The sequence below is a fragment of the Lytechinus pictus genome, chromosome 17 (assembly GCF_037042905.1).
Source record: "Lytechinus pictus isolate F3 Inbred chromosome 17, Lp3.0, whole genome shotgun sequence".
NCBI classification, from domain to species: Eukaryota; Metazoa; Echinodermata; class Echinoidea; order Temnopleuroida; family Toxopneustidae; genus Lytechinus; species Lytechinus pictus.
The window spans coordinates 24580782-24724960 of NC_087261.1; the positions used below are offsets into that span (position 1 = coordinate 24580782).

The 144179-nt window shown below is 35.6% G+C and overlaps 4 protein-coding genes across 9 annotated transcripts; 1 reads left to right on the forward strand and 3 right to left on the reverse strand.

Moving 5' to 3' along the window:
* Positions 1 to 19247: 19247 nt before the first annotated feature.
* Positions 19248 to 30323, reverse strand: LOC129280986 (vacuolar protein sorting-associated protein 28 homolog). Its single transcript, XM_064112073.1, has 7 exons — positions 30145 to 30323; positions 28880 to 28914; positions 28070 to 28197; positions 27234 to 27336; positions 26587 to 26688; positions 24830 to 24975; positions 19248 to 23656 (listed from the first exon to the last, which is right to left on the reverse strand). The coding sequence occupies exons 1-7, from the start codon at positions 30176 to 30178 to the stop codon at positions 23530 to 23532; spliced, it is 675 nt and encodes a 224-aa protein (XP_063968143.1). The 5' UTR covers positions 30179 to 30323; the 3' UTR covers positions 19248 to 23529.
* Positions 30324 to 30539: 216 nt separating this feature from the next.
* On the forward strand, positions 30540 to 37215 carry LOC129281005 (ankyrin repeat domain-containing protein 66-like). The gene is made up of 4 exons (XM_064111865.1): positions 30540 to 30731; positions 31273 to 31505; positions 32673 to 32901; positions 33592 to 37215. Exons 2-4 carry the CDS (start codon positions 31364 to 31366, stop codon positions 33764 to 33766), a joined length of 546 nt encoding a protein of 181 aa, XP_063967935.1. The 5' UTR covers positions 30540 to 30731; positions 31273 to 31363; the 3' UTR covers positions 33767 to 37215.
* Positions 37216 to 37392: 177 nt separating this feature from the next.
* LOC129280972 (ubiquitin carboxyl-terminal hydrolase 14-like) lies at positions 37393 to 60063 on the reverse strand. Its single transcript, XM_064111864.1, has 13 exons — positions 59956 to 60063; positions 55506 to 55684; positions 53788 to 53892; positions 51967 to 52070; positions 50786 to 50978; positions 50065 to 50207; positions 49458 to 49572; positions 45306 to 45371; positions 44814 to 44906; positions 43744 to 43869; positions 41788 to 41881; positions 40474 to 40581; positions 37393 to 39871 (listed from the first exon to the last, which is right to left on the reverse strand). The coding sequence occupies exons 1-13, from the start codon at positions 59969 to 59971 to the stop codon at positions 39669 to 39671; spliced, it is 1545 nt and encodes a 514-aa protein (XP_063967934.1). The 5' UTR covers positions 59972 to 60063; the 3' UTR covers positions 37393 to 39668.
* A 2462-nt stretch (positions 60064 to 62525) lies between these two features.
* LOC129281034 (regulator of telomere elongation helicase 1-like) lies at positions 62526 to 117690 on the reverse strand. 6 transcript variants are annotated; one of them, XM_064112480.1, is made up of 34 exons: positions 117483 to 117505; positions 116507 to 116690; positions 116192 to 116309; positions 112777 to 112990; positions 111745 to 111973; positions 110959 to 111052; positions 110118 to 110199; positions 106393 to 106453; positions 105225 to 105300; positions 103198 to 103282; positions 101665 to 101730; positions 100463 to 100607; positions 98661 to 98699; positions 97896 to 97974; positions 97464 to 97561; positions 96808 to 96866; positions 94100 to 94262; positions 93034 to 93166; positions 91360 to 91514; positions 90521 to 90606; positions 88700 to 88777; positions 86655 to 86732; positions 84788 to 84925; positions 83203 to 83318; positions 81974 to 82097; positions 80800 to 81001; positions 79524 to 79624; positions 78901 to 78939; positions 78173 to 78244; positions 69772 to 69876; positions 69177 to 69242; positions 67556 to 67634; positions 66347 to 66496; positions 62526 to 65975 (listed from the first exon to the last, which is right to left on the reverse strand). In XM_064112480.1, exons 4-34 carry the CDS (start codon positions 112876 to 112878, stop codon positions 65743 to 65745), a joined length of 3333 nt encoding a protein of 1110 aa, XP_063968550.1. In that variant the 5' UTR covers positions 112879 to 112990; positions 116192 to 116309; positions 116507 to 116690; positions 117483 to 117505; the 3' UTR covers positions 62526 to 65742. The 6 variants fall into 6 exon arrangements, 3 of the variants coding, with proteins under 3 accessions (XP_063968550.1, XP_063968549.1, XP_063968548.1); XR_010296326.1 differs by lacking the exon at positions 116192 to 116309 and having other exon boundaries at positions 64252 to 64865; positions 64963 to 65975; XM_064112479.1 differs by lacking the exon at positions 116507 to 116690 and having other exon boundaries at positions 117483 to 117533.
* Positions 117691 to 144179: the final 26489 nt, after the last annotated feature.

A 144179-nucleotide genomic window follows, 5' to 3' on the forward strand; every position in this document is an offset into this window, starting at 1 on the left:
GGAGGACACACTCCCGGGGGGGGGGCACTCGACCAAAAAAGTGGTAGGGGTGTGCCGCGGGCGAGGCAAAAACGGGGGCCTTGGAGCGGGCTTATTGTAAAAAGGAGGGTCCTCGGAACGGGCTTCGGAACTACAAATGTTTGTGAAAACGGGGGTCCTCGGAACGGATCTCCGTATCTCTGTGAGTGCGTATGCATCCCTATGGAACCGGCAATCGTGCATGACGCAGATAGCGCGGCCTCCGCCGGGTGCGCTCGCGCTTAGGCGATGGTCGAAAAGCGCTCTACGGCCGCTTTTCACCAAAATTGCAGCTCCTTGTAGCAGATCAATGCGACCGGAACGGCGTAACGAAGAATATGCGATTAAGCTTTGGAACGGATTTCTTTCTTATTTTTTCTCGATAAGAAGGAAATGCTATGCCTTGGAGCGGCTTTCTTTGTTCTTTTTCTCAAAAAGACAAAAATGCTATGCCTTGGAACGGAAATTTGAGTGTAAAAATGTATGGGCGGCCAAAAGGGTCAAAATTAACAGTTTGATATTATATATACACTCTTAAAAATTAACTTAAATGCAGAAATAAATCTAAAAATAAAGACATTTTAGAAAAAGATAACAGAAAATATAAAAAATCACAGAATCAAACATTAGTTCAGAAATAAGGACAAACACCAAAACAAGACAATCGCAAAAAATAATAAATGATAAAACTATATAGTTAACCATATAATTGAACACAATAACAGAATTATAGGTTCATACAGAAATAGAGAAAGTTTGAGAAATGTAAAGACATTCATAGAATTAAATACAACTTCAGAAATATAGACAACCGCAGAAATAAAGACAACTTGGGGAAAAATAGACTCCACATAAATAAAGACATTTTCAGAAATATAGACAGCCAAAGAAATAAAGACAAGCTCATAAATATAGACAACCTCAGAACTAAAGAAAACTTCAGAGACCTAAAAGCTAAAACAGAAATAAAGGCAACTTCGGAAATAGAGATATCTGCGGAAATACAGATGTAAATACAGATGACCGGAGATACAAGGACAAACACGGAATTATAAAGAAAGCTTTGGAAATATAAACTACGGAGTTAGAGAAAACGGCAAAATTAAGGTCAAAAACTCAAACAAACTGACAATAAAAGGACAGGAGAGGGCGTGCAGATACAGATAGCCGGAGAAACAAGGACAACCACGGAATCGTAAACTCAAAGCTTCGGAAATAAGGACAACTACGGAGTTAGAGAAAACGGCAGAAATAAGGTCAAAAACTCAAACAAACTGACAATAAAAGGACAAGAGAGGGCGTGAATAAAAGCAGCACTTTGGATCGTTGATCACGCCGCCGCGTCCTGCGCCTGCAACCCTGCACTAGTCAGCACTGGTGCTACTGCTATCATGCGCCGCTGCCGGTCCCGCCTAGCCTAGCCTGTTTGACCGTTCACGTTTTCACCGGCAGGGAGCTTCGAAGTTCATTGGACATTCGATATTCAAACTGTGAAGTTGGTTTGATATTCAGGTTCGACATTCAAACGCGTGTGAATTTGGTTGATTTTCGATATTCAAAAATTAGGGGTTTTGAAAGATAAATAGGGGGTTTAACAGGTGCAGCACGTCTCGGGCATCCATAAATACACTGGCTTGCCCTAGTACGAGGACATTTTAGGGGACAACGTCAGTGAATAAAAGGGCATGACATTTTTATTTTTTCATTTTTTTTCGAGGGGCCTGAGGGATATCCCGACGGCCTAGCCAGGGTAACCAAGTATCCTAACTTGTAGAACTCGACTCGGGCAACCAGATAAACACTAGCTTGACCCGGCGCATGCACATTTAGGGGGCTCAAAATTAAAAAGGGTTTTTAACCTAGGAGGAGGCAAACAAACATTTTGGGGCGGGGGGGGGGTACGTGTGACACACATTTTTTTTAAAATCGAGCGGGAAGCGCGAGCTTATTTTATTTTAAATTCAGTCCCTACTGAATTAAAAAGGGACCTGTTAAAGATGAGGATGAGCTGTTTGCAATAATTGGGTCATGAAGATGATATCTCACAAAATAAATAATGCGAGCGCGAAGCGCGACCTTAATTTTGTTTTATATCCGGGATGATACCTGGCCGTTCTAAGCACTTTTTGTAATTATAAACTGAATGGCTATCTAATTCGCTGAAAATATTTTATTTATGAAAGTTATGAATACGCAGGATATGTATCTCGCTAAAACGAATAATGAAAACTCTAATAACATTGAATTTTTAAGCCCCATGTGCTTATCTCAATCCTTAATAACTGCGAGCGCGTAGCGCGAGCGACATTTTGAATGTTATATAATGGCCTGAAAGATTTATGTTAGTTACCAAAATTATTGGGAGCTAAATGCTAACGGTGATTGGATGAGAATTTTTTTTAAATTTAAAGAACAAAAAACATTTTGAGAATTATGACAACGTTTACTATACATTTTTTTCTTCAAATTTCGGGAGGGGGGGGGGGGCAACTCACTGGGGCCTCCCCATTCGGTGGCGCCACTGGTCTGGGGCGGATCCCCAGGAACATCGTGATATTTTTAGACATTGCAGATGGCCTTTTTTTTATCAAATCGCGGGTACATACACCACATATTATATTAAGTTCAACGCAGTTGGGGATAATAAACGAAATATGTTGAGACAGCACAACATAGCAAATGTGGAACAATTTGAAAGTCGCCAGCGAGCGAAGCGAGCCAGAAAATTTGGGCCTTTTAAAATAATTTTGAAATTAAATTCTAAATATGTGATAGTCGCTTTGCTTTGCATGCACCGGGTCAAGGTAGTGTTTATCTGGTTGCCCGAGTCGAGTTCTACAAGTTACATGTAGGATACGTGGTCACCCTTGCTAGGCCGTCGGGATATGCCTCGGGCCCCTCGAAAAAAAAAATCAAAAAATAAAAATTTCATGCCCTTTTATTCACTGACGTTGTCCCCTGACGTTGTACTAGGGCAAGCCAGTGTATTTATGGTTGTCCGAGACGTGCTGCACCTGTTTGACCCCCTATTTAGCTTTCAAAACCCCTACTTTTTTTATATCGAAAATCAACCAACTTCACAGTTTGAATATTGAATATCCAACCAACTTCCTGCCGGTGGAAACGTGAACGGTCGAAAAGGCTAGGCTAGGCGGAACCGGCAGCGGCGCATAATAGTAGTAGCACCAGTGCTGACTAGTGCAGGGTTGCAGGCGCAGGACGCGGCGGCGTAATCGACGATCCAAAGTGCTGCTTTTATTCACGCCCTCTCTTGTCCTTTTATTGTCAGTTCGTTTGAGTTTTTGACCTTATTTCTGCCGTTTTCTCTAACTCCGTAGTTGTCCTTATTTCCGAAAATTTTAGTTTACAATTCCGTGGTTGTCCTTGTTTCTCCGGCTATCTGTATCTGCACGCCCTCTCCTGTCCTTTTATTGTCAGTTTGTTTGAGTTTTTGACCTTATTTTTGCCGTTTTCTCTAACTCCGTAGATTATATTTCCAAAGCTTTCTTGATAATTCCGTGTTTGTCCTCCAGTTATCTGTATCTACATCTACATCTACATCTGTATTTCCGCAGATATCTCTATTTCCGAAGTTGCCTTTATTTCTGTTTTAGCTTTTAGGTTTCTGAAGTTTTCTTTAGTTCTGAGGTTGTCTATATTTATGAGGTTGTCTTTATTTCTCTGGCTGTCTATATTTCTGAAAATGTCTTTATTTCTGTGGAGTCTATTTTTCCTCAAGTTGTCTTTATTTCTGCGGTTGTCTATATTTCTGAAGTTGTATTAAATTCTATGAATGTCTTTACATTTCTCAAACTTTCTCTATTTCTGTATAAACCTATATTTGTGTTATTGTGTTCAATTACATGGTTATCTATGTAGTTTTATCATTTATTATTGTTTGCGATTGTCTTGTTTTGGTGTTTGTCCTTATTTCTGAACTAATGTTTGATTCTGTGAATTTCTATATTTTTTGTTATCTTTATTTCTAAAATGTCTTTATTTTTAGATATAATTATGCGTTTTAGTTTATTTTTAAGAGTGTATATATATTTATCATACTGTTAATTTTGGCCCTTTTGGCCGCCCATAAAAATGGGGGTCCCCTCCGCGGCACATACCCACTATGCATTATATACTGAGTGCCCCCCCCCCCCCCCCCACCCGGGGACACACTGCTGCTGTGTCAGACTGTATTTTTTCCAGCTGGAAAATCCCAATGCTGTCACCTTTAATATGTGTCTCTTGAAGGGCGATAGAAAAAATGATAGACAAAAGAGGGATTGTTGCAAGATAGAAAAGCTTTCACTTTGTGAGCTCCTCAAAAAGTAATGACAGTACAAAGGGATATATATTTTCAGTGATTGTAAAGGTTTGATATAATTTTGTACGATTAGTTGTGAAATCTAATTAGAATTTTGTGTGTGTACATGTATATGTGTGTGCTTAAACGAGATCAATACTTCATTGAAAACTGTGTGATGAAGTTTTCAAAGGAAAAAAATATTGTCAAAGTGGAATGCAACAGAGCAACAAATCATTTTCCAAATAGTATAACACATTACCTTTTTTATTTATTATTTATTTATCCGTTTAATTGTTGAATGAATGAATTGAATAAAAAAAAAACATATATTAAGGCGGGTATAAGATATCCAAGTAGCTCTAAGAAAAATGTATTGTAAGCCAACTCACCGGTACTGCATTGAGCGTTTGCATATACGAACATAATGCAAAAGATCCAGGCGATCATAATCTGTTTTTAAAAAATAACGAAAAGACACCATAAATTACATTGAATATGCTTCACAATTCATTTGTATTCTTTTGTTTTGTTTGACCCTTTTTTTAACGGAAAAAAAAATCAGCTTTATTTTTGAGCGAAAAGTTTTTTCTTTTCTTATACTTAATTTTCACATGGAAATTGATCTTAACAATCTGAAAATTTGTAAGAGGCTTGCCAGACATAGTACTATTAGGTAATATCTTAATAATAATAATTATGCTTACTAATACACGCTTAGTACTTACTTTATCAGAAGTCTCTAGTAAGGGCTCTACAGTGCGTCCCCAAAAAATAAACACTTTTGAAATGCCTGCCAAATAAAAAATATATCACTTTGGGGGAAAACACTCACATATTTGGAAGCCAATAAAATCTTTCAATAAAAAACTTTCAAATGACACCAAAATGTTGGAAAACTATTCATGCTTGAGCGAGTAATGCCCACTGAAACAGAGGGTATGAAAATTAGGGTGGGCAGGAATTAGCCTTTCAATTTCTTTCAGTTTTTGAGATGAAAAACGCGAGTCCCTTAGAACTTGCAAAGTTGACGGTGATTGATAAATCAATGATCAAGCATTATCAATTTAGGTTTTTATAGCAAATTTCAAGAATTATTAAATTGAAATTTAATGCATGAGTAAACATGAAATACAAGTTTTCACTTTTTCAAGTGGATCTCAGCAATGTGTTCATGGAAGTCAGAATAGGGATAGGACTTAGGTGGGGGAAGTAGGTTGACGGGATATGGGTCAACAGGACACTTAACCCCCCCCCCCCCTCTCTCTCTCTCTCTCTACCCCTTTCACCCCTCCTGAGAGACTAGCCTTTGTTAGGGTGAGCAGGAATTAGCCTTCCAGTTTTTTTTTAAGGTGAGTCCTTTGTAACTTGCAAAGTTAAGGGTGTTATGCTAAATTACTGATGAATTGAGATCAGTTTTGGTTTCTTAAGCAAATTTCATGAGTTACTAAATTGAAATGTAATGCATGAGTAAACAAGAATTGTAATTTTAGTGTAGCATTTTTAGTTTAATATGTGGATCTTAGCAAAAGTGCTTGTGAGAGTCAGAGTAATGTGATGGTACTTGTTACATGCAAGGGGGTGAGATAGGGTAAGACTCGGTTAAAGGGGCATTCTTCTCTGTGTTCTCTTACAAATTACATGTCATGTACTCGCCCCGCCCTCCATCCCCTTTCTTTCTCCTGGATGGTATTTAAAACTTAAATGCCAAGTAACGTATGGTTGATGGGTCTGTCTTTTCCATTGAATGATTATTAAGAATTTGACTAATTATGATTTATGAAATGATTTATTGAAAAAGCTGAATGTTTGATTAATAATTTATTGAAAAAGGTGAATATTTGATTGATCACATTGATTAAATTGATTTACTAACAGATTGTTGATTGAATGATTGATAGGTAAAAGTTGATGACCTAATTTTTAGAATTTATTATCAAATTGACGGTCCGCTCTGCGCTTAATGCATACATTTAATAGCAATCAGTCTCAATCTCAACAGGAGGGGGAGGGACGGACCTGTAGGAGGGAGGCGAAACGTTCTGTTGACCCTTTTCCCATCAGCTTACTTCACCCACTGAAGTCGTTTCTTACCCCTATTCTCCTGACTCCAATGAACACACGGTTGAGACCCACATTGCAGATTGCAATTCACGCTCACTTATGCATGGAATTTCAATTTGATAATTCATGAAATTTGCTCTAACAATTTAAATTGATAATGAATGATCATTAATTCATCACAACACCTTCAAGTTTGCAAGTTCCGAGGGACTCGCCTCTCAAAAACTGAAAGAAACCGAAAGGCTAATTCCTGCCCACCCTAATTTTCATACCCTTTGTTTAAGTAGGTAGTGCTCACTCATGCATATAGATTTCCAAAATTTTGGTGTCATTCAAAAGATGATTTTATTGGCTTTCCATATATATAAGTCTTTCCCCCAAAAGTGATATACTTTTTATTTGGCAGCCATTTCAAAAGTGTATAGTTTTGGGGGACGCACTGTACAGTAATGCAGCTGGATCCTCGGTGTTGTAGTTCGTTAAAACAAGTCGGTTAACTTGAAGTTCCCCAGCAAGAAACATCCATAACTTTGAATCCATGATCTGCTGGTTCGCTACGCATTTCAAAGCTCTGGAACCAGCAACTAATCTCAACAGCAACACATTTACAAGTCTGACAACCTGACATCCACTTGGACTAGCTGCTGTGAGGTATTACTATACCAAACTGAAATTTTTTTGTATTATATAAAATCATACGTTTAGTGAAAAGTTCATTTATGGTGTGAACAATAAAGAAATTACTTTCATTAAAAGTGTTTTCTTGTTATGCACACCTATTTCGAACACATTTTCCACACACTGTGGCGTTAAATAATTCTTTGAAATCCTTGCGCGCTATCAAAGGCTTGCCGAGCAAAGGCAAGGTTGAGAAATATCCAAACGTTGGAAGCACTAAAAGAAGTAAGACGTTATAGGGATTTGCGCTATATAAGTATGGCCTACGGAATATTATCATTATTATTCGATTATATTATTAGGCCTATCACCTTTTCAATGTCATGACAAAGAATAATTCAACATCATCTTTGTATCATCATAATTATGAATCTTATTCTTTTTTTTTTACTATTAGTCCTGTTATTATTGTCATTAATATGAGCAGAAGCCGAGCAGAAGTCATGATTACCAAATGTGTCTTTCATTTTGTGCCGATAAGCAAGCCAATATCATTAGTATAATCCAAGAGATAGAATAAGGGAGCGAAAACAGAAAAACAAATTGCGGTCATTAATTCATAAAGCGTGGGGATATCAATCATTAAAATACTAATTTACGCAGTTGGAATCCAATATGAGGCCCATTAGTAAAGCAATGAGCTTTCCACACGATCGCATTCTCATGTATAAAAAATGTGTTAGTATTGTTTTTCCCGGAACCTGATCACATTAGCGCGAAACTTGTTAAGGCGGGAATAAGGCATTAATACAAGCTGCAAGGGCACGTAAAAGTGTGTCGTGCTCCTAAACTTGCCAATTTCTGTGGTTATAAAAAAAAACATGAACATGACATTTTGCTCTATTTTATTCTGAACTTTTGTTTGTATATCTGTTCCTATCACAGTTTCGAAAATGGTTTCATTCAATAACAATAAACATACTCTGCTGGAGAGAACACGGTGTGATCACAGTATGTTCACAGTGTGGGCTATGTGAAAAAAAATATCCACACTGTTCAAATGCTCAAATTCAACAGTGTGAAGATATTTTCACACTGTGGACACTTCAACAGTGTGACTGTTCACAGCCGCGTGTTGACATGGTCGACTATGTGAATATGTGATTCACACTGTTGAAATGCTCAAATTTTACAGTGTGGAGGTGATTTCACATTGTGGTTCACACCACTGTGGCACACACTGTGGGACACTGTGTTCTATTCCAGTAGGTTATTCTACTACCTCCTCATCATTAGGATCATACTTGTCCTATGCGTCATTATTATTATTCCAATGTTATACCACAAATAACTGGGGATGATAATACAGGCTAATCCAATCTAAAATATTCGGGATGATATATTCCCCATAAACCATCACAATCGACACCCATTAAACAGGCCTAAAATTATTAACTAACCCCACAGTTATTTGTATGCCTACTGATTGCACATTTTTATCGACAAGAGTTACAAATATTATTAATTAAATATGGGAATCTTTATACTTATTCTTATGCTGATATGGAATTTTATTTTTTACCTATGTTCTTTTTACCTGTGCCATATTTTTACTGTACCATTTTTACCCCTGCCGTCTTTTATTGCGTCATTTATTATATGTGCCGTTATTTACCTATATCTTTTTTATGTCTGCCATTTTACCTCTGCTATTTTTACTTCAGCCGATTTTTCCCCGGCTATGTTTATTCTAAAATTTTTACTTCTGTCATTTTTGTCTCTGCCACTTTTACATCTACTATTTTTACCTGAAATCATCCAATTCCATCATCTAGGTTTATTAAATATGATAAACTAGGTTTATCAAATCGGTTGTCCAAAATTTGATTATCAATTCGACAATCCCAGTATGCTTGAGGCTCGGATTATGTATTTAGTGAGATTCAAAGTCAAGTTTAACCGTCATCCCCTTTTAAAGTCAGTAAATACATAAATATATATGTGTTTACATGTATTCATATATATATAATCAATTCAAATTGATTCTTTATTTCATTTTCATTCAGACATAATACAAAGTAATATAAATCAGATACAAATTAATATTGACGATTTGAAATTTTAAAGAAAAGCAGTATAAATAGGACACATGGAAATGAAGGGGTCTATATTAAAAAGCAAGCTTGTAAAGTGTGGATCCCCATTGAGAATGTAAAAAACAATTTTATTGGGTACATTTTTTACATACGTTTTAATAAAAGAAAGAACAAAGAGGAAAAATAAAAAATGGAGAATTTGAGAATGTGGAGATCAAATTGAGGTATGTAATATTTTGAATTGCAGTCAATATACAGGTTCAGTCACCATGGTCACGCTATAAACAGAAACAAAATGTTACGACTTGCCTGTTCCATCCTACTATATTTAAAGGGGGAATTCGGGGCTTAAGATAATTAATCAAAATAACAGTAAAATTCATCGAGAAAAAAGCTGAAAATTTCATCAAAATCTGATAAAAAGTAACAAATTTATTGAATTTTGAATATTAATTTTTGTGAACACAGTTACATGCACATCGTCCTGAATATTCATAAGGTGGGCTGATGATGCCATGCACATCCCGACTTTTCTTTTTTATGTTATAACATGAATTCATACTTATTTCACACTATCATACAATGTGTATGGTATGTCTCCCTTATGATAAAATAAGGTGCAGCAATGAATACCTAATGCATTGAATCAGTTGTCAATCCATTTTTTTAGTTCTTGGAGGACAAAGTTTTAATAAATGTGCTTTTATGTAATAAAATACATAAGAACGAGTGTGGATATGATGATATCATCAGTTTGCTCATTGATTATTCATGAAGCCATGCATAGATCTGTTTCTCCTAAACAATGCGAATCTTTAAAATGTCATAAGCTTAGTATTCCCTGTCTGATTTTGATGAAATTTGCACTGTTTTGTCTGATTTTTCTTTTTCTGTTCAAACTATATTATCATCTGCCTGGGGTACCCGCTTTTAATAAAGAAATATAGTATACATACATATTCCTTACAATAACCATGTTGACAATATGAATATTTTTTATGTGATCAGAATTATGACTCACCCGATAGAGTTATACGTATATAACAATATTATAAAAATGTAAATAGATATCAATTACCAAGACGAAATTCATAATTGAAAAAAACTATTGAGGCATCTAGAAAAATACTAATAAGCGAGGCTTGGTCATGCAGGTAACGAATGATTTTCGGGTAAATTATTTTTCTGTTGACCCGCCTCCTATATGCAGGGTCCCTTTATTTAAAGGTCAAGTCCACCCCAGAAAAATGTTGATTTGAATAAATAGAGAAAAATCAAACAAGCATTATGCTGAAAATTTCATCAAAATCGGATGTAAAATAAGAAAGTTATGACATTTTAAAGTTTCGCTTATTTTTCACAAAACAGTGATATGCACACCCAGTGACATGCAAATGAGACAGTCGATGATGTCCCTCACTCACTATTTCTTGTGTTTTTTATTGTTTGAATTATACAATATTTCATTTTTTACAGATTTGACAATAAGGACCAACTTGATTGAACCATATAGTATCAAACAATGCTAATTGCAAATGTTCAGGGAAGAATTAATCATTGTTTCACACGACAACAGGGAGAAAATTGGAAATTTTTATATTTCACATAATAAAATACAAAAGAAATAGTGAGTGAGTGGTGTCATCAGTCTCCTCATTTGCATACCGACAAGGATGTGAATATAACTGTTTTGTGAAATTAAGCGAAACTTTAAAATGTCATAACTTCCTTATTTTACATCCGATTTCGATGAAATTCTTATTGTTATGCTTGTTGGATTTTTTTTTTTATTCGAATCAACTTTTTGTTGGGGTGGACTTGTCCTTTAAAACCAACATGATATATTTTTTATACAATATATAATTGAATTATCAACACTATTCATGCCACAAAAATGATAAAAATACAATAATCCATGAATTGTCATATCAATAATGAAGAAAACAGCTTTCAATGTATAAAACAAATGTAACCGATTCTTACAAAAAAATATGCAATCATAGACTCTTGAGTAGAGTAAGAACTGGCCTCCTTTTCATGATATCTTTTTCAGTTTTTCTTTATATACATGTATACTTTTCAAAATCATAATGAGTTTTCACTTCTCAAATAATATGATAAAGAAAACTGGCAAACACTGTTGGGCAGCTGAAAAAAAATGACCGAAAGTGAGGCGTAAGGTGCATAATTAACCGTGACTACGAGGTTAACCACGCACATTTTAGAGTGTGTAGTCTGTCAAGAATTTATTTTTTGGTTGTTTTTATTTTAAATGAAATGTCAGCGAAGGAAAAAAAATCCACTCACCGCCTTGCCAGCTCGTGAGATGTCCATTTTGAAATCTTCTAACACACGAACATGACAATGTAGAAATGACTCGATTTTAATAACAAGTAATAAAGCTCGAGCATAAAACAAGGATTTTTATGCGAATGGCAATTTCAGAAAGGTGCGCTGGTATTTATACCGAAATGACGTCCCTTGATTGGTTAGTTGACTGGGCCCCGTAACCATGGTAACACAAAGGTTAGCGATTGCTAATTTGAAAGAGCAGTTCTGATTGGTTCTTAGTCTGTCTACTGAGCATGATGCGCATGCAACGATGTTCTTGATAGGTCATTTCATTTAGCGATTAGTCGCTAACTTTGTGTTACTGGCCCCTGGTCTCATTATAAAAGAGGTCGAATATTCTTCAATTTACACTGGCTATAAAGGTGTATCGGTGGAAAGTGTGTGTGGGGGTATATATTATTTTGTTCTTTTTTATATTCTATTCTAATCAATTCAATTTTTTTTTCTCACTTTTGGAAAGGTCTCGGCAGATGTGTGAATACGTTCATGTGGTTGAATCGTAAATAAAACAAAATGTCTGTAATTTGGGAGGGGTGGCTAAATCGGCTTTTTTTTTAGGGATGGTGCCAGCCTTTGGATCGGGGTCTCATTATGAATGGGGCGGTTTTTTCTTATCTCAATTAAATAAAAGGGGGTAATGAAGAGTTTTAGAATGTACACCACTCTTTTAAAGTCTCCTTTCTTCATTTCTTGCCCTTGAAATTGTTCATCTATCACTACTTGGAAACTAATAGGAGGGCGACGGCCCACTGCCCCCACACCACGTCAGCGATGACGCCCTGTTTGCCAATATTTTTCATAGCAACCGAACTTTACACAAATTGTTATAATCCGAGAGGAACCCATTTAATATCCGAAATCGATGATGTTGTCTGTAATCTGTGGTACAGAAATTTATTGTACAGATATACCCTTAATCATATATGAACACGGAGGCCCTACATTTGTCCATTGTACTCCCGAAGTGTCGACCTATTTCATTCTCCTATTGCAAGCAATGCTAACACACTAATCGATTGCTTTTCACGTTCTCGGTTCGTAGTAGGTCTATCTTATCCCGTCGTATACCCGATGGAAAAAAGAAGTCTACTACTAAATAATCCCACCCCTCTCCTCCCCCTCTCCTCCCCCTCTCTCTCACGCACCCCAACACGAACTCAATCCATCTCGCTCTCTCCCTCTCTCTTCCTCTCTCTTTCACTTTACTCCTTTTTCCCTGATTTCTTCCAAAGCTCCCTTCTTGTCTGTCTAATTCTGTCAAAAGGAAAAAGTACATCGCAAATATGTTTATTTTCTCTCTCTCTCTCTTCCTTCTCTCCCCCTCCACCTCTCTCTCATCTTTCCCTCAATCGCTCCCTCTCTCCATCTCTATCTATCTCTCTGTCCCACTCTTCAATGTGGATTGGTTTGCAATATTACCTTGTCCAAGTACTTAATGAAGTGATTTGTGACAATTTGATTCATTAGAAGTCCCTTTATCATAGTTATTGTCTCTTACCAAGTCTCCAATCTCCTAATTCCCTCATCATCAATCTATAAAGGACAAGGCCAACCCAACAAAACTTCATTTGAAAAAAAATCTATCAAGCAAAACACTGAAAATTTCATCAAAATCGGATGTAAAATAAGAAAGTTATGACATTTTTAAAGTTTCGCTTAAGTTCATAAAACATTTAAATGCATATTCTGGCCGGTATGCAAATGAAGGGATTGAGCATGTCACACACTCACTATTTCTTTTGCATTTCATTATATGAAATAGGAAATATTCTCCCCTTATTCTTCTCATTGTCAAGTGAAACAAAGTTTTATTCCTCCCTGAACATGTGGGATTACCATTGCGTTAATATAAAACTGAATTTTTGTATAATTAAAACAATAAAAACACAAGAAATAATGAGTGGGCCCATGGGGGACATCATCGACTCTCTCTCTCTCATTTGCATATCAATGACTTGTGCATATAACCGTTTTGTAAAAAAAAAATAAGCAAAACTTTAATACGCCATAACTTTCTCATTTTGCATCCGATTTGATGAAATTTTAAGCGTTATGCTTCTTTGATATTTCAAATCAACAATTTTCTGGGTGGACTTGACCTTTAGTCATTTGCTTTTATCGTTAATACAATTTAAGGTTGATTATCATGCCTTTCAATATCATGAAGAGTCTATTCAGGAACACATCAGAGATTGGGAGAGGTGATAAAGCACCCCGTTAATCAACTTCTGATATTTTTTTCCTAAAGTACATTACATAATTCACTTCATTTTTTACATGTCTTTATGAGTCTATATTTTACTCATTGGATAAAACGTTTTAATACACATAATTATGTTATACCTTCTCTTTAATATACTTTCTTGTAATCCCTGAAAATGGAGTCAGTGTCTCAAATTCCACTCCCCATTCTTAGACATCTAACCGCAGTTGTTAACACTTTGCAAAATGCAATTCACGCGCCTTAAAATGAGAGAAAGAAAGTTTTTTTAGTAAATAATATAATAAATATAATAATATGGGTCCTTCAAGTTAGATCCTTTTTCAAAACACACACACCCACAAACCCACACACACACATATATATATATATAATGAGATGAGGCGAGGCCAACTCAACAGATGACGCAGGACACCATTATTTGCTTTAGCTTTCGTCTTTTAATTGAGACTTCGTCAGAAGCGTCTGTAATTACAGACTATTGTGATAGTTAAGTATGACCGTATCCTATCTCGGTCGTACTTAACTATCACAATAGTCTGTAATTACAGACGCTTCTGACGAAGTCTCAATTAAAAGACGAAAGCTAAAGCAAATAATGGTGTCCTGCGTCATCTGTTGAGTTGGCCTCGCCTCATCTCATTATGTTTAATATTCACAACTCAACAGCGATTGGTAGAAGTAAACTTATCATCACTATATATATATATATATATATATATCAAAACAACTGATTCTGTGCTCTATTTTCATTTTTCCAGTATAAAACTGATGAGAGATGTAGTTTTTGATAAAACAACGTGTAAGATAATTACCGATTTGAAAACTTGATTTATGTCTTTGGAATCACAAGGCTAACGATTGATTGACCCACAAGTCGCTGAATAAAATGGGTCGTAGATTGAAATCAATATTTGTGCTCTTATTTCATTTTCAGCAAAAGTTGTAATTTCAGAGATCGATCTCGCCGCCGAAAGAAAGGACAGAGAAACGAGACTGATTCTCTCTCTCTCTCTCTCTCTTTTGGCTTATAATGATAGCAATTAGTCATAATAAACAAAGAAAACATGTTTTAAAAAAATAAAATAAAAATCCGTATTTTATTGTTCGAAATGAAATCTGATAGTTGGAATTTTTGGGCTCAATTGATCGTGGCCCGGCAGCCACTGTGTAGCACCAGATCGACGCAGCTCTTATCACATTTATCCTGGCCAACTTTAATTTCCTACGTAAAATAACCAGGTAACAAGTCAATCATATAGAATAACAATCTGGAGCATGTTCTCCATCTTGTATCACTAGCTCTGAAAAGATTTTGTCGGCGAGAGTTATCTCTGAAAAATTTTCACATTTGCTTAAGGTGGTGTGAGGAACGCCTCTACTAATAATTGGACTTGACGGGAATGAAGAAACACTGCTCTGTTAAAGATAATCAACTATTTGTTTGAGGTTTGAGGTAAGATTCTATCCGTTTAAAACTATAGACTTGTATATGTCCTTCCTTAAAGGGGAAGTTCACCCTGAAGAACAGTTTGTTGTAAAATAACAGAAAATGTAATAAAAAATATTGGTGAAGGTTTGAGGAAAATCCATTAAGCTATAGGAAGTTTAAATTTTGGATTAGTGACGTCATAAACGATCAGCTGCCCCGTAAGTTATGTAGTATAAAATGCATAAATTTTAGTTTTTGAATTGTTCGCGATGACGTGTTTTTGTTTTCTTTTTAAAACGGGTGAGACATTATTTCTCTATTGATATATTAAGGGTACAGTAAAAACCATTTTGAATTTTCTGAGGAGATGAAATTTCATTGATTTTTTTACCGTATAAGAAGATAAAATAATGTAGGAAAGTTGCTGCATTTGACGTCACAAATTGAATAATTGAAATTCTAATAACTTATATTAGATGGATTTTTCTCAAATCTTCGGCATAATATTTCATTATTTTTTCTGCTATTTTACAATAAGCTTCTTGTCAGGGTGAACTTCCCCTTTAAAGGACAACTCCACCTCAACAAACGATGTATTTTAATAAATGAGAAAAAGGGAACAAGCATGATACTGAAAATTTCATCAAGATCGGGTGAAAAATAAGAAAGTTATGGCATACAATTTTCGTCAAGGTCGGATGTAAATTAGGAAATTTATGACATTTCAAAGAAGGGGACTGATGACGTCACCCACTCACTATTTCTTTTGTATTTTATTATACGAAATATGACATATTTTAATCCTCATTGTCATGTGAAACAAAGTTTTATTCCTCCCCGAACATGTGGAAGTAACATTGTTTAAAGAGTTTGTGGCTCAGTCTAGTTGGTCCTGATCGTCAAACCTGTAAAAATTGAGACATTGTATTTATTTAAAAAAGAAGAAAAAGAAATAGTGAGTGAGAGACATCTTAGACTCTCTCATTTGAATATCACGGAGTTGTGCTTATAACTGTTTTGTGAAAAATACGCTTTCTTTTAACTTTCTTATTTACATCCAATTTGGATGAAACTTTCAGCGTTCTGCTCGTCTGATTTTTTTCTATTGATTCAAATCAACATTTTTCTTGAGTGGATTTGACCTAATTAAGGAGTACTGCTGGTTGAAAATAAATATATCTAAATAAATAGGGTAAAATGCAGAGAGCAAAACGCTGAAAATTTCATGTAATAACAAAGTTATTGTTGGTTTTAATTTGGCAATATTTTGTGAAAACAGTTGTATGCGCACCGCCATTAACACATGGAATATGCAATAGATGGACTGATGATGTCACATCCTCACTTTCTTCTTCTTCTTTTGTTACTACATGGAAGCATGAGTAAATCCATTTTTTCTATACTTGGAGGAATGAATTTGAATATAATATGACATCTTCACCTTGCTCATTACATATATGGTTGTGTTGCTTCTATTACAATATCTTATTATTTTCTTTTTTTTATCCACATAATAGGCGTACATGGTGGGCATTGGGATCTACTTTTTTTTTCTTTTTTTTCAGCCAGTGTCAGGGTTCGAATCCCAGCCATATGGCATATGGTTTTTTTTCAGCTAACATTGACTTTTTCGCTCACCAACGTAATAGGGAGTTTTCGCATTAACTACGGGAACTCTCTAAAACGCATCGGATTTTGAAAATGCAATTAAAATCACAATGGAGAGCTGAGAGGCTTTTGTCGAAGGTTGGTGGACCAAGGCAGCGGATCATCCGAAGATCTGCACCGGACGAACAATTGCAAATATGTCGTTGTCCAGAGTGTCAATAGATTCCGGTGCTGTCCCAGTCCAACGACTTTCGACAAAAGCCTCTAGTCAGCTCTCCATAGGAATTGGTGCGTTGTAGAGAGTTTCCCCGTAATAAATGCGAAAAGTCCGGAGGAGGATTCGAGAACATAGAAAGGTGTATTGTCTTGGGTAGGCCTCATCACAAGACACAGAGAACAAAGAAGTCTTTGTCGAAAATGGTTATAACCGGCGGTATCGTCCTTTTAGAGCTGATGAACATTGCAAATGTATCGTAGGTTGGGAATCAAAGAAGAAACACGCACCCCACAGCTTCTTGTAACGATCCAGACATAATATAATCACGTGATCTATTTTTTTTAACCAATCGCAAAGAAGAAGTATTAGTGCGAAATGCACACGAATATATTGAAAAGGAATTATCATGAAATAGTTTTCATCATCTTTTCTCTTTTTTTTACAGATAGAGTTATTCATCACGATGATTCGTACTTTTTCAACGACTGTGAAGATCATCCTCATATTTTCCTTTGGTGTTTTCTCCTTTACTTTATTCTTTAATTGAAACACGTCATTTCTTTTCTAATTCAGAACGAACGGGTTTAATAATTATTGCACAATACGTTTTGCTTCCCCGGTTTCTGTATTTTTATAGGTCCGAATCAATCTGGGAAGTTTTGTTTGCAAATTCGTTGAATAACTAATCATTTCATTTTCCCACAATTTCTTCCATATAAACTGATTTTTCTCTCCACCGTGTGTGATGGTTATATAATTGTTTTTTAAGTAGATTACTAATTACAATGTATTTAGGGTGTTTTTTTTTTTCTCGTAATTCAACAACTGTTGTTAGACTACTAATCCCTTGTCACTTATCAGAATATATCTCTGTGAGTATGCAATATCAAAAGCCAGCAAATATATTTTAATTCATCTTTTTAAGAAAATATATATTTTTAATGAAAGTTACTCGAAATCATCATAACGTAATGGGCAGTTTGATTTTATTCATTTTGTTTTTCAGAAACGTACCGGTTTAAAGGCGACTCCTTCCGAGCTGCGCATTATGTTGCTATTGGTCTCGACAAGATCCTCCCCTCCAACAAAAATGGACGACTCCAATTACACTACGTGCGCGCACTTTCACAGTGCGCGAATGCGTGCCTTTCGAACGACATGTGCGTGAGCTTCAATTTTGAGGATGCCGACGGTTTGGTCGAGAGGAAATGCGAATTATTTGCACGCTTCTACGAGAGATGGCACCTCGAGGTCCAGATGGGGACGAGCTATTTCATTGTAAAACCCGATATTAAAACCATAAAATGAGCCTTTTTTTCATATTTTACGACATCAAAAGAATAACTGGGGGAAAAACGCGTTTCTTTATAACAGAAGAGTTGGGATGTGATTTTAATCACAAATATGCCTAGTATTTACATTATATGGCATTTAGGGAAATATATTCAAAAAGTCAATTCATTAAAAATTGAGAGGGCCCCCGATTTAAGTTTTTGCATTCGGTGTCAGATGCTGGAAGGACTACAAATCTAGCACTTTCCCCGAGCAATGTTTTCCTAGATATGAACTTTGTAAAAGTTATATAAGTTTCTTATTATTTTTGCAGCAACTTTCTCCCACTTTGTCAAATGACTCTCCAGTGTATTTCCTTTTCATTTTTTAAATTAATGGGATTAGTAAACAATGAATGTGGATCAATTTTTACATCGTTTTGTTTCTATGGCCCGTATTCTGAAGTCCGCTTTAACTTAGGCCATGGTCTATTTTTGGGCTAAGATTATGGGAAGCTGAAAATATCAACATTTTGTTACCATTATATGTTACTTATGTTCACTGTGCTCTCCCATTATGTTACAGTGACAAAGAAAACTGACACGCCGGCTATTAAACCCCAGACACTTATGAATGACCTGAGTTAGAGATGAGTTTATAAATCGAACCATAACTGTTACAGATATATGTCACAATTGGCTATCCATAGCTAAACCACAATTTTAGACCAGGTGGGTGTCTCAGTAAGCTGTTCGTAAGTTAAGAGCGACTTTAAGAACGACTGGTGAACCTTTCTTACACGCTAAATAATCACCAATAAACATATAATGGTAAACATCATTTACCACAAGAAAGGATCACCAGTCGTTCTTAAAGTCTCTCTCAACTTCATTACGAACAACTTTGTGAAACGGCCCCCAGAGTTTAAAATAAAACCTGAGTTCAGAATAAGAACTGCAGTGTCCGTCTAAAATATTAGATAATTGCAAACTAAGAGAGAGTTGAAGATAAATCAATGTAAACAGAAAACACAGACCCACAAAATAATATGCTGTATTACAAAATTTGATATAATACAAATTGCACTATTATCTATATAGCAACAATGTATAAATGTATACTTTACAAGTTTACATAAACATGATAAACATAAATTAGTAAACAAAAATGAACAAATCAAGTTTGTCTCATCATAAGTATCAGGGGTGGCACTGCAGGGGGCAGGGGGACAACAGACCCCCCCCCCCCCCCCATAAAAAAGTTTGTAAATACATGCAGTGAGAAAAAATAAGGAAACAGAAGAAAAAATAGTTAAGAGAGGCCAGGTTAATACCCCATTACTCAATTCAAGAAAAAGGGGGGAAAAACAGCCTCACTTTTAGGCAAAATTATCTGGTGCCGCCCCTGAGAGATGAACATAGAGGGACTTTTTTTCAGATCTAAAGCTCATTTTCTGTGTACTGTACATGTCTTTTTCTAATGCATCAATTCTTATGATATTATTATGCAGGTAATATTAAAGGCAATTAAATAAATGCAATACTTAAAAATATCTACTTATTTCCATTTTTGTTTCTTTTCCAAGCAATTTGGATTTTGCTGCCACTATTCGTGACGTCAACGAGCGGATTTTAATTTCTTCTTTTTTTTCAAAAAAACAACAACATTATTTACATCATTGGCAAAGTAATCTGTTAAATAAAAGAATGACACGAACATTGTTGAATTTGGTGCTATTTTACTTAAAATTTCTGTCAATTAAAATATTCATGCTTTGCCAATTTTTTTTTCACATATGGCCCTTCATATGATGTGGACAATATTTGGAGTTCCGTTCATAAATCTGTTTTCATAATTTGATGTTGACACACATCAAGCAGATTCCCCCAAACGAGTGCATGATATGAAGGACAAGAAACAATTAATTTTTTTATCTGACACTCACGTATGTGACAAATGAAAATGACAGAATTTTCAGAAACAGACAAAGAACCAAAATCACTTCACCAAAGTCAATGATCTTGTTATCATTCTCATCAGTAGAAAATCTTTTTTTACCAATGACACTATCAAAAATGAAACATACTAAATTCTAATTTTGCAAAAGAAACTTGTGTTGCATTGAAATACAAGTGCAAGTCACCGAATGAAGCGCAATGTGGCACTGGAACAAAGTTGAGACATTGTAAATTATCTCAACTACAAATTTGCATTCAATCAAAGTACTTCCATGTTGTCTGCTTGATTTAAACTTGACTAGTAAGTTTCGTACACAAAAGCATATCCAGCATCAACTATGACAAAGAAATGTATGGGTCACTATTGTCTCCTGACTATTGGGCCCATGAAATGCTTTGTAGGATCTGACGCTGGATACGCGCCTGTGACAACACCCCATAAGTGTTAAACATGCAATGTTCCAGGTTGTGTGGGACATCCCGCATAACGATCACTTTATTTCTGATTACTGGCAAGAGGCATCATTTTTATGCAATGAAGATTCATCTTATGATATATAATTGAGATTTCATGCAATCAATGAAATATATAACAACCAAGGTCCAATTTCATAAATGTCAATATTATGGTAAGTTTGCAATCCAGTGGTGGCTACCATGGTAACAACGCCAAACAGCCAATCCAAATCAGGGATTCCATAGAATTTACCTTTGAATAGCAAATTAAGCATAATAGTATGCAACTTTTATGCAACATGGCCCTTAGGGTGTGGCACAACCTGTTCATAAGATGTACAGTGCGTATAAAAAAAACGGGATTTGAAAATTCTATAAAATTTTTGTTTTAAATCATGTCTATATTTTGGTGTTAATAGGTGCTCTGAAGTCTTATCTTTCAAATGCCATTAAAAAAATAGTTTTGTTCATGCTTGAGCGAACACAGAATGATTTTGTCTGGGGTTAAAAAGGAGGCTTGCGCCAAAATGGCATAAACTCATAAATATGATGATCGGACTTCTTGCTAATCAGCAGACTTCCAGACCTCTTATCCTTTTTATAGCTTTACATGTATACAACATTACACATGACCAGCTTATAATCTTGTGCTTTAAGATATATCACAGATTTGCCCCTGTGGTGTAAAAATTCTTTTTAATCCTAATCAAATTTAGCCAAATCATGAATTTTTTAATTCAGATGAATATTTACTACAAGAATTTTAACCTACGGAGTTCACAGTTTAGCTTTTATAGCTAATGGATCAAAATTAGATTCAAAATAATTGAAAACATTTCTAAAGCACCCAAAAATATGTTGCAATCTTACATTATGTAATGTTGTAATTAAATGTAACTAACATGATGTTTTCTGATTAGAAATCTTTTACATTCTCTGGTTATATATTATTAAAAGAAAATATACAAAACCCAATAATAGATAAATAATTGTTTTATAATTAAACAGTTCAAAATATCAAACCATTCAATGTATAAGAAAACATTAATTAAATTTACAATAATAGTCATGTCTAGGAATGGTTTTCATCTTGTCCCACTTTATCCACAACAAGTGCAGGGGCCGCGGAAGCGGGGGCCCACTTTTTTCCAGAACCGTGTACAAAAACGTAAAAATTACCATATGATTGTGATTTTTTGCATGGTCAGCCCCCCCCCCCCCCACTTTGAAAACCGTTCCGCCCGCGGCCCCTGCAGTGGGGTATTTCACAAGGCATCAAGTCTGACTTGAGGGAAATTACGTTCCAATGTGCACATATTTAACACATGAACTCACTGATTAATCCCATGAGCAAGATCTTACCGTTGCGGTGATACACCATAATAGTACACCGACTGGGAATAGTCAGATCAGTGTGATTTTAGTCAGACTCAATGGCCTGAATTCACGAAGGTGGTTTTCAAAACCCACGGTTGAGTCCATGGTTTATGCAGATTTCCTGTATAAATTACACTTAATTTAACGCGTATATTAAACAATGTCCAATGCCGATGCGCGCTTTTGTCACAGTGCGCCAAATTAACGCCTGTTGCCATGGTTATCCACGCTATTTTATTCATGAGTCCGCTGTTTTGAATTAATGAGTCCACTCTTCAAACGGTGGACTCATGAATAAAATAGCGTATCTAACCATGGTAACAGGCGTCAATTTGGCGTACTGTGACAATAGCACGCATCAGCATTTAACATTTCTTATACACAAGCCCGATACACGCTAAATTAAGCGTAGTTTATACAGGAAATCTGCATAAAACATGGATTCAACCGTGGGTTATCAAAACCACCTTTGTGAATTCGGGCCAATCTTTGTGAAACACACCCCATCCCCACTTTTGTCTTATAATTGTGACTTATTGCATTTGACATTTCATCTATGTCAGTAGCTTACGCAGGATTTTCGAAAAAAAAATCTGAGGGGGGGGGAGGGTTCAACCCCTTTAACCCCCCCCCCCCCCCCCCCGGCGTACGCATCTGATCTATGTCCTGCTTAAAGGGATGCTCCGGGCTGAAAATAATATTATTTTAACAGATGAAGAAAAATCAGACAAACAGAAAACTTAAATCTCATCAAAATCGGACAAGGTATAACAAAGTTATGGCATTTTTAAGATTTACAGTATTCCCATGAAGCAGTTCTAGGCATGTCGTCATGAATATTCAATGAGCAAATTGATGATGTCATATCCCTACTTGTTCTTTTTTATTTCATCCATTATGATGAAATAATAGCAGTAAATAACTAATACACTTAATCCGTTGTCAATCCAATTGTTTTAGTTCATGGTTGAAAATTTTTGAATAAAACCTAATTTCATGTAATAACATACGAAAGAACAAGTGGGGATATGACATCATCAGCCCACCTAATGAATATTCGTAAAGACATGCCTAGAACTGTTTCGCCGGAATAATGCAAATCTTTAAAATTCAATAACTTCGTTATTTGTTATCCGATTTTGATCTAATTTTCAGCATTTTGCTTTGTGAATTTAACTCTATTTATTGAGATATAAATATCTCCAGCCTGGACCATCCCTTTAAATAAAGATATGTCACACATGGATATTCTAGCCTACATGTATGTTTGCCAATGTACGTATTGCAAACCATATCAAGAATTGCCTATATCTTTAACACAAATAAAGAAATCAAATTCTTTACGTCAACAAACCATTTTGTCTTATCAATAAAAAGTCATTCTTGATCGATATCAAGAAATATGAATGAATAATAAAACCGTTGGCCATACCAAGGCTTACATCTTGATACACTGGCTAAGATAGCAAAGAGTGACGATCCCTTTGGGAGACATAATGGGAGACTTAATTAATTAATGTACACAGGAAGTCATCTTGCCTCATTGTGATGCACCGGATAGAATTCTCATGAAGCTGTTGTACGCAGAGTCAAGGTCGTAGAGGAGTTGTCGGATCTGCTCTTCAGATAGTTCTTCTGCTGCCCTCATTGAACCCATCGTCTTTAACCTATTTGAAAGAAATTCACTGAAATAGATCAATATTTATGATGAGTTTCGTAATTTTGTCAAAATAATGAGGTAGAAATTATATCTAACAGAACGAGTGACAATTTATCCCAGCCACGTGTCGTCGGTGAATATCGTCTGCTGCTATTCGTTGAGTTGATTTGCCTTCAGATTCGGATATATTCACTTGTTTGTAAGTACAGTTATATCATTATTTTCCTTCTTTAGAGCCTTGACAGAGGGTAGAGACTCTGTATGGATGGTCATGCTGGAATTTTCATGGATTTATTTTGGCCTGCGGTAGGCCTACGTGCAGCTAGCACTAGCAGCTGCATGAGTTGGTAGCGAATCGGCATGCAAGTTGAATTGTCCGACTCATCATCATAGACGTAATTCCCCTAATTTACCTCCATCCACGTCACTAGAGCTAGAAACTTCATCATCATTCTCTTCATCTTCAAAATCATCAATTTGAAAATCCAAAATCTAGATAAACTTCTGGGTTTTCTTTCATTTCGTGATCGAAGTATTCAGTGAGTGTGGAGAAAACGTACCCTCGCAACAGGTTTTGCATGCAAGTGGAGCTTGACGTGGGAGAGCCAATAACGTCTCTCGTACACTCATACACGTCATCAAATTCGAGTCAATTCAGAGACCAATGGGAGGCGTATTTCGGAGAGGCATTTTAGCGCTTTTTAATTGGCGATTTCCACCTTATGTATTACTTTCGTTATTTTTGAATGACCAAATGATAATCCCCACATCATGACCTTTCCACTGATATATAATAAGGCCATATTCATAATCAATATATTTCTCCTTTAAGATTTTGATGTTGATTCCCCCAAAATGGTCTAAGTTCTAATTGACCTTTGTCATGTGACCTGAAACTCAGGCCGGATGTTCAGTAAAACTTGATAAACCTTATGTACAAGTTTCATGAACTAGGTCAATACTTTCTAAGTTATGCTGTCATTTCAAAGACTTAACCTTCAGTTAAGATTTAATGTTGACGCCACGGCCCCCGTCGGAATTTAAGTGGCACCTAATGTATAGTCTCACTCTGCTATGCAGGTGAGACAAAAACTGATGAAAATAAGTCCCTAACTTACATGATAATGCCATACTTCGGTAACTCAACCTGAAATTTCATCTGATTGTACTCAGTACTTACCATTTACTAATCTTTTCTTTGCCATCATATTCAGCTGGTAGTGACCCCATCCTACCCATGGTCTCGCTAAGTTCCTTGACCTCTGGCTCGACCTCGTCCACCGCCTTCATGTCCAGCCGCAGCTTGTCCATTACAGTGATGAATAACTTTAGGACAAAGGACAAAATACTAAAGTTAAATGACAGCTGTGGCAAGGATTTCAAACTGAGTTCGTACCAAATCCAATAAAATGACCACCCAAGTGTCTGCTTGCATGAATAAAAAAAAAAGCCAAAGAATTGTGTAATTACTGAAAAATTATCGACATAAGCATGGGATCCAAGCTAAATGTCGGGTATTTTTCCAAGCAATGATAACAATACACTGTCCCACATATGCTTATCTGTGTTAGCAATCTACAGTGTGATCGTTTTTCAGCTTAGATTTCATGATTTCACAAAGTACAGTTTATGTATTAAGCTGAGCCAGATCTAGATCCATGATTATATAACTACAATTAATCTTGGTTTTACAGACTTTCTTGTGAAATCAGTGTTTTACTGCAACTATACTTTCATTCATCTTTAACTGTAGACTAAATGAGTTAAAGTCAGATTCGAAGAGGATTTACGAGGGGATTTTCCAGTAGAGAAATTTTGACAGGAAATCAGTACACTCTCGACGCCCTCACATTCAAATTATACTATAGGATAAAACTTGCAGCTAATGACCTCTGTCACCTTTGATCTTTTGACCCCAAAATATATTCAGGATCATTTTCATTCCCACAGACAAACATGAGCCAAGTACGTTTGATCCCTGAACTGCTAATTTGGTTATTACAAAAGCAGGATATTTTCAAGTAAATATAGTTACCACTTCAACCTTTTTAGCTACAGTATATTATGACCTCTGTGACTTTTGAACTTGATACCCCCAAAACTAATAAGATCAGCAAAACTCCTAAAAATATGCATCCACGTACTTGAGCAAGTTTGAAGTTGATCCATCAATAGTTTTTTAGTTATTACAAGAATGAAAAGTGGGAGGAATGGACAACAGCCCCAATTCTGAAACCGGGTTTGATTTTAACTCTGGTCTAAGATTCTGGCATAAGTATAGATAGCCAAATGTCACACCAATCTTGAACAGGAAAGGTTCAATTTACCGGTTTACAACTATATTATTGAATAAATAGGTGAGAGTGAGGCACCTACTGAATTCATGCCCTGCCTGTTGCTGCTGAACACGTACTTGACTTGACCTTAAGTTATATATTTGGGGGTATTGCGGGCGTGCCGTGCGTAATGTTTACTCGTGCACGGAGGTGAGTGCAGGGCTATTAATCGTCTATATCGCCGGTTAAGCCCAGGCGACATTGTTTAACGACCCTTGATACAACAATATTGACACTCAAATCATTCATAACTGACGGGGAATAATTAATGGAATAATTTGTTCCATCATTATTGAAATTTAGGAGGAAAGGGTCAAGTTAAGATTTAAAAAAGATAAACTGGAAGTGTAATTTTGACATTTTTGCTTTACTTCCCATAATTTTAGCACTGAGTTACTTGTAGATCACAGTCTAAGTTAAAAGGAATTCATAATACGGGCCAATGCCTCCAGCAGCCACCTACGGTGGACAGAGGAATATAAATGGCAGCACATGAATAAATCTAATCTTCTACTGAGAATTTGTGGTGTGAAAGAAGAGAAGTCATTATTAATCAATAAATACTGCAAAGTCTCAAAAAGGGGTAACATAAAATGCTTACCGATACTATTTGAGCGATGCATTCGCTGGTATTCCCGTCATCTTTCTTAATTGTGATTGGTCGATCTTCTTTTATCCTCTCCATTGCAGCTGGGCAATTCATCTTAAATCCAAAATCAAATCAAATTAAATCAAATCATCATAGCCCTCATACATAAGAAATCATTACCACCAATACATTATGTAAATATAACAATGCCCTTTTCAATGTTGATTTGAGTTAAAACCATGTATGTATCTTTATTTGGAGTTCTTCAACATTTGATTTCAATATCTCATATGATCCTGCTCTACAAATCAATTCCTGGTGATGATCGATCTGAAATAAAATATCAAAAGTATGAAACTCAATCTAATCTTTAATCCAGAAAACCTGACTTTTCTTTTCTCTCATATATATACAGGAAAAACCTGATGTAGTCAAATCAAGACAAAAAAATTAACACACTTTGAAATTATTCCTTGGGCAAATTTGATTGGTCCAATGCCCCAAGTTGTCTTTAATAATTATTAAGTCATTTTGATCTTTTGAACAAAGAATACCAAAAAACGGCTCTAAAAAAAAGAGAGAGAAAACAGCTACAAAATGTGAAGCTGAGCATGAGCATGTTAGATTCACCGATAACGACTGATTGCTTTCATTCTTACCCTGTATTTCTTCATGAAGTCTTCAACTGATGTGAACTCCCCCTTGACATGTCTGAACGCTGCCTTGTACTGCATTAGAAGCTTGGAACATGACCCTGTGTATCTAAAACAACAACAAACAAACAAATGAATAATAATATTGATATTTTTGAATAGTGAAATTAAAAAAATAAACAAATACATAAAACAGTCAAATAATGGATAGTAACAATTGATAGTTTAAAGTATGATATAAAATTGGATCTCCATCTTCACTGTTGGAACCTGTAAAATGTTATTTTTTGTAAAGAAAAAACTAATCAGCAACAGGTATTTTATATGAGGACTGAATAGGTCTGCACATTTTATCAAATTGCAAAATAATTCTAGTTTTCCTTTTTTGTGGGACAAACTGCATGATTAATGATTTTATTTAATCTCAATATTTCATGTAATAACATAAAAGGAAAGTGGGGATGTGACATCATCAGCCCACCTAATATATATTCATGACGATGTGCATATATGTTGTTTTCACAAAAAATATTGATAAACTTTAAAATTCAATAACTTTGTTATTTGTCATCTGATTTTGATGAAATTTTCAGCATTTTGCTATGTGAATTTTACTCTACATGTATTTATTTAGACATAAACTGAATAGGTCTGCAGCTTTTATGAAATTGCAAAATAATTATAGTTTTCCTTTTTTTGCGGGACAAACTGCATGATTAATGATTTTATTTAATCTCAACCTATAGTATATAGACTACATTCATTGCAGAAATCAAGCACAGACATTAATCCATGATGTTGAATTGAAAACCAATGGTGCTATGTTGGGGATATCTACTCACTCTTTAGCTGGAACTGCATCTCGAATGTACGCTTTCTCAAGCCATTCCAAAGTGTTGATCACTGCAAATAGTTCTGCCATGTTGTCATATTTCTCTCGCTCTCGCACATTTCTGTACAGTTTCACCTCCTGAGTAAAAATTTGGTCCAGAATATATATATACACAAAGTTTAACAACCAAATTATGTTATGATGCATACATACCAAAGTATTGCTTTATTTCTGAGGACGCGTATTGTTTTTCTTCATTGTTTGAATTCTTATAAAGTCACAGTCATTTTATTTTGCACTCTTCCCTTGGACAGTTGGCTATAAGTGTACAAAATACAGCAACTTTTAGAAAAACAAGTAATACTGGCAAAACATACACAGATACATCATGATTAATTACGAGTGTCAAAGATGGTTCCAACTCCCAAATTACAATGTAGTGAATGCATAAATATGAACAGATTTGTTGTTTGTTCATGAATTGAAATTCATGTAGATTACATTTTTCATTGGTTAGTTTTAATTCTATTCTTGTATTTTTTTATAAAAAGAGAGAAAAATATCAAACTGAATTTGAAAATGCAGTTAAAAACCTCCAAAAGATTTAGGAAGAAATTCAGACTTCAACTTTTCCCCCTTTGAATTTTAAAATGAATTTACTAAATGCCAATTCGGTTCACAGTGCATTAAGCTACACATTTGGGGAACTATTTTTACAAAAACACCACATTTAGTAGAAAATTTTAAAGAAAAGAAAAAGTAAATTAAACCTTATCCAAACACGTTTTCTTAATTGTTTTGAATATCACTATATACTTACCTCATATAGTTCTGGACGATGGCTTGTTGTTGATGCTGCATGGGTATTATAAAGAAAAAAACACTGATTATTACTCAGTCACAGCCTTACAGGGAAGTTCAGATGTAAATGTACATGTATGAGATTGGCAATTACTTAATTCAAATGAAATTTGGTTTACACATTAGGGACTTTCAAGAATAATCTTTTGAAGTGGCTTAAATTTCACACTTGAGGCTAGTTTTTCCTAAATGAAATAAAAATAACCCTTGAAAATTACAAGCCTTTCATTGGTCAAAAATGCACTTTTCTTCCTAGAATTATCTGCAGTAGTAAGTCTCTAACATAGATACATGTGCACTTTATATACTGTACATGCCATTACAGGCTGTAAATTTAATTTGAATCATAATTATATTCCTGTGTCCTGTAGGCCTACATGCGACTTGAATATAACCCAATAGGAAATGACCATTTTGGAATATATGTTTGATTAAATTTCATTATTTTGTATTAATTTATTTTTATTTTCATTTATTCATTTTCATTTATTTACTATTATCTTTATATATTTATTTTATTATTATTATTATTTACTTTTTTTTTTTGGGGGGGGGCAATAGTCGGGGAATAGGCCATTTATTTGATCGACATTTTATTTCATTTTCTGGGGGGGGGGGGTGGCAATAGGCCAAAGTCTGAAAATCTTAAAGACATTCATTATTCTGTCACTCTACTCTCTGTCGACTGATCCATCCCTCTTTTCTGAAAATTAGTGAACATTCTTCTTCTCCCTTTTGCTCTTCTGCCAAAATCGAAAAGGGCGTATGCCTATACTCTATAGTATAACCCTCACGTTAGATGTACTTTAACCATGTCCATGACACATAAATTCTTCTTTACTCTTCGACTATTCTACTTCCTCCGACTGTTGTTACACTACACTGCCTACACTACAGCTTCTCTCGATCTCTCGTCTCGACATGTCTCATGACTCATCTTTTTTACTTTTACTAATTTTTAGTTTATTTCAACACACACACACTCTCTCCCTCTTTCTGTGTATCATCATAATCCTTATGTCGTAACCAACCTCTTCCACAAGGCAATACTGCTTATGTATTGACCTAATTGGTACTAACAGTTAGGAGTGCCACAAATAACAGAGAAAACAAACTATGATCAGATGATATCAGCGTTACAGTACAAAAATATCAGTGTGTGGGACTTAACAATTACTCTTTACGGAAAATCAATTGAGAGATCGCATCAAACCGCTAACTTACATGAGTTCTGAGTTACTGGAACGCCTGAAAACATCTTTATATACTTCTTATGATGAAAAAACCGACAAATTTGTACACTCTCAATACTCAGGAATGATTAAAAACAATATATTTATGACGATGATCGTGAAGTTGAACAGTCAAAATACTAGTAATAGAGTACATGACGTCATCGCTTTTCTAGCCTTTGATAAAAGTAGTCAATTAATGGTAAAGAACAAAATAATGTGTTTGATCCTAAATTCAATTTAAGAACTTGAAAATTTTATTTCAACTAAAAACTTAAGGAAAGATTGACAAAAATATATCAAAACGTGTATATTTTTTAGAGTTTGATAAGAAATAAAGACAAATTGAGTCTGTTTGCAAGGCCTAACGAATTTGCATAAAGTTGTATACAAGTCACATAGATACACCTGCTACACTCCTATAGCGCTTGATGCAGGTGCATGCACTATAAACTAGTTTAACTGTTGAGTGTTGGTGTATGTTATTGTTGTACCTGCTGGTAATGGTATCTCTCGAATTTTGATTATATTCACATTTGTTTTTAATAAGACTGTCATTGCCGTGGGAACCTAAAAAGGGTGAGTTTTGGAAATCAACTCGTAGTCGTATAGTCGTACGTTTTTCATAAACATGCAACATTGTATTAATTTATAATATTTAATGTTTATATAGTAGACTCTAACTTGTGTTGTGAAATACAAAACATAGGTAATAATGTTTGACGTTAGACTATCTGTTTCTCTTGAAATTAAAGTTCGAATATATGAAGATGAATATATAATTTACATTATTAATAATAATATGGGGGTCCGATGTTGAACTTTTCCAATGCATCACAGCTCAGATCACAAATAATTTATGAGTTGACTTTGTGTGCTTTGACCTTTGTAAATTGTCGGACAGATCTTGGCATTCAAACCAAATGAAAAAAGTGCAAGCAAAATCTTGAAATTGCCGTCTTGTACTTGTCAAGACAAACTAGTTATTATATACCCCTCTGAACATACAACTGGATATTTTTATCCTACAGAGTCTATAATTATAAATATAAAGTCCTCACGTAGATGACACTCTGTCTAAGTCTTGAGACCGCTACTATTTTTTTTCAATGATTTTCAGAACTGCACCAAGACATTCAAGAGATGAGGCCAAACCGCAATATCTGGTCAGTAAAAGTTTAAAGGAAACGGCGGAAGGTATTCTTGCTATCATGATGACAGAGCTGCATGAAGCCGCTGCATCGGGAGACAGTGCCCAAATTGAATTGCTGCTGACGACTGGAAAATATGACATTAACGGACCGGACTTAGAATGGAATTCAAGATGTCCGATTCACTGGGCTGCTATCAAAGGTAAAGTTTCATGTGTCAATTTCTTTTTTTATTTTTTTTAGATGAAATTGTTACTTTTATCTTTATTTGTAAAGGTACATATTTCACAGAAAGCAACATTATACCGGGACAACGGTTAAATGTAACAACAACATCAACATAATATTGATAATGATGATGATAATGATAATAGGCCTAATAATAATAGTAATAACAATAATAATGATTATGATGATAATATTAATATTAATAATAGTAATAATAATAATAATAATGATGATTATAATAATAATAATAATAGTAATAATAATGATGGTAATGATGATGATAACGATAATAATGGAAAACCTAACGCAGCCTACTTGGAAAGATGAAGAAAAATTTAGGCAATTGAATAAGTTTTAAAGGGTTCAAAATAAAAACCACCTTCCATTTACAAAAAAAGATATGTTCTTTTCCTTTTTAATGTTTTGTTTTCACTATTTCAGAGCTTCTATGATCACATCTTGAATCTGTAAGATAATAGTTCTATTTTCATTTTCTACATATGAAAACAAATCAAAATGACTAATTTTCCAGGGATTTATTGTTTTTTTTTACTATTATTTCTACCGTAGTACTACTTTTCTTTATATTAAATGTACTTTAAAATTTCATCTTTTTAATAGTTCTATTTTCATTTTCTACATATGAAAAAAAAATCAAAATGACTAATTTTCCAGGGATTTATTGTTTTTTTTTACAATTATTTCTACCGTAGTACTTTTCTTTATATGTACTTCAAAATTACATCTTTTTAATAGTTCTATTTTCATTTTCTACATTTTCAAAAAAAAAATCAAACTGCAGCTGATTCATTTTCCAGGGATTTCTTTTTTTTTTTACTAATATTTCTATCGTAGTACTTTTCTTTATATTCAAATCACTTTAAAATGTCATCTTTTTGGCAGATATAGGGTTTCATTTTCATCTTCTACTGAAAAATATTTTGATTCAACAATATTTCATGTCATCTTTGGATATAGGTCTTGATTAGGCCAGGGACAGGAATGGAAAAACAACAACCTGGAAACGTATTTGAGTCTAAAAATTTATTCCAAGTTCAAGTATTCGGATAAGCAGGTGCAAAATTGATAAGAAATGTTATAATAAGCTACAGTGTATCATATGTAATTTCATATATTGTAGGGCATGCAGAAAGTATACGGCTTCTGGCAAGCTACGGAGCTAGGCTGGATGTCGTGACTGATGAAGGCTGGACGGCGACCCACTTCGCCTGCGAACAGGGAAAAATACTTGCACTGAGGGCGCTCTACAAATCGGGTGCGTCGATCGACATGGAAGATAATTTTGGAGATACCCCTCAACGTGTAGCTGAGATATATGGTCATGACGATTGCGTTACTTTTATCAACGAGTAAGTTTATTGCATTTTTTTCCGGTAAAAGATTCAAAGTTCACTGGCTGTAATCGGTTTTATAAGAATTTCTGTAAATTCACTTCATGTCATTGGGTCCGTTTTCTTTGATGCAATAGTTGGTTTTAAGTGAGAAATAAAATTCCATGACTACATATAATAAAAAAAAAGGATATTGTGAAAGCTTATCAGACATAGCAACAAACTATATAAGCCTATTAATATGATGCAGGTGCGTGTCTGCTTTATGTGCTTTATTATGAAAAATAAATAAATGAAACTCAACATCTTGTCAGGGGTCTGTTTTGATCATCAAGCAAATACTACGACCTAATCATCAATCATACATTCGGGCTCCCAACCTGAAGAAACATTTTCAGTGTTTTCAAAGCTGAAAATCAGTATGTTGGTTAGGGAATCCATATTTTCAAAAAAATACCATAGAACAACACATAAAACTGAAACTTTAGAAATCAGTAGTTTGCATGAAACCATCAGTATTTTTCTCATTTTTCAGTACTGAATATGGAAAATCAGTACTACTTGGCAGCTGTGTATTGTTTTTTAGTATTGTTTGACCAAATTCGGCACTTGTGTCATTGATAAGCCAGTGAACTGAAGGGTAAATGATGACAGTTCAATTACTTTGATCTTTTTTTCCCCATCATCTTTCCCTCTTTTTTTTTCCAGGGCCCGCATTGAGATTGAGGAGAAGAAGCGGCAAGCGGAGATCGAGGCAAAGATAGAAGCAGAGAGGAAGAGGGTGGAGGAGGAGAAAGCCAAGCAGGGGAAAATCTTGAAACATCTGACAGAAAAGAAGGAAAAGAAATCAATACCTTCAAGGTGGAGGAAAGGAAAAAGATGACCAATCAATATTGCATCTATGAGCTGTTAAAACCTTCTTACTCAAAAGTTTAAGTCTCCTGAAAAGCTCTTTCATTATAGTTGAGACATAAGTTGCAAACTTCTTTTGCCTAAAAAGTGTTCTCTAAAGGAACAAGGAAGCTGTTTTCAGACAACGCGAGGTTGCCACCATCGGCATGATTCAAGAATACATACTTCACTAGGCTGTCCTGAATTTTCTTCATTTTGATACGTTTCAACAGCTCACCAATTTATTATACTTTAATCTGTTGACTACTGCATTCTGTCATTCCGAGAGGCTCTGTACTGCTGGAGCTGCCTGGTTCCAGTAGGCAATGTGTTAACCTGTTGACTACCAAATTCTGTGATTCCCATTAGATTTGTGCAGGGATCGCCTGGTTCCAGTAGGCAATGGGTTAACCCGTTGACTACTGAATTCTGTCATTCCCATAGGCTTTGTACAGGACCACCTGATTCTGGTAGGAAGTGGGTTAAAGGAACCAGGATGTTATTCCATAGAAATACTCTGGTTCCTGTTTCTTGAATTTTGAAGAATAACAATATTGCAAAGTACTTTCAATTTCTTAAATCATGGTATTCAATTGATTGAAAGCAACTCTATTGTAGAAATTTGCATCAGCTTTTAATTCATTACAAGATGTATGAATTGAGACCTCACATTAAGAAAACCTTACTTTTGATAGAAATGTGGAATACTGATTGTGATTCCCAATCATATTATTGAAATATCAAAATTACTGTAACAACTTTATCTTATTACATAAATTCAGCTTGTTTTTTATATAAATTTTAGGAAAATGATTAGAATTTGAATAATTATTTGTAATAATTTCCAAATGAAAGTTTTTTTTTGACAATCAGTGGCTTTCCATGTTCATGTATCGGCAGTTCTTCATGTTCTGAATGACAAGCTATGGTACAATTCACAAGCTTGTGCTCTTATGGCTGCATCTTCCCTTTAAGTTAGAAATATGACAAATCATTTGAATTATGCAATGTATGTATATGTAATGCCATGTCTTTATAATATTCTGACTATTATTTTATGCCACAAAAATTGTCGTAGATGTTTTTCTTAGATTCGCACTGCACTGCCAAACCAAACCAAAATCATTACTCAAGTTTGGTATGCTTCAAATCATACGTTATATCAGCATATAATTCCCTACCGTAATGAAACATACAGTGGTGCTAAAAAGTTTTCGAACCCCACCAGAAAATGATCATAATTAAAAGTGTTCAAGTTCTGCCATCTTTTAGATATTTTATTGTGAAGTCAGATGATGAAATTTTATATGAATAAATTAATTAAAGTTTGTTTCGCTGGGCTCCCCGAACATTGTACGGTTTTTGTTTACATCCAACACTCGGCATGAAGGTGTGCATATTCTGGTGGGGTTCACTAACTTTTTAGCGCCACTGTCGTGCACGTCCACAAGACACGCAGCTGCCAAAGCTACCTCACATACAAAAACAAACTTTTTTATGCTGTCATGTTCAAAGCTTGATTTCAGAAGCATGTGACTATTTTGTTTTGTTTGGGAGATCTATTTGGCTTGATGTAAAAGTTTGGTACATCATAGCAGTTTGGATATAAATTTTAATGTAATTAATACTCTGACCCACATTGGTTTATCTGTACAAGTATTTGGATAGCCAAATGGATTCCACAACGCTATTAACAGTAGAGGTTTATTTTTGTCAGCACAGTTGTCATAAAAATTATTAATATCTGGCTGAAAAATATTAACTTAACAATATTTTTTTTTCACTGGTACAGAGTAAAAAAAATGTAAGAAATGTACAATGTAAACAAAGCTTTGAAGTACAAACTTTGACCATGTCCTAAAACCTGACTTACGGAAGTGACCTCACCATAATAGCCATTTTACATTTTATGGGAGTTATTACAATTAGTAGTTGGGCAAGTCCATAAAATATATTCGTCCGACCCCCTATACGTGGGACCTCATTGAAAGTTTCTGTCTTTGATTTCTTGTTCTTTTGACAGTCTGTAGTGTTCTCAAAGGACCATGACTTTGTCATTTTATCAAGTGAAGAAACACTTGAGAAAAACGGGAGTCGGACGTACAAAAAGGTTGATAATTTTATGGAATTGCCCAGTTACAATTTATATTCAATAAACGGGTCAATTTGTTCACGATTCAGAGATATCAATGCTGTGATATTTTATCAGTTACAACAAAAAACAGATTCCTAAATTGTGAATTTTAAGCTTTGTACAGAATTCTGTATTGTGTTGATTACATTACATACATTCTATATACACTGTATCTGTCATTTCTGTTTCCGTTATGGTGACTCCTGGAGGAACTTGGCAAGACATAATTTTTGCTGGAATAACGCCCAGCTGGTTTATAACCAATTACATAGGAAAAATAGTACGTCTAAGTTAATTAGGCATAGTGGCTGACCTGTATCATGAATGTTTGGTAGATATTACTTTGGTTGCCCTTTATATACTATATAATATAAAAGTTTATATGACACCTAGCTAGATCCTTGTCATTTGATTGGTTGTTTGATATCGATCATTCAGCCCATTTTACAATGACGTCATCAACTGTGCAATTTTGGATCCATACTATTTTGTCCATTGCACGCGTTCACTGGCACCCAGACTGCAGCAGGCGCCACACCACACGTAATTTACCACTCGTGTTTGCAGCGCGCATGTATATGTACCATAGGTATGTATGAGACAATCAACAGACCGAGCTCGCACTGCATGAACATATTTTGCATCGAAATTCATAAATTTAATATGAAAACAGATCTATTTGTAGGTTTCATGTAAACCAAATAATGAATGTTCTTATCATTTGTGCAATGGACAGAATACTTCATTCGGTGAAAAATGAAATGAATTATCCATTCAACTCGTTCATCTTTCACCTCATAAAGTATTCTGTCCATTGCATTCATGAACATTCATTATTTGTATAATGTTGTAAATGTATATTGTATAAATGACTGTGTGTCTGTATCCTTGTAGTCAAGATAAGTGCCATTATCCTGAAGAGAATAGTACATGTATATTTACCCCCTGAAAATGAACAATTGAATCTCAGCTGTACAGTACCTACTGATATGGATCATTCTATTCAGGAAAGAATAATCTTTTACGAAAGTGAAACAGACGGGGGGGGGGGGGGGGGGGTTCAGTACGTAAATGTATGATATTATTTACAACAGATTAGGAATTTTATTGAGGAGTGCTGCTATAACACGTGATACATACATCCATGAATTTTAGGGGGGGGGAGGGAATATTTGAAATCATGTTGCAGATGTAGGAGTACATGTATTTTTAATAAGTATTTAAAAATTGATCCCATTTTTATTGATATGCATTGTACATATTCATGTATATGGATAATTAAACTATTTTACATGATTTTCAATATGATCTTTCATTGTGCTTTTTAAACTATATTTTATAAAAGCATTTCTTTTATTTTTCTGTTTTTATTACCAAGTTGATATTGGTATGAACTAACTTAGTATGAACTTCATTGAAATACTTTAGGGCGAGGCCAAATTCATGTAAAAAAACCCATTAAGAAAACAGTGAGAATACAAACATTACATTGCCTGTTGGAAGTACAGAATTTATTTTCAGATCTTTACCAAACTCGTCACAGTTATATCAATAATATGTGATTTTTTAATATTCATGCTTAAGCTAAATGGAATAATAACTATCATTTACAATTGAATTAAATAATTGGGCATTATCATCGGGTGAAAAAGGCCAACGTAGCAATCACATTGCTTTCCCACTTCTGACACAGTATATTCAATTACACATAAATAGGAAGGGACTTCTTTGAAAGAAAATAATGCCAAAATATGACCATTAGTAAGCTATTAACCAATAGAGTGTTCCATGAAGCACTTTGGTCAGTGACTTTCACCAACAATTTTGCTCTAAGCCAATCAGATGCAAGCATTTCTATGGCTTACAACAAATAGTCCGTTAAAATTACTATTTGTTTCATGAAATGAAATAAAAATAAAATATAACGTGAAATGAAAAAAAAAAACATGTGTTCAACTACACAAAACTGAAATGACCTTAATGATATAAATTTGTTGATGTATTTCACATCTATGGACACTTTGTGTTTCCAACAATGCTTTCATCCCCTGTGACAAGCAATGCTTCTTTTTTAATTATTGCAAATTATATTGGCCAATATATTTCCCCCATTCTCCACTTGAAACTGCATGCAATGTCTTGTCTGCTTTCCCTTTTCCCCTCATAATCGAGCAAACCAGGGGCCCGTCTTACAAAGAGTTGTAGAATGCAGTCAGAGAGCAGTCAGAATGCACTTCGAATGTCATTCGATATTTCTCCACTTCGAATGCACTTCGAAAGTTTTGAACATGAGCAAAACATTCGGGCCGGTCACAAGAATGGACCCGAATGTCTGGAATGCACTCAGAATGCAGTCAGAATTTTTAGAATGCGCTTCGAATATCCAGGAATGTACCAAGAATTTTCATTCCGACGGCATTCCGCCTCTAGTGTGACGGGGGTTTAAATGAATCCTTTTTAGAATATTCTCATTGACTTCTGGCATGCTACATTATGAAGAAGATATATCAATCCCATCCCAGTCTCGGCCGTCTTTCTCAAAAGATCAAGTCAGGGAAAAGAAATGATCATCGATCAATTACATTAATAGGCTGTTAAAATATTTGTAGCTCAATTTTTTAGTAATGAAATCTGCTCCTAATAAGCCCTATTTTACAGTTGACAGAGGTTGTAAAAGGTCTTTGACTTGTAGTTTGTTCAAAGTTTCAACTCCATTTTTTAATCCAGCAATAGAGAATTTGTGTATTAGTTCATGGAAGAAAGTTTCACAGAATGAGGAGTTTAAGCTTTGTAAAATGGCAAATTGATTTTAAGGAATATTGATGGCACTTCATAGGCAGCATGTTAAGCATAACTCATAAATCGAACATAAATCATTGTACCAGATTCCAGGGGGCCGTTTCATAAAGCTGTTCGTAAGTTAAGAGCGACTTTCAGAACGACTGGTGAACCTTTCTTATGCATTTATCCATCACAAATGAATATACCCTTCACAACAAGAAAGGATCACCAGTCGTTCTTAAAGTCACTCTTAACTTACGAACAGCTTTATAAAACACCCACCAGGTATTGTATTTGTGGGGCTGTTTCATCAAGTAATATAGATTTTCAAATCAATTTTAGGATTGTGGAAACAGCTCCAAGCGGATTCAAACCATGTGTAAAAAAAATATGATGGATAGTTGGAGAAAAAATGGACACATAATTTAATATGTACTAGGCATAATCATTGGTCAATATTACATCTTGCAGGGGTTTTATCAATTAAAATAGATGATAGAATTTACTTTTGAATTGATGAAACAGAAATGTGGGCTCAAAAATTGAATAAACATAGCCATACAAGGGTTGTGATTTTGCGCATACATGAACAGTGAAACATGGGTTAGTGACCAACTGTACAGAAAGACCAATGAATTTTATTTTTCTGGAATCATATTCCCGACTGAAACATATATTCCAGGAACTTGTTCATAAAGACCAACAGGGTCCCATTTCACAAACACATGATATAATATCAAATGCATGTTATCTATAACAAGTTTGCTGTCTGCTAATCAAGTTGATGATTTCAGTTGCTTATAACTGTAATTGCATATTTGCTATAACAAGTTTAATGAAACAGGACCCTGCTCACACAAAAGCTTTCCATTGGGGTGGTTTTCACAGACATGTTGAACTGCATCAGAGACAAAGAACGGGCTTTGCTGAACGTGGGACAGGGAAGGACGTAGAAATACACAATATAGTATGTTCATCTTTAGTTCATTGGGACATCTTCTGTTTTTTCTTCTGATTTCTCTTCTGATTTCTCTCCCGGTTTTTGCGGCGGCACCTCCTCCAGTCGTTTTGGGCCGTAGACGACGACGTAGGCGCAGTGCCAGTCTCCGCCTCCCGACAGCTTCAGTATGTCCTCACTGTGGACTGGGGTCACCTTGTCATCGTCAAATTTGATCCATTCATCTGGAGGAGGAAGTCAAAATGAAATACCAAAGAATCAGATATGCCACTTTGAATTGAACAATCAAGTCTAAAAATCATCTAGAATAACCTCTCTCCTACAAGAAAAAGGTGTTTTCAATGGCTGAAAATATGTTGAAAATAGTCTGAAAAGCGGAATCCCAGAAGAATCATAACAGCTGGTAGACTGCTAAAATGAACAATTTTGTTTTCCAATGTGCTCAAGTTCTGGAAGAATAACAAGTGCAATAAATCTTGGAAACCTGCAACCACTCTTTATTCACATTGATGTTATCCATGGAGCATTATTACAGAGTACAATAATGAGCGAAACTAATTTGAGGGGGCCATACATAGCGTATGAGGCAAAATTGCTCAATTTTGAAATTATTTTTTCAATTCAAAAAATAATAATTTTTCAATATATTTTACAGTATATTATATAACCCGGTCATTGGATTCATTTCAGTCCCACATATAATATTCAGAAAATAATATCACGTTTCACCCCTTTTCCTTTCCTCTTTTTCTCTTTCTCCCTCTGGCTCACTGCCCCCCCCCCTACCCCATCTTTTTTTCCCCCACAATTCTATCTGCATACTGACCTCCTCTTCTCTTGACCCATGCTACATAGTGACCTGATGAACTTGACCTCCCCTGATGGGTCAGCACAGCCTGGAGCTCATAGTAACCACTGTTATTACTGCCAATATCTGGAAGGAAGGATTAGTAATAAGTATGGGATATTCCATGGTTATTGGTACTGGTAGGACAAAATGTATCATGAGGTAACTGCACGACACAAAATACATGTAGCTTTTGGTAGTTATGAAGCGATCAACAAGATCTGGGCCCCGTCTTACAATGAGTTACAATTGATCCAATCAATCATAACTCTATATGGAAATCCATCAGTGTCATAATTTTTTCTAAAGAAAATTTAAAAAATGTCCTTTGTAAACAAAGGAAAACACACCAAATTGTCAAGAAATCAATGACTTTATGGACATACATTCATATCTAGAAAAAAATTGCAAACAAATATGCATTTCATATGTTGACTTTGCTGGCTTTCCATATTTGCGATTGATTGGATCAATTGCAACTCTTTGTAAGACAGGCCCCAGACATTCAAATCAAATCTAAGACTTGACAGGTATTACTGTCAATTAAAATGTGTCGCACAAATTATTCTAAAAACTTTTCCATCATCATTATCAAGACCATCCTACTTGTCTCCATCACTTATCCTTCTCATAATTACAGGTGTGCTCAAAAGTTAGTGAACCCCACCACAAAATGCACTCCTTCATGTCGAGCGTTGAAAGTAGAAAACAACACTACAATGTTCGGTGAGCCCCGAGAAACAAAACTTTATTGAATGTAATATTTATCACCTGACTTCACAATTAAATATCTAAAACATAACACAACTTGAACACTTTAAATATGCTCATTTTTAATGGGGTTCACTAACTTTTGAGCACCACTGTAACATCATCATTACCACAATCATCCTCCTTCTCCTCTTCCTCCTCCTCCCTAAGATCATCATCAACATCTCCCTGTTCCTCCCTGTCATGATCATCATCATCACCTTCCTCCCAATCCCCATCAATAAAAAGAGTTTACTATCTGGAAAGTCATATGGAAGATATTTGACACCCTTCTTCCTCCTCCTCCCTAAGATCATCATCAACATCTCCCTGTTCCTACTTGTCATCATCATCATCATCACCTTCCTCCCAATCCCCATCAATAAAAAGAGTTTACCCTCTGGGAAATCATAAGGAAGATATTTGACATCCTTCTTCCTCCTCCTCCCCAAGATCTACGTCAACATCCCCCTGCTCCTCCCCTTCCTAATAATCATCATCACCACCTTCCTCCCAATCATCATCATCAATCAAAGAGCTTACCATCTGGGAAGTCATATGGAAGATATTTGACATCCTTCTTGGGTTCTGCTACGACTACCGCACCCTTCTTCCCTGACTTGGCTGCATCCTTTGCCTAAAACAAAGAAAAGAGTAGACCATTTTAGAATAAATCCATATATAATCTATACAATACAGCCAAGCCTCGTTTATCTGGCCACCTGGGAACCAACACCCGTCAGTTTGATTAAAATGGACTGAGATAAACATAGTGGGACAACATTTAAAAGGAAATCTATAGAGTAGCAGGGCCCCGTCGTACAAAGAGTTACGATTGATCTGACCAATACCAACTATGGACGGCCAGCAACGTCAACATCTATTATGCATGCTTGTTCAAAATATTTTCTAGCTATGGTGTATATTCATGCATTCATTGTTTTCTTGAAAATTCACTGTGCATCTCTTTACATACAAAGGACATTGCAAATTTTTCATAGATTATTTTCATCCTATATTTAGGTCTGTTTCACGGTTTTTGAGGACAAATACAGGCACCCATATACATGTTTCTTCTCAGTTTGAGAATTTTTTTAAATCAGCTGCTCACAAAGTGAAACGATTCCTTTAACTTAGGCCATGGGCTGCGCTAAAATTGTGGGACGCCACAAATGCCAGAGTTTTTTTACATTGTACATTTCTTAGGTTTACTGTGTTCTTTCCTCATTCTACCATAATGGAGATAACTTTCTGATTTATCCTTCCAAGACAATGCAAAATGATGTGATATTCAACTAGCTAATATATTGGGTGATTTTAAGTAGGGTGTTAAAATCTGGTGTTGGTGCTGTGACACACAACACCAACACCAGCCATAACACCGTACTTGAAATCAAGCTGGTGTTGGGATTGACCTCAGAAAATATGACGCACTTCCGGCAGCTCGGGTTGAGCGTTGGCGTTGAACGTCGTCTGCTGAACCGAGCATTACAGCTGGTGTTGATGATCTACGTGTAATTTCACCAACACCAACCCCCAGCGATTGGGAAAATTGTGATTCAAGTTCGGTGTTGGTGTTGATGTTCTGAAACTCAGGAACAGGCGGTGAACAAGATGAAACATCCCGTAAAATTAGCTTTTACAGTTAGAATGAGTGCAAATCATCAGGACTTACTTATTTTGATGAAAAGTAATATTTTTTCTTTCGGATTCTTGCAGTGATTTCAGTCTTTGCTTTCTGAACGATAAGATTTTGCTGCAATTTGTCCCTGACTTTACTTTCGTCATCGAGACTTTCTCGCGTGAAGTTGAGAAGATCAGCAGCACTGCGCAAAGGCGTGACGTCATGGTCTATCGATAATGCGATCGGTATCGTTCCTCTGAACCCAGCTCGGTGTTGGAGCTCGGTTCAGCAGCCTTTTCCACTCTGAACACCAACACCGAACACCAAACTTGAAATCACCCACTGCATATCTATTGTTAGAGATTTATGTCACGATTGGCTAGCCATAGTTTAGACAAGAGTTTAAATTAATCCCAACTTCAAAAACCATGCCAATTGGCTTTAAAGAAATAGAGCGGATATGATCCAAACGTTTAAGATTATTCAGGGCATAGATGGTTTGCACTGTACAAATTTCTTCAAACTTGACACTCAACCTCGGACAGGAGGTCATTCTCGAAAACTAATCAAGTTAAGGGCACATTCAACACTCAGGCAACGGGACTTCTTGCAATGAGTAATCAACCTATGGAATGATTTGCCTTCTGAGATTGTAAACATTAACAGTATAAATTCATTCAAATCAAATCTAGAGAAGGCCTAGAAAACCAAGTTTAACCGTTTCGACCCCGACACAGAATTTGCATAACTCGTCCAAACCCACACATACATTGTAAAATTGTTGTGTTCAACTAAGGACAAGTTTAAAGAAGACGCAGAGGGGCAAATAAGTCTTCTATACTTTATGCCCAACATCAAGGAAAAAGGGTTTGTACCTTCTGTGCAAGCTCGACGTTCCTATCCTCAATTTCCTTGAATTTATTCCTGGCAGGAACTAGCTTTTCTTGAAGCTCAGGTGTGCAAAGCTCAAAGACATCTAAGGTCATTGGATATTTGATATCCTGCAAGAAAAAGTGAAAACAAAATATCATGCTTTCAAAGTGATTTTATATAAAACAGCAAAAGCAATACAGAAATATCTATTTTGATTGGCAACCAAAACCAATAAATTTAATGAAACATCAGAAAATTCATCCTGTTACACAAATTTCCATTTTATATTCTCCACATCACAACTGTTTTAGGGCATACACATTCATAAACCCTAGTAATTAATTGTAATTGTGACAGACATATTTGGGGGATTTACCAAAGCAAAAGACAGGACTTAATAATGATTCAACTTCATAACAATATTAACATATCATATCATCTAATTGCTTTGAATTCATCCTAATCAGGAATATTTTTTCATAAATATGAGTGCATTAAAAGCGACCTTACATTGACAAATCATGGGGAAATCAAGGCTAATCTCAGAACAGAGAAGGGATTCAAGTCTTTCACTCGGCTGCATGCCTGGGGGCGTTATGTAATAGACGCCAGCATGTCTGGGAGGTCTAATCTTAGGAGAGCAATAGACTGACCAACCAGAAGTAAACTGCATGTTTTCACTTTGAAACATGTAACTTCACAGAGGTTATTTACTTTGGTTTAGCAATCAAGAGACCTGCTAAGAGTCTAGGGATTGGGATTGTTGGAAACTAGAACTGTGATGACCCGTAGTAAATAACCATCACGAGTTAGGTCAAATTCGTGCTGTCTGAACTTTTATCGCATTAGGCCGACGGGCTCTCATAACGGACGGATTATATATATTATGCAAGTCAATTGGCCTTTTGCAAATTTCATATTTCCCCATGATTTGCCAATTGCCGGGTGCTTTAAAACCATTGTGTATTTGGTGGTACACTTAGCCATCAAAAATGGGTGTGAAGGCAACAGGTAAACACAGAAATAGCACAGAGATGAAGAGAGTGTGGAAGACAAGACAAGATTTCCTTACCTTTAAGATCTTCGCGCTGATGGCTTCTTTTTCTTTATAGTAGAATCTGACAAACTGAATTGTAAGGTAGGCTGGCAATCTATTGATTTTAGACTAGAAGGAGAGATGAGAAATTCAAGCGTTATTTTAGAAGAATCCGACTTCAGATCATGTAACATTTGGTAACCATAACAATAGAATAGAATAACCCTTTCAATGGGTTGTGTAATGAGACAGTTATTTTGATACGTCAGTGGATGTACTATACAAATAATGCACAGCTCTGAGTGCATTGTGTCAAATAAGCACATATGCAACAAGTTTTGTTCTCTGAAGCCACTTTTTTTCTACTTTAATCAATACCAATATTTCAGGGTAAGCAATCACCTATCATAAAATGGGTCTGTTTTACTAAACCTTTTCAGTTCATAAACAGGCTGTATAATTATGCTGGATTAACTAAATTGTGGATCACAGCAAGCAAAGGGGGGATAAATAAATGAACTTCTTTACCTCTTTGATATATTGTGCATCTCTGTTGAGTGTCGGAGAACTTTTCACTAAGGTCTCTTGTAATCTCTGTTTAAAAACAAATCATACAGTAAAGAATAAAGAAAAGTTATCTCAATAGTTCCATGACATCTGTTAAGTCGACAATTGCTCCGATGGAGAATCTGCACGTTAAGCCCAACAAAAACCATACCCTCTTAAATTAAATAAACCCTCATTCTAATATTTACATTATTCTGATCCAAAAACTTAATCACAATTGTAACTCTAACCCCTAAGCCCTCTGAGATATTACGACAGGTGCGAATGTCGCATGAGCATAAGTAGCAGGAGAATATGTCTTGTCACCTTCTCATGTGATACACAAGCATAAAGAATTGTTAGCTTTCGAATCCTTAATTGAAATAAATTGCATCTGTTTACAATCACAAGCAACCAGTATTACCTTTATATGTATAACAGATGCTACATGTACAGTATGTTATATTGCCTACTACTTATTTGAAGCTAAAAACAAAATTGATAAATTATACACCAATGGCAAACTAATAAATCACTAAATCAGAGCTGCCAACATTGGGATGATAGAATCCAGTAGATTTCGCGGAGGTATGATTTTGTGAGGGAGCGGCGGAACGTTGTCCAACGGATGGGAGTTTTGGGTAGCAAAACACATTAAGAAACAACATTTGATAGTAACCGACAGCTGTCTAAACCATCAAAAAAAATTCGGATAGATTCAGGGTTAGCACGTTTTAAACGGTGTGTTTTAAAACATGTTTTAAAACGCGTTTTAAAACACCCGTTTTTTTAACAACAAAAAACGTGTTTTAAAACACCTCATAGACTTGTGTGTTATAAATATGCATGGATGTGATTTTACATGAATATATTTTTTATACTTTTTTTCTTAAGTGGTATATTATTTTCTTCTAACTAAATCTCTTTCTCACCACCACTCTTTTTCTCCTCTCTCTTTCCCCCCTTATTCTCCCCTTTTCCATTGCTTTGTCATGTTCCTTTCCTCCTGTTCAATTATGTAGATCAATCTATATATTCTCATTTTAACAAGCATTTGAGTGTTGTGCTCACTTTTAGACAGGGAAAGAAACACTATTTAAAATAAGCTCAAATATGTAATAGTAGTACTTGAATGAAATGGAAGTGTTGCACAAGCACAATAATATTTTGCAAATAGACAGTATAACTGACATTGTAACCTTGAGGTACACACGAAAGTAGGTGAAACTTTGCGCTTTGTAAAGATGAAGAAAAGTAGTTTAATTCAGAATAAGATAATCAGCTAGCAAACCTTAAAGGACAAGTCCACCCCAAGAAAAAGGTATTATGCTGAAAATTTCATCAAAATCGGATGTAAAATAATAAAGTGATGACATTTTAAAGTTTCGCTTAATTTCGCAAAACAGTTATATGCGCATCCTGGTTGGTATGCAAATGAGGGGACTGATGACATCACTCACTATTTATTTTGTATGTCGTTATTTTCTCATTGTCATGTGAAATATATTTTTTTTCCTCCCTGAACATGAGTGGAACTACCATTGTTTTAACATTTTTTGGTTCAGTTAAGTTGGTCATTATTATCAAATCTGTATAAATTGAAATATTTTATTGTTCAAACAATTAAAAAAACAAAAGAAATAGTGAGTGAGGGACATCATCAACTCCCTCATTTGCACATCACTGAGTTGTTATAAATGTTTTGTGAAAAATAAGCGAAACTTTAAAATGTCATAACTTTCTTATTTTACATCCGATTTCGATGAAATTTTCAGCATTATGCTTGTTTGAATTTTCTCTACTGATTCAAATCAGCATTTTTCTGGGGTGGATTTGACCTTTAACCCTAACAATCCCAGGGGACTGTAATGGCCCCCTTAAAAATTTCTATGATAAATCCATAAGAACAGCAGGGCCACGCCATATTGTTCAAGACTATTTTTTGGATACATGCATGGATATGCGGTTATGATATTACCATGGAGCTACATGTATCAACACATTGATAGCTCCATGATATTACACAAGTAAAGCCAATGCAAATTTTTCGCCAACATTTTATCTGTATCAATATTTGTACTTTTTGTTAATGATTGGAAAATAATTGCCAATAATTTCCATTAAAAAACGATTAAAAAAAAAACAGTAACCACAAAACTGTACATAAGAAATTTAAAAAAAAACAGTTAAAACAAACATTGAAAAAAACAATTTGATTAAAATTCCTCAATTAAAGAAATAAGCAGTTCAAGGGCCTAATATTTATAGATTTAAACCCAAACTTATATTTCATGCACTTGTGCATGGTACCCGGTAGGATGTGAAAGTCATTGTAGCTTGTCCAGTACTGTGTGCGCCTCACTAGCGACTGACTGGAATACTACCCAGGGAGTGGAGGATGTGCATACATTGTGTGCGTGAATGACTGATTGAATCCGATGACTGGGTTAATAATATATCTGTAAAGCGCTTAGACACGTCGTTCCAATGTATTAAGCACTATATAAAAGCGGACTATTATTATCATTATTATTACTTAAAATTTGTATAATTGATACAAATGAAATAAAGCATATTGAATAAATGAAATTAAGCTTTGAAAGCCTATAGTCTATAGATTATGTTGTTTTCTTACATAGTGCAACTTCTTCTCACCCCTATAGATTGATAAGACTAAAAAAACCTGAGACTACATGTATGAGGAATAAACTTATAAAATGTCAACTTAATTTTTTGGCATTCAATTTCCTTGATTTAGTAATTTTGGGAAAAATATGAACTTTTCTGTTGAAAATTCAGTAACAAAAATTGTAGTCATCTCTTAATACTCCAAAAATGTAATTAAAACATCAAGAGCTTAAATCATATTGTATTAAGTGTATAATTTAATTGATTTACAGGAAAATTACATCGTTCGTTGGAAAAAAACGTTTTAAAACGATTTAAAACGTTTTAAAACAATAAAAAACGTTTTGTTTTTTTTAATAAAAAACGTTTTTTTATTACAACCCTGGATAGATTAAATGCACATTAGAGAGAATTCATGAATTGTCATTGACTAAATATACACTTCAGGCAATACAGTAGATTTTTTAAATAATTCATAAAAGAATGCATTTAACATGAAAATACCTTTAATTGGCCAGAGGGGGGAGGGGCTGCAGTAGTGGTAAACATGGTAAATGAGCTTTATATGTGGACTGTTTAAAGTCTCTGAGGGATTCCTGTGAAAATTGTCACACAGTCCCATTCTGCTTGAAAAGTATCTTTATTATACTTCGACAAGTATTTTGTCGTCTTGGTCTTGGATGACTCCATCTCCATGATCTCCATGGTCACTGGCGATGCGATTGTAGTGTGGATGAATCGAGACGGGGCGTGCTTCGCACAGCTCAGCCAGCCAGCGCCAGGCTAGCTCACTCACGAAAGAGAAAATGTTCGAATCCGATCAACCCAAGTGAAAGTAGGCGAAAAAATCTCCACTTTGCTTCTAATTCTTCAGGATTGTCAATAAAATTATTCCTGAAACTGAAAGTCGAGGTGTAAAAGTAATCCACTTGTTAATCCCATCGTTGATCCACAGTTTCAGCTCGAATAAGGCGCAAGCATGCTTACGAAAAATGTATTTGCTTTAGAAACTATATTCTAAGCCTCGAAAACAATAAGCCAGTTCGTAGTTCCACTCTGCGCATGATCAGAAGATTCTGCGCATGATCGGAGGAAGGTCATTGGTACTAAAGTGACATGGTGATTTAAAATCTAATGAGATGAGCACCAACTTTGATGTCTTGATAATTCATATATTCTTTTGAGAAAAAAACACAATGCATCCATGAATGACTGGTATTTCACAGTTTGCTAAGTGCATTGTACAACATGCTATAATTATGCATTCAAAGTAGAAATGCAAATAATACCTTAGAGTGTTCATATGTGTGCTATTCTAGTCACCTGGTCTATTCAATTTCTTCATCCAGCTTTGTAAGGCATGTTTATGTAATATCTTGCTTTGAAATCTGCCTATCATAATGAAAGAAATCAAAGGTCATTTGTCCAAAATTGTCCATGAAGTAACTACGAACTGGTCTATACTGTTGCTGCGGGTCTTGCATGTTTTGCCAAAAGTCTACTTACGTTTTTGAGTCCTGTGTGAAGGTATTTGACTTCCTGTGAGATGAAGCAGCTAAGCTGATAGAACGTCTCTTTTGATTTGACCGGAGTTTCTTCTTCTGATTCTACACATTTTAACCTGGTTCTTGGCAGTCAAGGAAAGAATCTTACTGTACATGAACAAATGTACACTACCTACTCAACGTATTGTAAACAAACCGCTGGAACTGAAAAGAGCAACATTTGTACCATCACAAACATACCATCCAAATGATAGCATTGCACAGAAGCGTACGTCACAAGATTGTTGCATATTCAGCCTGGCCCTTTGGAGCTCTGCACGTCATAAATTACCGGTACTTAATTTGTTTCTTTTTCATTTGATGGCAGGTTCTTCTTCTGACTCACCAAATTTTAACTGGGATCTTGAAGGTCACAGAAAGAATCTCAATGGAAACTCATACATGTTGGCACATTGAAATCAAGGTGTTCTGACTCTTGTCTTTCAAACAAGAGGTCCCAAATCCCAGGCATAATTTAAAATCAAATTAAATATCTTGATTCATTTAGACTTTTAACCAATACTCTACCAACACAGAAAAAAATAAAGACACAATGTTTAAAAGGATACATGCTTTCAAACTCGCAACCAAAGTACTGATCTACAAATGAATTCTTGGCCACAGCTCCAGCGGGTGCACTGTCCTCCAGTTTCACACCAGGTAACTTCTGCTGCAAGAGTCGTACAAGCTGTATCCAGCACTCATTAGCATCCTATGAAAAAAAAAGACGGTGAGTAAGCTCAATGCATATTGTAGAACGGTAATATAACAGTATCCCGTTTATGTGATTTGTTCAGAGGGCACACTCATGCTTCTTAACACTTGCTCTTCCTAACCTGAAAAAATCTCTCACTAGGGTCTGATGTTCAGGTCAAGTACAACCACTTAAAGAACCTAACAACAATATGAACTGGGTAATATCTATAACAAGTGGCAATTTAGGAAATAAAATATCATCAGCTTTTCAAAGTATGTGTACAAAACCAATGAAAAGTAAAATTACAAAATAAAGATAAAGTGGAAGTCATATTAAGTAGGCTATTCTAAATAATGTTCTTAATTTTTTTTGTCCATACTCACTCTTTTATCCACTTTCTATTTTATGTAAGCACCCACTGGATAGGGTCAAATGGTCTTTATTGACTACAGTAATTTAGTTTATTTGACCCTGGCAGTCCTGTGGGTGCTCAATCTATACTTCTGTAATATGTTTATGTGTTGTATTACATTGTACCAATTTCATATACTTTTCATTGCCGAAATAAAATAATAACAATAATAATTATGAACCTGCTGTTGGAAGCCGCCATGTTCACTCTTCTCCGCAAAGTGTGGGAATGCAAGGTGTAGGAGCTGAAGGAGAATGATGGGAGGGAAAGCTTCCGCCTTCTTGTCCATGACGGAGTAGAGATCTTTGATGGCCACCGTCATGGATTCAGCCGGGGCGCTGGCAGCGATTGCCATGTTCATTGCACCTTGGTACCTTTAAGTGTGAAAGAGAATATACGGTTAGAATATGAAGAAGGAGGGGGATAGAAGGAAAGCTTCCACCCTCTTGTCCACATCAGGGCCCACTGGGAGAACAGTTTTCGGAACTGAAGTGGCTTCCCTGGGTAAATATACCTATATTATTATTATTATTATCAAAGTAGAGATCCTTGATGGCCACCGTCATTGGTTCAGCAGGAGCGCTAGCAGCAATCACCATGTTCATTGCTCCGTATTTGTCAGCATGGAACTTTTTACCATCAGATATAACGTCAACAAAAGTATACATTTTAAAAGATATCTCATTTTTTAGCATTTTTAATGAATAATGCAAATTAATATTACAGTGTTTTTGGACTGGGATTGTGTGTTTTTTCATATCCTTCGGTTTATTTTGCTGTTGATTTTACGCAATCAAACTATTATAATTCACCATTCCTTCTAAACTTATCGTTTTCGATAAATTTGTTAAATGTAATGGTTGCTGTCCAGATAAACCTTCTGGGCTTACAATATAAAGCAGCTAAATTCCATTTTTAATTAAATAATTTTATCTATTTCATTGCAATATTGTATTTTGATTATCATATTCATACCTGTTGATGACTCTATTTTAATATAGAATGGAATGTAGATAAATTAATTGCCTTCAGCAGGGAATTCATCCACAGTGTGCTGCACTCGACCCAGGTGAGGTAAATGGGTACCGGCAGGAAGTAATTCCTCAAAAAGATGTGTGCACCTGAAAAGGTAGCCTAGCTTAGCCAGGTAATAATAATAGCAGGGCCCGCCGGGAGAACAGATTTCGGAACTGAAGTGGCTACCCTAGGTAAATATACCGTATCATTATTATTATTATCATAATGAAATCAAATTGAACTGAACTGCACAAAGCAGTAAAAAGATTAGAAAGAGGAGGGTGGCAAGGGGAGCAGCAAGCCTATTACATCTTCATTTATTTCATGCGTGTTACTTATCCTTACGATCTGAGCTGTTCCCTGAGGTCTGGCACACTTCTGAGGCACTGTAACGTAGCATTCAGGTAGCATGTATTACCAAGGTTGGTCAGGCCACAAGGCAGCTCCATCTGAAAATGAGAACAAAATACACAATTTCACATGATATCCCAAAGGGTTATTATGTGAGATGGGGGGTGTTTCATGAAAGTTGTCAGCACTATCTAAATTGTCAGTGCTGACTATTTCAGTGAAATCCTTGCTATTGATTGGCTGAGAAGCTCTGCCCTCTGACTGTTACTACATGTATGGTAACTGTCGGAGAAAGACGTCTTGTCAGTGCTGACGACTTTCATGAAACGGTCCCCAGATTAGTAATAATAATGGAAAGTACTGTATAATTGCGTTAACACTAAAGCAAGTGTATATACTGACATTTCTTCAGTTTGAAATTTCATAGTAGTACCAATTTCACATGATATCTCAAAGGGTTATTATGTGAGCAGATTAAATGGAAAGTATTGTATAATTGCGTTAACACTAAAGCAAAAGCATATACTGACATTTCTTCAGTTTAATATTCCATAGTACCCAATTTAACATGATATCCAGAGCTGCCAAGTTGTATTTTGCATTTTCGGTATTCTTATCCCCCAAAATCAGTATTTTGACAAAAAAATCAGTATTTTTACCGTGTGAGATAAATATTTAGTATTTTTCCCAAAAAAAGTGTATTTCATAATGAAATGCTTGGCGCACTCGCCCATCACGGCGCTCAAGCTGCATGCAAGCTAAAATGTGCACTGCTCTTGCAGATGAAAAAAAAAAAACATTGAAACTTTTGTATATCTCACCCTGGTGTTTACAAAATGATTGAAAAAAAAAAACAAGTTACCTGAAATTACATTGATCTAATAACCATATTTGTGTACGTTTTTATGAAATAGAGACATATAGAGATGATTTTTCTCAATAAATTTCGATTTTGTAAAAAAAAGAAAAAACGTACTGCCGTATTTTGGTTGCAAAAACGTCCTAAATACGGAAAAATCGTACTACTTGGCAGCTCTGGATATCTCAAATGGTTATTAAGTGAGCAGATAATAATGGAAAGTATTGTATAATTGCGTTAACACTAAAGCAAGTGCATATACTGACATTTCTTCAGTTTAATATTCCATAGTACCCAATTTCACATGATATCTCAAATGGTTATTATGTGAGCAGATAATAATGGAAAGTATTCTCTAAATACGTTAACACTAAAGCAAGTACATATAGGCCTACTGATATTTCTTCAGTTTAACATTTTTTATAGTACCCAATTTCACATATCTCAAAGGGTTATTATGTGGGCAGATAATAATGGAAAGTATTGTATAATTGCGTTAACACTAAAGCAAGTGCATATACTGATATTTCTACAGCTTGAAATTTCATTGTACCTTCTTTACATGAAATAATAAAAGAAGGCTATTATGTAGAAACAAACAGTAGTTACTACTGGGCAATTCCATAAAATATGTACGTCCGACCCCATGTATGTGAGACCTTTACGAAATCTACTACCACAACTAACACGTTTTTCTTCCATTAATGCTACTAGGCCACCACCATCTAACATAACCTCAGGGAAATTTTTCTCCCCCATAATCAGCCATTGGTTACCAAACTCTCTATTCCCATTCGCCACTGTCACACTGATGAAACAGACTTCAGACCAACACAAGCTGTTAAGTGGCGATTCCACTGACATGCATGTAGGCTACCATAGGTCGGTTTAGGGTCATTTTTCATTGATGTGACTGTCGCATATTGGTATTCAAGAGGATATTGGTAAATACTCACAGCTGTAGCCAGTTCTTCTTCTGTCATATCTTCCACGAATACAGTCTTTTCCGGAGGGGCTTCTGGCAAGGCTTCAGCTGACCCCATCATCAGCAGAGTCATACCCTGAGATTCGTATACAAAAGGATGACAGTATTTTGGAGGGAGTGCAAACGTGCTAGTCTGCATGCACATACTCATATTTGGCACTTTAAAGGAAAATTAAACCTTTGGGATAAGATAGCTTGTGCGAAAACAGAAAAATCAAAGAAACAGATCAACAAAAGTTTGAGAAAATGGAATAAATAATAAGAAAGTTATGAGCATTTGAAGTTTAGATCATTATTGTAATGTAGATCCTCCCATTGGCAATATGACACAGATGTGTGATGTCACATGTGAACAACTTTTCCATTACTTTTGTACATACATGTATTTCACTCAAAGTCTCAAACTGCCTCTTTTATAGTATCTATCAGTAGATCATGTATTCTTTCTATAGGAGGGAATGTAATAAAGATTTTCAAAGAATACATCATGGATTAAGAGTTTCTATCACCATAAGAATGAGCAAAAAGTGACATTTGGGGGGTATTTTATAGTCCATCAAATGGAAAGTTGTTCACATGTGACATCACACATCTTTGTCGCATTGCCAATAGGAGGGTCTCCATAGCAGTAGTGATCGCAATATTCAAAATGCTCATAACTTTCTCATTATTTGTCAAATTTTTCTCAAACTTTCTATGATCTTATTTTTCTGTTTCTACACAAGCCCACTTGTTTTACAGGTTTCATTCCCCTTTAACAAACTATACCATGTTTCAGGAGGAGACTGCACTCTAAACCATCTGTTTGTGTCAGCAGCCACTAGTCTGCAGGCACACACCTTGTTTGAAACTTTGATTAACAAGTGGGTCTTCACACAAGACTAGCACATATATAAAACTTCAAGGGCCTTCTGTACACCAGTCACTGTAGGCTGCACATTCAGACTCTTTATTTAACTCGAGTGAAGGTTTTGCACAGTAGCCTAGCAGCCACATGACACATGGGTGAATCTAGTCTCCTATTTCAGACTTGACATTCAACACTATGTGGAAACTATGGGTTTGCACTGTCTGCAGACATCAGCATTGCTTATAAAGTCACAAACTTGATACAGCAACATATAGTCTTTCATATTTTTATCCGCTCCCAGAATCTATCAAAGGGGAAATGCATTCACATATGTACCCATAATATTGTACTATTCATAGTTTAAAACAAGAGATCTTCAATCTAATGTCCAAATTGGTTATTCTCATATATATCTTAAGGAAAGTGTTCCTTTTTTCGACAGCCACCCTAACCCTTATATATATATTTTTTTTACTGTTCACTTTGGTTCATCGTTGCAAAAGGAACTCTTCCCCATCTCAAAATTATTTTCACATTTTCCTCATATTTCTTTTAATATTTTGCTCCTTCTACCCATAAAAAAATTTAAGTGATTTGAATTGACTTGATTTAAATTGAATGCATATCACATGCAGTCAAAAGGAACGAAATTAATGTAATGTTCAGCAGCAGAAGCATAAAAACTGCTGTTCAGTCATGCATTACTATGCAATATGCAGTCACATCGGTGTAACTGACTCCAAACCAACACATGGTATGTAATTGGAAATAACATAATAGCTTTAGTCGGTCTGGAATCAGTTATGGGAGTGTGACTGTGGCGACAGATCTATACTCACATCTTTAAGTTTGAAGTTACCCCAGTTATCGTCCTTGAGAACTTGCCCTTTGAGCATGATCTTCTGTCTCTGAGGGTACACTCCAGACAGGGCAAACATCTGGGCTTTCAGGACCTCCGGAGTCTCGTCCGTGTTGCATATTATATCATTGAACTTCTCCTTCCCCCACTTAACGTTGACTGAGCAAAAGAAATATGTAATAGAACTCTAAAATCGATTCAGTTGAAGACATATGCAGTAGATCTACATAAGTGTGCGCATTCAAATGGACAAGAGCAAGCGGTTCCCAATACCATGATTTGGCCACTTGTTCACTGCAACCACCCTGCCTATAGAGAATCTACAAGTAGAATTATGCAGTACACAACACACATTTATCCCTTTTATCAACACATATCACTTTTGTAACCAATAATTATTTCCATATAGGGTCATGTGTCATGAGGTTGCCTACTTTTGTGTTTTGGTGACTTTTGCTTTCGCGTCACCGTTTTAACTTCAAAAGTCTCTATCTCACAAAGTATACACCCTATGATAGTAAAGTATATATTTCCCGAAAAGAAATTGCTCAATGAACCCAAATATGCACTCATAAATAGCAATAGGTGTAAGGCCTAAATGTTATTGTGTTGAATAGAAAAATATTAATATTTTTTTTTAATCTCATCTTCGTGATCATAACAATTTGTATAGTCCCCCTAAAATAAAAATAATCACATTTCTGTACAGTACAGAGTCAGACCTTTCTAACAATGTATAATTTTATTGGGTTCATGGTCAATAAATTAGTACTTCAAAGTCAATCAGAATTTAAATATGCAAATTCTTTTTTTTAAATAAAGAATCATTTGTATATGTGTGCTACTTTTGCCTGCATTTCCATTACATGGTGAGTATATCTGATGTTACTTAAGGTATAATACAATTTTAAAGAAACTATAATAGCATAATTAGACAAAATAATACATTCTAAGATTCTTCACATATTGTTGGTCTCATACCCCTTTCATAAACCCAATTATGCAGATAATATCCGCATAATTTGGTCGTAAAATCGGAGCGGGACCAGAGTTTTCTGCATTATTTCGATGCTGCAATTATCCGCATAATAGCGGCATTGGGACCAGATTTTGACTTTATGAACGCATTCCAAAGTAATGCGGATAATTGCCATGGTGCGGTCACAAGGTCACCCTTTTCCAACACAACCCCATCGGAGGGGGTGTACATTTTTGTTCAATTTTTATTGAATTATCCACATTACTCTTAGGCGGATAATTGGAGGATGGGTTTATGAAAGGGATATTAGTGTCTCTGACCTGGGTTTTTTACCTTTAAAATCTGTAACAAAACCAAGTCACAGAATAGTAGAAATCACATGTTCTGTTTTTACACAAAGCCACATTGAAATCAAGAATAACTGGGAAGAGTGTCAATATGGAAGAATCGTTTTTTTCGATTTCTTTTTTTAATGTTCTTGACCTTGTTTTACATGACAATGAAATTGCCAAAATTGTTTTTTTCAAGAAACAGTAAAGAAGAATGTTCTAGCTTTAATCTGATACCAAATTTATAGTTGGAAGTTTTATGTTTAACCCCAAAAAGCACAAAATATTGAGAATCCCCATTGACTCTGTACAGGTGGCAACGCTTCCGGCACCACCCCTGTAACTCAAGTTCTTTTTATTCTAGAGCATTGAAACTTTCAAGAATGTTAGCAGATGAATTCAACTTCAAAATGATACCAAACTCGTTGGCATAGCTCATTTGCTTTGAAAATATTTTGGAATAACTCAACAAATTTACCAAAATATGCAACAGCACCACCCTTTTTGGTGGGTGACCTCATGACACATGGCCATAGTTGAGATTTATTTTTCACTAGTAACTTGGGGATAGTTTTTCTTTATTCACAAGAGCAATTAAAAAAAAAAAAAAAATTATGCATTGTTTGTGTAGGCCCTCTATAGGTGGAAAGTAAAATTGCAAGAAAATTGTCATTCAACAATCTCTATTTTTAATTTATAAAATTCAATTTACTTCAGAGCTATAGTATTATGATGAATTCAGTTTTGTACTGGAAACTGACAGTGTAAAAAATCAAGCATTTGTCCCCAACAAGAGAAACAAAAAGCCAAACATTGGCAACCTTCATCTCCATCATGGGTACACAGCAACAGAACGAAAGTTCCATTACGCTGTGGTCGGGTGCAGATGCGACATTTGATCATGATTAGTTTAGAGCAGCCTTATTCCCCACAAAGGGAGTCCTAACACTAACAGTAACAGTAACGGAGAATTCGAGAACAAAGTTACATCATAGCCTCTTTCACTGAATGATTTGGCTGTATTTTTTTATGTTACATGATTAAGCCTAATTGGCCATGAAAACTGTCAAAATAAAAATGTTCCATATAAATTGGCCACCTGTCATGTCTGTGACGTGTCAATACTCTAAGTTAATTATTAGGCATGTTAGGCTTAAGCGGTTAAGTCTTAAAGGAGAATGAAACTCTTGGAGCAAATTAGCTTTTGTGAAAGCAGAAAAATCAAAGAATAAGATCAACAACACTTTGAGTAAACTAGGACTAGCAATAAAAGAGTTATGAGCATTTGAATGTCGAGATCACTAATGCTATGGAGATCCTCCCATTGGCAATGCGACCAAGATCTGTGATGTCACACACGTACAACTCTCCCATTTGGACACTGAAAATATACCCCAAAACATCTCTTTTTGCTCATTCTAATCATATGACAAACGATTCATCAATAATATAATGTTGTGAAACCTCTGTACTTGTCATCTCATAAAGAGAACACCTCACCTTGTGATAGACTCTATAAAAGTGATAATATAAGTGAAATAAGTACTAAAGTAATGAGGGAGTTGTACGTGTGTGATATCACAGATCTTGGTCGCATTGCCGATGGGAGGATCTACATGGCATTAGTGATCTCAATATTCAAATGCTCATAACTTTCTTATTATTCATTCAATCTTCATCAAACTTTCAACAATATGTTTCTTTGATTTTTCTCTTTGATATGGATTCAGCTGGTTTCAAGGGTTTCATTCTCCTTTAACATTAAAATTTGAAGTTAACAAAAACATAACAACATGAACAACAAATCATTTCACTCCCCTTCAGACTTTGACAGTCAGTCACTCAGAGCAGTGTCACGTCAGTGAGTAGACCAAAAGCTTCAGTCTCTGTATTTTGGTTGTTCCGCTGAACTACGTTGGCTCCACTCACCATACATAGACTGAAGGGGATGGGGCCCCGTACCTACAGCCAACGTATAGTGAACTAGCGTTTTATAGATCGCGATTTAAAACTGTTTTTTAAGCAAAATTGAAAGTTTCATGGTTTCCATTATCAGGGAAATATAAATATCTTAAGTAATTGCATACCTTGGGCCGGAGTTATTGAAAAAAATCCTCTGGATGATTGAGAAATCTGTCATCTAAGACATTTTCACCTGACCTGACGGTTTTTCTTGCAAGTTGCCATCTTGAATGACGTCATTATCGTTATTAACTTAATGTCTCGAATCGATATATCGCGATTATAACTAGTACTAGTACTAGTATAACTAGTATCGTTTATCTTCGGTTTCGTTCGCATATGGATCGTATAATATCGAAAGCAATATCGATATCACATTCGTGATTGTTGACGTTCGTTTGTAAATATTTTATAGTTTGGCTGCCATTTTGACCATTTTTATCGTGTTCAACCCAATTAAACATCGGTAAAGTATATTTTGCATGCCTTTTTCATCTATATCGTTTAAAGTATTTAAACATTGAAATATCAAGTTTTAAAAGTTTGTTGTTTATACATCCTTAGATTGTAAATTCGATGTGTAAAATTACATCAAACTTTGGACTGTGAATTGACAAAAGGGAGGGAATGAGAACACATGCGAGCCCACACGTACACCCTACCGTCGGTAAATGGGGATTACAGTAAAATGTCAGAAATTGTTGAATAAATCCCCAGAAACGACGGTTATTCCTGTCTAGTCAGTGAGTCACTGACTGAGTGACTGGTCGAAAAGACAAGGCAGCTTGTGACTCTATCCTTACTGATCTGAGTGCAAAATTTTGGTTTTAGTTTGAAGAGTCAAGGACGAGAAAGTCTTCTCCATATTCAATGGCCCCAGGGCCACGCCAGGAAGTTGACCTCGTCACCTTACACTGACTTACAGCCTTCGGCTCCGGTCGAAGGCCGCCGGCGCCGGCAAGAATGCACGCAAGCGCAACTGAAAGATACCACACATAATTCACAATACACGGGACTGAAATGTTCTTTCCGGCGAATGAATGAAAAGTGGTCTGGGATAATTCGCATAAATTTAACAGAAATTTCACAACATAAGTCATCAAAACAAATTACTACACACTTATTAATCATATAAGAATGTTTAAAACATGCAAACTTACTCTTATAAGATGGCATTCTGGAAATTCTGCCGGAACGGTTCAACGGTACCACTTTCAAATTTTTCAACGTGCACTCGATTGAATGAGTTAACAAAATGCATTGAACTTTGACATCGACGTCATCATATTTTGCTAGCGACATCACTAGCCGAGCTCGTGAGTTCGATATGATGGGTGTGCTAGAGGGGGCCTTTCTGCTTTTTAATAAATGATCCTATTTCCAATGTTTCATGCAAAGTCATACAATTTATTCTCAGTCTAGTGTTCATTTTTTTAATGGACTGATGTGAGATGAAATGAATAAGAGCCCCAGATAAGAGATGAAACGAGGAAAACATCTTTAAAAAATAATGAAATTCCGAAAAAATGAAGGGATGATCTGATCAACCTTCCTACTAATCCACAGGCCTAGATTCATTCCTATTGTTATTTGTATTTCAAATTACCCGGGCTAATTCCCTATACCTTTTACAGTGGCCTACCCGAGCTACTTCGAATGATCTATATATTTTCTCCGGAAATTTCCGATAAGTTTCCCCTTGATTATCTTCCACTTAGTTTCTCTAACAAAGTTATTTTGCAACCTCAGTAATGCTCTTTGGATCAATATCCAGCAATATGCACCTTTAGTTCCCTGAATATTCTACAACTCTCATTCTGAAGCGCCTTTCCTTTCAACTGAAACCAATTTTTTCCCCAACCTCACCTCCCTCTCTCGATCCCCTTGCATAATGGTCTATATGTTCCCCGCTCTGAACTCTATATCTCTCCTGCTACCTGTAGCATAACCTCTTCTCTCTTCCTTTACTTTATGGCTTGGCTCCTTTCAATTTATCTCTTTATCAACCCTAGTGAACCATACCTTCTCTTTATAAAATGTTCGAACACATTCTCTAGAGGCAATATAGAGGTCTAGTTGCCCTTTCTCTGATTTATTCTCTTCATTTTCAAGGAATGTAGGCCTCCCTATATCGGAATGAAAATAAAAACAAAAACAAACCATACAAGGGCAATTAAATAACGAACTCATTTTCACTTACATACCTCCTATATATATCTCTGTATCACTTTATTGAAATATTGAGACATTTAGTGTCATTTTTACATTCTATGTTGTGCTTGTGTTTAACCTCCTAATGATAATGCTAGCAGTGTAATTTTCTGAGAAGGAAATATTATCTCACAAAGCTACGTGTACATTTAGCTGGCCTCATATTCTGCTTCAGTATCAAACTTTTGGTGGAGTTTAACATTATGTGAATACATGTAATTTGTTGTTGTTGACATAACAGGGATGGTATGCTGAACACTGTCTAATCTCGAGATTTGACAAAGGAATGATATATTCTAGCTGGGGGATGTCATAACTATAAATACTGTTACAGCTTTTTTCCTTTTTTTATCTAGTGCACACAAAACTATGCAATTTCATAAACGAGCTTACATGTACAACTTTTCATGTATGATAAAAACTTATGACGTCTCGCAGTCAAAAGATTTGTTCACCATTGACGAATGTTTACAAGAATATTTTTTCATGCTACTTGAAGTTAGGCCCTACATATCAATTCTTATTTTTGGTGTAAGACTCAGAATACCTATTTACGACAATCAGATATGTAGCAAATATATTTCATCTGTTACTAATAAGTTTAATGAAACGGGAACCCATGCAGGGAGGTGTTTCACAAAGAACGTAGTCTGACTGAAAATTGCAATCAATTCCCAGTTGTGCATGGTATCACGCACCACCGCTTTGGTCAGATTGGGACCCTAGGACATGCTCTACCATTGTAATAATCAATGACATTACCTGTTAAAGGGGTAGTTCACCCTGACAAACAAAAACTTTGTGGAAAAATAGCAGATAAAATAATATAAATATTGGTGAAGGTTTTCAGGAAAATCCATTAAAGATTAAGGAAGTTATTAGAATTTTAAGTTTTTCATCTGTGACGTCATAAACGAGCAGCTGTCACATATGGTATGTATTATAGAATGCATAAATTTCATTTCTTAATGGTTTGTAATGACTTATTTTCTTTTTTAGGAGTGGGTGTGAAATCATTTGTGTATTGATATACTAAAGTTACAATAAAAACCATTTCAATTTTCTATGAAAATGAAATTTCATCGATTTTTACCATATGATATAGTTGCTTGCATATGACGTCACAAATCAAATTAAAATTCTAATTAGTTTTTTATTCATTGACGGATTTTCCTCAAGTCAAACCTTTCCCAATATCTTTTATTATTTTTTTCTGCTATTTTTACAATAAAAACTTTTCATCAGGGTGAACATCCCCTTTAAAATCATGGTGACAAAGCATTTGCTCCAGCGACATTTTCTTTGGAAGTTAGGATGTTTGGCTTAACTGCAGATTTTAAATTGAAGCAATTGTCGCCAGAGCAAATATCATGGAACCAAAATCATACGTGCAATGGCACTTAAATTAAGCATGATAACTTTTGAAATCTTTGTGAAACACCCCTCATACTACAGTTGATAGCCGCAAACATAAATTTGAATACAATTCTTGATAAATTACAAATTCTTCAAACAACACTTACCTGGAATATAGTGATATGTTTTTATTGTGTTCTTATGAACCTATTCAATCTGTCCGCAAAATTACAAAAAGGAGAAAAACACAATTTTTTCTGAGTAAATATCAATATTAATCAAAGATAATTGCACTTGCATATACATATATAATAGACAGTTGTGTATAGAAAACTGAGCTTTGAGCAATTCACAACGCTTTGTTGAAATTTTCAATAAAATTTGTTTAAATGAGCTTCTGTTTTACAGTATAATTTTTGTCTATAATATCAATATAATTGTTCATAAAAGTGCAATATTTCAAAATAGATACAAGCTCTTTTAAAATGAATAATATTGTTTCACCTTATGACTCATACAACACTAATAATTAACAATGAACTGGCACTTTTAATTCAATTATCCCCATGATTCCAGTATAGTTTTATGTGAAAATCAATGCACGATGGCCCATATTTTCAAATCAGATTTAATTCAAACTCTGGTGTAAAGCTGTGGATAGCCAATTGTGACGTGACGCAGACCAAAAGCAGTAACAGCTCATTTGACACTGAAATCATTCATAACTATCTGGTAATAATTACCACAAAAGCTTTCTTCACAATCAAATCATGAAAAAAATGCATTGCAAATAATAATAATAGTCAGTTCTTGTATAGCGCATAACACATTATAAATAACGTCTCTATGCGCTTCCAAAGGACTTGGATATTATTACCCCGGCTGTAGCTCAAGCAGCCAGCTTCCAGCGCTTGGCATTTCAAAGAATAAATTCCTGCCAGGTACCCATTCACCTCACCTGGGTCAAGTGCAGCACAATGTGGATAAATTTCTTGCTGAAGGAAACTACCCCATGACTGGGATTTGAACCAACGACCCTGTTTCAAAGTCCGGAGACTAATCCACTGGGCCAATTTGAAGGCGTACAATCTGAATAAACTTTGATAAGGTGGCTTCACATAATTTTAGCAGAGTCAGACCATGGCCTACGCTAAACAGAGGTTCTGAATATTGGCCAGTGTGTCTTTTTTTTTCTTCAAAAAGTGTATTACACATGCCAATTCCCAATTTTTTAAATGAGAGATGGAAAATTCATTCTGAAAGTAGCAAAGTTCATGCTGTTGTAAAAAAAATTATAATAATAAACTAGAAAATGTGTTTTATATCATTTCTTTCCTTCCTCTTTCTTTGCACTTGCATGCATCTGGGAGCATAGAACCGTTGTTCCACTTGGCAGTACCATTGCAAAGAAATATATTCTTCATCAGTTAATACCCGTCTAAAACCTCCACTTCATACTGACCTTCCCACCTACAGAGGAAAGGGGGGGGGGGGGTTTCAAGAAGACTTTTGTCAGTAATTTTCACAGACAGATGTTATTAGGTACTGGGAATCCATGCATCTGATTGGCTGAAAGTGAATTTAGTCAGTGAAAATCAATGACTAAACTCTTCATGAAACACGCCCCCAACATCTACTTTACTCAAGGCCAGGTTCACCCAAGTAACAAGTTGATTTAAATGAAAATATAGAAAAATTACTAACAGTAAACTGTTAAAAATACCTTGATCAAAATCAGATGCAAAACAAGGAGCTTGTGACACTTCAAGTTATGCTGAAAGTGTTTGATATGTGAATAATGTGACTGAGGGAGTCGCTGATTTCCAACACACAGTCACTTTTTCTTTTGTATTTCATTGTATGAAACATTAATTTTTTTTTTTTTTTGCCAATTTGATAGTAAAGAAGGTCTTGATTGTATCATTACAATAATTCTGTCATGATACACGTTCAATAGAGTCAAACCATATTTCGCATTACTGAAAAAAAAAAACATTATTTCATATTGACTTTATACAAAAGAAACAGTGGGGGAAAGATATCAGTTCATTCAGCTGCCTCATTTGCAAGCCATCCATTTGGTGCATTAGACTGCTTTGTAAATTTTAGTGATACTTCAATATACCAACATTTTTTTTTCTTCATTTTCTGTGTGATCTGGATGGAATTTTCAGCATTACGGTTGTAAAATTGAGTGATACTTCCAAATGCTAAAATTCTTATCTTAAATTCAATTTTGATGAAATGTTTAATGTTATGGTTATTGAGTTTTCTCTTCCTATTCAAATTAATTTGTTGCTGGGATGGACCTGGCCTCTCCAAGTGCCATGCATCCTGTTCACTATAATGATAATAATAATAACATCATATTTTACCCAGGGTAGCCACTTCATTTCTGGATACTGTTCTCCCAGCGGGTCCTGCATAACATGATAAAGTTATTATTACCCCAGCTTTAGCAGGCTACCTTGATTAGGCGCTCGAGCATTTGAGGAATTTCTTTCTACCGGGTACCCATTTACCTCACCTGGGTCGAGTGCAGCACTGAATGTAGGTAAATTTCTTGAAGAAAAACATTCCATGGCTTCAATTTAACCCACGTCCCTCCGATTGAAAGACGAGAGTCCTAACTACTAGACCATTACTATAAACTTTCAATGGCTGTCAATTACATTTTTCATCATCTCTGCATCTCGAAAGCAACATCAAGCAGGCCCACGATACCCTTATTCAGTACGACAAAACCTTGACTAAGAAATACAATAGCAGCTTCCTTCAACAATGCTGCATATTCAGTCTATTACAAGGCACCCTCATTACAGTGCATGGTACCTCCGTTCTATTTCTTAATACCCTAGCTGAGTCATACTATCTCATGTCAGCTACCTTCAATCAGTTCTATACATTCAGTTCATGGCGTGGCACCTTTCATTAAAGTATGTTGTATCTTTATTAAATTTGGTAATACTTTGGCCAAACCAAGATCCCCATGTGAGCTACCTTCAAGGGATTCTCCACCTTGATTATGTGATCCAATACCTTCCTCGAGATATATGGTTCCCTTGCTCAAATTTGTTTTACCTTAGCTAAGCCACATCAACTAGATGTCAGCTACCTTATAAGGTTTCTGCACCTTCAATCCACCTTCTGAACATTCAATCCACGATGAGGCACCATTAATAAAGTGCATTGTGCCCTTGTTCCAATTTGCAAAACCTTTGCTACACCATATTGACTACAGTCCAGCTACCTTCTAAATTCTCTTCGCCTTCAGTCTACACTGTTGCACCTTCATTGAAGTGCATGGTACTGTTATTAAAATGGCTGGCACCAACATTTAGGTCTACACTCTCATCAAGATGGGATGTGCTGTTTGGATGTCAGCTACCTTCTAAGTTCTCTGCACCTTCAGTCCACAGTGAAGCACCTTCATTCAGGTGTACGGTACCCTTGTTCAGATGGTCGGCACCACCATTGAGTAGGTCTGCACCCTTACTGAGATGGGATGAGCTGCTAAGATGACTAGTGGTTGCGATGCTGGAGGTACTTCCTAAGCCAGAGCAGTGTCTTTTCGCTGCTTCACCAACAGTGTTCTGCTCCATGTTCCTTTTGGCTGGTACGGGGAAAGAACAAAAAGATGCAGCAAAGTTAATGGAGAATGATTTGGCAGTTCCATGATGATGAAGAAGAAGACATTATTTCTTTGTAATTCATTTCGAAGGAATCGTTGGATATATTTGAAGTTCCATATGGTTGTGTCAAAAATATTATGTATACTATTACTATTAAAAAACTAGGTAATACCCTTTCTATATCTCAAAGCAGTGCTTTCCACTCAAACTATCACTCAAAGCTCAAAGGATTGCACAAAGCAGTGAATATTCATATTTATTTCTCAAGATAACAGAGTTACCATTTCCTTCATCACGTTGCCATAAGTTAACTCAATAACCTGAGTCTTTAATACTACCATAAAGCACATACCTTGGGGCTTCTGTGCTTTATCTTCGGCATCATCGGTCTTCTTCTTTTCTATGCTGTCCTCCGGTCTGTATCCACATCCCTCGCCTGTAATCTCTTTGCAGAGCTGATCAAACCGCTTCTTGTGGCAGGGACGTACAAAGCTATAGAACTCTACAAAGTTAGGAGAGAGACAGGAGAATATAGAAGTACATCACCAACACCATACATCTAATCCACTAGACTAGTGAAAGCTATCCGATAACAAGGCCAGTATCCCATTTCATGAAGACTTGTTATAACAACAAATGCACAATATTTATAACAACTTCACCATCAGCAAATCAATTTGAATGTTTTCAGTATCTTTAACCCTATACTTAGCTGGGCTATTTTGTGATCTTAAATTCTAAGATCTCAGCCGTGGATCGTGCGATTGCGGCGAAAATTTGCACGATGGTACAGAATGACATAATATACAACATTGCATAGGTAAATTGCACAAATTCATATATTTTTTAAATATGAATTAATTATGCTAATTTATTCATGAAATCATACTTTTTGCTCTAATTCGCTAAAATAAAGCTCCTAGAAAACTATTTTTGGTGAGAATATTCCTAGGGATTAACCTTTTACTGCAAATTTGTCATTTGAACAACTTTTTTTAAATGGGGTCCGGCTCATGTCGGCATAGAGTTTGGGCAAATATAGTTGTGAAATATACTTCTGACATTCCAAAGTTATATTATTAAAATACAGTGACAGTTTCATCATTTTTTATCGATTAATTTGTGGTGAAAATTTGAATTTGACTTTTAAAATCAGATTTATTGCCCTCTCTGTAGCACTGGCATTGCCTAAAATAAATAGCACTCCGAACACCATCTCATACTGTAATTACTCTTTATCATAAAGCTAAGATCGTATCCCAAAGTTTTTGTCCCATTCCATATTTGAGGCATGGATTTTTATACCAAATAAAAAATATATATATTTCCTGTTCTTTGTAAAAAAAAAATATATATATATTGCACAGGTATAAAATCACGATGCTAGTGGCCATGCGGAATCCCAGGTATGCAAAAGCACTCTATGCAAGAGCCTCATGCTTGCCACACATTGTAAATAGTGCGTTGCCTCACTGCTAATTACACTCAAAACTGTGCATCATTTGTTGTATCATTGCATCACAAGTTTCATAAAACAAGGCCCTGAAACAATCATACTTACTCCTGAAGAGATGGTATTTGGTGGGATCTTCTGTGAAGAGATCAGCTAGACCAGCTATCATCAGACCAAAGTCATTATCCTACATCATGGTATCAACCAATAACAAATAAGCCACATTAAATAAAGGGATGGTCCAGGCTGGAAATATTTATATTTATAAAGAGAGTAAAATTCACAGAGTAAAATGCTGAAAATTTGATCAAAATCGGATAACAAATAACAAAGTTATTGAATTTTAAATATTTGTATTATTCTGGTGAAACAGGTCTAGGCATGTCTTTATGAATATTCATGTGGGCTGATGTCATTTCCCCACTTGTTCTTTTTTATCTTATTATATGAAATTAGGTTTATTCAAAATTTGTCTACCAAGAACTAAAATAATTGGATTGACAATTGATTGAGTGCATTAGTCATTTATTGCCGAAACTTATTTCATTATGATGGAGACACATCATTTACACATACTTGTATGAAATAATGAAACATTTATGATTTCATGTAATAACATAAGAAAAAGGAAAGTGGAGATGTGACATCATCAGCCCACCTAATGAATATTCATGATGATGTGCATATAACTGTTTTCACAAAATATTGATAAACTTTAAAATTCAATAATTTGTTATCTGATTTTGATGAAATTTTCAGCATGTCGCTCTGTGAATTTTACTCTTTTTTTTTAGATTAAATATTTTCAGCCCGGACCAACCTTTTATAAAATCACACAAGAACACAGCTGTTCAGTTTACAGCTCTGAAATGGAGCAACCAACCAGTTTATAGTTCCATGACATCTGCTCTGGCGAAAATTGCTCCGATGGAAAATCTGCACATTAAGCCAAACGTTAACACCTAACCTCCAAAACTAAATAAATGCTAGTCATTATCTTTACATCATTCTAAACCGAAAACTATATTTCAATCCTAACTCCAACACTATGCCCTCTGAGATGTTAAGACCGGAGCAAATGCTGTATAACCCAACCAACCATGCCATTGTATTAATGTTATGTTATTCTTTGATTATGTTATACGGTACTGTGTTTGTGTTCCAAAAACTAAGACAGGAGTAGTATGTTTTGAGTCAATAGAACGGTAGCAATTAAAAATATACAACTCCTGTCTAAGACCTTCGACCCATGGATATTATTATTTATTTGACCAGATACAAAGTAAAAAGAATACAATGAAACCTTTATGCAAATTCGATTGAAATATTATACAAGAAAAACTTAGGGAAAATATACACATGCATTTCCACTGAACCAAAAAATTATATGCACATGTACTGTATCATTGGGAATATCATAGGATAAGTATTATAACACACTTTTATCAAAATACAATATTGACTTAATTCCAACATCACTCAATTACAATATCACTTTCTGTTCAAGCAGTACTAGTGTGTGACTTCAATTTTAGTTTGTATAAAAAAATGATATAAGTGGCCGAATAATTGTTTGGTAGTACAAAATCGGAATAGCATCGAAAAATGGACATACTGAAGCTTTACAACATGCAATATCAGAGTAAAATCGCATGAATAAACGGAATGCTTAAACTAAAGAATATACACTGTACATGTATAATAGAACCAAAAATTGTATAAATTTTACCTTTTTATATGACTGCATTACATTTGAGAATGCTTTGTAGTTCTCTTTACTGAGTCTCTTTTTCACCTAAGAAAAAAAAATAGCACAAGAGATATTGATATTATCATACCATGGTTTATACATGTATATATATACATGTATCACCCACTATTAATAAAGCAATATGCTGCAGTGAAAATTAATTTCAATAATGCTGAGAACATTAAATTAAAAGAACATTTGAAGGGTAATTCCATTCAAAGCAATACTATCGCATTTTCATCATTACCAGCATGATGATGATGACGAAGATGACGAGGATGAGGATTCCTTCAAAGCACTGAACGTTTGCTTCAAACAAACAACAGTTTAAGCTAAAGCCGGATTAATAATTGCTTTTGTAGCTTCTGGAAAAAGTGCTACATTTATAAATCCACCTACAGTATTATTATTGTGATTATTATCATTTCAGAACCATAAATTACTCAAATCATCCATACTGTTGTCGGTGGTACACCTGCACGCTTGTCTAAACCACAGTTACATTGATCAAATCTATACATGGAATAATTAAATTTCCTGGAAAATGATAATACCTAGTTCATGAACATCATACCTCTGTTACGTAGTCCTTGGCAGACACAAGACAAGCAGTCCGTTGTCTCTTAGTAATGGAAGAACACGATGAGGATGATGACTGACCCCCAAATTTATTTTCTTTCTGATGATATACATGTGAATGGGAAAAAAATGTTAAAAACATAATAATAATAATAATAATAGGCATTTACATAGCGCCATCTATCTAGAAATATTCTATACCGAGGCGCGTTGTTATTATTATTACCCCGGCTTTAGCTCGAGCTGCCTCTCAGCGCTCATGCATTCAAGGAATTAATCCTGCCGGGTACCCATTCACCTCACCTGGGTCGAGTGCAGCACAATGTGGATAAATTTCTTGCTGAAGGAAATTACGCCATGGCTGGGATTCGAACCCACGACCCTCTGTTTCAAAGTCAGAAGACTTATCCACTGGGCCACATAAAAAGATATAATGGCTCAATCCATTGTGTATCGGTCTATATGACCCTGCTTGGAATCCGATTGCATATTCTATTCCCTACCATAGTATTGAATGAATGGCACAATATAAAAGTGTAAAAAGTAGAGAATCCATTTAGTAGCACATTTGATATTCAAAATATTCAAAATTGTTTAAACTGAAAGGGTTTTGGTTTTTATTAAGGCATGAAGAAAGTGTATGGCAAACATAATAACTAGATTTTAATTCGTCATGAGGACGAATTAGGTGGTCTGTCATGATTTTTCATTCAGTGTCGGCTAATGTTGTATGAAATGAATCATTTACATATGATTGATAATCTTGATCATAGACATCATAGGAATACATTTTGACCATTGCTAAATGTGATTATTAATGTGGTGATGACAACCGTGATGGTTATAATGATGGTGGTGATAATACGAAATGAAGTTTGGAGTACGTAAAATGCCTATAGTACATGTATCTATCGTCTTCACTCTCTTATTTCTCATTGGTTTCTCTTATGAATTGGACTTTTACATTTTAGTTAAATCAATCCATTTTCTTTAACTTGATTGGTTGTTGAGAATTGAAATATGTCAATGTGCATTTGTGTGAAACTTTATAGATGAGATGAGCAATCTAACCATTTGTTTATAAAAGCAGATAAGAATTTCAGAAAAACTTACACTCTTCAATTTACAATCATACAATCATGGGATTACTTACCATTAAAGTGGCTGTTTGTGAAAAATTTAGCTATAGGACGTCAAAGTCCTCAGTTTCAACAAACAAGTATCTCATGGGCATGGTAGCCCCAAGTGTGAGCTCAGAAAAACAAGGGGTAGTGCCATTTATGGCTACGAAGAAAGTGGCAACGAAGGGATCCTAAATCGGCTTGTGAAGACAACTCCAAGACAGAAGATAATCCTCACTAAAGTGCTCGAATATCCTAACAGTTTTAGATTGACCAAAGATTCAAAGGTAAGGAAAAATTATTAAGTGGAGTACATGAAAAAAATTGATGTACAGTGTAGGAGTCATTGAGTGCTAATGTTCACTTAGTTCTAGTCTTTGGGGGTCTCATTACAAAATAAAAATCATTTAATAATAGAGCTGGGTTGTTTACTATTATTAGTATTTTGTGTTATCAAGTCAAAGTTTGTATATTAATTTAGTGTCTGACTTTTCTGTGCATAGACTGGTGTGATTAGAAAATGTAATCATTTTAATAAAATTGTTAAATTATTTGTGTGTAAAATGAATTGGTGCACACACATGGGGCACAAATTTTCCTTACGAAAGCTTAAAGTCAACAACATTCATAATAGTCAGCTTTTGAAAATTACACATTGTCACATTCACAGCACACGCAGGGTACGAACAGAGCGGTAAATCTATCCATTATTTTTCAGTTCTCATATGATATTATAATATTTCTACATATTTTAATATAATTTTAACTTTAGTATCCTTTTAATTAAAATATATTAATTTATCCGTGAAGTAAATAACTACATCGTCTAAATTGGTATTACAAACTCTCACCGACAATAAACGACTATTTTCAGTTAGACCTTTGTTTTCCGAAGCAATTACAGTGTCATTAGAACATCAAATTTTAAAAGAAAAACTTTTTTGTATTGGATTTTGTTATATGGAAATGATGTAATTTAAGTTTCCTATAAGTTTAAATTGAGGAAATTATAAAGTGTCTGTATTTTTTTCAGTCTTGGAAGTGAAGCAGACATGATTAGTGGTTACCTGCCCCTCCTCCTTCTCCTCCCTGCCCAAAAGGGACGGGATGACGTCCCTCTCATTCACATGTTGCGTCAAGCAAGTCACAACAAGCTGAAAATGTTCCAAAATAACTGGAAATCAAACTTTTGTTGGACAGCACGTATAGTCAGTACATTATTTGAAATAGATTTAAACAAAAAGTCTGTAAACATTTTCAAGTATTTTGACAACTTGTATTTTTAAAGTCACGTGAGTCACATAAAGTCATGATAATGAATAAAATGTTCCTTATATTTTTTTTTTGCTCATTATTTCCTGTAGTTAATGACGAATGTGGCTGACTTTCAAATCAATAACGAATTAGTACATGATTTCATTCGACCACCGACGATTACGATCGCAGAAGCAAAAGGGTCTGCTCATAAAAGAAGGCTCAGTGTGTCTGGGGACGTTACGGAGGTAAAAGTCGTTATTGCATTATATGACTACCGTTTATAATTTTGCATGAGAAGCTAAATTTTGTGATAGTATAAATCTTGTAAACCCATTATTTGTAGGCGGAGAATCCTGGGGTCCGTTTCTTAACATAATGAACGAATTAATTATCTTGATTGGCTAGGTGAATCAAATAGATCCAATCTTACTAACGTTTTAAGAAGAGTTTCCTATTATTCCTTGAAACTGATATAACAGACAGAAAGAGCAGACAATAATTAAAGTCCCAATTTCTTTTTAAAGCAAAACCTTATTATAATTGAAATTATTGTGATGAATTGTGAATTAACTAATAAAAGTATTGTCATAGGCAAAACAAATTGTATACATAAACCATGAAGACCAGTTGGAGTAGTTATTTACTCAGATAATGAAATCACGAATAATTCATTTCATTGCTAAAAGGATCGCAAGTTATGTACAGACACCTAATTATGTACGATTCTCCACCTACAGTATCCATGCAGGGAGCCTACAAGTTACACTCCCTCGTAAATAACATTAATGCATGATTTTTAAGTATAGCAAGTAAACATCTCCTACAATTAAAGGTATTGTTTAACTTTGTGAGCAGCCGATTAAAAAAATTCTCAAACCAAGATGAAACATGTGTACAAGTGCATGTATTAGAACTAATAAACCCTGAAAACAACCATTATTGAGAATGAAAAGCTAAAACTACAAGGCAAACCCCGATTTTGTAAATAGGCGTCTTAGAGACGCCTAAATAGTACACATAAGTGTATGGGATGAAATTAAGATGGTGTTTTCGGTCACTTTATATTTCAATTTTTGAAGCACTAAATAACTATTTTCGAACGCAATTTTTTCTGGGCTTCATTTTTGTAACATATCACAGACACAGGTGACAAGTGTGACCTTCTAGCACAGATTTTTTAAAAGTCAAACCAATGTTAACCAATCACTTTAAGTAGGTTGAGGAGTTTCAAACTTTTGTATATGTGGTTACCTTTGGGGGAAATGACATAATTATTTCAAATCTAATTCCTTGTGTTACTTACAAATATGAAATTATTTTTTCTGGTGTTTCCTCAGGTAGGGGAGTGCAGCAGCACTCCCACTTATAAGAGGCGATGCCTCAAAATCAGCGACAATGATGGTGCATCTATGGATGTCGTTCTTTGGGGTAACGTGGCCAACGAGCATATCGAATGTGGTAAAAGAGTGTGCATAACCGCGTTACTGAAAGATGGCAACAGGTTGAACTCCACTGGCAACAGTATAATTGAAGTAGGTTATGTTTCATGTTATGTGTCTATTTTTTTGTTTTGTTTATGAGAATTGATAAACGGGCGCAGTATTTAATATTTTTATAAATCTAAAGCAACAAAAATATCTTAAATGATATGTACATGTAGTAAGCTACATGGACACCGTTGTGTGAACAACTATTGAGACAGCTCTGGGCTGATTTGCTCTATTTACCTCTAATTTCACCTACACTGTCGTCATTTTCCGGATTATTACAGTCTACGAACTTTGCTTTGGGATTATAGTATACACTGTACCTATTTTTGGAAGGATACCTTGCATTCATTTCCTGTTTTTGATAACATTTTAGAGTGAACAACACAAGGTAAAATGCCTCGCGACTTACGCTCGCAATCGAACCCTAAGACCAATGAGCGAAGCCACGCCTCTGGCCTCAGTGCTATTGAGTCTTCGGTAACACCCAACGAACAGCTCAAAGCTACACCGGATGTTTTGCTTTCACTTATGGACGTAAACAAAAACATGGAATCTTCGTTTGCAAGGGTCTTTGAAAAGCTGGACTATCTTACAGGTGATATTGCAGCTATCAAAACCAAAGTGAGTGATATTGAAGGAGCTATTGAGTTCAATTCTGGAAAACTCAAAGAGATCATGAAGGATATTATCCCGAATATTACTGTCAATCTGGAATCTCGTATTGCTGACCTTCAAAATCAGCTCACTTCGATGGAGATCTACAACCGCCGTTCCAACTTGCTCTTCTACGATCTACATGAGGATCCTAACGAGAATATATTTCAAGTCATCCGCAAGTGCATCGTTGACCTAGGAATAGACGCAGACGAAGCCGCCAACATGGCGTTTGTTAACGCTCATCGCCTTCTCCGACGCGCAACTCATGACGCAAGCTTTCAACCCACAGCGCCCAATCCAATAATAGTCAAATTTGTGTATATGACCGACCGAAATAAAGTTCTATCGGCCTTCGAAAATAGAGATCGATGACCACGAGTCAACGCGCAACCCATACCTGGTTGTCCTACTCCAAAAAGCATCTCGATCCGCACCGACCTCCCTCCTGCCCTCAAGGCCAGACGCGGTCATCTCGCAAAGGTTGCATATGACATGCTTCAAATAATGTTCTGGATAATTTGATGAATAATCATTTTACTGCAATAAGTTACGACTAGATACCAGTAATGTATGTCCTAAAACTAAATGTCGTTTGTGTTAAGTTATTACTGGATTTTGTTAATGTTCAGATGAAGTGGCTTTTATTATTATGCATAACTGTTGAAAGAGATGACAAGTTTTATTCTTTTGATGGTGTAATGATTGTTTTTTAATCCTTTTTGTTTCTTTAAGGTTCCCGGTAGAAGCAATTCTAGAGTCCGGCAACTTGATATATATTGAGGAGTCGGCATCGTTTGACTTTAGTACAGTGGAACTTCCCGTTAACATTGTTTACGTATTACAGGCAGGAGATCACGTTAACACCATAATTGTTTCGTTTAACAAGTATTTTTTCATATGTATTTATTTTGATTTAGTTCAGAAGGTAGAATTTAAAGACACCTTAGAAATTTACGTTGACCGCAAAATTGGCCTGTTAAAATTAGGCAGTTATCGACATGTGCAGCGAGCATGTTTGGAGCTGTTTCGCTGTAGTTTTTCAGGAAAATGAGACCGTGAGGTTTCATTTCTGACTTTTTGAGTTATTGGTACTTTCCGCCAAGAAAATTTAATTAACACAGTTACATCGGTTCTTCGGAGGCCAGCTCAGTTGACCGTTGTATACTTATACAATCCCAAGCGGAATTCGCCACCTGTAATCGTTCCTTTTCGTCAACGATCCAATAATTGTTGAGGAAGATTAATTTATTTTAAGTTTCAGTTTGACTAAAATATTTATTTGAATCAATCGAGAAAACAAATGAGCATAACCTGGAAATTTCATTTAAATTCGATGTGAAATAACAAGTTACATGTACATGCATTATTCATAGATGTCTCTCATTCATTATTTTTTTCATTGTTTGCATTATACAATATTTCAGTTTTTACATACTTTAATAAAGTCCAACTTTACTGAATCATAAAATATTAGAACATTGGTAATTTCATGTGTTCAGGGAGCAAATCTTTGTTTCACTTGACAAGAAGAGAACATTAAAATATTTCACACTGACGATCATAATGAAATATGAATTGCATTATGTTTTTCTTCGTTGTCAAAGTGAAACAATGTTTTAGACATGAGGGCGGGAAACTCTCCACCTCTGTCTACCGCAAGCCCACTCATACAGACCAATACATTCCATATGATTCTCATCATGACAAATCAGTCAAGAAGGGTCTTGTTAAATGCCTGTTCGACAGAGCAGCACGTATTATAACTCACCCACCTGAACTCCTGAAAGAAAGAGCACACATACGTGGCGCCTTATACAGCAACGGCTACCCACACCGCGTTCAATCTTGATCAAATTATGTCAACAAATTGAGTAGAAAATGAATGATTCAAATATTTATTTAGAAAAAGCTAGTACTAATGTTATGTTGTAAAGAAACATTTTAATATTCATTCATTTCAATATTCAGAACACCTATTTATTAGTCCATTGTTGCTCTGAATATTGACCTAATGTCATGTTTATCGTCTTTATAAAAAAAAAACAATTTCTTAGGTTATTGTGTTTTGATTTTCGAAAAGTATTTTGTAATGTGACACTATTGCTGTCAAACATGATAAAGACATTCATTTTCATGTGATTCTATGGGTAGTATATTAGGCAACTTGAAAACGAGAATTGTGTACTCTGAGAAGAGACTACATCTGAATTTCAACGGTTTCCATATTATCTATTTTCAAGGTTACACTACCATGTGTTAATCTCTTTAAAATTACTTGTGACTGTTCACAAACCTTATCCAGCCAATCAGAACTTTAGACTCTTTTCTCTATCTAAACAGTGCCATATTAATCAAGAATGGCATTGTGAGAAAGTAGAGTGAATTTTCTAATGATATAAAGTTGTATTGAGTAATTTTTTTTTCAGGTTCAAAGTCCATTTGTTTATCAAAATATCTTATTCAAAACAAATAACCGATATAAAATGGGTAACATTTGCTCTTTCTAAGGGTACACAAATTTTAAGTTTTATTTGAAGATAACATTCTTCTAGATAAAAAGTCTAGTTATTCATTTTACAGTACAGGAAGATGAATTCAGCAGAGAGGATTTGGATATAAGTAATCTTGTTCTATATATTTTGACTGAGTGGAATAAGTACAATGCCCATCGTTTTGTTGTTTCTAATGTTCCCTTTTTTCTGCTGAAAGAAGTAACAAGTTTATGAAATTTTATTGAAAAAATACATTTATTTCAAGCAGAAAAATGAATCCATTTGTTTTCATTAGATGTAGTGACCTGAAATGTTGACATTGCAATGGATTATGTTTACTGTGTGTTGGGTGTGTGATATCCAGACATATGTACCTAACAAAATCAATACTGTATTTTCTTGTTTTGATATTGTTAGAATGAATTTTACAGTGAATTTTATATAGGCATATTTTTGCCCACTTATGACTTATTTTGCGAGTTTGCACGCGCATGTAATGCAAATTTGAATGGACGCGCATTCCCGTATTATTGGTCGTAAGAGGCTGAATGAGGTATCAAATTAATCAGAAGATAATGGACAATGGACAGACATAAAATAAATGACGACTCGAAGATGCATACCGATGGTAGGCGCAAGAACGCGCACGCATATTCTTGACATGCTCAAAATGGTCTGAAACGTACCCAAACTTCACCACGGTTGATTTGGGGAATTTTTAAATTTTGACGCGCGCGTACGTGCGCGTCGTGACCTTTGCATGACCTCTGATGACATGTCCTGATGACCTGTCACCTGAACTTGATATGATGCAAATATGGATAATTTTTTTATGATTAGTTGCGATGATATGATCAATAATTTACTTTTACAAAATGGCGCCTAGATGACGTCATCATGATTTGATAACCTTGAAAAGTTTCGTTTCGCGATTCCATAATAATTTCCATACATGACATGAAAATCAAGAAATTTGACAAGCCCGATTTTGAGATAAAGTGGGAACAAAATTTGGCAATAAAAATAAATAAAGTAAAATCTGACGAATATAAAAGGTGATCTGTCATATTCATGACAGACCACCTAATAATAAACACAGCATTTATTATGCGCCATCTATCTAGTTAACTATTTCGAGGCGCAGAAAAACAAAGCGTTGATAAAATTTTGATATATTTGACTTCCCAAATTTCCTCACTTTCCAGGATGTAAAACATCTGTTTTGTATATCCTACCCCCATTCTTACTTCACTTCATAAACTTCCCAAGTAATAATCATTTCAGACAATTACAAAAGAGCCAGGAAACAAAGACAAATAGTGCTCTATTTTTTTTTTCTAAATAAGTATCTTATACAACTTGTGAGAATCTATACTTACAATGATGATTTTCTTCTTCCTTTTGGGATCTTCCAGTCGTTTATTCAAAGCATTCTCCTGATTTGACAAAGGCTGGTAAGAAAAACAAACACATTTTAAAATAATTTTTATCATACAATATGTGTAAAAAACATTACATTCTGTTTACTTTGGTGGCATGTTCAAAGGATAAGATAAAGCAATTTTAACTGGTGAGACCGTGGCCAAGTGGTCTAAGATTGATTGCTACATGTAGTTGCAGTCGAATTGCAATAAATTGCAACGTAACTTTCTTGCAACGCCCCTACCAGACACATGAAAATCAAGGGTTCGATCCCTGGCCATGGCACTTTCTGCCCATGAGCAGTGCTCTTTTACCCTACATTCAATTAAATGGAATACTAAATGCATTCTTGGTAACTATGTGTGCACTTGTTCTATTTAAAAAAAAAAAATTGTGGGAATTTCTTTATAATTTCCACTGATGCACAGCATTGTTTTATTGGAATTTGCTTTGATATTCATTACTTTGACTGTAATTTTTGTAATTCTATTTTTTTTTTGGGGGGGGAGGGGGGGGTGTTTCATTAAATTTTTCTGTTCCTCCAGAATGGTGTGAAATTTTTCAGTTTTCCATATAATGGGTAACTGGGGATTTTACATTAAGGCCTCCAGCAACCACCTCCGGTGGACAGGTGGACAGAAGGATACAGAGGTATTAAGAAGAGAGTGCCTATAGATATACTTACTATACTTGTTGGAATCGCAAAGTCATCAGATTTTGGTTTCTGGGGATGAGAACAATCAAAGAATTACATGACTTATGATTTATATAACACAATCATTGTATACTTTTGGGGAGCATTTCATCAACATTTTTTGTCCGGATCTGACAACTTTCCTTCATTTTGATTGGCTGAGAAGCACCGGTACTATGGTAACTGCGAAGTAAATCAGGACTTGTCAGATCAATTGTCCCACACGCCATTTCATAAAATGCTCCCCTGCTTATCAACAAATGTTTTAATTGACATTCTAATGAATAAGCCTACAACAGAGTATCAAACTAATTGTTCAAATTTATTTATTAATTCATTCATTCATTTATACATTCATTCATTAATTTCTTAATTTATTTATCTATTTATTCAAATGATTTATTTGATTATTTATTCAAATTATTTATTGGTCTATCTATCTATCTACATGTATCTATCTACATATCTATCTATCCATCCATCTATCTATCTACATATCTATCTATCTAACTATCTACATATCTATCTATCTACATATCTATCTATCTACATATCTATCTATCTATCTATCTATCTATTTATTTATTGGGGGGCGGGAGTTGCCTTATACATACCTCTGCATCATGTAGAGCATCTAGGAGCGTGAAGCCTGTGTTTGAGGATGAAGGCCTAGCCTCCTCGTACATAATCTTTAGCTGGGCTTCTGACACATTACCTATATATCAAAAATAATTTTCAATACCAAGTTTTATCAATCACAATACAGTCATGTATTCACAAATGTATAAAGCCATGATTATTGCCTAGGTATATGAAGGCAACAGGCAATTTCGCTGTCATTAAAGCCAAAATCGGCTATAAAATGACCCAAATTTAATGCTTTGGGGTGACCCTCTTTTCTACAGTCGCCCCAAGATTTGTCTCATTCAAGAATATCTACGAACAGCAGAATGATAAGGAGGGAAATTTACTGTAACTATTGAAACAAACTGCAGGAGTGGGAGTCTTCTATCCCGCTCCTGTTCTACAACTCCATTCGCAGACTCAAGCCAGCCTTCTAGCCAAGCCTCTCTCACCTCTCCAACCCAACCAGCTTCCTACTCAAGCTTTCCACTCTGGTTTACAGTCCTTTTAAGGACTACACTAAATCCCGAAAGATACTCTACTTCCAGACTTCCACTTTCTTGCCTCTCCATTTCATTTCTATTGTCCCTCTATCCAGTTTTATCTCAGTCCTTTCCAGGAATTTACACATAGTGTACCGTAAACCATTTTCGTGATTGTTCACACCACCACGCAAACGTTCAAACATCATCTAATCTCCAGATTATTGTGTGTTTCTGTTCCTGAGCAAAAGCTGTTTAACTTACTGAAGCTACAATAATCATTACACAATCTAAATTGGCAACACAATGAAAAAATAACTTTTTTGAAAAATGCAAATCTGCAATTATTTGGTACATTTTGGTATATCATATCGCACACAGAATTTTTGTTTACCTATGTTGAATCAACACCCCCCCCCCCCCCCAAATTTTCTAAACCCATTCTGCTATGCCAAATTTTGTACTACTCGGTCGCTGACTTTATAATAATTTCAACTCTAGTTCCGAGACCATATTTGCAATTTCCGGGTATGCAGTTCTGAAATTATTTGACATTATTGATCATGATCAGAAACATGATATTGTGTAAACAGTCAATGCATATGAAGCTTCCCAGCTTATTCACAAATATTTGATTATTTTTACATTGTGTAGCTAAAATTATTTGATTTTATCCCCCCCCCCCCGCCTATATGGCTGGGGGGAAGGGGGGGTATGGCAGCAAAACAAATCCATCCTGGTTAGGGTTAAGGTGCATGTGCATAAAGAATAATTAATTTCTTACTTCCATCTTTATTCTTCTTCAAGCTTGGTACATGAGCGTCGACATGCTTGGCCGTCTGATAGGAGACGTTCTTGAAGGAGGAGGATGCGGAAGATGTTGCCATGGCAACCTGTGAAGGACGCTCCTGAGATGTAGAGGACGAAGACGCAGATGCTGCGACAGTGACCTGGGGTCTGTTGGACTTCGGCTGCGGTTTGGGCATCTAGATGTGAATGAGAAATAGAGCAAAGTATGAAAATGATACTATGAACTATTTGACATGCACATTCGGTTACAAAACATTTGCTCCGGCAACAATTCTGTATATAGACAAACAGGGGCCCATCTTACAAAGAGTTACGATTGATCTGATCAATCGTAACTACGAAAAGCCAGCAAAGTCAACATATTAAATGCATGTTTGTTAAAAAAAATTCTAGATATGAACGTATATCAATAAATTCATTGATTTCTTGACAATTTGGTGTGTTCTCCTATGTTTACAAAGGACATTTTGCGAATTTCCTGTCAAAAAATTATGACACTGATGGATTTCCATAGTTACGATTGATTGGATCCATAACTCTTTGTAAGACGGGACCCAGAAGTTCCCAGATGTAGTTCACGTTGTTCACTTGTGTAACCCAGTAATTTCTGTTAACATGAAGGATGGAATAGTATGTACAGCAAGATGGATAACAAAAGTGGCTAGTTTTACAATGATTTCTCCTCGAAATGTAAGAAAAGATTGAGAAAAGCGGATCTGACTAGACTAGTGCTAGCTACGGTACAAGTAGGTTGTTGGGTCACACATCGCTGAAAAAGAAGTAGAATTCTAGTTCAGTACACAAAGTGAATGGCATATTCATGCTGTATGCTACATCCAGGAACTTTTGATTATTGCAGGGCCCTGTTGCAGAAAAGTATACTATTATGATAACTTTGGCATCCAATGGTAACTACCATGGTAACGCTGATCAACAACAAATCAAAATGAAGGATTTCATGCAAGTTACCATGATAATGGTCACTTTATGCAAAAGGGCCCAGATAGCGAAAATTGCTCCTATTGAAAATGCACACATCCATACAAAAGCCCAAGCTTCAAACCTTACATTGACCTTAAACCTGATCCTCACCATGATTCTGAACCAAGAACCCTATGACATCCCTATCCCCCTAAACTGGTACCTACCACTTTTTCAGCAACTTTGAAGAAGTTCATGAGGTCTCTGACACCCTGTCCAAACTTGTCATAGACGGCAAGATGAGGTCTGACCCAAGATGGTAGCTGGGCTCTCGCTTCGGAGTTGGTGAATCTGATGAAAACATAACAGGTAAGTACAGGTATTCATAAAAATACACGATTATACATGTAGAAACTCAGGAAATCCCTGCTAAAGTACTAATCTCTATGGCAAAACATCAATCTACATTTGCCACATTCTACCCATATGAGGTAAATGGGTACAAGGCAGGATCTTCTAAAACCCTTGGAGTGTTGTCAGGCTGAAGCCAGGGGTAATAGTATCTGAAAACCTTTGGAAGCGCATAAATGATGTTTTCAGAACCAACACATGCCCACAAAGGAATACATGGTGTACCGTGAAGCCTCTATACTTATTCCGGTGTGTTGGCTCGGTTTTGGTAGAGTTTCCGTCTCACAACCGGGAGGTCGGGAGTTCAAGCCCCTGCCGCTCAGACCAAAAGACGTTAAAAGATTGGAGTTACTGCTACCCTGTTCATCAACCATCACATCAAGGTGATTCTTTTTTTCTTTCTCCCATTCTCATTTTCGTGTTTATACCTGTACCTACAAATATTTTATCAATTCTTTGAGGGATCCACACTTAACAAGCCCTGCTATTTAGTGGATCCCTACATTTACTCAAATGTTATTTTATTGAAAAAAAAGAGATATAAAGGTAGCCTCGCAAATTGTTTTATCGAAAATGTTATACATTTTGTTCTATTTTCATTGTATATATTGTTATTGGTTAATATGATTATCACGTTATTTAGTGTTTACCATAAACACTTATTTACTTTTCTTATATTGTGCTTGCAATGTATATTTATTTGTATTGATTCGTATGGTTATGAATTCATATCTGTGTAATTATTTTCTATGTTGTATCATTGAGTTGAGACATGAAATAAACTTGAAACTTGTTTGGCATTTAACAAGTCAAGGAATAGAGCTACGTCGCTCTGGCGCTGCACAGTGGCTGCCGGGCCTACGATCAATTGGGGAATAAGAATTTTTGGAGGATTTCTATTCAGATTTCATTTCGAACAATAAAATATAATGTGGATTTTCTTTTTTTTAAACATTATTTTTTTCTTAGAAACCTTCAGAAAGTATGTAGATGATAGCGTGACAAGCACTATACAAGACAGTAATACCATTATCATGATTATTACCTTGTATCGCAGAGGAGAATGGCTCCAAAGTCCTGGCGATGTCTGATGACCCGACCGATGGCCTGATTGACTGCCCTTGATGCCTGTTGCCTATACCACATCTGACCACTTAGACCCTATGAAAGAAATGTTTCAAATGTATAAGGAAGTCCCATACAAACCTGCCATCACTGACACACAAGAAAGCAGGACAGATGGGAAGACGAAAGCTGAAAATAGGGACAATGCAGAGTATCCTATACATTAGCACAGACAGGTTTTTTTCACGAAAATAGGGACACAATGGTTGAAAAGGCTCCTCTCATTGAAAATTTAGGTCCCGTTTCATAAAGACTTTCTTAACAAATTTACCATCAGCCAATCAGACAGAAGGATTTCAGTAGCTTTTAACTATTATTATAAATTTGGTGTCATAACAAGTTTTATGAAATGGGTCCCTAGCTTCAGTTCAGGGACAGTTGGCAGCATGTTAATGGGAAATACGTACTGAATATCAATCATTGAGCCGAATTATGGAAGTTCAGTGAAATTTAGAGCAATATCTACATGTATAACTGATAGATAGATAGATATATAAAATGGTTTATTGAAAGATCATCGCAGCCAAAGGCCGAATTGTGATCAATTTTACAAACATGCAAGTTACATATAAAGTTCTTATACAAAGTATCGTAACATTTTCTTAAATGATACACAAACCTATTAGTATTATGTAAACTATGTAATCTTAGAAAAAAGTGTAAGTGGAGAAAAAGAAGAAAGCAATGGCAGGTGAGCGAAAAGAAAGAAGGAAACTAGATAAATGTAAATGGAAGTTGTGAAGGTGTAAAGGAATAAATGGAGAGAATGGAAAAGAGAGGAGAGAAAGGGAGGAGAAACCAGAAGGAGAAAATGGAGAGAAAAGAACAGATCACGTTCATCACATCTTGACATGTACACACCATATCCTATCACTTAGAGATGGTAGCAGGAAAATTGCAGTGAGATTTAAAAAACAATAAAAACGTTCCAATATATTTACATAGTAAAATAGTAAAATGATGATAGCAAACGATGCAATTACACTGTGGAATCGTCAACATACAAAGTAAAACAAAATTAGATTGATTACATTTTATTTAACTGGACTCTTATTGCGCTTTTAATAGCGCAAATGGTGAGACCTATTTCACAATGAATGAACATTATTCAAAATTTGGCAGAGCTAGGTCACATCATATCTGAACGAAGCTCTGAATACAAAAACAATGCCTGAGAAAGCTTGAAATGCAAAATTTTCAGGGGCTGAATGAAGACTGGCATCTTTGTGCAGTTGCGTACCTGGGAGAGAAAGGGACAAGAAGGCCTTGTACTACCCACCCCCCCCCCCCCCTCCAACCCCTCCCTATTTGTTTTCTTCTAAAAAGAAATTATTCAGGAAAAAGATCCCAACGATGCCACACATATTAAATGCATTGCTCTGGAATATAAGTATCAGGGAAGCAGACTCCCGACTTTCTTGCGGCCACTGGCCATGGCAGAGAGGTCTAAAGTTTGGATCAACCACTTGCCATGCAAAAGGTGTATGACATTGAGAAACCCTTACCTGAGGATTTCTTCTCTTGGCTTCATCCAGATATTGCATCTTGAGCATGACCCTGGGATCTTTCCTGGGTGGAAATGGGAGACCGGTGATGACCACTGCTCGACCGTTGTTATCAGCAAAATCCAAACCTTCGGATACCTGTGTGGAAATTTGTATGGTAAGACGAACACTACTCTATGGAGGTTGGCCAGCAAAGTTTCAGTCACCGAGCACCGTCATCTTCATTACTGTTATCATTATGATTACCATTAGTACTGTCACTGCCATTACCATCACAATCATCATCATCACCATCATTATCATTACTATCAATTATGAATTAAAGGATTTTCTCTAATATCACAATTGCAAATATTGTTTTCAATATCATTTCAATCATGATTATAACTATACTATCAATATTATTATTATCTTTGCATTATCAAGTAGTAAGGCATACTCTAATATGAAGGCATACAGGCCTATTTCTTTGTTGTATCACATTATTCTCTATTGTAAAGCATATAGAAAAACATTCTGTTTATTATGCATTATATAATTTATGTTTTATCATTATTAGTATTATTATCTCCATTACCATAATCAGCAAATTCATCATTTCATTGATAACGTTGACATCATCATCATTATCATCATCGTCATCATCATCATCACCACCATCAACATATTATTTTCATAATCGTCATTATACTTACTGATAACATAAAGAGACAATTTAGCTTTGATATAGCAACTTTGACAGTTTAATTGAGGTAGCCATTGTAGAGAGTATTTAAAGATTAAATCCACCACAGAAAAATGCTGATTTGAATATAGAAAAATAAAAAAGGCATAGTGCTGAAAATTTTATCAAAATCGGATATAAAATAAGAAAGTTATGGCATTTTAAAGTTTTGTTTATTTTTCACAAAACAGTGATATGCAAAACTCAGTAACATGCAAATGAAACAGACTATGATATCCCTCACTCACTATTTCTTTTGTTTTTTTATTGTTTTGAATTATACAAGATTTGACAGTAAGGAACAACTTGACTGAGCCATATGGTACTAAACAATGCTAATTCCACATGTTCAGGGAGTGATTAATCATTGTTTCACTTGACAATGAGGAGAAAATTAGAATATTTCATACAATGAAAATACAAAAGAAAATTGAGTGGGTGACATCATGTCTCCTTAATTGCAGACCGACCAGGATATGCATATACATGTAACTGTTTTATGGAATTAAGCAAAACTTTAAAATGTAATAACTTTCTTATTTTACATTGATTTTGATGAAAATTTCAGTGTTATACTTAAGTTGGATTTTTCTCTTTTTATTAAAATCAACTTTTTGTTGGGGTGGACTTGTCCAAATAAAAAAGTAAAATTCATGAATGTAATGCAGGGTCTGTCACACAAAGTTTTGCAAACAATTGCTACATGACAATGGCCAGTCAAGACCATTGTTGCATGCTCACTCAGTTTAAAACACTATGGCCCGTATTCTGAAGTTGGGTTTAATTTAGACCATGGTCTAACTCTGTGCCAAAATTATGGAAAGCCAAAAATGTTAAAATTTTCCTCACATTGTATGTTTCTAATGTGTACTTTGCTCTGCCAACTTGTGAACGGTGAAGCAAGCTATCTTATTTATCCTACAGAAAGAGTTAAGAATGATTTGAGAGTCAAATGAGCGGATACTGTGAACCTCTACTGTTAGAGATTTATTCCACTCCTGGCTGTCCATAGTTAAACCACAACTTTAAACCAGAGTTTAAATTAAACCCGACTTCAGAATACGGGCCAATGAACCAATCAAAATGGTTTCTTTCATATTTGCAGTAAACTGCAAACCATTGTGTAACTGAGCCCTGGCCTACCTTTCCCCTGCAGACAGCAAAGAATGCAGCTCCATTCAGGGTAGGGTCTTTGACTCGCTCGTAGAATGACACCATCGCCTAGAAAGAAGAATGAGAGAATGAAGAGAAATTGCATAAATATCACTAATAATTATGTTGATAATATAGGGTATTTGTATAGACACATATCCACCTTGTAAGGTGCTCAAGGTGCTCCTTTATTACCCCAGCTAAGCTTAGGCTACCAATTCCGGTGCGAAAAACAGCTTTTTGAGGAACTTCCTGCCAGAATATAACACAAGGGCAAATTATTTTTAAAAAACTGTAAATCCGACCCCCTACAATATATACATGTATATATATATGTGGAGCATTGTGGCCCAGTGGATTAGTCTTCAGACTTTGAAACAGAGGGTCGTGGGTTCGAATCCCAGCTATGGCGTAATTTCCTTCGGCAAGAAATTTATTCATATTGTGCTGCACTCGACCCAGGTGAAGTAAATGGGTACCTGGCAGGAATTTATTCCTTGAAATGCCACCGTGCTGTATAAGGCTGCGGGGCTAAAGCCAGGGTAATAATATCCGATGAATCGAATAGGGAGGCATTTGGCAGTGATATGCGCTATATAAGTACGTTGGTATTATTATTATCATTTTTATTATACAGACCATCCTGACATGAAAAGTCTCTGATTACTAGTCCATACCGAAAGTTGTAATGCTCTCAAATAATCATTCCTTTAGCAGTTCAAGAAGTAAAAGTAACAAGTGGAACGCCTCTGGCAGTCTCGCCTGCATTACGCAATTTAATATAGCAGCAGTGCTAACATTGAAAACTACTATAAAATAATCATTCACAAAAACACCATTCATATAACGACATAATACCACGTTCATTGACCATAAATGACATTTGAACGGTGACTTAAGACTTGTCAACTACACCCAAGTCCACATTTCATTCACTCTATCCATTAACTTTCAAAGTTATGATGGCAATTCAACAATTACCCCAACATGACCTAAGTTTATTGACCTTAACTGACCTTTGACCATGGTTTTGTGACCTGAAACTCACAGGGGATGTTCAGTGATACTTGATTACTCTTATATCCCAAGTTTTATGAACTAGATCCATAAACTTTCAGAGTTAGGATGGTAATTTAACAAATACCCCCAACACGGCCAAAATTCATTGACCTTTAATGACCTTTGACCATGGTCATATGACCTGAAACTCGTACAGGATGTTCAGTGATACTTGATTACTCTTATGTCCAAGTTTTATGAACTAGATCCATAAACTTTCAGAGTTAGGATGGTAATTTAACAAATACCCCCAACACGGCCAAAGTTCATTGACCTTAAATGACCATTGACCATGGTCATGTGACCTGAAACTCGCACAGGATATTCAGTGGTACTTGATTAACCTAATGTCCAAGTTTCATGAACTAGATCCATAAATTTTCAAAGTTATGAGGGTAATTCAACAAATACCCCCAACTTGGCCAAAGTTCATTGACCCTAAATGACCTTTGACCTTGGTCACGTGACCTGAAACTCAGGCAGGATGTTCACTCATACTTGATTAACCTTATGCCCAAGTTTCATGAACTAGGTCCATATACTTTCTAAGTTATGATGTCATTTCAAAAACTTAACCTTCGGTTAAGATTTTGAAAATAATTGTCCCAACATAGTCGAAGTTCATTGACCCTAAATGACCTTTGACCTTGGTCATGTGACCTGAAACTCAGGCAGAATGTTCAGTAATACTTGATTGACCTTATGTCCAAGTTTCATGAACTAAGTCCATATACTTTCTCAGTTATGATGTCATTTCAAAAACTTAACCTTAGGTTAAGATATGATGTTGACGCCGCCGCCACCGTCGGAAAAGCGGCGCCTATAGTCTCGCTCTGCTATGCAGGCGAGACAAAAATGGAGACAAAAATTGAAGTTGGGCGTAGAAAACATTCGACGAGTTTATGGGACAGCCCGGCATATACAAAGAAATATCCTTCTGAAGCGGACATCATGAAATCACTACATCAAACTCTTACCTCTTGAAAGTCTGCCTTTCCCCGTGGTTCAATGAACATTTGCTTGTACTGAGAGATTCTATTGCTGACGCCAGATTCCTGGAAGGAAAGAGAAAGAGAAAGGCCTGAATTCACAAAGGAGGTTTTGAATTATTCATGAGTCCACTCTTCAAACAGGGGACTCATGAATAAAATAGCGTATTTAACCATGGTAACAGGCGTCAATTTGGCGCACTGTGACAAAAGCGCACATCAGGCTTGGACATTTTTTATACACGCGCCCGATACGCGCTAAATTAAGCGTAATTTATACAGGAAATCTGCATAAGCCATGGACTCAACCGTGGGTTTTCAAAACCTCCTTTGTGAATTCGGGCCAAAGAGAGACAAAATAATTTTATTTTACTGCTTTCCTACCCACTTAATCACAGAAAATACCTGGGCCCCGTCTTACAAAGACTTACGATTGATCCAATCAATCTCAACTGTACGGAAATCCATCAATACCATAATTTTTTCTACAGAAAATTTGCACCATCTCCTTAGTTACCAAAGAGAATCAGACTGAATCTTCAAGAGACTAATGAATGCATGAATTATCTAGAAAATATTTTTTGAACAAATTTTCATTTTAGATGTTGACGTTGCTGGCTTTCAATTGTTGTGATTGATTGGATCAATCGTAATTCTTTGGAAGACGGGGCCCACTTATTTTCTGATCTGTAATTCATGCCAGATAAAGAAAGACTTGCCAGGTATTTTGTAATATCCTCAAAAGTTAATAGGAACTTTTACAAATTTGAGTACTTAAGAATTATCCACCGGATCGAAGTGATCCCTGTACAAAGCCTATGGGAATTACAGAATTAATAGTCAACATGTTTTAAGTTATTGCATGAGCTTATTTGGCCTAATGTACTCAGAGCTACATGTACATTGTATGTGTTATTCATATAATAACCTAGTTGTTTATAATGCGCTTAACCCTTACTTAACTGACCCCCCCCCCCCCCAAACAAGTTTTTCACGACGACATCATGCAAAATTTTATGACCGCGCCACTCGCTGACTTTTTACATTCAAGTCTTGAGCAACTTTTCAGACACCCGAGTAAGTAACCCAGGGATCTCCAGCCCTGGGTTACTGGGTTACTTACTCGTCCGTGTAATACTAGGCAGACATATGCTCTCCAAAATGGGGTCGCAATAGCACTCAAAATAAAAGGGGAAAAAATAAATTATGCACTTACCTCGATTATTTGGATGAAGGTTTATCGTGAGACACAGAATCCTGAGATCGAGGCACAAACTGGACCCTCAAAAAAAGGAAAAGTTAGACCTCTGTCGCGTTCGTTCTCGGTATCGATTGGCCATTTTGTTTTCAATTTTGACAGAAGGAGAACGAACGAGACAGAACTTTTCCTTTCTGTGAGGGTCCAGTTTGTGCCTCGATGTAAGGATTCTGTGTTTCACGATAGACCTTCATCCATATAATCCAGGTAAGTGCCCCATTTAGGAGAGCTTATTTCCGCCTCGTATTACACGGACGAGTCCTGGGCTCCGGCCTGCTTCCCGGACCGGAGCTCCCTGGGTTACCAAGTAATAGGTTCAATATTACACAAACTTTTGTAAGCACATGTCAGACCAAAAATTGCTCAAAAACATGATGCTTAAAGTAAATGCAAATGTTTCTTTCAGCCAAAAATCAGAAATGTATGATTATTTTTACTTTTGTTGGTTTTTTAAATGGATTTATTTTATGCTATTTATGATCACAAAAGGTTCCCTGACAAAACTCATCAAAAAACAAAACAAAACAAAACAAGGTTAATAATGCACTGACCTGCCAAATCTCAAGAGCATGATTCATGACAGGGTAGGATGGAAAGAAGACTAGCAGACCATTGGGCACCATACGGGCAAAGTTAACTGTTAAACAAAGAAAGGAAAAGAAAGATAGATCAAACATATTTGTAAAATGCCTACTTTATAGCTTGTTGTACACGAGCAAATGGGAGGCTGAATGTCAAACATTTGTACCGTTGCACACGTACCGTCCAAAAAGGAACCTTTGCATGGTCAGTAACGAGGTGACGACACTAAAAATTAGGATTCAATACATGTGCAATACGCGTAGGGCTTACTGGCTAAGTGCATGTTGCTACTGCAGATCATGTGCCTTTGAGGGATTTTACTTTTTTGCTTTCAATAAATCTTCCTTATTTTCAGCTATTAACATAGGAAAAAACTTGTTTGTATTTTCGCTAACTTTTGAGGCATTGTACAACATGAATAGCCAATATTCTTATTTGTGCAATGGTACGACATTTCGCATTCGGTGAAAGAAAGAGACACTCTATTCAACTCGGCTATTTTTTTTTTTCGACATAGGTCGTGACTTTCCTATACACAGGACCAACATTTGCATCTTGATTGATTGATTGCATTTATTCTTTTTCATTCCAGAATTCAACAAGAGTTACAATGTAAGGCAAAACACAAAATTATAAAATACAGAAATGAAAAAAGGGAACCCACTGGAAAGCGAAGCTCGTTATTATGGGTTCCCTGCGCTATATAAATGGACCATATCATCATTATTATATATATTATAAATAGTTAATTAAAGTATATCTTTGATCAATGAAATTCAACATCTAAAGAGAATGAGAGCTGTCGTACCTATAGCATTTCCAAGTGAGAGCACATAGTCCTTGTTGAACCTCGTTTGATAAGATGAATTGAGAGTGGTCCCATCCGGTCCTTTGGTCATAACGCCCACCACCATCTGGTGTTTGTCAATCACATGAGGGTTCTCCAACTGAACTGGGAAATCACTGAAGAGCATTGCCAACAAAATTAATAGTATAATGATGTTAATAATAATAATAATAATAATAATGATAATAATAATATCAATGATAATAATGATAATAGTAATAATAATAACAATAATAAGACTAATAATGATGATAATAATACTAATAATAACAATAATAATAATATTAATTATAAAAATAATAATAACAATAATAATGTAGGTCTCTGTTCCCCATGATATCAACATTGCTGTAAAGGAAAGAGACAAACGGCTCAAGTATCAAGACCTAAGGATTGAGATCGAGAGGATGTGGAATGTGAAGGCAGAAAAAGAGAGAAGGCAAAAACATCTCCCCCCTCAGATCTCGGCCATTAATTGCGAGATCGCATGTCACTCATGACGTAATCTCCAAATTCAATTGTAAATTGTACCAAAATTAATCAAATTTATTTATAATTAATAAATTATGCAAATTAATGCATAAAATCATAATTTGGCTGTAAATCTCCAAATATAGCCCCAAAACTGCTAGATTTTGGTCTGGACACTCTTCTTAGGATTATTATCAAATGTATATTAAAAAAAATTGCAATATCAAATTTTTTTCTCATGTATTTTGTTTTTAAAATTTCTTATGTATTTCTTTATTCTTTTCAACTTCATGTTTTCCATTGTTTTTTCGATGGAAATCATCGGCAACACTATTTCAGTCGTACATAACATTAAGTATATTGCTTTTGATCAGTGAACAATAATATAATGATACATTTACGAATAGTGGGTACATACAGAATTTGCATTGGATTTATAAATGTCATCACGTTTTTGAGCAATTTTGGGTCTGACTTGCACTTACAAAATGCTACGTAACTTTGGAACCGAGCACCCGAGCGTCCCGAATTTGATCTTACAAGTTGCGTGAGACTTCAAGGAAAAAAAGTCACGAATTGTCGCGGCGCAATCTTTACGTGTTACATTTTTATCGTGAAAATGTCAAGGGGGGCTGTTTCTATGAAGATGCACTATCAGTCTTCATTGGCTAAACAGGAGCTGCCAACCTGAACAAGTTCATTTCAGTATTTTAAAAGCTGAAAATCAGTATTTGGGTGAGGAGATCTGTATTTTCAAAGAAATATCATATAATAATACATAAAACTAACACTTTAGAAATCAGTATTTGCATGAAACCATCAGGGGAGCATTTCATGAAAGCACTTGTCAGACGTTTTATCCGACATGTCCTGTTTTATCCGACAGTTACCATAGTAACAGTGCTTGTCAGCCAATCACAATCAAGGAAAGTTGTCGGATCTGACAACTTGTCGGACAGAAATGTTGATGAAACGCTCCCCAGTATTCTTCTTATCTTTCAGTACTTGATACTAAAACTCAGTACTACTTGGCAGCTATGGCTATATGTTAAACTTGCACTGCTGGCTACAGGCCAATAGAGACAGTGTCTAAACATAGCAAGTAAAAAGAGGGTCCACATAGTAGCTTCATGCAGGATAGGATGGTATCATTGTCGTACTTACATTTTAAGCTCGGATTTAAAGGAGTTGAGAGGAGCTAAAGTCCCTGAAGTTAGGATGATGGAACGGACGCCTTGTGAATACAACTCCTGCATGCTGAACCCTGGACTGAAACACCAGTAGCTCAATACAAAACCTGAAATAAGAATAAACGAAAAAAATAGCATAATTGCACATATGGTCATCGAAGCATGGGAAGAGCAATTCCCACCAGAAATTTGAAAACCTTCTACCAATGAAAATGTTTACAATGCACAACGTTGTGCACCAAATTATTCCATTTCGACCTTAACTTCATCCCCTAACCTTGAACAGAAATGCCTATGTGGTATGTTGTTTTTTAAAATCATATTATAGACCCCCCCTCCCTTTTCAGAATTTGTGTTGGCCTAGATTGCTTCAAAGACAGATCATGAGATGAAAAAAAAAAGGTTAATTCTCGGCTTTACATCCTATTTATAATCCGTTTGTTTGAGGCTCTTTCCCTCTCTCTGTGTACATATTTCTAATGCAAATGATTCACCTCATTTTTTTTGGTTTTGTTTACTGTCTTTCCTTGATATTAATTATGGGGAGTATTTTGGGATGCTGTCCTAACTTCTACATGATGATGATGTCCTAACTTCTACATGATGATGACATAATCAACACCACCCAAATCATACTCTAAACTAAAACACAAACAGATTTCGTTCACCTACCAAGAAATACCTCTCTTTGCTAATTATGAAAACTAAATAAACGTGAAATTAAAAAGTGAAATGGGGGCATCATGTTCTAGTGGTTATTATTTCTTTCAATCTGAGGGATGTGGGTTCGATTCCTAGCCGTGGCATGTTTTCCTTCAGCAAGAAATTTACCAACATTGTGCTGCAATCAACGCAGGTGAGGTGAATGGGTACCCGGTAGGAAGAAATTCCTCGAATGCTTGAGCGCCTAGGTAGCCGAGCTAAACCCGTGGTAATAATAGCAGGGCCTGCTGGGAAAACAGCGTCTTGGAACTGAAGTGGCTACCCTGAGTAAATACACTGTTATTATTTTCATTATTATTATTGTGAAAAAAAATTACCCTTTTTCTTTGGTTTACTGGAGGTTGCCCAAATGTCCAGCTTTCCAGTCTTTTTCTGGGTTGCCTCCGTGGTCCTAATATGGACCTTGTAATATCTAGTCATCTGAGATGCAGAGATCTGACTTCTCCTATCGCCTTCAGGGCCATCGCGATTGAATACAATCTGTAAGACAACAACGGGGGAGGGTTTCCATCAAAGAGTTTGGCAATGAAGGATGGATGTTCACAAACTAACTTTCTAACTACATGTATCTTTCTTTTTCCCCTCCACAGAGATTTTATTGGCAATCAAAAGTCATTAGATGCAGAGTACAATGAATAATACAATCACTGATATAAACAATGAACTGACAAGTGTAACAAAATAATTTTACATGAGGCAGTCAAACAATAAAGAGATTTTTCAATCGAAACCATCTTCCGTCAAATCTGCGTTGTTTGAAATTTAGTTGGGCAATGTATTTCTCATTTTGGCAATAATTGATTATTGAGGATCTAATTATACTGAAAAGAGGAATTGTATTGTTTATTTTACAATCATATACAGTTTTTTCTTACTATAATGAAAATACAATTAAGTGCACAATTGTTTTTTCCAATAAATCTGAATATTTTATTTTCATCTGAAAACATGTTTTATTTTCATCTGAAAAAAAAAAATTTCACAAACTTATTTGCTCTCAGTCAATCAGATTCGAGGATTGTAGTAGTTATAACGATAGTCTGTGAAAATCATTGACAAACCATTCCATGAAATGCTTCCCAGCTCAAAGTAATTTTAAAGTGATTCCTTTTTTACTTGCTGCATCTCATAAGGATTGGGGGAGGGACCACGATGGAAAGTCATTGACCAATTTATGCCTCTTTTGACCTGGGTGTTGGGTGCCAGCCAGGGATTAAATTTAATAGTTGAAATGCTTAAGTGATTTATTAGCACCAGGTTCCCTTTCATGAAGAACTAGTCATGGTAACTTTGCCATGATGGTAAACTACCATGGAAACCTTGATTGTGATTGGCTGCTGAGCCCTGTCAGTTACCATTGTATTTAACCTAATGGCAAAGGTACGATAACTGTACAAAGTCCTTTGTGAAACAGGTACTTAGGTCCCATTTCACAAAGACTTGCCCTTGTATTAAATGCACAATTTCGATAACAAATTTACCATCAGCTAATCAGATAGGATTTCAGAAACTTTCAACTGTTGCAATTTTGTTTTTGTAACAAGTATTATGAAACAGGCCCAGAGCTGCCAAGTTGTATTTTGCATTTTCAGTATTCTTATCCCCAAAAATCAGTATTTTGACAAAAAAATCAGTATTTTTACCATGTGAGATAAATATTTTGTAGTTTTCCCCAAAAAAGTGTACTTCATAATAAAATGCTTGGCGCACTTGCCCATCATGGCGCTCAAGCTGCATGCAAGCTAAAATGCGCACTGCTCTTGCAGATGAAAAAAAAAACCCATTGAAACTTGTGTATATCTCACTCTGGTTTTTACAAAATGATTGAAAAAAAAAACAAGTTACCTGAAATAACATTGATCTAATGACCATATTTGTGTACGTTTTATGAAATAGAGACATATAGAGATGATTTTTTTTTTTTTACAAAAAACATATTTTTTAAAGAAAAAATGTACTGCCGTATTTTGGTTGCAAAAACGTACTAAATACGGCAAAAACGTACTGGTTGGCAGGTCTGCAGGCCCCACGACTGTCACACTAACAGACATGAGAGCATTATCATCATCAAAATCATAATCTAAAAGCACCAATTTTGGTTGACCAAATTGATCTGGTCTGCTACATATGGATTTGATGTTGGTAGAGTTGACTTAATTGTATGATTACAACGCATACATCCCTCATTGGGGAGCGTTTCATGAAAGGACTTGTTGGATGTTTTATCCGACAAGATCTGTTTTATCCGACAGTTACCACAGTAACAGTGCTTCTCAGCCAATCAAAAACACGAAAAGTTGTCAGATCTGACAACTTGTCGGACAAAAATGTTGATGAAATGCCCCCCTGGACTCTTGCTCTTCCGCCAAATCTTTTTCCCCTGCCTGCATCACAGCCTATCCTGATAAACATTATAAACAATGCCTGGTTATCTCATGCCCAGTCACAGTTCTCTGCCTAAACTCTCACGCATAGCCGGTCGTTGAACTTCTCATCTCTGACAATGGGGTGTGTGCAATGAGACAAATATGCACAAAAACTATAGAGAACTGACAACATCAGGGTCATAAATCAAGCAATGGAAATTTATACCCCTTTCATAAACCCAATAAAACATATCCTCCAATTAGCCGCCTCAGAGTAATGCGGATAATTCAATAAAAATTGCGTTCACAAACTCCGAAAATTATCCGCATTATTTTTACGAGCGCCCGTCCTGAAAAAGGCGGATAATCGTCATGACAACTGGACACGCCCCCTCCGATGCGGTTGTGTTGGAAAAGGGTGACCTTGTGACCGCACCATGGCAATTATCCGCATTATTTGGAAATACGTTCATAAACTCAAAATCTTGTCCCGATGCCGCTATTATGCGGATAATAGCAGCATCAGAATAATGCGGATAACTCTTGTCCTCCTCTGATTTTACGACCAAATTATGCTGCTATTAGCCGCATAATTGAGTTTTATTGGGTTTATGAAAGGGGTATAAGATCTATGAATATATAACTGTCTTTTAACTCACTGTTATAATGTCATAAAACTTTTGCAGGCCGGCAGCTTTGTTGTGGAATACTGTTGAGCCTGGGAATACAAAAGAAAACCTTACAATGGTCATAACTGAGGTGTAAAGGTAATGGCCTGTATTCAATGTTGAGCTTTAACATATACCATGGCTGTGCCAAAATTATGGAAAGCCAAAGATGTAATTTTTTTTTACATTGTAAGCTTCTTATGTTAAGAGTACTCTTTCCTAATTCTTTAATGGTAAAGACAATTATGCTATTTATCCTTCCCAGACAGTTAAGATTGATTTGAGAGTCAAATGAGCTGATACATTGAACCTATACTGTTAGTGATTTATGTCACTATTGGCTATCCACAATTTAAATCAATTTTTATCAAACCCAACTTCAGTATACAGGACAATGTATTTAGTCCTTCACTAGTCTTGTAATAATTCTGCATCAGCGAAAAGGTTGCAAATCTGTGTCATCAGATATCCCAAGCCCTGCTTTAACAATCACGATACCATGCCTCCTTTTGCTTACATTTTCATGTGATCATTATGGCAAATTCTAGTACGAGACATACAGAAGTGATCAATAACTAAGTCAAGTATATCCAGTGTGGTATATTAATTCATGGGTACACTATATAGTACTTGGTAATTTTTCTTACTGTTTGTGAGATGTGATATCATTTTCTCAAGGAGCTGCATCAATTCATTTTTGGTCTCAGCATTGATGTTGACTTGACTGAAGAACTCAAATATAAAGCTGCATTTAAAAGATATGAAATAAAATCCTTCCAACATTTAATATGATAATAATAATCGTCAGCCTCATCATCATCACCACCATCACCGCCACCACTACTACTGCCATTACCACCACCATCAACATCATCATCATCACCATCATCATCATCATAATCATCATCATCCCCGTCACCACCACCACCACCACTACCATCAATGTCAACATCATCATCATCATCACATTCATCCTACTCACCACAATTACCACAACCATCATCATCATCATCACCATCATCACCATCATCGTCATCATAATCATCATCATCTTTATCATCATCATGAAGTTGACCTACCTCCCAGGTTTGGTGATACCATCACTGTTTGCAGAAATGTTGAAGGAACTGATGTGTTCTTCAAGATCTAAGAAGAGCTCTGGAATATTAACAAAGATGATACACATTAGACTAATTTACACAAAACATAGGAGGTACATTACAACAAACTTCAAATTGATTGCAAGGTAAATTTATTTCCTCAAATCAAATATTAATCGTACATCAGTCACAAATTATTCATCAAGTGCTTATTTGCATCTTGCAGTGGAAATTACGGGTAGGCAATAGTTACAATTGATCAATCAATCGCAAATTAATTACGCATTTGACTGTATATTTTCCATTACAAGGCCAAAGACCCTGACTCACACATAGATACAATCAATATTTACCTTTGAACATAATTTCTTGGAACACAGTTGGCCATAGAAATTAACCTACAACTGAGTGTCCTACTGATTGGATCTTTTATGTGACACAGCTCACTCAAATTCAAGTCTTGCAAAGACTGGATTCGAGTTAATCTCATTGATGGAAAGCAGCTGATTTCATCATTTCAAGAGCTACACCTTGTGTGTTCAAGCGTATCAAGAAATGCAGCAATGAACTGAACTATTTTCCTTGGGGGAATGCACTGATGCATTTTAGATGATAAATAATGGAATTTCTAGAATTCCCAATTCTTAGGTTACAGAAGAGTACATTGCATGTCGTTTGTCGCATCATAACATATTAAAAAGTATATAGACATCATCTCTCAAAGGCAATGAAAGAAAAGCTTACTTTTGAGAGTAGCAAGTCCAGCAGCATCAAAATCATCATCTGAAGAAAGAAAAAAAGGCGATAAAAATGTACCCCCAAAAAAGAGTCATAACATATCAAAGTTCCATACAAGAGATACTGTTAGCAAACCCTTTCTATATTTCAAAGTTACATTATCATTTCAGCACATTGTAATGGATCCTTTTCAATTATCAGAATGAATGTGACCAGCGATTGTCAAAAGCTTTCTTGAATGAAACCTCAAAAGTGTGTGGCACTGAATAATATCTATAAGCGCATTAGAAAAACCATTAAATGATAATGAGACCCAGGCAACAAGTTAGCTTGTGTGAAACATAAAAATCAAACAAACACATAAATGAAAATTTGAGAAAAATTGAACAAATAATACAAAAGCTATGGGCATTTGAATGTTGAATGTTGACATTACTAATGATATGGGAATCCTCCCATTAGCAATGTTACCAATTTGTAATATGTCACGGTTGTACAACTCCCTAATTACTTGTCCACATACTTTAATTAAATTGTCCCTTTATATCAAGTCTATCAACAGATCAAGTGTTTTGGGGTTGTTGTTTTTTCACAGGAAGACAGGTTACAGGGGTTTCATAAAATATTCCTTGAATATTTTATTCAAGTTGGCCCCTCAATAGCTGGCCGCTCAAGACCGTTGCGACTAATCCGGCTGGATCTGCGCTTGTCTAGCACTTAGAAACATTGTATTGAGTGCTACAGTTTCCTGGATATTATCATTGTTGCTTTTTGTTTACTGGCCGCTCAAAAACCGTTGTGACTAATCTGGCTGGATCTGCGCTTGTCTAGCGCTTAAAAGCATTGTATCGAGTCCTACAGTTTGCTGGATATTATCGTTAGTGCTTTTTGTTTACTGGTCGCTCAAAACCGTTGCAACTAATCCAGCTGGATCTGCGCTTGTCTAGCGCTTAAAAGCATTGTATGGAGTCCTACAGTTTGCTGGATATTATCATTATTGCTTTTTGTTTACTGGCCGCTCAAAACCGCTGTGACTAATCCGGCTGGATCTACGCTTGTCTAGCTCTTAGAAACATTGTATTGAGTGCTAGTTTGCTGGATATTATTGCTTTTTGTTTACTGGCCGCTCAAAACCGCTGTGACTAATCCGGCTGGATCTGAGCTTGTCTAGCCCTTAGAAACATTGTATCGAGTCCTACAGTTTGCTGGATATTATCATTATTGCTTTTTGTTTACTGGCCGCTCAAAACCGATGTGACTAATCCAGCTGGATCTGCGTTTGTCTAGCACTTATGAACATTGTATTGAGTGCTAGTTTGCTGGATATTATTGCTTTTTGTTTACTGGCCGCTCAAAAACCGTTGCGACTAATCCGGCTGGATCTACGCTTGTCTAGCTCTTAGAAACATTGTATTGAGTGCTAGTTTGCTGGATATTATTGCTTTTTGTTTACTGGCCGCTCAAAACCGCTGTGACTAATCCGGCTGGATCTGCGCTTGTCTAGCACTTAGAAACATTGTATTGAGTGCTACAGTTTGCTGGATATTATCGTTAGTGCTTTTTGTTTATTGGCCGCTCGAAACCGCTGTGACTAATCCGGCTGGATCTGCGCTTGTCTAGCACTTAGAAATATTGTATTGAGTGCTACAGTTTGCTGGATATTATCGTTAGTGCTTTTTGTTTACTGGTCGCTCAAAACCGTTGCGACTAATCCGGCTGGATCTGCGCTTGTCTAGCGCTTAGAAACATTGTATTGAGTGCTACAGTTTGCTGGATATTATCATTGTTGCTTTTTGTTTTATACTCACCTCCTCCGACCCCTTCTCCATGGTAACGTTCATTCAGCATGGTGACCTCCACTGTCTTCTTCAGGAGGTGATCGGTCTCCTCAACACAGGAAGCGAGGTCAAACGAGGTCAGGTCAAAGGATGCACTCTCCTCACACATCCTCTCCTAAATGGTACATTATAATGGTACATTGTACAGTTTGAATACAGCTTAAATCAGAACAGGGCCCCGTCTTACAAAGAGTTGCGATTGATCTGATCAATCACAACTACGGATGGCGAGTAATGTCAAAATCTCAAATGCAAATTTGTTCAAAATATTTTCTAGACATGATGTCTATACATAATTTTCTTGAAAATTCACTGTGATTCTCTTTGTTTACTAAGGAGATTATGCAAATTTCTTGTAGAAAAATTTATGGTATAGATGGATTTCCATACAGTTGAGATTGATTGATATACATGTAACTCTGCCGTCTTTTTAGTTTTCTAAAAGACAGCTTTAGATTTGCTTGGTAAGTTCCACTTTGCAACCTATTAAATGCAAGTCAGAATAAACCTCAGAGGAACCTAGATATTCATTCTTATTTTGTCTTTAATGAGCCATGGACCAGTGATTGCTTGGTGGTATAGTCATTGCCCTTCAAGCTGTAGATGAGCAGATCCGATCCGCTAGTTCTGAAATTTTCAGATTTGAATATGCGATCCAATTCACTAGGTGCAAGCCAGAAATAAGTATACATTATTTGATTTTCCCCAGTAAGCCTTGAACATTTCAATTTTAACTTCTTTGCTAATTTTTTTCAGCAGTTACAGATGACCGGTGTGTTGGCTCAGTTGGTAGAGCGTCCGTCTCACAACCGGGAGGTCAGGGGTTCAAACCCCGGCCGCGTCAGACCAATAGACGTTAAAAGATGGGAGTTGCTGCTACCCTGCTTGGCGTTCAACGATTAAAGGGATAAAGCCTCGTCGATCTGGCGCTGCACAGCGGCTGCCGGGCAAAGCAAATTTTTGGAGTATTTCATTTCATGTCTATTTCGAACAATAAATTATGGATTTTCTTTCTTTTTTTCGACATGAATCATGTGGCACATACATGTATATTAGTTCATACATACAACCATTTTGGGTGGTCATATTATCAAATTCTGTTCAAACTCATTTTGGGAGTTTACCACAACTGGCATTAATATTAATAAGGTTGACCTGCTGCTATTACTTACCACATTGTGAGCCTCATCAAAGATCACTATATTGCCTGCTAGCTCAATTCCATGAATACGACGTGACTGATGAAACAGAACAGAAGAATGAAAATCAGTTCATGAAATCTCAGTACATGTACTGAATGTAATATAAAACAAAAACGTCACAACGATCATACTTAAATGCAAATATTCACATCTTATTTGAACCAGATTCTGGGATAATTGGGAGATTCACCAAGAAATGTGATTTTGACATATCAATTGCCTCCCTGGTATTGACCCTAAAGACCTTGAAAGATAATACTATTATAAACACTTATATCACGTTATAATAACATTGCTATCATAAACAAATGAACTGTGAGTGAGTGGGTAACGTAAGTTTACTCATTTGCATACCGACTATGATGTGCATACAAACATTATGTGCTATTAAGCAGAACTTTTAAAAATCATAACTTTCTTATTTTACATCTGATTTTGATGAAATGTTCAGTGTTATGCTTGTTGGATTTTCCCTTTTTATTCAAATCAACTTTTTGTTGTGGACTTGTCCTTTAAGAATCTGCTCTCCAAATGCAGAATAGTTGAACAACCCTGCTATTTTACCACACATAAATATGTCAGGAAATGAATACATGTATATCATTTTAAAGCTTAGTATGTGCCTTTGAACTAAATAAAAATCAATTCAATTCAATTCAATTCAAAATTTATTTCAATCAATCAATCAATCATAGAAAATACAGGTATATACAAATTATGTAAAAAACATGGGATTGGGAGCCCCTAGAAGTTTTCATTGAAAAAAAACTTGTGAGTGGGGCACCACCATGGTACAATCAAATACAAATTAATATAATACATACATAAAGAGTGAACAACAAATAACATTGAAATACAATTTAATAAAAAAAATAAAAAATAAAAAAATAAAAAAAATGAAACAATGGGCTAACATAGGGGAAATGAACAAACAAACAAGCAAACTAGAAGTAATAATTGTAAATCATAGTGACCTACAGTGTGCTATTGGCAGGAGTTTTTATACTGAGCAAAAAATTCAACTTTCAAGAGTTTTTAAAACTTATTTAGGGTCTTACTTTGTTTAATATCATTATTTAAATCATTCCACAGCTTAATTCCTCTACAACGTAGAGAATTTTGGGTAATTTTAGTTTTTGGAAGATATTGGTGAAGATCTGCTGAATGACGCGTAAAGTATGAATGGAAAGAGGCATTTGTGTTGAAGAGATTATTAAAAATATTTGGCAAGAGATTTGAATGGTAATTGTACATAAATATATAAGTATACATAAGAGCCAAGTCACAAATTTTCAATATTTTACAATCAAGAAATAACTTGTTTGTGTGACTATTGAAATGTGCATTACAAACTGTTCTGATTAACCTTTTTTGAATAAGAAATAATCTATGTAAATGTGTTTTGAAATCGCAACATTTTTGGGGCGACTTGTTGTTGGTTTTGGGGTGGCTGGTCATAAATACGTCAAAAAAATAAAAATGTTTGTAACACGTTTCCCTTACCTTGGGGTCTAAGAGGTAGTTATAAGGCATGAATATGATATCAGCGGAGGTCTTGAGTTCTCGAGCCATGTAGTACGGACAGACTCTGATAGAAATACAGAACATACATATAAACATATATGCAACAATGATAACAAGCTATTACTTTTGTGACATCACAATGGCCCGTATTCTGATAGCAGGTTTAACTTAAACTCAGGGTTTAAAGTTGTGGTTTAAGTATGGGAAGCCAAAAGTATCATTTTGTTTATTAAGTTGTATGTTTCTTATGTTTACTATGCTCTTTCCTGATTCATCGATGGTGAAGACAATCATCTATTTATACTTCCCAGACAGCTATGAATGATTTGAGAGCCAAATGAGCTGAAGTATGATATCTCTACTGTTAGTGATTTATTAACAATTTGCTGTTCATACTTAAACCACAACTTTAAACCTGGGTTTAAGTTAAACCAGCTATCAGAATACGGGCCAATGAGTTTATGCATATTGAGGAGCTTGCAAAATGTGCACTTCATTGATTGGCTGGTGGAGGGGGGGGCTACAACCTACACTCTAAGGCCTGTATTCTGAAGTCAGGTTTAACCTGGATCACGGTCTAACTCTGTGCTAAAATTATGCGGAGCCAAAAATTCAAAAATTCTGTTTATATTGTATATTTATATTTACTATTTTGTTACATTTTGCTTTCATAATAAAGAAAAATACTTAAGTTATCATTCCCAGACAATTATGAACAATTGGGTGCCATATGAGTTAATAAATTGAATGTGTACTGTTAGGGATTTGTGCCCCAATTGCCTTTCCATAGTTAAACCACAACTTTAAACCAGGGTTTAATTAAAACCCGAGTTCAGTATATGGGCCTTAGAAAATAGCAAAATCATCAGAAAAACTTCGGCTTTAAGAAGGGATGTAATGGAAGTCTACAGTGTAGGGCTGAACATGTGGAGAAACATAATAATATATAGTGTGTATAAAAATAAATGCAACTCGATTTAATTTCGAATTCGTGAAGATCGTGCAGCGGTACATCACAGCAAGTAGTAACACACTTAAGTCACACATATCCTCTTTCCAATGAAATTTCATTTACTCGGTCATGGACACAAATTTTGAATTAAATCTTGCTGTGTTGAATGTAATTTATTGTGCCAACACAAATCTGTAACCATGAATTTTCCAGCTCCGGCTGTTTTTTCATGTGCGATTTTGTATTAATATGTTTGATCATCAATTAAGACCATTTTTTATTTGAATAGTGATACACATTCTATATCTAAAGTCCTATCCTTATTGCCTTTCATGCTAATGATAATTCTACCATGGCTTTGTATAAATTATGTAGTCAAATGAATGGTAACAACTAACAAGACATTTGCTCTAGTGACAATACCTGCTCTGCTAATTTCTCCTACAAGTTTAGGTGATGATTAGGGTTATGAAAGGTGTTTTGTGAGAATTATGATCAAGGTTAGGGTTAGGTTTGAAGTTTGGGTTATGTTTGGCATTATGTGACTTTTTGGTAGAAACAAATGTCAAAGGAGAAAAGTCATGGAACCCAAATGGCAATTAAAACTAAATGACAGTAGTTGCAATAAAATACCGATTTCGTGAGAAAGTCTGTAAAACCAAGGTTAAGTATAACTATATCATCGTGGATCTAGATCTGGTACATTTACATAAACTGAACTTTGTGAAATCATAATATCTAAGCTAAAAAACGATCACACTGAAGATCGCCAACACAGATAGGCACACGTGGGACAGTGTATTATTATTGCTGGAATAAAGACACGACGGAAGTGACAGAATCCGCGCTTATTTTGCTTATTTCTCAGCAATTACACAATTTCTTCCAGAATCCTTTCGCACATATTTTTTATTCATACAAACAGACACTTTGGTGATCATTATATTAAATTCTGTAAAAAGTCATTTTGAGATCGTCCCCACAACTGGAATTTATCTTTAACCTACACTCATAAATGTCAACTAACATGCCAGGGGAGAAATAGAATTCTTACTTGTGTTGATTTCCAAGTTTGACTAGATCCTCAATGTCCAGAATACCTTCAGTAAATGCTTTCTCTCCTTTCTTATCTGTAATGAAAACAAAATCAAACATGAATTCCAGTTGGGGTGGCAATCATGAAATGAATCTGAGCAGAGTTTCACAAAATGATAAGCAAAATAAGCATGGTATTCTCTTGATTTTAATTTTTTTGAATAAAGTCTCTTTTCCAAGAAATAATAGTATACATTTGTATGGTTATCATTTTATATCTGTGTAATTATTCCTTATCTTGTATTGAGTTGAGAAATGAAATAAAACTTGAACTTGAACTTAATAGAGGCTAGATAGTTAATAAAATTGGATGAACAATTATTACCTATAATAACAAATAACAGTATAACAATTTCTTGAGCTTTTCTATACTTTTATCAAAATATTTTTTGTCGGGGTGCATTTCACCTTTTGAGCAACAAAAAAAAAATACATGTATGTGCTGACTTGTGCTTATCCATGTTGACAATTTTCAAATAAACTTGGGTTTCTGTCTCAAATTGTTGTTCTTTCATCTGTAGTGCATTGGTTTACATGAGCTAGGTCAAAACATACAGGCGTACATGTAATGGATCTGATATTTTTATATCTTGAAGGTGTAGTTCACTCTGATATTGATTTGGTTTAAATAAAAGAAGAATTACAGATAAATATTGGTCAAAGAAAAACAGTTATGAATTTCAATGTTTTGATTTTGTGAGGACCATATGTCGTGTGATATAAATTCTCCAAAATGCCTTTTTCTCCAAAAATTGAATTGTATTTATTTGGTGGATAAAGCAGACACGTTTCAAACCCCCTTCTATGAGGAAAATATCTGTATTCATCATATTCCATTAAAATATTTGAATTCATAGCATGGTAGATGGAGAAGCTGCCTGCATATGTCACAAATTTAAAAACATGAAAATTCATAACTCTATTCTTATTCTTCAATGAATTTTCATCAAGCCTTCAATATTTTTCTCTAATTTTCTGCTATAATTAATACCAAGTTACAATCAGGGTGAACTTCCCCTTTAAATAATTTTTTAAATCCTTTGCATTTGAAATACTTTAGACATTAATTCAAGACACACACTAATGTCTTGAAAAAATAAATTAAAATAAAATGGTTATCAACTCACTATCTAAATTGTTGTGGAAGTGACACATCTTGGCATTCACCTTTGCACGGCACATATGCACCTATTGAAAAAAAACATACTGAACATCCAACTTTTATGCATAATTTGGCCCTATCTACATGTAACCAAGAATTGGAAGTGATAAAAAATCCAACACAATTGCGATTGACCACAATAGTGTACTTTAGAGATTGGGGAGTAACTTCGGAATCCAATGTCATAATCGATTAAGCCCGAGTCATATCGATTATTTTGAAAACCGGTGTTCGACAGCTTTAATTCGATCGAACATCAATGAATCGAATTTTGAAGGCGCGGCGGGGAAAATCAAGTCAATTTTTTTTTTTGCTCCGGCCGTCGCGTCGATGCGCTATGCACGCATTGCATGCACTGACGGTATGCGCTGGCTGGGTGAGCGTTGCACAAGCAGATGACAGAGCAAAGTTCGTTTGTATTTTCCATGATCACCAAAACACAAAAAAGCCGGGGACCAATGCAGAATTAATCCCAAAATATCATCAACAATGATATTTGCAGATGAAAATATAAGTTTAAAATAAAACAATATCAAAGACATAAATCACGCAGAGTCGATCCGAACGATTTTCGGTCAACTAGCATTCGCGGTCCAGACTCACACACACCAGCCCCGCCCGCAGTCCCGGCCAGCGCCAGCAAAAAAGTGCTACCAGCGGGGCCACTGTAACTTGCCTGAGATTGTGTAGTTAGATCCAAAATGAGCTCCACATTGACGGGAATAAATACATAATTTTCTCTGGATGGTCATTTGAATTGGTATTCAATGCTGATATAACGATTGTGAGGAAAGATTGTGGAATATAAGTAATGACGATGTTCGAGAATTAATCCTGATATGATAATCCATATTTTTTTAATTTTAGACACAAGACAAGAGCATGCGATCGAAATAAATATGTCTCGGATCGAGCACTAAATTCATATAAATTATTATTGGATGTTAAATAATTACGATTTAATAAGATTTTATGGCCATATTAATGATATTGACAATGTCAGCAAAGCATGTCATGTTCATATGGAAGTATTTATAGTATTATACTGGCATTATTTTTTATTTTTATTCCATCTCTGGCCTGGACGTCTCCGGAGCTAGCTAGCTCCGAGAAAAAGAAGCACAATGCGCATGCGCGTTCGTTGACGTAGGACATATTTTCCATTCATGAAAATCAGAGCCCGAAGTTGGGCACAAATTAGCTTCAAATTGATGGAAAAAAAATATCACGCAATTTACTCTGTTTTGTCATGTAAAATGTTATTATATGGAGATATTACGATCTTGAAAAAGTTTCTGCATGTTGACAATGTTCGAGAATCAATCCTGACGTGATAATTTTTTTTTTTAGACAAGTGCACTCGCTCAAGTCGATCGTCATGTGATGTCCGTCATTGAAAATTGAAACGAAATACAAACGTTTCACATCAAGCTCTAAATTCATATCAATGATTATCATATGCAAATTATTGTCAAATATTACGATTAAATAATGTTCTATGGTCATGATATTAATATTGTTCATGATAGCAATGTTTATTTTACGTTGATTGTGTCAATTTTCCGGCCATTTTCTGTTTTGATTAAAGCACAGTACAGCGCATGCGCTGCACGATCGATGATTTCCATTCATGAATTCATCATTCATAAATTATCTCGGCATGAGCAGACGAGTAAGACTCGAACTATGATCGAAATAAACTTCAAATTAATGGTGAATAGGCATCATAATTACACAATCGGTTTCATTTTGGGGGAATACAAATCAAGTAAGTGGTACTAGTAGTCAAGTTGGACTTTTCTGTTCATTTTGATGATTGATTGTGTGAACCAAACGAATCGGCCGGCCGACGTATTTTTTTTTTTTTTTTGATGCACCGATTTTGCAAAATCTGCACCAGCGCTCGATGACATCGATCGAACACCGATTTTAAAATCGATTCGACTCAGGCTTATAATCGATTATGAGAAAACCTACCTAGCGCCATAATACTAACTGTAGTTTTAGAACAAATTTAAATTCAAATTTATTTATTTCACTTCCATCAAACAAAAACAAATTGTATAGGCATCATACACGTATGTCACATCTGTAACCAATTCATGACATTGGATTCTAAAGGTCAGCCGAGATTTGATTGATCAATCTTAATTTGAATTTGATCGAATGAATTGCAATTCTTTGAAAGATGAGCCCCTGGAGATTTACAAGATAACACATAATAAAACAATATACAATAAATATTTATTCGTTCAAACACGATTTCACAATACTTTTTTTCCGTCTTTTTTTTTCTCTTTTCGTTCGACCAGGCTTGTTGTTGGGATACTAGTAGGCTAGTACTTTGAAAAATTCTTGATAACAAGTAAAGTGTAGTTAAAAGCTTAGAAACACGCCCATTACCTAAGGGATCTATTTAACTTTGCAAAGTGCATTTTTTTGGCTTCTATGCCCTGTAATTATACCATTATACAGGGGTGTGAGTGGTCACAAATAAAAAGATCTGAAAAGAGCTGAAGAGTGTTGAAAAAGTCTGAAATTAGAAAGAGCTCCCATACTTTTTGTACAGAGGAAGGCCAAAAATAAGCTGAAATTAAGCTGAAAATCAAAACAAAAAAATCTGAAATCAGATAAAAATCCGAACTCTCACACCCCTGATTATATCAATCTGCTTGTAATGCAATCTGTGCATAACTTTACTTACAGCTTTATGATCCAGTGTGACTGGACCATGTTATTAGATGCTAAGTTGTACATATTGTAGTCCCATATATGTACATTTTCATGGCAACACGATGGAAGTCTACGTGTGGGACTACAATATTTACCGAGTGTAAGTTCAAATCAGAGTCGGGAAAGAGGTGAATATTCTTCATTTTTCTGATAGCTTTCAACTAAATCAAAATAATTTCAAGGAATTATGGAAAATAGATGGCCATTTCATGGATTTCAAGATGTAAAATGTGAAATTTTAGCTTTTTTTTTTTGAGCAGGAGCGCAATATTTAGTAAACGTATTGACCCAGGCCTAGTTTCACAGGACTTTCACCACAGATTAATTAATAGTTACACAGCTATTGCATATACGATGTTAAGAAAAATCTACAATTTATCATACATGTATTGTATTGAATTGATTTGAGCTCCTCAAGGAGAGCGATTCTGAGGAGCCCAATTGAGCTCCTCAAAAAAATAAGGAGAGCGATTTATTGAGCTCCACGAAATTATAAACGTGAAGGTCTGAAGCAGCATTATGAAACACCCCCAGCCTGCCTGATAATTTCTGGAGGCCATTTTATAATGCTATTCACAAGTTCCCCATGACTTTACGCACGATAGGTGACCCTTTCTTGTGCTAAATGATATCCCTTTGTAGCACTACACACCTAAGATCATTAGAGACAGTGATTTTCCGTTTCAAAAAATGGTCTTTTCCGTTTCTGAAAATCTGAAATTCTGTTTCAACTTGATCTAAATATGGAAATTCCAATTTGTCACCGAAAATGTACACACCAAAAACCTGAATTTCGTTTTGCAAATGTGAATTCCATGAATTTTTACATGAAAAGTATAAGAACCAAACAGAATTTCTCTTTTATTTTAAAAGTAAAACGGAAAATCACTGTCCCTTGATCATGTTCATGTTGTGTGTAAATTTACGAAACATCATCAGGGTGTTATCATCTGTTACCTTTGCCGAGTTGCTTTCAGCCTTGAGTACTTCAGGGTGAATGCACATCTGCTCCCGAGATCCTAGAACACACACTCTCGGCCTAAAGAGATGGACATTTATAACCATGCCAATAATAAATCCATTTCAACAGGGTTGATTTGGTATTCATGAGGTCATACATCAGCTGCTCTAGAACCGATCCCTATCAAATTTGGGCTGTGGATCTTTTTCATCATGCTCCTCATAGATATGAAATGCAGAATAAAAAGTGTGATTTCATCACTTTGGTCCTCTATTTCAAATGAATGCATAATGTTTCTTTACATTCGTTCTGTAAAGATTTCGCACTTTTTTTATTCAAAGGCAAGAATTTCTAGAAATTGTGAAAATATTTAGCACGATTCCTTATGCATTGCTAGATTATATCCCGTGATGTGACAGTTCGTGAATTCAAGAATTGGCATGAACATCCCTTGGGTCACTCAGCATGCAATTATGCTCTTAAACAATCAAAATACGCCCTTAAACAAAAGAGTTCATTCTCAGAAGATCTTTGTTCATTTTTGCCAGAACACTTGTCGACCAAAGGAGCTTCTTCCCAGATTCAATAAGACTTTGGAACTCCCTCCCCCAAAGCACACTTAATTGTACCTCTTCACATCTTTAAACCAGAGATACAAATGACCCATCTCCATTATTAAATAATGGTGGTTGTTTTTACTTGAACGATGTAAGCAATCTTTTAACACATCAAGTACATTCACTTGCACACTGCACTTAACCAGTACAACAATACACCAGTCTGTGGCCTGTACTGTTTCCAGAAGACCAAAAAAAATACCATTAGGATACAACTCACCTGTATACTGTATCTTTGAGTTGGTCCAATGCCTGTGAAAGCTGAGAATGCGTTCTTGAAGCATAGATGATCTTCGGCCGGTCAATGAATAAAGCTATAATGATATAATTACATTATAAAAGATTTAATGATTGACCACCGAACTATACCTTTTCACCTTTACATGAAATACATGTAGAACTCCCAACCAGTAAACTAAAAAGATTTGGTCCAAAAAGATTAGAAAGAAACAGTAATTTGCACAGGGAGTGTATAATCACATTGTATACGCACTGAATAAATGTATGCATTCTAGATGTTGATATCACTGGCTTTCCATAGTTGTGACTGTACGTACATCCTACCTGTATGTGGAAAACATTTGAATAAACATGCATTTTCTGCCAGGGCCCTGTCGTACAAAGAGTTACGATTGATCCGATCAATGGCACCTATGGATGGCCAGCAACGTCAACATGTATTATGCATGTTTGTTCAAAATATTTTTAAGCCATGATGTATATTTATGCATTGTTTTCTTTAAGAAATCACTGTGCTTCTCTTTGTTTACAAAGGATATTGTGCAAATTTCCTGTAGAAAAATTTATGACACTGATGGATTTCCATAGATTTATGATTGATTGGATCAATCGTAACTCTTTGTAAGACAGAGCCCAGATGTTGATGTTCCTGGCTTTCCATAGTTGTGCTTGATTGGATCAATCACAAATCTTTGTAAGACGGGGCCCAGGATTACTTCAACAAGAATAAAATTGGAGCCCTCTACTCAGACTCGGCCCTACCTACCTTCTTCACTGCTCTCTCCCCAACCAGCCCCAGTCTTGAGGTCCGTCATCAGCTTCTCCTGGTAGGCTCCTGAAGCACCGTCTCCTCCTCCTCCTCCTCCTCTGTTGCCCTTGAGACACTTCCCGAGCTCCTGCTGGGCAATGTAGGTGTGTCTCCAGGCCAGGGTGGAGCAGAGGAGGCACAGGGTCTTCCCGGTTCCCGTTGGACTCTCGAGGACTCCATTAATTCTCTGGCATGATGAAATTAAAGAAATATGGTGGCATATTAATCAGCTGCGGTAGCCGCACAGAAATGTTGTTAGCGCTAACAGAGCACTAAGAGTAGGCCCATTCACACATCTCTTGGATCGTGATGTCAACGTTGATCCAAGATGTAAATAATACATTGTGACATGAGGCAACACCATGACATTACCGGTTGTAGCAGGGCCTCTGTTAGCACGCTAACAACCTATCTCTGCAGCTGATACATGTACTTTTGGATTGTCAATCACTTGCTGTATCAAATATTATCATTCTCCTGAATTCAACAAGAACACTTGCCAATTGGTGGTCTTATCAAGGACCAATCACAACCCCAAGAAAGATAAATAGTGTACCATGAGACCTTGGTATGTTTATCATTATTGTTTAATTCATTATAGATTATAACGTTTTCTGATCATGGATTTAATCAGAGCTTCTAACCTTAAATTTGAAGAAAAAAAATATTATTCTTTAATTTGTTTTATCCAATTATCAAGCCTAAAATTCTAATTTTCTTTAAAATAAAAAAAAAATAAAAAAAAATCATCATTCTTACAAGTTTCAAGAATCCTATTTTAAGGGGGAAAAATCGTAGTGTCATTTTCCCCATTAAATAGGATAAAATCCTACTAATTGGCAACTCTGTATATTGCATGGGTTCTTGGGTAAAAGGTGAGAATATCTAAAGTGTAATACTTCTCCAAATTCACCTACAAATGAATAACAAAGACAGATCTACATGTGCATGCTTATTTACCGAAATTGGCATTCCAATTCTTTGCATTACCTTCTGGAGACATTGTATAACTTTGTTCATGTAGTCTTTCTGACAAGGATATGGCTCAAAAGGGAAGTCCACCTGTACCCCTTCACACGAGACGCTCGGCATGATGGGTATGAATACCGTCCTCCCACGATAACAACGTGAACTCTCACCACAAGACCATATTTAGACTTCAGCTACTCCGGAATACACTGATGATTTCCTTCATTGACCTTGGCTAAAAGTAAAATTGAGATCGAGTGAGACATAATTAAGAAGTATGAAGGAAGGGTGCCCATATATGCGCACCTAAATCTTTAACATTCATTTTTTTTTAATTCAGTTGATAACATTCCTTACATGTGCTGAAAATCGAATTTAAAAATGAGAGATATATATGAATTTGGTGGAAAAAAACAATGACGAGCCATTTCAAACTGAACAAAAAATGGTGTCCCGTTTCTGCACCCCCCCATCACTTTCCACAAGATTCAGGGATTTTGATGAGAATGGCTGCATATTTTTCCACCATTTTAAGTGATGTTCCTTCATACAATGGGCAATTGACTCTGAAAAAATGACACCTTTCAAGGCAATTATACGAACTGTCTGTAGTTGAGGGCTTTTTTTGAAAACCTCTGATGAGGTAGGCTATTGTTCTGCACTGAAGTGGTATCTTGTTGGCTCTTACATGATTGGTTAACAGCATAGGCGGCGGAAGCGGGGGGGACCCTTTTTTTTTTTTTTTTTTTTTTTTTTTGCTTGTCAATTTTTTTTTCTTGCGTCCCCCCTAGAATTTTTTGTTGATAACCTTTTTTTTTTCCGCCGCCGCCAATGGTTAACAGTAGTGGAGACAATTCATGTCTTGATAAATTGGGATTGTCCTTGTTAATGAGGAAAGTTTTTTCACTTCCCCTGCGGGACATAGATGGTAATTTTACTACAGCACACAGCTTGATTGGTGTCGGAACAGCCACGTGTTGGCACTTTCATACTCTGAACGTCCTCGCCTCCTAAAATTGCCATCACTCAGTCACAGACGAAAAAGAGTTAACATGATTGATGTGTACAAATGTGTGCATGGTTACTATGATACAAGTTCTGAGCTTTTCTGACTGAGAAATAGTGGTAAAGCATGTGGTCATTTCTTAAAGCTAGAGAAAAGATATTCACGTCTTGATGTGCGTAAGTTTTTCTTTGCTAACCGAGTGATCGATGTGTGGAACAGTCTCCCAGAAGATGTAGTTAGACTAGTTACTGCTTGTTCAGTGATTGCATTTAAGAATAGACTGGATAAGCGTTGGGAGAAGATTGCCTATGATTTTTCAAGGAATCTTTTGCTGTCTACGATACCCCTGCCACCCCTCCCTGCCAACATACACGTGAGTAGTGCATCTAATTTTGTCTGAAGGAGAGCAGCAATAGACATTCTACTTTGATCGATGAACAGGCTTAGTCCTACAACATCGTTGGAGTAAACTAAACTAAACTTGACAGGTGAAGGAACTTTCCTATATTTTTTGTGCGGTTACTGTGGGGACATAATAGTCATAAACATGAACGATGTACAGTGGCGTAACAGGCGGGGGGGGCAGGGGGGGCAAGTTGCCCCCCCTGGCGGATTTCACCGGGAAAATAAAAGAAAAACGGGAAAAAGAAAAAAAAGGAGGGAAAAAGAAAGGGAAAGGGGAAGGAAAGGGGAAAGGAAAGGAGGAAAAGGAAAGGGAAAGGGAAAAGTGAAAAGAAAACGAAGAAATAACTTTTTTTTTTAATGGAAAAGGATCGAAGGAAAGCGGAAAATGTACCGTCGAAAGAAGAACATTTGAGAAAGAACAAATCATTCCGAAATAGGCCTATGTAATGCAATAGCACGATGGGAAATAAATTGATAGATGACAAAATGGCAAATAATAGCGGGAAACAAAAGTAGAATGTATAATAGTCAAAAGCTTAATTGGAAAACAAAGATAAGGGACAAGAAAAACAAAATAATAACACGACCGGGCTGCCGATGATTGAAATTAAAGAGCGGAAAGAAAAATGGACTGCAAACAACATTGTGCTATAAGCTTGCTAAAGTTTATGCAAATAAGCTACCGGGGCTTTGCCCAAGACCCCACGCAGTAGGGGTTCTTCATTTATAACCTTTAAATGGCTCTATAACGCCCCCGTTCAATCACTGACATATAGGCGCTGGGGAGGGGGGTCTTGCATGGTTCCACACCCAAGAGGAAATAAAAGAAATAATAGGAGACAACGTATAATGAAATTAATGGAAACAATGAAATGTGTTATTTGCTGAATATAATGGAAAAATCTATTACATAATCAGAATTTGATTTCAATAGGCCTTTTTTTTCCAGCTCGCTTTGCACGTTGGCAACTTTTTACTAATTTTTCCCACATTGCTATGTTTTGCGCCCTCAAAATATTTGGTTCATTACGTAACTGGGTTGAATAAATGTGTTGTGTAAAAGCTATATTCTGTATATGCCCGCGATTTGATTAAAATAGCGGCAATCTGCGAGGTTTAAATGGCTTTGATATCAAGAAGTTCCGGGGGCTCCGCCCCGGACCCCAACAGCACAGCACTGCGTATGGAAGGGTTGAGTCATGTCCCCAAAAAGTTCTACAAACAAGAACAAAAATAAAAAAGGAGGAAAGATAAGCAAAGCAAAAGTGTAGAATATGATTTTATGTACTGAATATAATGTAAAAAAATGGCTCAAAGTTAGATTCTCATGAAAAGGTGATTTTTTTCTCGCTCGCTTCGCTCGCTCGGGACTTATATAAAGCACCTTTTTAGCACATGTGCTATACAGTACCCCTCGTTTTTTTTTTAAACTCTTCACGCTACTGCCGCAAAGAATCCTGTTCACAGTGGCGTACAGACCACAAAAAAGGGAATCTAAAGAGAGAAGAGTGAAATATATTATTATCTGGATATCATGTCAAAATCTATCACAAAAATTGATTTTTGTATCAAAAAGGTCAAAATTTTTGCTCGCTCGCTTCGCTCGCTCGCAACTTTTTTTAAAAAGTTAATTCTGCCCGATACGCAATATCTGTCCTCCTCAAGATAGTCGCCTCATTACACCATTACGCCTGTTCATACCATGATATGACCGGGAAATTTTTGGCTCTTGCCCCCCCTGGCCACCGACCCCTGTTACGCCGCTGACGATGTAGCCTTGAGGACTCCATGATATTTTTTAATATTTTGATATATATTCTTCGTCATAGAGCCTTGAAACTCTGTCCATACAGCCATAAGTGAGACCTCCACACCCGGATGGATTTCCCTAGGAAATCTATATTTACAGGGTAAAATCAATTTATAAGTGTGAATTTTATTGATCTTTGAACCTTCAAACGCCTAATGCGTATGAAGGGCTAAAAATCATTTCACTATGAATGGCAATAATGAGAGTTTTCTTACCAGACCAATCTTGTGTAGATCCCTCGATCCGTTTGTCAACAAAGCAAATGAAATAGGTCTGACCCTTGAACCGCTTCGTTATGACGTACCTTCGATTAGCGATGTTACAAAATGCCGTCTTGAAGAACAATTTATAGAAAAAAATTACTATTTAACAAATACTAAAATACAGGAATCTCCAAAGAAGTCACCCAAGGGTGCATCTCTGCCGCCGTGTACAGGAAAATTAAAGGCACGGCGCATTCAACAATACTAAACATTTCCCGCAAATTTAATAAGAGGATTTACAGAATGAAGTCCTCCTACGAAACTTACTAAACGATGTGAAGTCAATTCCTCCTAATATGATGAATATCCCTCAAATAGCGTCATTTAAGCGTTGATTTTTCTTCTCGTTGACAAAATACGTCCCAACCTTGCGAGTTCTCAAATTTTTCGTCTAATGAGCGAAAGAAGGCGCGCGATTTATCTTCATATCAAAGACACTACAAGGGAAAGACTAGACACCAAAACTATCTTACACGTAAATCGATGCAAAGCGTTACACGAAGTCGGCAAAGTGTCCAATCTGTTTACTGTAAAGACTTTGGTGGAACGTTAATTGACAAACGAACGGTAGCACTTGCGGGGCTTCGTTCAAGGTACGTAGAATTTTCTATATTGTTTGTTTAATTTGTCATCGCTTTGAATATTTTCCAAAAAGTATTATCGTCAGCAAAAAAAAAAGGATGTTTTTAAGTTATTGCATTTATTGGTGTCTCTATTTTATCAACCAATCATTGGAATTGCACATACAATGAATCAAGAATCTAATTTAAAAAATACAGACAAGCTGAATTAAGGTTGTGAACTGTATTAGCGCCAACAACGACCTTCTTTTTATTTACGTGGAAGAAACATGCGAAGCCACTTTCCAGGCCGAGGTAAGCGATTTTGCTCTTTTTTGTGTCCTTTTTAAGTAAAAAAATATGTTAAAAATTGAAAATGAAACGCTTTTCACCAGAAAAAGCCCTGGTGAGTAGCGGAATGGGTTTCGGCTAACATCATTTACGTTATGAAGCGATGTTAACGACAACTCTAAAATCCATTGCGTAAACACGCTGGTTGTGCGAGGTTAGTAATAGTATATATACTGTAACATGCCCATTTGTACACTTCAAAATCATAAACTCTTGCACTTCAGTCTCCTATGCTCTCCTGTAAATTCAATCTCCAAAGCTCTCCTTACTTTAATTAAACTAAAATTATCAAACTGAAGATAGGGTGAACGCAGAATAAATTAGAACTTAACACGATGAAGTCCAGATCAGCACTGACTTTACTTTCCAATCTAATCTTCTGGGAAGTTCTGCCAATGTACCCACATTGGATAATCATAGAAATCAACCAATCAAATACAAGGAAAATGGTATGAACTGTAAAATGAACTAACCCTATTTAAAAATAAGAACCAATCAGAGAATAGAGAAGGGTGATCATGAGTTAAACTGAATCCTAATGAGAATTAAACAATAAGACCATGTGGAGTGGAAGCTAATGGAACACCAGGAAGCATGACTGGGGGAAACTGAATGAAAGAATGAAATGCAATGAACCTGTGTTGCTATGTGAGATGTATTGTGGAGATGGAATGAAAGATGAGATCATGACAATGTATGTGGATTGTGAGGATGGAAAGAAGGATGAGATGAGTTGGAATGGAAATAAACAAGTTGAACGTAGGCCTAAACAATAAAGTATGGAAAGCCAAATGTAAGAGTACAGATTAAATAAATAAACCCAGCAAAATTTACTGATTACAATACTAACCTCGCAATATACGTGTGAGTGCAAAGAAGTGAAGGTAGGGTGTCTGGAGAAAAAAATTATTTTTCTTATTTCAAGAAAATATCACATTTTCTATGTGAATTTGAAGAGAAATGACCTTCAGACTGACAGAAATGTAACATGTTTGAAAAAAATCAAATTATTGGCTGCAAAAAAGAAGAATGAAATTAGGTAAATTTTCAGCATTTCTCTGCCATAGACTGTGTAGTTAAGAAATGGACACACACAAATCCAAATTTTTAGCTTCCGAGAGCTGTTATAAATTTATTATTAATGCCAAAAACTTGTCCATAAAGAGTCCAATAGGATTTTTTATGCTCTATCTGATGGTATGATTTTTATAAAGATTTGGAAACCAGATCACAATGAAAAGTTGCGACAAAGTGAAAAAAATTGTGCAAAACAAAAATTTCATTTTCCCATAGAAAACGTATGGAGAAATGGCAATCTCAACACACACAAAAATAAGGGTTTGCAATTTATCTCTAAATCCTTATTTAAAATGATCATATAAACTTGTCCTTACTGTCAAAAGAAGCCCCTGAATTTTCTCTTTCCAGACATGCCAAACACAAGTTAATAATCAATTCAGATCACATTTTTCTAGTAGCCTGAACTTTCCCGAAAAAATGTGCCATATTTTCCCCTAAATTAGCCTGTTTTATGCTGACACTTTTCAGTGTAGCCTCTTGTCGAGGCCCTGTCGGCTGCTTTCCGAGCGAACATGGCGAAGCAAGGGAGAGAGCAAAGCAGAGAGCGCCGCGAGACAGGGCCTCTTGACATCTGACCCGAATTTCGCCGACTTTCTTTTGTTATTTTATTGTTTTTACCAATATACCGACCAAAAACTGGTCGGTGAAAATCATCCAATGAGAGCACGGGCTGCTATGACGTCATATTGAATATTCATGAGCTCATCTTGAATGGCGACCCGTGGATTCTTGCCGAAGAGTGACGACGAAATATATCAAAGAGCATTGAATATGCCTCTAAAATGCTGAATATTGACCGATTTAAGGATTTGCAAGTCAATAAATTTAAATCTGCACTGAAAGGACGATATGTTTTTGTAAATCTACCCACAGGATATGGAAAAAATGTTATCTTTCATGCGATTCCACTGTGTGTCGATTATCGTTCTCCGCGGTGCAGTGAGGGAATGCTGGAGTAGAGTTGTTTCCCCTTGACTCGAGTCTGACCAGCGGCTGACCAGTATCTCCCGGGAAGTTTCGGGGCGGTGATGGGTCTTTTACGGCCAGTACTAGTAGTACTAGTAGTAGTATAGTATCACTGCTTGTAGCATTTTGCTGGTTATATCCCCTTTAGTGTCCCGCAATTAATTGAATCCCCTGCAGAATAGTGGACTACTATAGTATTCCGAACCCCGGACGTTAATTGACAAACGAACGGTAGCACTTGCGGGGCTTCGTTCAAGGTACGTAGAATTTTCTATATTGTTTGTTTAATTTGTCATTCTAGTGCACAAAGATGGATTTCCTGGGGAAATCCATCTTTGTGTACTTCCTTCGCTTACGTGTATATGAAACCCTGTTCAAGACTCCCATGATAAGAAGTATATGTCAGATTGATAAAACATCATCATGCGAGTCCTCAAGTAGGCACGGCCGTAGTCACTAGATGGCGCTGTCGCGGAAGTGCTCAAAATTTGTACGCAAGCTTCGTTCGCATGTCAATCATTGCAATCGCATAGCGATGCGATATCGTCAAAATTAAGCCCCTGTTATCGCGGATGAACATGATATTTTCTCTTTGTGCTTGTCCTCCCGTGCGATGAAAAATATGTCATCATATTGCACAGGACTTTCGCGAGCTACCGATGTCATTTTCGTGCCCCAAATTCCATGAAATCTTCCGAAAATAAACATGAAAGTGTCGGTAAGTCGAAAATGTCTTGAGTTGCTTTCAATTCTTACCTTATTTAGTTGTATTTCTTGTAAAATGGGTCTCGAAGGGTTCCGGATTTTCCGTTGATTGTGAAACTTGAGTTGATTTCCTTTCTGTGTATTGCAGTGAAATTGCAGCGCGGGGAATCGCAAGGGCTGGGGAAGCCCTTCTCAGTGAGGTTTGCAAGCTGAGCTGCCCTTGAATTTGGTCGAATTTCGAGCCATTTTAATCGCGCGCGGGATGATTAATTTACATCATAATAGAGATTAAGATTACGTCACGTACGTGCGTACCTGTGATACACACAGAAATGAAATTGAACTTGAATCACACGGAATCACAGTCAAGAAATGCTTTGTTTTCTTCGTTTGCTGAATGATTTCCTGAATTTAAAATCATGAATAAACACCAGAGTAATGACATAAATAAGATAATCATGGTCATATTTGAGAAATAACTAAATATTTTCTGAAAACGAGTGAAGATGATGGGGCAGTGATGTGCATGCACTGGAAAATGAACATTCACTGTCAGTGTCAGTGCCGTGGTGTCAGTGTTTTACTGCCAATACTGGCTTTACTTTTGCACTGGTTTTTCTTTTGCCAACTAGATTAAAAACTCATTTATTGATATGTTTATTGCAATTTTTGAATAAATGGTAATACAAAGTGGGAAAAAAAAAGATAAATGAAGATAAAAATACTTTTGACTAAAAACTTGTCATGCCATCACCCCCCCCCCCAAAAAAAAATACCCACTATCTTGAATGACTCAGGTAATTTAATTTGTATTGAAAAAAATAAACAATTGTATTTATGCATTTTATATTTCTGATTCTTTCTGCCAGAATACCAGATGCCATCATGAATAACCTCACCACCAGGTTGAACTCCTAAACATCTTGATGATGACTATCTCCCGAGATATATCTTGCCTTCTTGAGATTGGAAGTTTTAAGTTCAAGTCAGAGCGACCTAAGGCCCTACTACCAAGAAGAATCCAGATTTACATAAAAACAAATCCCACGAAAGATACAAACTGATTTTACTATTAATGTGTAGTGTGTGTGTGAGACACTGTGTTTGTGTTTATTTTGATGAGGATCTCCTGTCTCTTTTTATTATTTCATTGACTGAATGAATGATCAATACCTAAAAGTGAGAACTGATTTTTGAGGAGAGTAGATAAGTGTATGGTTTTGAGTGAATTTGAGTAACTTTTGTTTTTATTACCGGTATTTTTTTCATCATTATCATTATTTTGCCTTTTATTACATATTTTCAGTTTATTTAACATTAAGTTTAAGTAACCAAACTTGATCAAAGTGTTCAATTTTTGGGAAAGAATTTTGTAATTTCATTTATCAGGTAATAAAACTGAGTTTGGTAAATCTAAAAAAGGACACTAAAAATATGAACACTTGGAGATGCTCACTAAGATGAGGAAAAAACATGAAAGGAACTGGAACTTAAGTGGATGTTATAGCATGCCTTTCGAAGATCTCCAAGCACCTGGAATCATAGGCGGTGGAAGTGGGGGGGGGGGACATATCCCCCTAAATTTTAGGTGGGGAGGGGACGACCCCCCCCCCCTCAATTTTTTGTTGATAACCTTTTTTTTTTTTTTTTTTTTTTTGGCTTGTCAATTTTCACTTTTGTTTCCTGTGTCCCCCCCCCCTAAGATTTTTGGTCACTATTTTTTTTTTTTTGTCAAAAAGTTTTGGCGGTTCCCCCCTAAAATTGTTGGCTTCCGCCGCCAATGCCAGGAATGATGATGTTCAACTGAGAGTCGCTGAAGTGGAACTTGTTGCAGAGAATGATTATTCCAGGACAAGTTAGATGATATTACCCAGCCCATACATCACAACAATGGAAGGGAGACAATATACCCCTGTACTACGTGAAGTATCATATTATCTTCAGGTTGGTTTGGAAAGTAATAATAGTCCTCTAGTCAATATTAACGTCTGTCCAACATAATGGTACTATCGAGCAATTTGGGGGTTCAATCACAAACAGCAAAAGTTTAGTAAATTGACACTAGTAAGATAATTAAACAAATATAATACAGCCAAACTGTCTGACCCCTTACTTGACTACTGACTTAACTACTTATTAAAAAATGACAAGTGATGCTTAGGCCCTTTGTAACCATTGTATTGGGCAGACTTTGAAGCAGATGACTAGAATTCATACTTTCATGAAGATGAAGGAAGATCAAAAGAATTATTACAATTTAGCAAATATGAAATTAGAACACTGTCATGGTTATAAAAAATAATGAATTTCTATCAAGTAAAATGACAATACAATGTAAGAAATAATTGCAATCAAGTAATTTCATTTGCAAAAGATATTTTCCATAATTTAATAACCAAATTTCTCAAGATAATATTCTTCTGCACAGAAGTGTATGACACGCTCAGTGTAAATCATGCTGTTTATAAATCTCTAGGAAACCTTTTTTTTCAAAATGAAAATACATGTAAACTTAATGAAAACCAGGGGTGGATCCAGGATTTATCCTGGGGGGGGGGGGCACATTTTCATGATGAAAATTTGTCAAGCAAAAAAAGGGCCTTGCTTTCCGGGGGGGGGGGGGCATACTTTGGTGAAAATGGCATATTTTCATTACAAATCTCGACTGAGGCTCTCTAAGGGGGGGGGGGGTGAGCCAGATGTGCCCTCCCCCAGATCCACCAGTGATAAAAATCAACATTTGTGAAAGATGGCATACGTACCTTATACTGAATTGGTAAATTCAATGCATATGTCTACAAAATGAAATTGACATGTTTGAATAAATTGCTTATTTTTGTTTCTAGAAAGAATTCATTAATAACAGCTTAGAGTTATTGAGAAAACATCAGGCAAACATAACATTCTGATATGCAATAACTAAATCTGTTTTAAATATGCTTTGTTTATGTCAAAGGCTTTATCGAAATAAGATTATGCTATAATTTATAAATTACTGCATTTTGGAGCCCATTAAAATTCAAAATGAATCATATAGGGCAGTGCCACACCTTATTCACTAAAATAAAGGAAGGGTGCAGCTGAAAAATCTCATCAGCAGGGGCAATAATTTTCACCGCCATTTCAATAGTACTATTAGAAATCCTGAAAACACATAATTAAAATAAAATTAACTTTCTCTCAGGAAGTGCCCCTGTATACTATTACAGCCCTTGACCAGTATATTCTCTCAAGAGGTTCAATAATTCCTTCTCTTCCCTTAATTGTAGAGTCGGTTCGGGTGCGAATGTGTCTGAAAAAAATGATAAGCCAAAAAAAAAAGATCATTAGTAAAAATTGTAGAGTGAACAGAACATATCATAAAAAAAAAATGACAAGCAAAAACAAAGATTGATCTGGCATTGGAAAATAAAAGGAAATTAATGAACACCGCCCCCCCCCCCCCCCCCCCCGCTTCAACATTTTTTGTTGTTTGCTTCTCCTGCTTACAACTTTATAACTTTACCTGATACACCATATATGGACCTTTCAAAACTTTTGGCTCCATTATCATGACTTTGCCACTGTCCAAGTATTATTTATTTGAAACCAATGCTAAGACTATAAGGTGAAATAAAATTATATAAAGAAAAAAAAAAATTCACAAAGTATAAAATCATAATGATGTAGGTCATGTTGAAATTAGACCCTAGACTGGACTCAAAATTAGATCAAGTGTAGTGTAGACCAAATGTAAATTACACAAAGTGTAGACCAAATGGCAATTAAAAAAAATTTATAGACCAAATGGTCAAGCCCATTTGGTATAAAGACTAAAAAAATATATATAAGTAAAAAAAATATAATTAAGTAGGTCATGCTGAAATTACACCAACTGGACATTTCGCAAAATGAGGATTAGACCAAGTGTAGACCAAATGGGTTTAGCCCATTTGGCATTAGACTAAATGAGAAGTGGGCAAACTGCATGTAGACCAAACGAATATATACATATTTCACACTGGAACTGCATGATATAAAGCCAATTTTATGTACCGGTATTTGACAAAGTAAAAAAATTGTAATTATGTAGGTTATGCTGAAATTAGACCAACTGGACATTTCGCTAAATGAGAATTAGACCAAGTGTAGTGTAGACCAAATGGCAATTCAGTAGACCAAATGGGTTTAGCCCATTTGGCATTAGACTAAATGATAAGTGGGCAAACTGCATGTAGACCAAATGAACATACACCATGTACACATATTTCACACTTGGGACTGATAAAGAGAGCCGTAGCAGACGACGGAGATGCGTACATGATCTGCGTCCGCAAATAACGTGCACGCATGTATGTACTAACATGAAAAACAGCATATGGGACGATCTTACAAAAAATTGCACATGCGGGGCTATTGGAGAGTCACAGCAGATAACGGCTAGCAGACGCCGATGGGCGCGCGCATTTAGCGAGCACATCGTGATCGTTTTAACTATCGATAGTACGAACAGTGTATTAAAAAGGTACCGCGATGTCTATGGCTTTTTCGGACCATGTTGGTGCTATGAATTTGTTTTTTTTTACAGTTTAAATGAATTTTACGTAAGTTTTAAGTGGTTTCACATGATAAATTAGATATTAAGGAATATTTTGATATCATTCTTGGGACAACAAACACATTTTGAAATTCTTGTTGTCCTGCCTACCTCAAGACTAGAAAAATCAAGTTAAAAGGAACAAAAACAGTGACTTACCTCGGCTGTCGCGCAAATTCACTTCCCCGTTTTATCCGATCTTAAGTACCGTATTCATGCCAGTATTCGGACAGCGGGCTGATTTTGACGTCTCGCTTCTAATCGATAGAGAACGAGCGCGTTAGTCAATTACACACACACAAATGCGCGCTAGGCTGGAACGTAGCATTTTGCGCACAGTATGCCAGCTCGTCCCGTTTGGAACTTCCCGGCAAAATTCGAAATTTTACGCTCAAATATTCAATCCACTGACCTTTTCCCCTTTGCTCCTGGATTAGCGCTGATGGCTAAAATTAACCGTCGTCGAAAATTCACATTTTCACACTTCTTGCTGATCATAGCTGCATTTTTGAAGTATTATTGGAAAGACGAGATAACGGCCTACCTTCGTTTCGCCGCTGCCATTGCAATGACATTCCTGACGTAAATTACGTCACCTTTTCCGCCAGCTGATCGATTTCGGATTTTCCTTTAAGTTTTCGGACAGCTGGAATCGATAACTCAGCTCATGCGCGTAGCATGCGTAGTCTAGATTCTAGAATTATTTATTATTTTTTGTCATTCTCAGTTATAATTATAGTAAAAATCAACTACGATTATTGGACCTAGCTGTAGGAATATGTTTACACGAACTTTTCATGGAAAAATTGCATATTTATTCTACCAGTCTGCCTGGTTCTAGAATATTTTTTTCGCCAGATTTACTAGAGGATAATAATAAGGAGTCTCAAATCTAGGCAATTTATTTTCAGTTTTATCAATTGTTTTTAAATTGAGAAGAGCTAGATATTTTATTTGAATTTGTGCAATCGATGAGTCAGTATTCTAGAATGAGGCCATTTTTATCAACATGCGCCTGAATTTTGAAATGATATTGTTGGGGTGAATTCAAACTTTCATAAGAAATGTAATATAAAGATTTTTGTTTTTTAGATTTTTGTTTTTAGTGATCAAAATGGTTGGTATAAGGGATGGTAGACATGAGTTTTTTTTAACTGTTTTATTTATTTTAATTTTTATTCTTTGTGATTAAAATGAAATAAATTTATTAAATTAATTCTTTATATTAAAGTTATGAAGCCAAAATATTAATGTACTACCACTATTTTAATGTATGATATAGTGAATTAATTATTTACAATACTGTTATGGAACAAAAATGTCCATCAGGCCGGATAAATTTATCTCTTGCCTTTTTTTTGGCGGGGGTGGGGGCATTTAGAGTTTGGATTATGCCCATCCCTACTAAAACTATATTTAATACATGTGCATCTGCTTTTTTCAGTTGATCAGTTGTTTATATCATATTTAATTTCGTAGTTTATATCATATTTAATCTCGTTTTAAAAAACGTCATTGGACACACTTTGATTTATTATTCATATATTTTGTTTTCTTTTTCAATATTTTTTTATCTCTCAACTCATTCCATACATATATCACATGCACAGATACATCGTAATTGAAAAAAAATAGCATACATTTCAAACAAAGTCAAATAAATGGTTCATTTTGTATACAAAATATTCAATTTTTTCGATGCACGTTCATCAAATTACATTTAAAAGCAATAATTCTCTCGGTCGTTTCGATTTTTTCCAAACCAAGCATAAATTGAGCAAAAGTGGGTTTAATATTCCTGTATTTACATGAATAAATGATATATTTTGCAAACACGGATAAGATGAAAGTTATTGAGGGTTATAACTCCAAAACATATTTCAATGTCATTGAATTGTGTACTTCTAATATGCTTGGCCTTCAACCACTCGTGAACTTCGTTCCAAAATGAAATTACATATTTAGGCCTACAGCTAAGAAATAGATGATCAATTGTTTGAACGTGGTTTTCACAGAAATTACATAAAGGAGAATCTTTTACTCCAATTTTAAATTAAAAATCTTGTGTTGAAATTCTTCTGTAAATAAATTTAGATTGAAAGTTTCGAAGTTTATTATCAAGTGATGACTTATATAAAAGAGGGAAACGAGAGTTCCAAATATGAGAGTCTGAAAAATTATCACTCAAATCATCTTGCCATTTGATTTCTTGGTTCGTCATCGAAAGGGACATGTTCCTTTCTAAAAAAAGTATAATAACACAATTTCGTGACCTTTTTACTTTTCGTAAAATGACTTAATCTTTCATCTACAATGTGATCGTGATTGATGTCATGGACTTTTTTATTAACTTTTTCCATTCTAATGGTATAGCACATGTAAAAGAGAAAAATAACATAAAAACGATTCATTTCCAAATTTATCACATATTTGTTCGTATGACATAAATGAATCGTCTACATTTAAAACATCTTTGACATATCGCATACCAGTTTGGAACCAGTTTCTGTATAAAATTATCTTTTTATCAACCTTGATAAATGAGTTAAGCCAAAGAGTTTGAGAGATAATTTCTTTAAATTTTACAGGGTTGTAGTATTTATAAAAAGTCCATGCATTGAGAACGTCTTTCCAAAATACATTGTCAAAGTTTATGTAAATCAACAGACTTCATATTACATTGAAATAAAAAACATCGTCAAACCTGTCAAGTAAACGTTTCAAAAACAGTTTGCACTTCCCATTGTTATCCGTGTCAAGTAACGCTTTACCCAAGCTGTTTTTATTGCATAATTGAAATTCAACACAGCCCTCCTTTTTTATAATCGTTGTAAAGTAAAGATCTTTTATCCTATCTTGCTTGTTACTCCATAGGAAGTTAAATAAGAGTTGTTGCAGTTCAACAAAAAAGGGGTGGATTCGGTATTTTCGGTATTCGGTACCAAATACATATATAAATTTCGGGATTATAAGCGTTTTTATGATCACAATTTTGCCGTATAGGGTAAGAGTTCTAAGATTCCAAATGCGAAGTGTCGATTTCACTTCTTTTAGTTTTTGTTTGTAATTGAGCTCATAATAATTGTGGAGATCGTTAAGTGGAATTGTTATACCAAGATACAAAATGAAATCAGTTGGCCATGAGAAAGGAGTATCTCGACAAAGAAAACTTTCAAAATTACCAAGTCTAACGACGTTACATTTATCAATATTATCTTTCAGTCCTGACATAGAGTTAAATTCATTCAAAACTTTTAAACACATCTGAAAATTGGATTCGGTGGGATGGAGAAAAATCACAGTAGGCCTATCGTCTGCATATTGGCTCAATTTTAATTCATTATTTTCTATGGAGATTCCTTTTATATTCTTATGTTGACGAATTTGTAATTTCAATTTGGCTTATTTTAATTTTTTATGTAAGGGTGGTTATCTCGACAAACCTTGATAGGTTTTTATGACCACCTAATTCCAATATTGTATCTCTCTATTGTCATTTGTATCTGTTTAATACTTGTTTTACATGTACCTTATATTTTCTTGCCTTATTATTGCACATTGTATTTGTTATTACTGTATTCTATACTCTGTATTGATTTTTATTGGAATTGAATAAAACATTGAATTGAATTGAATTGAATTGAATCATTATACCTAGAATTTCTACTACCAAAATAAAAAGATAGGGCAAGATGTAGCAACAGATCCCTCTCTAACTAAGAAGAATATTGTTTAAAATTATTATTGTTTGACATAAAGTTTATATTATGTTTTATTGTGGATGTTACCTTATAAGTCCAGGTCGGGGAGGAAAGCCTGCGGGCTATAGTAATTTCTTTTCCAGACAACTTGGACTTGTACTGTAAACATCCTTGTTCAATTTGTCATTGTAGGCCCTATATTCTCATGTAAACTGATTAATTGTAAACTTTTTTGTTGAAATGCTGAATAAAATAATAATAATAATAAAGAAGAAGAAGAAAAGGATTGAAGAAGAAGAAAAAGAAGAAGGCGAAGAAGAAGAAGAAAGAAAAGAAAAATAGAAGAAGAGGAAGAAGAAAAAAATAAGAGGAAGTAGAAGATCACAAAAAAGCAGAAGAAAAGGAAATAAAACTGGGACCTCCATTAAAAAACAAGAAGATGAAGAAAAAGATTTTAAAAAAGAAGAAGCGGTGGAAGAGCTAGGAGAATATAGAACAATATCAAAATCTAGGATGCGGGATCTGGGGTCACCTACATGGTATAATTGAGTCAAGAATATTGTTTTGTTATTATGTCATTGTGCTGATACTTGGGTTAGTCAAAAGTCATTAAAAATTGGTTATACATAATATTGTTCTGAGCACCATGTCAGGTTATAATCCACAATAAGCATGTCTTTCATTTCTATAGTTCTAAGAAAGAGTTGTTATGTTTGTTTTCAAAGTATAAAAATTACTACCAACAAGTCCAACATGTTTTTTTTTACATCTATCTCCATTTTGAATATTTTCACCTATATCAGGATTCTGCACAACATCAAAGATATTGGTATAAGAAATGTTCATCTTCCAGCCCCCCCTTCCCACTCTTTTATTTTTTAAATTGTCTCTCCCCTACTCGTTACCTATAATTCTCTTTCTTTTTCACTTTCGTATCCTTTTCCTCTTCACCAGTTTTTATATCACTTCCGTTTTTTATCAGTTTTTTTTTTCTTCTCAATTTCTCTTCGACCTCATACCCTCCTCTTTTATTTTTATATGCATGTCCACTCCTTGCATTTCCCTCTTTAGTATTCCCTTTTCATTAATCTCCCTTCTCTCTTTTCTTTTAATATTCAGCCTCCATTGCCTTTCCGTATATAGGCCTACTCTACTCGTTTCTTTTCCATTTCTTCCATTTATAAAACTTTTTACTCCCTTTTAAATACCAAGAAAGAGAAAACACAAAAATTCTCACTATCGGGTTTTCTTATCATTTTTTCATCATCAAATTCTGATAAAGGGGACTCGTCACCCGGCCTGCGAGCGTCACTAAATTTATTTTCACTATTCTACTTCCTTTAATAGCATCCTGTATAGGCCCTGTGCTTCTTGAAAATTCTTCTATTCTCCGTTGTTTTACCTGGGAAAAGAAATGGAACAAAGCTCATCAATAATGGTATATTTAAAAATATCACTAAAAAAATTAAGGCACACACACAACCCCGCCCCAAACTTTGATATTGTTAAAAAAATATTTTACTTTGCCCCGCAACTTACTATAATCATGATGATGTGACATTAATTACGACGATCAGTGATGATGACGATAAAGAGCACATTAAAAGTAAAAAAGAGAATAGGCGGCACCTTGGTAATCAATCACAATTTTTTCTTCAATTTTATCTTGTAACCAAGATATTAGAAAATCATTACATAGTTACATGATGTGATATTAGGCCTACATTTAACTGAAAGCAAAGAGCCTAAGTTAGAACTTTTACATTTGTCAAGAGAGGAGTTCCATCATGAGAAGAAGAAATATCCTGACAAGCACAAAACAAAACGAGAAAATGCCAAGGGAGTGAGCCTATCAGAAGGGTGTCATTGGGGAGTAAAAAAAAAAAAATCGAAATTGCATGCATGCCCCCCCCCCCTCGAAAAAATAAAAGGATTATATATGATTGACAATAATTGAACGATGAATATATTAATGCTAATTTACATGATACAAGAAAATAATAACAAAAGATCTAGGTTAGTATTCGAAAAATATCCTAGCTGCCATCATCAAAAAGCGGGATGGATATACGCCTAGCTTTGTCACTATTTTCAAATTCATTTATTTCATTTCCACTGAGCAGGAAAAATAAAATGTATAATTTAACTTCCCTATATTTTCATATTTTTCCCAAAAAACTTAAGGCAACCTACCCCACCCCCCCCCCCTTTACCATTTTAATCACTGAAATAAAAAAAAATGGAAAACAAACAACCAAGAAGCCCCGCCTCATCATTTTATCATTTCAATCACAAAATGAAAATTAAGATAAGAAGCAACAAAGAATAAAGCAATGCTATTATTGAATTCAATCTCTATAAGAATGAGATTTTAAAAAAAAAACGGAATTAACAAGCCATGTTTCCCCTTTTAACATTAATCACTAAGAATAAAAATTATAATAAATAAAAAGAGCCCCCCCCCCTATTATTTCAATCACTATGAATAATTTATTCAATAAGAAATGAAATAAAAACAAACAACAATGAAGCCCCCTTTATAATTTGAATCAATAGGATCATAATTTAAATAAAAGCAAACAATTAATAAGCTCACCCACCCCTTTATTCAAATAAAAAAATAAAAAAAAAACCCTCCATCGATCGTCGCACTTCATAAAAAATAAAGCAATAGTATCGATAATGAGCGCGCGCACGTGTTTTGCCAGCTGTCCGAAAATTGAAAGGTACTGTCCGAATACTGAAAGGGCGGAAGGGGTACGAAACGAGCGCTGTTACGCTCGACTCCGACGTCGGCAGGCCATGAAATGAACATTGAAATCAATGCAAGAATATTCTTCAGCACTTGGCAAGGTAAATTTATTGATCATCTACATTGAGACCACGAAGTCATCAACAAACCGTTATCTGTCCGAATACTGACATGAATACGGTACATAAACATATGGCCATTGAGTCCCCTGTACAGATCGCGCTAGAACTTCGGTCTCTGTATTTGGTGAGTGAAGCCAACGGAGTTCAGCTGAACAACCAACATTAACAGAGACCGAAGCTTTTGGTCTAGGTCAGACTTCACTTCTTTCTCTCTCTCTCTCTCTCTTCCTCCTTACAATAACATTAGATCTATAAAATTATACAAAAATATAAAGGTCAGAAAGCTCTCTTTGCTCGACGAGTTCGACTTAGAGTTTTTATTTTCAATTCAAGTTCAACATCTCACCGAAAACGACGCCAATCTCTGCACACGGGACCAAGTCCAATGAGAAAAAATCGTGTCAGTCGTCAAAATACAGTGATTAAAAAAAACAAACGAACTACAGTTATAGAAAACTGATGAATACTTTTAATACTGAATGACTTAAGCTGTAACCTATTTTAGAAGTGAATCTGGACTAACTTACCGGTAGATAGTTAACAGTGAGTTAGGCCTAGTCAAGTCAAGATAAATTTGTGAACTGGAGGCAGGATTGGACAGGAAAATTTCGCAAGACGCGCGTCACCAAAAAATTCACAGCAAATTGATAGCGCCATCTCGCGTACCAGCGCAGGAACAAAATGAAACGCAGGGGGCGACCACGGAAATAACTAAAATACACATTTAAATTGTAATAATTGTAATAATAAAAATATCGTGGGGGCGACAACCAAATTGTATGTCGGGTTTGTATTGGGCCCCCCAACAAAAAAAAACAAAAAAAATTACAAATACAAAAGGTAAAAATGAATAAATAAATAAATAAATATGTATATATATATATATATATATATATATATATATATATATATGTGCCTTTTATTATTATTATTATTATTTATTCTATTTATTTATTTATTATTTATTTATACATATATATATATATATATATATATATATATATATATATATATATATATATACATATATATCTCCTCATCTTCAGATGTACCGTAAGACATTTAGAAGGAAGCTATCTTGAGTACAACCAGATTGATAAGAAATTCTCTCGGACATTAGTAGTGTAAAGTTCCGAGTTGCACTTGAAATTACTTGGTGCTTTTTTGTTTTGTTATTCAAGAAAAAATACGGACTTGATCCTGTTTAGAGGAATGATAATAATAATAATGAAACAGTTGTTAGGAAAATAATCTGGAAGGAAAGTTATTTGGACTGTATTAAAAAAAGTGTTCATCTTAAACTGATCTCAACATTTTTCATATCTTCCTTTATATTTATTATCAATATTAAGTAACCAGTAATTTTTGCATTAAGAGTGGTCCACACTTTAAAAACATTACTTTTAGTGATTCCCCACATTTCCATTTCAATGTGCAATATTTTGCACTGCCTTTCTTTAACATATCAATCTGTTTTATTTGCATCTGATTTATTTTTAGTTATGATTGAATGGAAATGAAAATAAAGAAGAAGTGAATTGAATACTCCGATTCACTCATTGGTTATCTTAATAATGTGTGGAAATTAGTTTCTTCTAGTTCTAAAGGAGTTAAATGAGAAGTTACAAGGGGAAAATTTGATTACAAAATGTTAACAAAAAGTTATTGGCCAATTTTATAAGGTCTTGGGAGACACTCATATTAAATGAAAGAAAGAAAGGGAGAAATATGGACAGAACAAGCCACCTCAGAATGGGGAAAAAATAAAGAAGAAACAAAGGGGAAATTAGTGTGAAAAGATATAATGGAAAGAAAGGAGAGAAAAAGAAAGCTTGGAGCTTGACCCTTCGGCTATTCGACCCACTTTTATTTTGTTTACAAGAAAACCACCTCTTTTGTCCCATGTACCTATAGGTCCATGTTTGTCCACAGTCCACGCCTTTTTTCTTGATCTGTCTTTTTGACACTCACCCCGTTTATAACCCTGTGGTCTCCCCCCCCCCCCCCCCCCCTCTCTCTCTCTCTCTCTCTCTCTCCTTCTCTGACAAGTTAGCCCTGCCAGATTTGGCCACTTGTCTGTCTTTGTATAACACCTTTTCCCTGACACGTCAAACAAAGAAATACTTACCAGACCCTCTCCCCATTTCGGACAGCGCGTCGAAAGCACGCACATGCCTCGTACGGACATCTGTAAGTGCCTTTCAAAATGTCCCCCCCCCCCTTCTTCTTCTTCTTAATAACAATAATAAACACAGCAATGCGCCATCTATCTAGTATTTTCTTCTTTTTTTCTTCTTCTTCTTCTTCTTTTTCTTCTTCTTTTGCTTCTTCTTCTATCTTTGTCTTCTTCTTCTTTTCTTCTTCTTCTTTGTCTTCTTCTTCTTCTTCTTCTTTGTCTTCTTCTTCTATCTTTGTCTTCTTCTTCTGCTACCCCCTTCTTCTTCTTGAATCTTATTCTTCTTAATAATAATAATAATAATAAACACAGCAATGCGCCATCTATCTAGTAAACTATTCCTTTCTTCTTTTTTTCTTCTTTTTTTTTCCTTCTTCTTCTTCTTCGTTTTCTTTGTCTTCTTCTTCTTCTTTGTCTTATTCTTCTTCTATCTTTGTCTTCTTCTTCTCTTTGTCTTCTTCTTCTTTTTTCTCCTTCTTCTCTTCTTCTTTCAACCACACATGTGCACCACCCTATCCTCTTTTTCCATTATCTCGGTATTTCTTCATCGACCATCACATCAACCTTATTCTTTTTTTTTCTCTCTCTCTCATTCCCATTTTCGTTTTATACCTGTACTTACAAATCTTTAATTCTCTGAGGGGTCCACACTCAACAAGCCCTGCTTTTTAGTGGATCCCTCCATTTACTCAACCTTACTTATTGAAAAAAAAAAGAGTTATAAAGGTAGCCTTGTATTTTTTTAATATTTTTTTTTACCGAGAATGGCATACATTTTGTTCTATTTCCATTGTATATATTGTTATTGGTTAATATGATTATCACGTTATTTAGTGTTTACCATAAACATTTATTTACTTTTCTTGTATAGTCATATTGCTTGCAATATATATTAATTTGTATTGATTTGTATGGTTATCATTTTATATCTGTGTAATTATTCCTTATCTTGAATTGAGTTGAGAAATGAAATAAAACTTGAACTTGAACTTGAACTTGTCTTCTTCTTCTTCTTGTCCTATCTTTGTCTTCTTCTTCTTCTTCTACTACCCCCTTCTTTTTCTTTTTCTTCTTCTTCTTATTAATAATAATAGTAATAAACACAGCAATGCGCCATCTATCTAGTAAACTATTCCCTTTTTCTTTTTTTTCTTTTTTCTTCTTCTTCGATCTTTGTCTTCTTTGTCTTCTTCTTCTTCTATCTTTGTCTTCTTCTTCGTCTTTTCTTCTTCTTCTTTGTCTTCTTCTTTGTCTTCATCTTCTTCTTCACTAACAGTGCAGGCTACCGTCCGGTGTAGTGTGGAACCCGCTCTCTGTTCTATCCCCTTTTCTCTCTGCATCTCCACCTTCTTTCCACTTTCTCCCTCTCATACCCAACTACCCCCCCCCCCCCTTTCTCTCTCTCATTAATCCCCGGCACGCGCCTGGCTTTAAGCCCCAAACAATCAATACCCCGTGCTCGGTCAATACCACAACCCGTGGTATTGTCATTACGCATGGGTGGACATAAGGGACAAAAAGTCACGGATTTCTTACTTTTCCTCCGAAACTGAGCTTTGTTAGGTGATCCGAAAACATTAACTTGTAACTGCAGGTGTATTGGGCTACTATCTGGACAGTGATTTCGCGATCTCGTGCCAAAGATCTAATTGAAAACGTTTTTGTTTTGTTTTGTGTGTGTGTGGGGGGGGGGGTGTATCAGTGCGAAATGTAGAGGGGAGGATTCATTCATCCACGCATGAATGCGTGACGCATTTGATTTAATCAAAATGTTATTAAAAAATATGATAAAGCAAACAAAAAATCATACACTGGTTGTTCGTGATCTGATCAACGCTAAAGTGTTCGGATCTGGCTGCAGCTCATACGAAGGAGATCATAAATGTATTCGGACCTTCTACGATTTGAATTGCTATATTGCTACGAATAAAGAAAAAAGAGGAAGACATATCTTAAAGACAATCTTCAAATTGGTTAACGTGACGTTTATGCATAGTTACATAAACCCATTGAAAGTCTGATAATCTAAAATAAAATTTCAAAATGTACAAAGATAAGCGTCACAGTATGGCATGGATCAAGAAATGAATCATTAATATACCCAATCTTCAATTCAACAGTTTTCAATGTGAATCTGTTTTTGTATTTATCATTTCTGCCGCATGATCTTAAGACGTAAGTTGAACAGCATGTTTACATACATCATGTAAACATTTCATTTTGAATGCCCGTAGCTTTTAACATGTATCATAAAAGAGTCCCATATGGCGCAAAAGTATGGAGAAGTACATGGGCACTCAACATCTAAAACAACCTACAAAAAAAAAACACTAGATATAATCAGCAGGTTGCGAGTATAATTATTTTAAGATAATTATATTTTATCACATTTTAGAGCACAGTCACTTTTGATCATAATCATTATGACTATATTATGCAACTTTCGCACTGACCTGAATTTTGTTTTTTAACTTATTTGAAGAGTACTGCCCCTTGCTCTTAACAATCTATTCTAATCCGAAAGGTTCTGTGGTAAAGAGAAACCTATGAAATCATTTTTTTTTTCAATTTTCAGTCAATTCATCCAGAATTCTACCAACATTTTACGCGAAATAATTAGGTATATAACTAGGTCATCTTTTATATTTCAGCTCAAGTATTCCTTCGATATATCTATGTAAAAAAAAGAAGCTGTTTGGAAATTAAACTATAACTAAACAAAAACATTCGGAGCGATTCCCATATGACAATGCCTTAGTTTCACACATATTCTTTGTTTTGTCAGATAATGCTCTTTGTCATTATGGTCGACGCAGTCTGGCTCGCAGTATGGGTTACCGAAAACAAAAGAGATAGCAAACCCCGACGTGGATATTTTCTCATGTTATTATTTAATGAAGGAGATAAATATTCACCAAGTCCCCAACTGAGCCCAGCGTTATGAGAATTTAGTGCACATCTTGCACGGTTTTACAGATGCCTCACTTCGGTGTCGCCTTTATCGCATTGAAGATTATGACGCGTGGCCATAGGTCGTATCGCTGTACCCCTCTACCGGTCCAGAGGGGTGAACAATGACCCCCTCTGGCCGGAGCGAATAAGGGTTGATGCGCATGGGAAACTTTAAGTTGTTGGTTTCTCAGAGGGCTATTATTTTCATCCGTAGATGAAGAAGCATTAATATTTGTTACTACCCGTAGTGGGTAACAGTTCAAATAAATATGCGGTGGATTATACAGAACAGTAATGGTGATTCGAGTGATGATTCTCAGGGTATTTTTTTTGTTATTTGGGGGGGGGGGGGGGTCCAATTGTCTTGTCGAGTTACGGCATTTTTGGGGTTTTTATTTCCCATGTCAATATATTTGTTTAAAAAGGGATTTAAATTTCATGTAAACACAATATGATTCTTGTGCATACTGTATTTTTTAAATCATATGCAAAATGTTTATATTTATGCAAGGAAGGAACCTACAATGACAATCTCTGCTTTCCTCCAGGTTCATTTTAGGACGTTATATTGTTTATTGCGCGTTTGTATCAATCAATCAATCAATCAATCAACTAATCAATTAATCAATTAACCAATTAATCATTCATTCAATCAATAAATCACTTAATAATCATTAACCCCTCACTCACTCAATTCATCGATCGATCCATCAATCAATCAAGTGCCGTGGCCGAGTGGTCTAAGTGGTCTAAGTGGCCGAGTGGTCTTAGGCGCCTGGCTATACATGAAAAAGTCCGGGGTTCGATCCCCGGCCGCGGCAGCTATGCCCATGAGCAAGGCATTTAATCTACAATGCTCTTTTATCCTGCTTTCAAATAAATGGAAATGCTATATGCATTAAAGGTTACTAGGTGTGAACTTTAAAAAAAAAATCAATCAATCATTTTCTATCATTGTTTTTTTTTTCTCTCTCTCTTGTCATTTAATACATCTTGTTAATATCTTATTTTGGAATTGTTGAAACGCATTATTGTTTAGTATTAATTTCTGGTGTATTTGAAGTTTGATGTATATTTGTATTTATTATATGGGATATGGATTTATTGTATAATTTATAATCATGTTTCAAATAATTTGTTTTTAAAAACACTCAATTAATCGATCGATCAATCAATCAATCAACCAATCAATCAATCTATTAATCTATCAATCAATCAACCAACCAACCAATCAATCAATCAGTTAATCATTCATTAATTCAATCAATCAATCAACCAATCAATCAATCAATCAGTAAATCGTTCATTCATTCAATCAATCAATCAGTAAATCATTCATTCAATCAATCAATCAGTAAATAATTCATTCAATCGATCGATCACTCACTCACTCACTCAATCAATCAATCATTCAATCGATCACTCAGTCAATCACTCAGTCAATCAATCAATAAACCAATCAATCAATCAATCAATCAATCAATCAATCAATCAATCAATCAATCAATCAATCAATCAATCAATCAACCAATCAGTCGATCAATCAGTACATCATTCAATCAATCACTTGTTACCGAGGCTTATGACAAATGAACACAGAAAATAATTGACTGTCATGGCGTGTTTCCCATTTAGGTTCCATCCCTGCTACAGTTCGAGAAACTGCACGGACCCCGATCTCTTTCGCCCCTAGTCTAGATCCGGTGGGTGTTTCATAAAGCTGTTCGTAAGTTAAAGGACAAGTCCACTTCAACAAAAAGTTGATTTGAATAAAAAGAGAAACGTCCAACAAACATAACACTGAAAATTTCATAAAAATCGGATGTAAAATAAGACAGTTATGACATTCTAAAGTTTCGCTTAATTTCACAAAACAGTTATATGCACATCCTGGTCTGTATGCAAATGAGGAGACTGATGACGTCATCCACTCACTATTTCTTTTGTATTTTATTATATGAAATATGAAATATTTTAATTTTCTCCTCATTGCAAAGTGAAACAACGATTAATTCCTCCCTGAACATGTGGAATTAGCATTGTTTAATACTATATGGTTTAGTCAAGTTGGTGCTTATTGTCAATTTGTAAAAAATGAAATATTGTATAATTCAAACAATAAAAAACAAAAGAAATAGTGAGTGAGGGACATCATCGACTTTGATGAAATTTTCAGTGTTGTGCTAGTTTGATTTTCTCTATTTATTCAAGTCAGCATTATCCTGGGGTGGACTTGACCTTTAAGAACGACTGGTGATCCTATCTTGTGGTAAATGGTATATTGGTGATGGTCTAGCTCGTAAGAAAGGTTCACCAGTCGTTCTTAAATTCGCTCTTATCTTACGAACAGCTTTATGAAACGGCCCCTTGGATGTTAGTAGTATTTTGTTTGGAAAACCCTACATCAGTCCTTTCTCTTTTCACCTTCATCATAAGCGAGAAAACTGATGTAGGGTTTTCCAAACAAGTAACTACTAACGTCCAGGGGGACGTTTCATAAAGATGTTCGTAAGTTAAGAGCGACTTTAAGAACGACTGGTGATCCTTTCTTACGCGCTTAACCATCGCCAATGAATATACCATTTCCACAAGAAAGGATCACCAGTTGTTCTTAAAGTCGCTCTGAACTTACGAACAGCTTTATGAAACACCCACCAGATCTCGACTATTTCGACCAGACCTCACCTTTCTCTAACCCCCTCTCTCCCTCTACCTTCCCCTCTCTCTATCTCTGTCTTTCTGTCTGTCTGTCTCTCCCTATCTGTCTTTCTGTCTGTCTCTCTCTCCCTCTCTCTTTCTCTATCTCTGTCTTTTTGTCTGTCTGTCTGTCTCTCTTTCCCTATCTCTTGTCTTTCTGTCTCTCTCTGAATTTATGTCTGTCTGTCTCTCTCTCCCCCTCTTTCTTTCTTTCTTTCTTCCTTTCTTCCTTCCTTCCTTTCGTTCTGTCTTTCTTCCTTTCTTTCTTTCTCTCTGCCTGCGCACATTATCTGCCTCCTCTTCCCCCTCTCTCTGTCTTCAATGCGGGCTTCAATGCCCTAACATCAATGCTCTCTTCTCAAATTTGCATTTACTTCCGCATCAGCCACAGAGACCAATTTCCTTTGGCAGGCGGCATGCACTCATAATTTTGCTCAATGATAAAATCAAATTACGAGCCATGTTTTAGAGCACAGGGCAGGCCTAAAACTAGAACACAAATTGATATTTATGCACTAGGGAAGCCTTGAGCCATGACAATTTATTCCCGCCATATTTTCTCATCTTCAATATTGTATATATGACAAAAACGAATAAAAGAACAACCTTTTTTCATTTTCATTAAGAAACGGATGTATCTACAAATGAGTGGACCTTGAAAAATCTATATAGTCTTTATTTGCGGGACACCAAAAAGAAATAAATATTAAACTAAACAAAATGTTATATACCAAAATACCCCCACCCCTACATACATCAATTCAGTTCAATGAGTAGAGACAAATCGAACATTTTGACCGATATTGAGAGATCTCAATTTAAAATTTGTATTAAAAAAGTCTCTCAACAACTAAGTGTGTGTGAATTTCTTTGTATCTTGTTAATTCTTAGTTGTAATATCGTACACAGTAAAAACGCTGTTTAAGATTTTATACAACGCTGTTTACTACATGAACCTTACAGCATTTGTTTAACCGTTTAAACAATCATGTTTAGTTTATTGAAAATTAGATATTGAAAATTAAACTTTGTTGCTTAAGATTTAAACACTTGTTTAAACTGTTTAAACAATTACTGAAAGGTTCATATAGTAAACAGCGTTGTATAATTGTTTTGTTTACTGTGTATATGATTATGGGTATTTGTATGATTTTTTTTATATCTGTTTTATATTCGAATTGAAATATGAACTTTGATTTGAGCAAGCATGGCACTGCAAAATGCCACCATAAATTGCCTGCAAGAGATAAAAGTTATTGAATTGTTATGACTTGAGTAATTTAAAAATAAATATTAATAACATGAAAAAGCTGACGATCGTGACGATATCAGATACTCGTGTTTACTTTTTTGTAATAAAAGTTTGAAAAATAAGTGTTAAAATAATGCAAACAATAAATTATAACACGTTCGATGTGGCTACCACTTATGTGTGTGCTTTATCAATGAGATGCAAGGCGAATTTAAGGGGATATACTGTACTGACACAATTTGAGTGAGGAGCTCCCAAAGTTCATTGGCACAAAGTGGATTGCATTAGCACAAGACAGGCACATTTGGCACCAACTTGGGCATGTTTGGTAAGTCTTCGCCTTGCAGTTGGCTGAACATGGCTATAATGATGATGAGGAGGATGAATTTTACAAGAATATACTTGCAATATATAGCAAATATTCGGTTGCACACCTACAGTTGATATATCAATTGTAACTATAACAAAATTTCTTGCTCAATGCAAGAGGCAGACCAGGAACCCGTCTTACAAAGAGTTGATTGATCCGATCAATCGCAACTATACTATGGAAAGCCAGCAAAGTCAACATATAAAATGCTTGTTTGTTAAAAAAAAAATCTAGATACGATGTATTTTTTCATAATTTCTTCGATTTCTTGACAATTTGGTGTGTTCTCCTTTGTTTTCATAGGACATTTTGCAATTTCCTTTTTTTTTTAAATATGACACTAATGGATTTCCATAGAGATGCGACTGATTGGATCAATTGTAACTCTTTGTAAGACGGAGCCCAGCAATCAAAATGAAAATTTCAATTGATTACTAGAGTTACAATTGATTTTGGGCGCCCCAATAGACAATCAGTCGGTTTCTTGTATTGAAATTGGTGATATTTGTTCTTCAAAAATTGGGCAGTATATTTTATTATTTTGTTAAACGACACAAATATAAATTTTCCAATTGCTCCGTCTTCCTTCGTCATTTAGCCATTTCGAAATTTTCCTCTTTTATCACATGCAAATTACAGTGTATAGTCAACCACATGCACAACTTTATATGTCTTAATTCTCGAATTTCCCTATGTATGTGGCCGATTTTACACGCGAAATTCATTACAAAATATATTATTATCAACCATTATTTCAAACATTTTGACCCATTGCGCAAACAATCAAATAGACAATTAGGCCTCAATATATAGTAGGCTTTTATTTCCGATACATTTTACCTTTAGTCAGAACTGAGTGGCTTGATTTAATTATCATTGCCCCTATAAACAGGGGCCGCGGAATCGGGGGGGGGGGGGGGGGGGCTGGGGGGCTTCAGCCGCCCCCCCCCACCACTTTTTTCCAAAAACGTAAAAATTACCATATGATTGTGATTTTTAGCATGGTCAGCCCCCCCCCCCCCCCACTTTGAAAACAGTTCCGCGGCCCCTGAGTCTTAAGTCATAATAATGCTAGATTTACCGTCAAAACAATTTATCGTTGTAATTCATACGTTAATTTGCCATTTTAGTTGGTTTGTCGAATTCAATTTTGTGTGAAACCAGGCCCACGCAGGTTGATGTTGCAGTGCACTTATACCTTGGTCACATTTGCTCTACGGCGGTCGTTCGGCGAGTCGAAAACTGCCGTTTTATTAATTTTAATTCAAACCACCTATATGTAGTTGGACGAAAAAAACGTTAAAACGGCTGTTCTCGACTCGCCGTACGGCCGCCGTAGAGCAAATGTGACCAAGGTATAAGAATGACAGAAGGCAGACATAATCACGATATTTGCTTCAGGGTTTTTTCCCTTTTTTTCCCCTTTTTTTGTTGTTGTTGAAAAGTAAACCTTTCTCGTCTCCATCTCCCTAATTACATTTGATGCACTATGCATCCCCCTTGGCCCTTCACTGCTCTAGTCATAATCATATGCCCTAAATTATGCATGTATTTCCATCCACTATATAACTTTCTCTCCGCTTTCTCCCCGCCGCGCACGACGGATCGACGCAACGCGAGTTTGGATACCGAATTGGCAAACAGGTCCTACAGAAAAAAAAGCATCAACCCTCATCCCTTTGTGATGTTTTCTCAGGCCCTTTGTTCCCCAGGCCTCCTCGTACACAAAGCGGACAAAGCCGTGGTAATACAACCTGTTATAGGCTATACTCACCATGGGCGAACAAGTAATGGACATTCTGGGCCAATCCTGGGCGATATTTCATCCCATTTCTCCCTTTCTCCCTCTCTCCCCCTCTCGCTAGCATTCCCCATTCGTCTTCTCTCTCTCTCCCTCTTTTTGGTTTTGAATTAAAACATACAACCTAATTGGAGGACAGTTTGGATATCCTGTGCCTATATTCCATTTTCCCCTACTCATAATCGCTGACCGATAGACCGTGGATGTATATATTTCAATAGTGGACCATTAAGTTGTTGGATGCCATATGTCATCTGGTTACGGACTACTTGTATTGTTGGTTATTCAAATGAGTGCCTGTAAGGAAATATATGACCTTTGTTGCAAAAAAAAGAGAAATGAGCGTTAAGAGGTAGATATAACAGAATCGAAAGAAATTTTGTTTAAAAATAATGACATTTTCGAGACAGCAAGCATTGTTGGATGGTTGGTGAATGGGGATGGGAGAGAAAAGAAAAGAAAAGAAAAGAAGAGAAAAGAAAGAATAAAAATATCAGGTGCAATTTACAAAGAAAAACAAATCCGATATTAGAAAAGCAGAAACAGAAATGTGATTTATAATAAACAGAATAGGGGAAACATGTAGAGAACCTTAAAGTCGTGAAAAGGTAATAGAAAATATAAAAGAGCCAAGCTAGAGATTAAAGGTCAAGTCCACCTCAGAAAAATGTTGATTTGAATCAATAGAGAAAAATCAGACAAGCACAATGCTGAAAATTTCATCAAAACCGGATGTAAAAAAAGAAAGTTATGACATTTCAAAGTTTCGCTTATTTTTAACAAAATAGTTATATGAACGAGCCAGTTACATCCAAATGAGAGAGTCGATGATGTCACTCACTCACTATTTCTTTTGTTTTTTATTGTTTGAATTATACAATATTTCAATTTTTAGGAATTTGACGATTAGGACCTCCTTGCCTGAACCACAAATTGTTGAAATAATGGAATTCCACGTGTTCAGGGAGGAATGAAACTTCATTTCACATGACAATGACGAGAAAATCAAAATATTTCATATTTCATATAATAAAATACAAAAGAAATAGTGAGTGAGTGATGTCATCAGTTCCCTCATTTGCATACTGACAGAGATGTGCATATAACTGTTTTGTGAAATGAAGCGAAACTTTAAAATGTCATAACTTTCTTATTTTACATCCGATTTTGATGAATTTTTCAGTGTTATGCTTGTTGAATTTTTCTCTTTTTATTCAAATAAAGTTTTTGTTGGGATGGACTTGTCCTTTAAGGAAAAACACAGATGGAAAGTTTTCGAGAAAAGGAATAACTGAAGTGCAATAAAAAGGAGAAATGAAGGCAAATGATAAAAAATAGAAATGAAGGCAAATGTGCAAGAGGTAAAACAAAGTGGATATAATGAGCCAAAATTAATGAAGGAAGAAGATATCAGGTGACTTAGAAAATGATGTGTGGCTTGTATGTACAGAAGCAAAAATTATATTTACCCAAAATGCACCAGTGAATTATGTGTGTCGAGAAAAAAAACAGTAAAAAAGAATTAAACGGAACAATATAGCCTACTGTCCATTACTGTAATATCAAAAGCTTTTCTATATTCATGATATTACCATTGTCGTAATATAATAATTTAATATTAATGTTCATTACTAGTATGTTGTGGGTTTCTTCCGATGGTTCTCTTCATGATATATACTCTCTCTGTTTTTAAAGACATTGGGTATAATAACAACATGAACAAACGCCTTATCTAATAGACCCGAACGTTGATGTATGCATTTCATAATGTGAAAGTATACAAAAATGGCCAAGTTTATACATCGGTCTTTGTGAAATGCTTTTTTCTCTCACCATTCATATATCATGATAATATTTTTTCACTGAATGATGAAAGTGC

What these genes read in the sequence shown, in the direction of transcription:
- LOC129280986 (XM_064112073.1), bottom strand. Translation starts at nt 30,178, where the DNA reads ATGTTTTCAGGCGTTCCAGTAACTCAGAACTCAT. An exon ending in ATCGTCCAGAACTATATGAG is followed by an intron (nt 28,198 to 28,879) that starts GTAAGTATATAG and finishes ATTTTTACTCAG; the next exon opens with GAGGTGAAACTGTACAGAAA. An exon ending in GCATCGCTCAAATAGTATCG is followed by an intron (nt 24,976 to 26,586) that starts GTAAGCATTTTA and finishes TTTGTCCTAAAG; the next exon opens with TTATTCATCACTGTAATGGA.
- LOC129281034 (XM_064112479.1), bottom strand. Translation starts at nt 112,878, where the DNA reads ATGCCGAGCGTCTCGTGTGAAGGGGTACAGGTGGACTTCCCTTTTGAG. An exon ending in CTTCCACAACAATTTAGATA is followed by an intron (nt 105,301 to 106,392) that starts GTGAGTTGATAA and finishes TTTTCATTACAG; the next exon opens with ATAAGAAAGGAGAGAAAGCA. An exon ending in CCAAGAGAAGAAATCCTCAG is followed by an intron (nt 83,319 to 84,787) that starts GTAAGGGTTTCT and finishes TTTCTTTCATAG; the next exon opens with GGTCTAAGTGGTCAGATGTG.
- LOC129281005 (XM_064111865.1), top strand. Translation starts at nt 31,364, where the DNA reads ATGATGACAGAGCTGCATGAAGCCGCTGCATCGGGAGACAGTGCCCAA. An exon ending in TCACTGGGCTGCTATCAAAG is followed by an intron (nt 31,506 to 32,672) that starts GTAAAGTTTCAT and finishes CATATATTGTAG; the next exon opens with GGCATGCAGAAAGTATACGG. An exon ending in TGCGTTACTTTTATCAACGA is followed by an intron (nt 32,902 to 33,591) that starts GTAAGTTTATTG and finishes TTTTTTTTCCAG; the next exon opens with GGCCCGCATTGAGATTGAGG.
- LOC129280972 (XM_064111864.1), bottom strand. An exon ending in GGTTGCGAGTTTGAAAGCAT is followed by an intron (nt 49,573 to 50,064) that starts GTATCCTTTTAA and finishes GCCAAGAACCAG; the next exon opens with GTTAAAATGTGTAGAATCAG. An exon ending in TTCACACAGGACTCAAAAAC is followed by an intron (nt 45,372 to 49,457) that starts GTAAGTAGACTT and finishes GTTTTTAAACAG; the next exon opens with AGATTACAAGAGACCTTAGT.